Source organism: Rhineura floridana, chromosome 10 (genome assembly GCF_030035675.1).
Source record: "Rhineura floridana isolate rRhiFlo1 chromosome 10, rRhiFlo1.hap2, whole genome shotgun sequence".
NCBI lineage: Eukaryota > Metazoa > Chordata > Lepidosauria > Squamata > Rhineuridae > Rhineura > Rhineura floridana.
In genome coordinates, this window is record NC_084489.1 from 12,651,131 (window position 1) to 12,795,309 (window position 144,179).

A 144,179-nucleotide genomic window follows, 5' to 3' on the forward strand; every position below is an offset into this window, starting at 1 on the left:
CCTATTTCACAATAAGAGCTGATGGATGAGAAGGTGGTAGGACACATAGCTATGAAATCAGTAACCACTGAAAAGTCAGTCTCGTTCTTCCAACAGTCTGTGATTTTGCTAATGAGAGGTGATCAGAGAGTATTTACAAAAAGCTTCATGTTCAAAAAAATGTACCGGATTTAAGGAGATCAGAATGCAAAGCCCTCTTCCAATCAACACATTTCTGAAAACAGAATACATGTGGCAATGTCCCACCATACCATTTGAAAAAAATTAAAATGCTAGAAATCAGTGTGGCATAAAAACTCCATTCTTATTTACACTAGCCTGCCTTTTTACACCATATGCAAGGTGGCTTACAGAAAATAAAAATGATATAAAATACTATAAAATGCAGTCAAATAATATCAAATATCAGATTAACAGAACACATTCAGAGGCTTATTCTTTACACTTTATAGCTATGGATTTCAATTCAAATATAGTCAGAAATGTGATTGATACTTTTATCCATATGATCTGGGAAGCACCAAAACATTGAAACAGAAATAGAGTTACACCAATACATACACATGGCTGTGTGATGGACAAAGACACACACACACACAAACTAGAACTAGAGCTAGTATTTTGAACACCTGTGGTTGAGATTATAGAGATTCTCCACTGGATTTCTCTGACTTGCTACTCTTCTCACATTGTACTAAGGGAGTTCCATTAAAATATGTACCATATTTCAGACAGAATGGAAGAGACCACACAGAAATAGAGCTGGATGAAAACTTCTGTCAAATTCACACTTTCCAATATATGAGAACCAAAACACAGCCATCCTTTGAAATCTGCACTTACCTGAATTTTGCAACCAAGCAACCAACCAATGGTTACAAAAATGTATGTTAGGGGAAAATGTACATAAAAATGAATATAGAGTAAAAATAATATATTATGAGAAGTTGCATTATATGCATAATATGATAAGACATATTGCAAAAATGTGTACATTAGTCAAAACTGCCTACAAAAATGTACTTATTAGGAGAAATTCACACTACAATGCTGGAGAATTTCATGAGGATTTTTTAGAAAAATCGCAAATTGCTGCAGAAATGGAGAGAACTGAATTTAAGATTGGAAAAATGAGAAACTGTGAGAACCGAAATTGACAGAATGTTCCATCCCTATCCAGCCGAGCTGACCTATACAAGCAGCAATGCTTTCTCATTGCCATTTATGGGAAGAGAAAGAGTCCTGTGTGGACTGTATGGATATTTCCTTCCCATAGCCAGTCATGAGATCCCTGTGCACGTATGAGAATCTCATGAGTCCTGTGTTTTGATTTGCAAGAATAAGAAGATGCATGATCAAGTCACACATTTCCTTGCCCAGAAACAAAGGCATATTAGCTTAATCTGATCCATTCACTGAGCATGAGAGCAGTATTACTAAATAACTAAGTTTCTATTATCATGTATTTTTATTTTTAAGTGTGTGAAGCATACTTTGGGATAGGTCCATTCTGAAGAGCTGAGCTATCAAGTAAAAATGAAGCTTATTGGGTGCCTTATTCTCTTCCACACCTTCCCATCTGTGTTTAACTTGTACATCTATAGATTGTAAACTCTTCTTGGAGAGGCCACTTGCCACATTGGGTGACTCCCATTCTCACTGTTCCAAAATGTAGCAAGTAGTGGGAGTAGGGTCCCACGGCACTTTGAGAAAAATGGTGAGGCAAGAGATAACCTGACATCAACCACTGTGGTGTCAATCTTAGAGTGTCAGACTAATCCCTGCTCAGAAATGTAGGTCACTGGGTGACCTTAGGCCAGCCATTGTCTCTCAGCCTAACCCAGCCTTTCCCAACTAGTGGGCCACCAGATGTTGTTGGACCACAACTCCCATCAGCCTCAGCCAGCATTGCCAATGGTCAGGAAAGATGGGAATTGTGGTCCAACAACATCTGGTGGCCCACTAGTTGGGAAATGCTGGCCTAACCTATCTCACAAGGTTGTTGTAAAGATAAAATGGGGAGAGGGAGAGCCATGTACACCACCTTGAGCTCTTTGGAGGAAAGATGGATAGAAATGTAATAAACAAACACACAAATAAGCCCCATGCAGGTTCCAGTCTAGGGATTGTATTCACTAATAGGCAAGAAAAACCTTATGGTTTAAGAATGTACCTATACCCCACAGCTATTTCTACCAAACTTTAAAAAGCAGGGAAATTGGGCAGCTATGGTGAATGCGCCAGGGGAGCAGGAGACCTGGCCTCCTCTCTGAGATATTGTACTGCCCTACAAATTTGACAAAATGCAAACACCATTTGGGTTGGTCTTTCACAGTCCAATCCACTTCCTGTGTAGCTTGGAAAAATTTGGTAACATGTGCCTCTGAGCAGATGGTGAGTAGTGGCAGACAGTTGGTAGGCATTGATGCTTATGTTGAGCATTGGGTTTCTGAACAGTGGGGCTGAGCCAGAGCTCAGTGCGAAAGCACACACTTTTCATTAAGAAGGCCTCAGATTCAATTCCTGGCATCTCTCATTTAAGAAAAGTCATGAAGTAAAGCTGGAAAAGAACTCTGCCTAAAACACTGGAATGTCAGGAAATGGCCAACGTGGCACCCTCCTGGCATTGTTGGGCTCCAGCTTCCATCATCCCCAGCCTTCATGACCAATGGTCAAGGATGATGGGGATTGCGGTCTAACAATTTCTGGACAACAGACAGTACCTGGCCAAATGGCCCAATCGTCTGACACAGTATAAGGTAGCTTTGCATGCTTTTCTTCAGGGCTCTCGCATGCAGAACAAATTCATGAGTTTGAGCATAGTTTAGAAGTATCTCTCATGAATAAAATGCATTTTTAAATGTGGCATGGCCATAGCAATAAATATAGATAAACTCCTTAATATTTTTTATTTATATATTTTGGTTTAAACCCACTCACACACACCCCCTCACACCTTTCTCTTGATGGAATTTTATGCATTCCAAAAGCAATACTTTTTGCTCTTCCAAAGTATTTTTATGAGGCCCAGGGATAAATCCCCTCTGACAAGTATGAGCCGGCGATTTCCAGATAGGGAAGGAGCTTAGTCAGAGAAAGAGAAATCACCCCGACCTTTGGGTTGGTAATAGAACTTTAACAAAGGACTCTTGTGGGACATCACCTCTTCTTCACCCCTCTGTGGAAAGGCAAGAGAGGTGGATGACAGCGGCTTTATTCTCACTGATGAAATAGCAGGGCTGTCTGAGCAAAAATGCCATTGCAGAGAACTTAAGCTTCTTGGAAACACTCCGCCAAACCTCTTTCTTGCTGCTCAAAAGCTAGCTGTTTGGGGCAGCATGTGTGTAATCTCAGGGAGGGGGAACATAGAGCTTGAGAGCATTTTATTGTAGATAATAAGATACACTCCAAGAGCCCCTGTTCACCAGGGACAGTCCTAATTTTCTGATGTATGTCTCTGGCACATGGCTGCCCCTGTTTTGCATTTTGGGGATATCTTGCAAAATTGTTGCTTCCAGGAATTGCTGTGAGTTGCAGCCCCTTCCCCAGGATCCCTAGGACTTCATTGTATGGTGGTGGTGATAGTTGTGTGTGGGAGAGGTATGTTGTCTTCTTTAGTTAAGCTCATGTAAATGCAGGAACGTGAACGCAAAGGGCCAAAGTAGACACGATGCTGGAGATGCATGAATACATCACTATTTTTTTATTTTTTTGCAAAAAGCAGCTGTGGTGGGTTGGATTGGGACTGGTGTGTGCAGGGAAGGGTTAACCCTTCCCCTCCATGGAAGTTCCCTGGTGCAAATCTCACAGCCCTCCCCAGAGCTACTATTAACTACGGAGGGAGAATATACAGACACAACACAAGTGCCTGTATGTTCCTCCTTTATGGCTAATTGCAACTCTGAGTTGGGATTTGCACCAGTGCTAAACTGGGGGAGGAACAAAGGCAGGGCTGGCCCAAGACATTTTGCCTGAGGCAAAGGACAAGAATTCCTTGTCTTTTGAGCAGTGCCAGCTCCAGGGAGGGGGGAGTTTTGGGGAGGGAGGTTAGGTGATAAGTCCACTGAGATCTTCAGGAGAGGCCCTTCTCGCAGTCCCAACACCTTCGCAAGTGCGATTGGTGGGGACGCGAGATAGAACCTTTTCGGTGGCTGCTCCTAGGTTCTGGAACCCCCTTCCTAGGGAGGCACGAATGGCCCCCTCCTTGCCATCCTTCCGTCGGCAAGTAAAGACTTTTTTATTCTGACAGGCTTTTGCGATAGAATGTGTTTAGGATTGGGCTTTGCAAGGCTTGTTTTATTGTTTTACATTATTATCTGTATTATTTTAAATTGTTTTTAGATTTTTAAGTGCCTTTTACGGTTTTAAGGTAGTGCATAGTTTAATTGTATTTTAATTGTATGTTTTTCTATGTTTTTAACTACATGTAGTTCTATTTGTAAGCCGCCCTGAGTTCCAGTTTGGAAAAAGGGAGGGGTAAAAATAAAAGTTTCAATTTCAATTTCACTGTAGCAATGGATGAATCTATCAGTTTTGATTTCTCTGAGTTTCTCATTTTTTCCATTCTTGAGGTCAGGTTGCCACATTTCTGCCTCAATTTGCATTTTTAAAAATAAAAATAAAGTTCTCATGAGGTCATCTGCATTTTAGTGTGCATTTCTCCTAATGCACACATATTTTTGCAAGCAATTTCCCCCAATACAATACATTCTTTGTATGTCATTTTGACTAGTATGTGCATTTTTGTACACCTTTGGGGGTTGGAGAACTGAATTGCAAAATTCAGAGAAGTGCTGTTTCAAAGGATTGCTGCTTTTTTGTTGACATGTTCTCTCATAAAGCCCGAATTAGGTGGGTCTGCATTACAATGCAAGCCACACCCAATTTCTCCCCCTATCCCTAGCCTTCAGTGGGCCCTTTTCTTCCACTCTGCAATTGCCCACCTGCTTCCCCTCTGGCCCCAGTTCGCACTGTTGCCCAGAGAGGAAGAGGAGATGAATGGCCAGAAATGTGTCCCTTGTTGTTCCTTCTGCTCTCTCCCGTTGCTTGCTGGTGCTCTCTCCCTTTGGCTCAGAGCAAGAGAGTGGGTAAGTAGTACAAGGGCAAGAGGAGAAGCAATAGGGCCAGGGACTCTGCAGGTCAGCAGGGGGTCCTGACAGTGCTGGAGGTGCCTGACAGTGCTGACCATCAGTGCCAGGCCTGCCAATGAGATTGGACTAAATACTACTTTGGGTGCGTTCAGACGCTAGGTCAAACAGGCTCCGATTAGATGTACACTCTATTTTTGCCTAGGCTGGGCTTGTGCTTAGTATTTTGCTGCTGGTGGTGTGCCTTTTAATTGTTTGATCATTCTGTTGTTTTCTTGCTTTGTTATATTTTCATTTATAGACACCCTGAAGGTTGCATTAGAGGCAGAAGATGTGGGAGATAAATGTGTTTTATAAATAAATAAATGTATACACATTTCCTACAGGTTGATAAATGACATGTGGGTTTGGCCAGTTTCTTTAATGAAAGGGGACTTCAGTAGAAGATGTGTGGCTTGGGTGAAGAGGCCCTTAGATGTGATGTCAGGATATCTTTTGCACAAATAGAAAAAAATCCTTTCAATTACATGGGGCAGTTTAGGATAGCTAGTTCTACCAGTAGCAAAATCAATAATGCTCAAATTAGTGGGGGGAAGTAGGGGACCCTTAATGAAATCCACAAGCCTTACCCCTGATTCCTCTCAAACCAATTCATGTCCCCATCTAACCTTCTAAAAGCAGCACCTAAGTGTCTCTTTACAAGCGGTAAGGGGGCCAATCCCCCTATATAATTGAAGCACCAATGGTAAAATAGATGCACATTTTAAAAGACTTGGCAAATAAAGATATCCTTTGTTGCATCTTATGTCTCATTAGCCCATGTCATTTTTTGTTTTCAAACAAAATGGGTACAAGAGTCCCAAGTGCCCATCACAATTACATCAAGCTAAGCCCCACTTTAGAGCAGTTGTAAACTACTAGAAATGTTACAAGCAAACCCCACCTGTTATCTACATTTCAGGAAAGCTACTTAATTCTCAGGTCGAAAGCCTGAAGTTTAGAAAGAAAGAAAGAATTTAGTATTATATACTTCTTAAAAATGATCTCGGGGTCAGAAATCATCAGTCTTGTTCACATTTGTGGGCGGGTGTGTTCCAATTGATTTGCTTTTTTCTTTTTATCAGTAGAACCATATTTTGTTTTAATTTATGTATCTCAAGAGGAATTGTGCACTGGTATATCTTCTGATGGTTGATTGCAGGAGGAAAGGAAGTAAATTTAAAAATGAAAAAGTATTCATTTTCATTAACAGGCTGGCACTTTTGCATGCTCATAACTACTCAGCTGCAGACTTCAACCAGTTCCCCGTCACCATCACCTCTATTTCTACTTCAGGTTTTTGGGTGCTTCTACAAAGGTAGTCCAAACCTACGAGCAAGAAGAAAGTATCAGCAGACTCAGAGTAACCTCACGGTTTGCAGGAGTACAAAAGTTGCTGTGAGATAGCCCTGTGTGTGTGCATGTGCATGCGCACGCACACGCAACCAAATGAGGATTCAGTGGTCACAGGATGCTGACTGAGAGAGGGGAAACTGTCAACCAGGTGGGAGGGGGAAGAGAATGGAGTGACTGGAAAAGGATGAAGAAAGAGGCAGATCGATGCAAAATGGGTACAGAGAACCATATTTTTGTCTGGAGAAGTCGTTTCCTGATTCAGAGTGAGAAGCTATTTTTAAGTGTCCCCAGGGATAGAAGTGACAGCTGCCCATGGAAACTGATGGAGACATCCAAGATTTTAATGGAGCTGGGATTGGAAACCAGAGTGTCCACCCACCACCACCGTTTTCCCCCATGAAGAAAAAAACCCTAAAAATGGAAGCCCGCCCCCAAAACAGGCTAAAGAGGAGTAAGTATATTCATAGGCATGGAATGCAGACTGACCATTGGAGGGGGTGCAAGAAAATGGAGGGGGAAGAGGCAGTGGAATGGAGTGGCTGATACCCTGAACAGAAACACCCCAGAAGGTGAGGCTGGTGCTCTAGGCAATCAGCACGGAGTACATGTGCCTGCTGCTTCAAACTTGCAGAAACATCTCTTCCACACCCCAAGCTCATTTGTGGAGAGGAAAGGTGCATTTGGACTGAACCCAGTGAGAGCCTTTCCAATTGAACTTTCTGTTCCAAGACTGCTATAGTGTGCCATCACCCTTTAGATGGAGATTGATGGGATTTTGACAGTTGCTAAAGTGACTTGCTGTTGCTGGCCTTCTTTGTAATTGTGTCCTCCTTCCCTTCACACCTATTCTTAATTTAATTACATTAAATAGGTAAAAGGAAGTTTTGCTTTTTTCTATTGAGATTATTACTTTTCAATGTGTGTTAACATGATCTTACAGCTGACTGAGCACTCCCCTCTGACCTTTCCTTCCTTGGGAATAGCGGTCGCCTTAATTGACAGTTGGGATCGTGAGCTCTGATGAAGGGAGATTAGCAGTGGCTTAGCTAATTAGTATTTAAATGTTCACTAACATTGCAATGGGCTTGTCAATTGCAATCTATTTAAAAATTGATCCAAAGTGTTTTTTTAAAATAGTTTACAGAGAGGGAATATTACAGTTCCTTTTAGAAGTATTTTTTAAAAAACGAAAAGAACATCTACAACAACATTTACCTTGATTATATCACCCTACATGGATAAGCAGGCATTTTAAATAGTAACGGTTATTTATGTTTCTTCCTAAATACATAAAAATGTAGAAAGTTGTCAATGTTACAGTTTGCTTAACCACTGACAGGTGGCCCTGTGAACTATAGCATGGCTGCTGCTGCCAGGCCAATTGCAGTGAAGGGACAGTCCAGCAGCAGAAGCAGTGAGAGAAGGAGAAAGGAGGCCAGAAGTGGGAGCTGCCTTTGGGACTGGCCCCCCGCTGCTTCTCACCACCTTCCTTCTTCCCACACTGCTCCTTTTACCAGACCATCTCGTTATCCTGATCAGCCAGGCAGCAGCAAGGTAGGCAGGGCTGGCTCCAGGCATGCGGGGGCCCTTGGGCATCAGCTTGCCTTGGTCCCCCGGTGGGTGGGTGAGCGCGTGCGTATGCATGCGTGAGCGGCCCCCACACACGCGGCCCCCCACCTGTCTAGTCTTTACCATTGCCCTTAATGAAGATGGCGGCCGCGGTTTCCCTAAGGGGAATAAAGCATCCACCGCCATCTTTGTTGATGGCACACGTGCGTGCTACGTGCGCACATCTCTGCCATCAACTAAGATGGCGGCAGCGGCTTCAGTACCTTAGGGAAGCTGTGGCCACCATCTTCATTAAGGGCAATGCTAAAAAGCTGGCTGACAGGTAAGTAGGGGGCGTGGGGGGGCACAGATTGCGGAAGGGGAGTATAGGGCTCCTCAGGGGCCCCTCAGGGGCTCCTGTAGCTCTGGGGCCCTCAGGCCAGTGCCCAACCTGGCTGCCCTTTAGAACCGGCCCTGAAGGTGGGCAGGAGGCTGTGAGAGCCAACAACCATGGACGGTGAACCAGCGTGTGATGGGACAGCATTAGATGAGTGAGGTGCTGGTGTCTGTGCCTCAATGCCAGGGGGTGCTATGAGGCTTAGCGAGGGAGAAGGCACGTGGGGTACTGTTCCTGGGACTAGGTGGCAGGGTTGGTGTGCAGAGCATGTAGGGGCAGCAGCCCCTATATATATATTTATATATTATAAATATATAATATAAATTATATATTTATATAATATATAATGTATATATTATATAAATATAATATATTTATATGCCGCTGTCTTATGGTTCTTCATTTTCAAATTAGCAACATCACATAAGTGCAGTGATACTGTTGTGAAGACATGAGGATCTTACATCAGTAGTACATGCTCTGGTAACCTCATGTTTGGATTACTGTAATGCGCTCTACGTAGGGCTACCTCTGAAGATGGTTCGGAAGCTACAGCTGGTGCAAAATGCGGCAGCCAGACTGCTAACAAGAACGAAGCGATCTGACCATATAACACCTGTTCTGGCCCGCTTGCACTGGCTTCCAATACGCTTCCGGGCCAAATTCAAAGTGTTGGTATTAACCTATAAAGCCTTATACAGCGTGGGACCTCGATATCTGTCGGAACGCCTCTCCCGTTATGAACCGGCTCGTGCACTACGGTCTGCTACGAAGGCCCTCCTCCGGGTCCCGACTCATAGGGAGGCCTGGAGGGCAGTGACAAGATCAAGGGCCTTCTCAGTGGTGGCCCCCGAACTATGGAATAGTCTCCCCGAGGAGGTCCGCTTGGCACCGACACTATCATCCTTTCGGCGCCAAGTTAAAACCTTTCTCTTCTCCGAGGCATTTTAATTCTTTTTTTGTTAATGATTGTAATGTTTGTAATTTGATTTTAGCTTATGCAGTTTTTAGATTGTGAAATTTGATTTTAGATTGTGATGTTTTTGTACTATATTGTATTTTATTGTATTTATGTTTACCGCCCAGAGAGCTATTGCTAGTCGGGCAGTATATAAGTTTAAAAAAATAAAAATAAAAATAAATAATAATAAATAATATACGTGTTTACTCAGAAATAAGTCCCACTGAATTCAATCAGCCTGACTCCCAAGGAAGTGTGTGGAGGACTGCAGCAGTGTGTAACCCAATCCAGTGCCCAAAGGGCTGGGCTGGGCTGAGATGTTTTGCTGTCTGAGGCAAAGGACAAAATGATGATGATGCACTCCCTTGCCCCCATTCCACATACAGAAGTCAACCGGAATGGCAGTTGAATATTACTTCACAACTGGCGATGGGACAGGATTCTCCACTGCATCTGAGGACAGCATCGGGCTGCCTTAAGGGGTGCAAGACATACTGTGTGGGACACATCACTCTGTCCTCCAGCATCTTGCTGCTGCTCCCTGTTCCCCCAGATCCTGCTCCCTGAAGCAGCTGCCTCATTTGGCCAAAAGGTAGGCCAGCCCTGTAAAATGTAGTTTTTCTAGGCTGGCTCCAAACTTGTAACATGACCTTCCCTCCCACAATTCCTTATCTGTTTTTTAAAAACTGGAGAATTTATTGGTGTCCTTTAGGTCCGTTTAAGTTCTGTACATTTCTGGCTGCCCGATTTATCTTTATAGCAGTATGATGTATGTATATGATGTATGTATATTAATTATACTTGACTGACAAATTCCCTTTAGACACTGCTTCCTGTTTCTGGGATCTAGTGTGAGTTTTTTTATGCCCTCTGGAGCCCAGAAGACTAGCACATTTACTCCCATATGTTTTTGGCCCTGCAAATCCTATCAGCAGCTGTCCTTGGAATCTCAGCAGCTTCCTTCACATGTATTTTGCACAAAGGTTCCACATGGAGAAAGGGCCTGTGATGTCCCATAGCTCCTTGGGCCCACTCTTTGATGTCCACACAGGGGAAACCTATGTAGTGAAAAGCTATGTGCATAAGCTTCTATGCAATCTGGAATTTGTGCAATCAGGGTTTTAGATCACATATAAACCTATCAGAAAATTGCCCCTTTTTCTTCTCCTAATCCAAATCTAATTTTAAGTTGCATGCAGAGGTCTTGCATGCAGAGGACATGCATGCAAGCCCAGGCCTGAGTTAGGCACAGAGCTTGGAAAAGTTACTTTTTTGAACTACAACTCCCATCAGCTCCAACCAGCATGGCCACTGGATTGGGCTGATGGGAATTGTAGTTCAAAAAAAGTAACTTTTCCAAGCTTAAAGTTGGTTTAGGCACATCTTACTCTGCATAGGACTGGGCTCTTATTGTGGTTACTTAAAAATTGAATTCATGCTAATTCAGTACAAAATTATTCTACAACCCCAAAAATATACTGTATTGACTTTTAAATTTACTGGTGTTTTAACTGAAATTAAACTGGGGTTTGAGCCACACAGAACAAACTGGAGCTCTTTTTTATTTTCTTTCTTATTTTAACGTCACCATTTTCTTTATTTCCTTAATAATGACAAAATATGTAATATTTGCACATGGGCAGGGCAATCCTAAATCATGGAAACTGGTGTAACTTATGCAGTTCTCAGCTGAGCCCTGGCTCAGCCGGGATAAGTGACTTAAGCCAGCGTGGCCCAGCTGAGCCAAGATCCTGCCAACTCAGCTGGAGATCTGCCAGATCCTATCTCTGTTCATCCTCCCAAATCTACAGTTAAGATTGTGCCATAACCTATCATCCATGAAAATCATCTAGCAAGTAGCAAAAATAGATATTGAGAAAAATGATAATTAAATCAAAAAGGAAAAAAAGACAAAATAATTTTTAAAAGAAATCAAGAAGACAAATACAATAAGCCATCTATACAACATGGCCTTAAATTTGCTTTATTACTGGCAGTGACATTTTTAACTTAAAAACATTTTAATTCCTCTTATCTCTGGACAGTGGACAGTATACCAGTACTCAAATCCAACTCAAGGCAGAATAGGGTTGCATTGCATCCCATACTCTGTAGCGGCAACCCTGACTTTGGAACACCTTCTCTTCTCGGGTGTGAGTAGCACCAACATTAATGGAGTTTTAGGCCAGGTAAAAATGTAGCTTTTCAATCCAGGTTTTTGACTAAGTGGTGATCATCACCAAGTTGACATGGTTATGTTGCCAGTATATTGCTGTTTTTATTTAAGTTGCATTTAAATAAACTATTGTTTTGTATTTAAATGTTGTCTCTTGCTCTGGGATTGTGTGACCAGTGAAGAATGGATTATAAATACTTTAAATAATAATATCGCTCCAGTATTGTATAATGATAACTCCATTTTCTCAACTTAAAAAAAATAATTTGGTTGTCTCCTTGTGCTCTCATATTTGTGAGTTAAATTGAATAGGACATATCCCATAATTTCAATCACCAGTCACCTATAGAAGGCAGTTTTATCATCAATTTCCGATTGATGATTAATCATGTTGATGTTAAAAAACAAGTCACCACTTCCATATCCTCAGGTAAAACTTTGCTCTTTATAAACCCTAATAAGATAACCAATGGATCTAAAGGCAAGTAATATAATTTTATTGATTTTTAAACTATATATTTTTTTATTTTTAAAGTGCAGCTCATTTTAATGAATCAGACACTACTGGTGTAGTGAAATGTGTCTTTAAGTTAGATGTACAGCAAAGATAGAGTTAACTTTCTCTAGAGGGTATTACACACCCTAGGAGGAGCTAGACTGATTTAGTTACTGGAGTTAGTGAGTCAGTGTTGTGTGTGCTGGGTGAGGCCTAGCGCATAACAAGCTCAGATGTTTTACTGTTTAAGAATTATTAAATAAAGAAGCTCTGTTTTATCCTCGGTCTCATCCTGATCAATATAACATGGTGCCAGAAGTTAAGAAATCCTCATAGTGTCTCCAGAGTAGCAGAGCTCCTGGGACAACTGAAACAACAACAAAGGAAAGCAATGGCAAAGTTATCCTCACTAGGGGCCTTTGATTTCACCAGGCCTGCAGCATGGCCAGACTAGAAGCAGAGGTTTTCCAGATACTGCATTGCTACAAAACTGAATGAAGAGAAGGAAGAAATTTAGGTACAGGTGGGCCCTGCTTATACGGCAGGTTCTGTTCTGGACTGCTGCTGTAAAGCGGAACCCATTGACGATAATGGGGTGCGTCGCACGAAAATGACATCAAAATAGCGCGCGACGGAAAAAAACCACCGTAAAAGCAGACGCACCTTAATGCGGGGACTTTCCCTAATTGAAAGGCGCCACATTAGTGAATCGCTGTAAAGCGAAGCGCTGTAAAGCGGGGCCCTACTGTATGCTCCTTTATTTACGCCATGCGCCAGCAAGCAGAGCAGATATTTAAATCATTTCCTAGTCCTGAGAAAATTTCATGAATATTTTGTGCCAAAGAAAAATATCATTCATGAGAGGGCATGCTTTTACCAGAGACATAAGAAATCAGGGGAATCTGCAGAGGTCTACATAAGATGGCTGCATGAGAAAGCTGATGAATGTGCTTTTGGGGACACCAGGAGTGAAATGCTCAGAGACCGATTGGTAGTGGGAATTTTGGATAAAGACCTGTCCCAGAAGCTGCAGATGGAATCCAGTCTCATTTTGGAGAGGGCTGTGGAGATGATAAGAAACTCAGAGCTTATAAAAGGCCAGGACCAAGACCAGGGTGCTTTAAAAGGGCTGCAAGAAATAGCCAAGAACCCCTGCAGAAATGGAAACCCCAAACTCTAAAATACATGCAGCCAAACATCTAATGCTCAAATAAAAGCCCCTAGATGCACAAGATGTGGAAAAGGGCGTACACAAAGAGCAGTCTGTCCTGCAAAGGCGGCAGAATGCCACAAAAGTAAGAAGAAGGTCATTTTGTCGCTTTGTGCCACACTAGAACGGTGAGTGAAACTGTGGAGCAGCAGAAAAGTCAAGAACAATTTTTTCGGGGTCCGGCCACACGAGTGGAAAATTCCACAGGTCCTTGGAAAGTATCACAACAGATCAGTGGGCTCTTCTCAGTGGTGGCCCCCAAATTATGGAATGATCTTTCTGATGAGGTGCGCCTGGCACAAACACTGTTATCTTTTCGGTGCCATGTCAAGACTTTCCTCTTCTCCCAGACATTTTAGCATGTGTTTTTAAATTTGTATATTTGTTTTTAATGTTTTTAATTGTTGTAAACCGCCCAGAGAGCTTGGGCTATGGGGCGGTATACAAATGCAATAAATAAATAAATAAATAAATAAACATTCTGAAGGAACAGGAGACATCTACAGTTGGTTTCCAAACCACACCCAGTTTAACAAAGTGAGAGGCAGAAATACCAGAAGAGCAGAAGTTATTGCCAGAACAATCTCAAAAGACTGAGAACAAAGAATTGACAAATTCTTGTGAGCAAACATCACCTGCCAAAGACAGCCTATCTCTTGAGAATCTGAAGAGAGTGATGTCCAGAGGAAGAGTAATTCGAAAACCAGATTATAGAGAGTAAATGTTATTCTACACAATGTTTGCTGAGAGAACCCCCCCCCCCCACAAAATAAGTTAGAACTCAAAGAAAGGGAAATGTAGTGAAATGTGTATTTAAGTTAGATGCACAGCAAAGATAGAGTTAACTTTCTCTAGAGCAGCCTTTTTCAACCAGTGTGCCTCCAGATGTTGTTGGGCCACAACTCCCATCAGCTTCAGCCAGCATTGCCAATGGTCAGGAAAGATGGGAGTTGTGGTCCAACAACATCTGGAGGCACACTGGTTGGGAAAGGCTGCTCTAGAGGGTATTACACACCCTGGGGGAGCTAGACTGATTTAATTACTGGAGTTAGTGAGTCAGTGTTGTGTATGCTGGGTGAGGCCTAGCACAGAACAAGCACAGATGTTTTACTGTTTAAGAATTATTAAATAAAGAAGCTTTATTTTATCCTCGGTCTCATCCTGATCAATATAACAACTGGAACCAGTCTGAATAGGAACAAACACATTTGACCAATCTGGACAGCTTGAAGCAATCTAATCATTAGGTTTCAGGAGCCACTTTTTAACAACAATAAAGGGGAGAAATGCTTTCCAAATCCATGAATTGTGTCATACTGTGAACTTTGCATTGTTAGTGGAAGACCTGCCCCTCTGGGGTCACACAGAACAGTGGAACTAAAAACTTGGCCTGTGATGAGCTGAGGCCAGCATCTGCTAATAGCTGGATTTTTGTTCCCGACAGGCATCAGTAAATGTTATCACCATTGCACTGAGGAAGCTGAATGTCTGTTACTGCCCTCTAGTGGATGGAATTAATGCTGTTACTAGTTTTTGAACACAAATATATACAGTATTCACTTATGTCAGGCCAGGGTGATATAATACGGTTGACTATCTGTTGAGCAAAATTATTTCAAACAGCAAGCTAATGAAGGTTATGCCCTTGGCAGAGATGCTATAGAAATAGCTGGGAAGAACTGCAACACCATTAAAAATATTCTTATGTATACCTTCCAATAGACTTTTAGGAAATAGGAACTGACTTCTTCCATGGCTTTCCCCCTCAGGAAATCAAAGTACTTCTTAACTGCAGAAGAGTATCACGATTGGACATGTTAAGGCCAATTGGCCTCAACCAGAATTCGGGCATTTAGTGTGGCCGGTCCCATGCTATGGAACACTCTTCCAGTAGAGATTCAGAAGGCATCTTGGCTTTTGACTTTAAGATGTCTCTTTTTATGCCAACAGGCCTATGCAGTTGTTTAAAATGTCTCTTGAGTAGCCAGATTTTTAATTATTGTTTTGTATTGCTTTTAAATGTTTTCATGTTGCTGTACACTGACCTGGTGATTTGCGAGTATATAAACAAACACACAAACAAACTAACAAATGTTTGCATTTAAAGGAAAAAGTCAGCCCTCTGCTCTGCATTTAAATGGCATGACTTCTGGAACTTGTTGGACAAAAGTGGCTGCTTCACATTGTTTTGTTATTCCTTACTTAAAACTGATAGTGGCCTGTGTGATGTCCTTCCCTGGTTCTCCCTGTCAGGTTCCTACCTGCTTGTGGCTACTGCCTTTCACTAGGCACCACCAGGGATACCACCAGTCCGGACCGTCCTTTATATGGTTTCTCACTCCGCTCTAGCACAGATCTCACTAGATCCCCCTGCTAGGCAGCACCACCAGTCACATCCTATAACCAATACTTCCAGAGACTTTGCCTGAGTCTCTCTCTAGCTGGTTACTTTTGTGACTGCGTGCTTATGCTGTTCCCAACCCCCTTGTATCTTTACAGATAACGCATACAACTCTGGGTTGCTCTGGATACTTGAATTGTTATTATTCCTCCCTTCACCGCTGCCACCGTTAGATACTGTTTCTGTTCAGCCTTGGGAATTACCTTGCCCTCCCTTCTGGTATGTGTATCCCCCAGCCAAGGATCAGGCCTTTGGTAAACCAAATAAGTATTTATTAAATATCAGAAATAACAAGATTAGTTTTAGAATGTTTCACAAGCGTTTGGTTTCATCTATTCCTGTTTTGTACTTGACTTATTATTAATCAGAACTCCAACTCCCTCTTTCTCCACACTCCTGACCTCCACCCTCAAACACCTCTTTCTCCACACTCCCAACATCCACCCAGATTCAACTGTCATTCTTCCATTTATACTCCCAGCCATTCAAACGCTCAGCCAATCATCCAGCATTCTACTGCTCATGTACTCCCCCCTCCTCTTTCACTCCACTTACCATATGTCTTCTATATAAACAGCACTTACCATATTTACACTATAAGCAGGAACATCACAGCCTGCAAAAGGAACAACCAGCTGGGGGAAAGACCTGTTTGGTAGAAACCTTTCATCAGACTCAGAGTTAAGGGCTAAACTACAGTACACATTATGACAGGAGATCTAACTGATCTCCCAACTTAAAAACAGCAACTATAAATGCAGCCATGGCGTTGGTGCTAATTTGATTGGGGAAATGGTTTAGGGATTGGGGATGTTTAATCCTTTCCTCTGTGCTGTTTTCCCACTTTAAATAATTTTCCACAAGCTGCAATTTGCTCTCTCTCTCTCTGAGATATACCTGTATCATATACCTGTATCATGCTTATGTTTCCCCATCCACACAGACACACACATAAGACACACACACAGAAGAAATAGCAGCTGGAGGAGGTGACAGTTTAGCTTGGGGAAAATGGTGAATGAGGGAAGAGTTAAATACCCTCACCAATATGCTGGGCTCCTGATCAAATTAGCAGCACTGAAGCTGATTTCATTTTTAAAAAAAATAATAATTAGGAGATCAGTCACAGATTTCCCATTATAATATACTGTCTGACCCTAACTGTTGCTGTTCTGCTCCTTTTGAGTGAAAACTCATCTCCTTCATGCCAGTGCCCTGTCTAACGCAGCATCTCTCTGTGTATATAAAGTTCAAAGTGCCAAATGAAGGTAGTGTCAGCCTGATGAAACTTGGTGGCATGAAAGCTTCTAAAGGGTGCCATTATTTTAGATAATTTCAGCTCAGTTTTCTGCTTCATTGAAGGCACAAGGAAGCTCCCTGCCTGTTAAATGTTTTGCACAGCCAAGTGTTAAATCGCTTCATATCAGAGCTGAACCTCAACCTCATCACCCTTCATCATTCTGATTGGTTATGTCCTTGCTTTCTGTCTGAAGACTGAAAAACTGAGCGCCAACAATCACCACATCAAGCCATTCTGTCAGTGAAGAACAGTGTTCCCATTCAGAGAGAGAGAGAGAGAGAGAGAGAGAGAGAGAGAGAGAGAGAGAGAGAGAGAGAGAGAGAGAGAGAGAGAGAGATTCATTCACATTTGAATTTCTCTAGGATGGAATCTCACCCTAAAAATACTTCAAACTGGTTTCCACTTCTGGCTGCCCTCACATGAGTGCTTGGGGAGTATTTGAGGAAACCACTGTTGGGTTCATGGCTGGGCTGAATTATGGATGGGCAAGAAATTCTGCTCAGGTGAACTGACTGAATGTGTACTTTCTGTAACAATACATGAGCCGAAACACAACCATCCTGTGAAATTTGTGCTTCTCTGAATTTTGCAGTTCTCCAGCCAATTTACAAAAATGCATATACTAGGTAAAGTGTGCCTAGAAATGCATATGTGAATGAAAACAACACGAAAATATCAGGAACATTACTCAGAAAAAATGTGTAGATTAGGTAAAATTGCATACAAAAATATGCATATTAGGAAAAATGTTGATAAATTTTCATAAGGATTTTTTTTAAAAAAAATGCAAACTGATGTGGAAATGTGGAGAACTGAACTAAAGATTGTAAACATGAGAAAGTGAGAGAAACCAAAATGGTCCGATTTGTCCATCCCTAGTTGAATTCATGCAGAGTTACTGGATTTGTGGAGATGCCAGTTCATAAATGCCAGCACTATTTCTCACAAACTGTGCCTCTACACTAGTGCACCTCAGCTATGAATCTGGCAATGTCTCTTTCCCGCTTGCTCCGTCCTCCCGAGGCGCTTCCTCAGAGAGCCGCCAAGTGTGAACAGGCCCATAGCATTTTCAGAAGAGGTTGTGCCTCATTATGTTAGTCTGGCCCTGCTAGGCTCAAGAAATCACTGAATTCAGCAAACATCAGAGCAGCCATGATGAACTAAAATGGATGACAGTAATGGAAAAGTCCAGCATTGTGTTGTATCTTTTGCTGAAGCCAAGTGACAGACAGCATGAGAGCATGGCAGCTGGGCTGATGATAAGAGAAGTTTAGAAGACCGTCGTTGAGCAGTGTGGCAGGTGGTGAGGAAAAAAAACCACACACTTGGGATGTTTGAAAATATGCTGATACATAATGTGTCTATGAAATGCATCTATGTGACTTGTGTGACCTACATGACAGTGGAAGGTGAGGGCAATTTGCAGGGATACAGTGGGATTCTGATGCAAACCTCTGGGCTGAGTACCAAAATGACATAGGGCTCTGCACACATCTGTCTCTTTTATTTTTATGAAGGTGGAGCTTCAATGCATTTTGTGTTACCTGAGTGAGAATAAACATATTCTACTGAAGTATATTAAGCAAGTAAGAACATAAGAAGAGCCTGCTGGATCAGGGCAGTGGCCCATCTAATCCAGCATCCTGTTCTCTCAGTGGCCAACCGGATGCCGCTATGGGAAGCCCAGACGCAGGACATGAGCACAAGAGCACTCTCCCCTCCTGTGGTTTTCAGCAACTGCTATTCAGAAGCATACTGCCTCCTGTACAACTGAATGCAAGCATCCAAACCAGATAGAGAAGTAGTGTCACTATGAGGAGGGAGGAACAACAAAGCATTCAGCCTGGTCCCATGTCTGATGATGATAAGGAGAGGCTCACTCACTATTCTTTACTTTGTCTTTTGTCACCTTTTCCCAACCTTCTATTCTAGTCAGATTCAGTCTCACTAGGCCAGGTGTGGGGAACGTTTGGCCCTCCAGATGTTGCTGAAGGATAACTCCCACCATCTCTGGCCATTGGCCTTGCTTGCTAGGGCTGATGGGAGTTGTAGTTTAGTAACATCTGGAAGGCCAGAGATTCCCCACACCTGCATATGCCACTGTTTTATCTTCCTTTTCTTCTTTCGGGTTTTGTGTTCCTGCCTTGCTGGATACAGAGACATACTTGAGGTGAATGGTACAATATATTGGTAGCTATGAATTACTCTTGAACTTAATGCAGTTAGAGTAGCTAGGAAACTTTGGATGCTTTTAAACTATGTGGGCTGGAGAAAGTATTAGGAGGGGGCCATGTAGAGCCTAGTAGGGATAAATATGTCAATTTCTATTTCTCTTCTTTTCTCATTGTTCCATCTTAAGTTCAGTTTAGGCAGCAATTGTGATTTTTAAAAAAACAAATGCCATCATGAAAATTTGCACCATTTAACTGTGAATTTCTCTGAATATACATGTGTTTCTTTGCAACTTTACCTAAAACACATATTTTTTTCAATACAATTTCCCCTGCAATAATGCAATTTGTATGTTATTTTCACTAACATATGCATTTTTATGGACACTCTGTCTCTATATATGTGCATTTTTGCACACATTACTTAGCTGAAGAACTGCACAGCAATTCAGAGAAGTGCAAATTTCAAAGGATGGCTGTAGTTCAGTTCTGATATTGTTTCAGACAGTGCAAATTTGGTATGCTCACCTTTAAGTGTGAATTTAATTGAAATTCTCCCCCATCCTAGGGCCTGGCTCATCTAATCCAGCGTCCTCAGAGCTTGGAAAAGTTACTTTTTTGAACTACAACTCCCATCAGCCCAATCCAGTGGCCATGCTGGTTGAGGCTTATGGGAGTTGTAGTTCAAAAAAAGTAACTTTTCCAAGCTCTGAGCGTCCTGTTCTCACAGTGGCCAACCAGATACTAGTGGGGAGCCTGCAAGCAGATCCTAAGCATAAGCACACTCTCCCCTCTTGTGGTTTCCAGCAACTGATACTCAGATACTGCCTCCGACTGTGGAGACAGAGCATGGCCATCATAGCTAATAGTCACTGACAGCCTTATTCTTCACGAATTTGTCTATTCCTCTTTTAAAGCCGTCCAAGTTGGTGACCATCACTGCCTCTTGTAGGAGTGGATTCCATCATTTCACTATGCACTGTGTGAAGAAGTACTTTCTTTTGTCTGTCCTGAATCTTCCAACATTCAGCTTTACTGAATGTCCATGAGTTCTAGTGTTACAAGAGGGAGGAAAGCTTCCCTCTCTCCACTTTCTCCATGCAGTGCATGATTTTATACACTTCTATCATGTCACCTCTTACTCATCTTTTCTCTAAACTAAAAAGCCCCAGATGCTGCAACCTTTCCTCAGAGGAGAAAGGTTCATTAATCCTATAATATATTCCATGTTTTGTTTTGAAAATATCTTGGGGTGGGTGGGTAAGCAACCAGCCCTTAATCATACTTGAACATACTGGGACTGTATACTCCACAAGGGTGTTCAAGTAGTTTCATGAAATTGTAACTCTTTTTTGATTAAGCAGTCCATTGGGAAGCAGACAAAAGCAGACAGTCTTCTTTTATTGCTGGACTTCCCTGTGATGCCTGGAGATTAAAAAAACTTTTATGGCATTATGACAACACTGATGACAAGAGTAATAATGCTCACAGTAATTAGGACAAGCAGGGATTCCATTTCCATTACAGGAACCAATCGATTCCCCCACCCCCTGCTTTAATGTCCCTCTCCTCTCTCTTCTCTTTCTAAAAAAAGACCATGAAGGAGCTAAACCTTAAAACTAAAAAAAAAAAAAAAGTTAAAAGGATCTTTGGAAGCAACATGGAATTTTAAAAATCAGATCTGTAATTTTACAAATGAAACTAATGTGATTTGTATATCATACATTTCCATTAAAACTGGGATGCCATTCAGTCATGTCATCTCAGTCACATATAATAAAAGCACATATGCACTAGGTTTGCCATTTCTTCTAGGGAGGTTCCCTTAATTTTTTTTTTTTTTTTAAAAACACCTTGATGCAGAGGCTGGATTGTGATGGCATTGCCTTTTGTGTGGAGGTATAGAATTATATGGCCATCCCTGGCAATGCTGAGTAAGTCCTCCATTGTCACGTGAGCACTGAAATCATCCATGAGATGAGGCAAGGCAAGGCCTCAAAATGCAGCAGGGTTTTTGGAGAGGGCCTGTGGAATTAACGCTTGCTCTGCCCAGGCTGTCTAAACCGTAAACTTGAAAACTTGCAAATAGAAAAATGTGGTTTGACGGGGCCAGAAGGCAAAGAATTCTGAAGTCATGAGCACTTGGATCTCTAAGCTTCTTCTTGAGCCAGGACTAGAATTTTAATACATTTGTAGCTGCCACCATGACTGGTTCAGTTTCCAACCCTTGTTGAAATGTCTCCTACAGTCTACTTATGTCCTGATGTCATGACATTGTATGTTATCCATTCCCACTTCCATACCATTGGCTCATGTTGGTGGGGTTGGGAGTGGGGAAATGTAGCATGTTGAGACATGAAGACATGAGTGTTGTAGCAGACACTGCAATGGGGAGGGCTCACCTAGAAGTGGGGCTGCTGAGGACATAGTAGGTCTTTCTGGTCTCAATGTGTTGTTTTTTAAATTGGGGCTCAAATGCACCTGTCCTCTCCAGGCAACCCAGTTCATGTTTCTGATGATTCTTACAAGTTCCATGTGTTACTGAACATCATCATATGTGGCTGACTCCGCTTGCAGAAATCTCAGACAAACTCCTGCACAATACTGCCTCTCCTTCTAGGTGTCCTGCTTTATCCAAAAGGGAAAAACAGGCAAGCTCCGATGGTAGCCTCGACACTTTAAGATCCTTTACAACTCCACAGGCTGGCTGGGAAAAGAGAAGTGGTGTCTGCCTGTTGAATCTTTTACAGATACAAGAGGTGTCCTCAAAGCATAGTGCCTATGCCTAACTCCTATATGACGGGCAGAAATTCAATAAGAACTGGGTTTCCGACATACTGGGGAAATCTTTGCATGCTGGTATTTTGTAAACTGCTGTATGCATGCATAAGAACTCTGTTGGAGGAGGGGAGTAACTCACAGTCACAAACAATTTAGAGTCAGTTCAGACGTAAATGCAAATCCCAATAATTTCAGTTCCTTTGATACATTTAAAGAGCTATAAAATGCCCAAGAACTGAATGTTGGCTACGTCAGCATCCATGGACAGTGAGCAACCACGTGTCTTATAAGAATCACAAGCCAGACAACCTATCCCGTTTTAACAATGATCATTCTGTGCTAGATCGTGTGCTTAGTTTCTTCCACATAGAACAAACTGAAGATGTGTCCACATATTGTAGATTAGTCTTGAATCAAACAGATTCATGAGTCATGTTGTAACCTTAAGTGGAACATCTACAAACAGCCCAGGATATTTTTAACACTCATGTAGCATGGCAAATATTTGGAAGTTTATAATGCTACCTTGGTTCCCATACAACCTTGCACAACTTGTGACCCTCCAAGCCAAACATAGACTGCTAGCTGTACATTTTGGTCTGCAAGTCAATGCCAACCCCCTGTTTTCAGCAGTCACAGGCAGGCAGCAAAAAGAAGTAATGGACAAACAGACCCTGTTGCAATTTGAAATTGTACAGAAGTTGGGAGCCCAGCTGAATGAAAACTCAGAAGAAGCCCCTCCTATATTCTGAAGTTTCCACATCATACCTGAATGTCTAGTACATACTTCTTACGAAAGTGCATCTTGTGAATGTGGCAGGTTGAGTGCAACATCCCTTTTCTTCCCCTGTGTGTCATGTTGTCACGTATCTTGACACGTTGTCTCTGGCCAGCTGTTAGATGTGCTTTGATCGACATGAAAGAACTACAGTTAGCAACACCTGAACACATGCAAAGAGGACAGATATCTGTCAAATGCACAGATCACATAAGTGCTAAAAAAGAAAGAAAAAAGAGAAATTAACTTTGAATAATTCCATTGTTGATTACAAACATTACCGTTTCGATGCATCAGAATCAGGCTTCTTTACAGGAATTGCAAACAGGCAAGATTTGTATTATAGACCAATTAATTGCAAGTTTTGGTGGCAGGTTTCTTGAGCTGGTTGTGCTGCCTTGGGTGGGTCATAAGGGGGGCAGGCTTGGTCTATGGCATAGTTGTGACCTAAGGCACAACAATGGCACGTCAAACATAATATAACAACCCCCCAGTCTTGAATGCAATGCTAAATCTCCTGTCATGCATGGAATGTAATTACCATTAAGGTTGAAAAACGAGAGGGATGAGTAATAGTGGCAGTTTTTCTCAGGTTTATATAAACACTGGCTACAAGAAGAAGGCTGGAATGTTAGAATCAAAGAGACCCTGTCACATCAGTGCCTTAAATCTCTAAGCGGCTTCCTTAGAATCATCTGGCCTCGGTGAACACAAACAGCTGATAAAAGCCTTGGCTGAAGCTAGCGCCAATCGGCTACTTTAAGGGTAAGATGGCCCTATAGTCACTGTCCCGAAGAAAGTAGCAATTTTGGCACTGAAAAAGATTTGCTGGTTTCAAGGAATAACAAATAGCCGGAAAGAGAAGGAAGACATTACTGTGATAGATTTATTTATTTTCTTACATTTATATCCCACCTTTGTTTCATCAAGGAACTCAAGGCAACATACATATAACTCCCCAAGTCGCCTCCCATCCAGGCACTCACCAGACCCAAAGTGGTGGCCTCATGTGCCTTCATTCCCTGAGCCAATTATTGGAAGTAGGGAGACCATCCTGAGCCCTGATGTTGTGAAGACTAAAGATACATACTGTATGTTTTTACTTAGCTTCTAAGTAAAAGCTAAAGGGCAAGTTCACTTGTTACATTCCTGGATAAACAGGATATAGTCTGGCTCTATTTGTGGGTGTCACTTATGACTCATGGTCTTGGGATGGGGCTATATATCCCTGGCTGCATCAACAGGTGCTTCTGTTACATCCAATGAGGCCAGAATAAGCCAGGATGATAGACAGAGGAGTAGCAGTTACAGAACATCACACTTCTTTCCATTCCTAAACTTCACTGTCAAAAAAATGAATTGCTTATGTGTCCCATGGCTTGGTCTGTGTTAAGAGTGCCAGTGTTTACTAGGAAGTGAATTCCATGTCCTGAATTTTGGGTAACTGTGAACATATCCAATTTTCAGTCACTCCTAGTAGTAAGGCTATCCTGGATTATTCTTATTCAAAATGTTAGGGTATTTCTAATCAATACAGATGTTCCTTATTTATTTGCTTATTTTTGGTTTTAGATCCCATTTTTCCTCCAGGGAGCTCAGGGTGGTGTACGTGGCTCTCTCAATCTCCAAATTATCCTCACAACAACCCTGTGAGGGAGGTTAGGTGGGAAGATACAGTGACTGGTCCAAAGTCACCCAGCGAGCTTCATGGCTGAGTGGAGATTTGAAACGTCTCCCAGGTCCTAGTCCAACATTCTAACTACAACACCACACTGCCTCTCATAAGCCATGTGCAGATGTCCGCTGTCATGCAGTTGCAATTGTGGGGGAGGAAGGAGTGGGTCTGTGCTTGATGGCCCCGCCTCTTCTGGCATGCTCCTTTCTCATAGCCCCATAACTTTCCATGTATTGGAAGGGAAACGTCTGAAGAAGGGAGCCTGCTACATGTATAGGCTGGGTCCCTGGGTAATTAGGAACCCTGATTTTGTGGAGTGAATCCCTAAAGACTGATAAACTGGTGTTCACTTTTGGTATCTATTCTGAGGCTGAGGTTGACATGTGTCATAGACAGATGTGTTGTCAGCTTTGTCTCTGAGAGCGCAACCCCAGTCCCTGGTTTTCACCAGCGAGGTGCCTGCACCCTTCCCCAATGCTTGGCTGTCTGAAGGAAGAAGGATTTGCTTCCTTAGCTGGCCATCCAGTAGGCATACATAAGAAGCTTTGTGGTTTTCTGGTGGGGCTGTCTCCCTGGTGCCCCTCCCTGTTTGTTTCACCCCCTTGACAGTGAGGGGTTATTATGCTAATAACACTTTTTTTAAAAGGGTGCTAAATGCTGCCACTAAGTTTTAGAAGGAAAAACAAACGATACCTTTGGGGACAAATACCATCAAGGGGGGCAGATTTGGGCAGGAAACTGGCATAGGGCCTCAATTTGCCTTGGAAAGACAGAGCCGGATGATGTTCCTACAGGTGCTTTTCCTTCAGAATAAGAGTGCCTTCTGGGAAGATAAAGATGAAGAGGACCTTTCTTCAGCCCAAGGGCCATATTACTTTCTGGGTGACCATCTACAGGCCAGTGGTGGGTGGAGCCAGAGGCAAAAGTGGTGGAGCAACTAATGTAAATTTTACCTTTGTACAGTAGACTAGCTTCTACACATGCTCACATACTCCTCTCTATACTCCACCCAGGCAAGCAAGAGATATCAGAATTCATAGGACACACTCCAACCAGGCAAAAACACTGGTGCAATGCAGGACTGGTAAGGGGTGTGACCTGCAGAAAGGAGGTGTGTTGTAGGAAAAGTCCTGAGGGCGAGATAGGCTTGAAGGGCTGCATTTGGACCCCAGCCCTGAGGAATCCCACCCCTGTAGGAAGGAGTGCCATTGATGGCCTCCCAATTGTCATGCTGTCTGGGGGAGCTCGGATTCAGCCCCCTGCTCCCCTTTTTGTCTCTGTAAAGAAGGGTTTTGAAAGGGCTCTTGGGTTGAGCTGGAATATCCGTGCACAAGCACCAGGAGTAGTGCATCATTTCTAGCCCGGATGTGTGTGAAGATCTAGTCAGGCTGGCCGAAGTGCCAGAGGGAGCCATGATTCCTGACACCCCAGGGGTCAATTTTCTTTTCTCCCTGAGAAAGAACAACACATGTCATTTACAGTTTGCTCACCTGTCTCTTGGCCAAGAGTGTGAGCTGGGGACACATGTCCTCAATTAAAACCTTGTCTCAGCTATAAACTCAGTAAGTATCAGGCTTCAGTCCTGCCCAGACTTTGAATCTGAGGGCTCCTCAAACGAGGAGCAAAGGGAGCAGGACTCTCCAGTAGACCTCCACACTGCCAATGAACCCGAGGAGTTTGGATATGGACAGCCTTGCCCTAGGGCAGCCTTTCCCAACCAGTGTGCCTCCAGATGTTGTTGGACCACAACTCCCATCAGCCTCAGCCAGCATTGCCAATGGTCAGGAAAGATGGGAATTGTGGTCCAACAACATCTGGAGGCACACTGGTTGGGAAAGGCTACTCTAGCTCCTACATAAGCTTCCAGAGTGACTTGCTTCATTACGTAAGCAACAGCTCTAATCCAAGCTCCAGCTTTCCTGACCTGAGGAAATTGACAGTAGGATGCTTTTGGCAACCTTCTGTTGCTTCAGCCACACATCTGCAAAATGGAGATAATAATACTAGCCTACCTTATTGAAATATTGTAATGATGATTGAGATAAAGTAGGTTAAATATGTAGAACTATGCTATGCAAGTCACCTTTTTTTCTCTAGCACTTTCCCCAGCCAAAGAGGCAAGCTGCTACTTAGTTTAAGTAGTGGTTTGCCTCTTTGGCAGTGGGAATTTTTTGGTCCAAAAAGCAAACAATGCTCCAACTCCCACATCATTATATTGTACACACACACATGTCCTTTCTTTGGATCTTGGCCATAATAATTCAAGCCAAAGGGATTACATGCAAGCAATTTTCAAATCAACTTCAGGTAAGTTTATCTGAGATCTTCAAATTCATTCACAAGAGGTGTAACTGTCATAACATGATGTTGATCAATAAGAACATTGCATCTTGCTTCTGAATTATGCCCTTCTCCTCAGCCCAGAGTGCTTCATCCTGCTCTAATCTGGGAAAGTGGAGTGGGGAGAATTAGGAGTTTTCTAAACCGATTCAATATTTATTAAAAATTTAGTTGCAATAAATGTATTAATGTAGACTTGTAACATTCAAGTAGAGTCAAAATACACCTGGGGCAGGAATGCTTCAGGAGAAGTGAGACAAAAATTGATACTTTGGAGATGGTGAATGTTCTTGTGCGTAGAAACCCTTTTTTGCAATGTCACACAGCTAAACAGGCCTTTTATCAGAGTCTAGTGGCGATAAAAGCCTGGGATGGAAGAAGACGTAAATGAAAAACAAAGACTCGGAGAAAGGAGTCCTGGCTAATGAAGAGTAATGTCCTTGTTGATTAATTTTACTCCAGCTGTATTCAGGGCCGCAATTAAGAGAAAGGACTTTTACTTCCTGCTAGTCTTTACCTTCCTATCAGGAGTCTGTTTAATACTGATAGGTTTTCAAAAATTACTGCAACGGTGGCCAAGGCAGGCTGTTGGGAGTGGGGGTGGGTGGGGGGAGTGAGGAGACAGAGTTGGAAAACAAAAATTCCTCAGAGCTTTCATCCTCACTGAAGCTGTTTCGCTTTTCTACTCCAGATGAGGTCTGTTCAGTGAAAAAGGAGTTCCATTTTATGGTTCTCTGAATTATGAGAGTACAACAGGGATTCAGTCTGGTGAGATCCTGCACATCTTTTCTTTTCCTTATTTTTTCACTCTTCCTCCCCAAGTACCAATTAAATTGTTTAAAATATACCTTGCTCTTTTATTCAATTTAAAACAAGTAATTTCTAATAACTGCAATAATAATAGATTATGTGCCTAGTACAGTTTAGATTTTTCCATACAAGTGTGGAACCAGATGGCAGGGAAAGTCAGATTGGTGCATAATAGTGATGAAATCCACCAGGTCTACCTCTCTGGTGATCCTCCAAGCCCAATGTAGCCCAATATCCATGCATAGTGGCCTACCAGGGCTCCTAAACCTCGTGGGTTTGCTGACTGACTAGGACTGCTGAAAGGGTCTTTAAGCATCTGATAGGCCACAATATATGGGCCAGATTTGGTGGGACATACATTAAATGTAAGAACATTAGAAGAGCTCTGCTGGATCATGCCAAAGCCCATCTAGTCCAGCATTCTGTTCTCCCAGTGGTTAACCAAATGCCTATGGGAAGCCAACAAGCAGGACCTGAGTACAACAGGTTGCCCAGTTGTGATTCTCTGCAACTGATATACAGAGACAGACTGCCTCTGACTATGGAGGCAGAACATAGTCGTAAGGGAAATAGCCATTGATGACCTTTTCTTCCACAAATTTGCTTAATCTTCTTTTAAAAGGATCCATGTTGGGTGCAATCACTATATCTAGTGGGAGCAAATTTCATGGTTTAACTATGTGCTATGTGAAGAAGGATTTTCCTTTGTGTGTCCTGAATCCTCCACCATTCAGATTCATTAGATGACTCCGGGTTCTAGTATTATGAGAAAGAAAATCTTCTCCCTAGCCACTTTCTCAACACCACACATAATTTTCTCTGTTATTTGCCTTTTCTCTGTTCTCTGTTATTTTCCTTTTTTCTACACTAAAAAAGGTAAAGGTGTCCCCGCACTTGTAGTGCGAGTCGTTTCCGACTCTTAGGGTGACGTCTTGTGACCAGGGGTGTCACTACCGGGGTGCGGAGGGTGCGGCCCGCACCCAGGTGTCACCATGAGGGGGGTGACACCAAGAGCCACCCTGCCCCGTGCCGTTGCCCACTGCTCCAACTCCTCCTCAGAGGCAGGCGGGCGGGCAAGACCAGGAGCAGCGTCGGCGGGGCGAGGGAGTCGTGCCGGCGTTCCCAGGCCTTCTCCGGCTGGGTGCCCCTCCGGCGCGCGCCCTCCCAGGGGCATGGACGAGCACGCGCACGCACGCCCAGCCACCTCGTCCATGCCCCTGGGAGGGCGCATGCCAGAGGTCTGCACTCCCCCGCACTCCCGCTAGTGACGCTACTACTTGTGAGGTTTACTAGGCAGACTGTATATATGGGGTGGGATTGCCAGTTCCTTCCCCGGCCTTTCTTTACCCCCCAGCATATGCCGGATACTCATTTTACCGACCACGGATGGATGGAAGGCTGAGTGGACCTTGACCCCTTTTACCGGAGATTCGACTTCCTCCTTCCATTGGAATCAAACTCCAGCCGTGAGCAGAGCTTTGACTGCGTTACCACCGCTTACCACTCTGCACCACGGAGGATCTGTGCGCCACGGAGGATCTGTTTTTTCTACACTAAAAAGCCCCAAATGTTGTAACCTTTCTTCATAGAGGAGTAGTTCCAACCTTTTCTAAACCCTTTCCACCTCTACAATATTCTTTTTGAGGTGAAGCAACCAGAACTGTATATAATATTCCAAGTGTGGTCACACCACAGAATTGTAAGTCAGGCAGGCCTGAACTACATATTGTGAGGGGAAATGAGAGAATGGATAAAGCATGCCCCACCCATCCACCCACACATGCTACTGAAATAGTATTTCATGACTTTATGTTCATGCATGTTTGACAAAGTGCATTAATGTGCATAATACAGTAGCAAGATCCTCCGTGGCGCAGAGTGGTAAGTGGCGGTAACACAGTCGAAACTCTGCTCATGGCCGGAGTTCGATTCCAACGGAAGGAGGAAGTCGAATCTCCGGTAAAAGGGGTTGAGGTCCACTCAGCCTTCCATCCATCTGTGGTCGGTAAAATGAGTATCCGGCATACGCTGGGGGGTAAAGAAAGGCAGGGGAAGGAACTGGCAATCCCACCCCATATATACGGTCTGCCTAGTAAACGTCGCAAGACGTCACCCTAAGAGTCGGAAACGACTCACACTATAAGTGCGGGGACACCTTTACCTTTACATTTTGTGTAGGGATGAATGGATCAATCAAACTGTGTACCATTCCATTTCCACATGTGCCCCAAACCAAGTCAGTGGCTGCTAGTGATGACAGCTATATACTACTCCCAGAATTAGAGGGGGTTTGCCTAATATCCCTTCTCAATAACAGTTCTGAATCATGGTTCCATTACATGGCAGTTAGATACACAGGCTACAATCCTATATACACTTACCTGGAAGCATGTCCTATTGATCACCAATAAGAATTATGTCCAGATAAACATGAAAAAGATCCAGCTGAAAGCCTGTTTCTGGCTTGATTATTTATGTGGGCCACTCTTATTAACTAGGGGTGCAATCCTTGGTGAACGTACTAGAAAGTAAGATCCACTGAGTGCAGTGGAGTAAACATGCTTAGGACTGTGCTGTAGAGTCAGCTAATATTAACTTTTCTAGAAAATTTTATCCCTTTCCAATTTAAGCAGCAATCACATTAGGCAGAGGTTTAATACTCAAAAATATCTAATTTAAATCTCCCTCTGACTGCATGTTTCTAGCCAAAATTGTGATATAGGTTTATTTATTGGTTATGTATTTAAATTGCCTCTACCATCTCTTACCTTTAAAACAATTCAAGATGGGCTAAATTTGATGGATCAATAAAATGGTTAACCATTAAAGGACACAATAACACGAATGTTAAAAAATGCCAGTGTGTACAATGTTCCTCAGCAAGAGGCTAAAATCCACCACCATAAAAACACAGGCTAAACATGAATTGTCCCGATTATTTTAATATAGAGATTTTAAGTCTTCTTATCATGGCAATCCAGACATGTGAGGTGCTTCAGTCTGCAATGGTTCCCAGACCACTGGCAGGAACAGACTCTACATGTGCATTCTGGATGGCTAACTTGGTGTTCCAAAACAAAAGTGGCAATGCAAAGTTTGGTCCAGGGTCTTATAAATCAGCATCTGGAGTCATCATCACCATCACTATCATGATCATCAAAATACCTGTCACTAGGATAAATGTGTGTGCCCATACTGCAAGGACTTTGCAGAGTACAGCAGTGTATGTTTTCCAACGGGATTAAAGTTGACCATATATACAGGAGATGTAGAAAGTTGCACTTAGGGACACTGTTGGGATGAAGGTTAAACCTATTCCCTGACCCTGGTGACCCTCGCCGCAGGAATTGTCCCCTTCTGTATAACCCTCATCTGGCTTCTGTTTCCTGGTCACACCAGTGTGCAACAGAATTTCAAGAAGTGGTTTTTCTTTTTTAATTATTATTATTTGATTGTTAAAAGTTTAGGAGTGCTAACCAATTAAGAAATTAGCCATTTAATCACATGCCTGATTACACAATTCACTGATTTGCTTTATTTTAATATATAATTTATTAACTTTATAAATAATTACCATGATAATGATTATATACTAAACTATAGAGAAATAAATGTGCATATTACTTAAAAACCACAGATCAATACAGCTGCCTTTTTGCGGTCCTAAAAAAAATGTGAGGCATATTGCTACTGAATATACAAAAGCCACCTATCACTGAAAGATTGGCTCCAATTGTTTTGGCTGTTGTTACTGATTATACTTCATGCTATTCTTTTCAGTTAACAATTGCCTTTAAAAATAAAATGTGAGCTCTCGTCTTGCAGCTCTGTTACTGTGTACTAATTGTACATAGGATTGCAGCCTATTCAACTGATAAACTACAAGCTTTCCCCAAACTGGTGCCCTCTAGACGTTGATGAACTCCAATTTCCATCAACCCAAGCCAATATGGCCAAAGGTAAGGGATGATGGGAATTGTAGTCTAAAACATCTGGAGGGCATCAGGCTGGGGAAGCCTGATAAACCTTTCATTGATTGAACTACACTAAATAAATTAAGTTAAATCCTTGTTCACTAAGCTGGGACTAAGCTCCATGGAACTCAGTGAAACTCAAATGCCATTGCAACACAATGTTCACCCTATTCTTAAGGGGGCAGGGTAACCCACCAAGTCTTTGATGCAGTAGGACAATTCTACACCATGCGAAATTGTGGTCTATATTTTAATTACGCAACCTGTGTGCTTCTAATATCATTAAATTGCTTGATGGAGGGGTTGAGAGAATATGTAATTTGATGAACTAGCAACCCAGCAGTTGCTAAGAAAGTATCACGTAGCACAAGGAGTTACATAAACCTCTTTGTCTATAGCAGTTACAAAGTATGTCCTGTGCTTTGCAAAGTGGACTGTGCCCTGCAGTTTTAAATCTGGCAAACGCTGCATTTTAAGGGGATGGGTATTAGGCTAGTAAGAAAGGGCAATAAAAGTGAAAGATTGTATTATCAATTTTATTAGACTCACGTGGATCCTGGGTGTTGTGCTGCCAATGCAATCATAGGGAACCAAGAAAAATGTGTCACAATGCATGTTCATTGCATGGGCCAGTGCACTTTTCATGATGGTGATATAGCTTGCATGCTGCCAGAATAGCAGGGATTCTAATAAATCCTATAGCCCCTCTGCTGACATACCTTCGGTATAGGATTTTGCCTACATCAGGAGTGGCTAACCTGTGGACCTCCAGATGTTATTGGAATACAATTCCCATCATCCCTGCCTATTGGCCATTATGGCTGAGGCTGAAGAGTTGAAGTCCAATGATATCTGGAGGGTGAGTGACTAGCCACACCAGCCCTAAATGAACAAAGTAAATTAGTGCAAATGTATTGGTGGGTATTGCAAGACAGCTGATAGATACTGTTGACTGCTGCTGAATGTCATCTACTAAAAATTAACATAGATATTGACTGCCAAATACTATCAAATCTTCCACTAAATTATCAAATACAGTTGGATGCCAAATGCTGATGCTGAATGGTAAAATTGTCCCAGAATAGTCACACATCTGGAGAACATTTGCCAGCAAAGTTCTTAGAAGATAATTCTGAGGAATATTATTTGAGGCAAATGTAATTCAATTCTAGTCTAAGTCACCCACTGATTTTGATCATAACCTCTTCCTTTTGAAATTTCAGGCAGATGATTATGTGCTCCCTCCCACTCCTCTCTCTATTCTGGAAAGTTTAAGTCTTATGTTCCCATGCCATCTTTTGTATGGATGCTATTTCTTACATCTGGGTTACCCATGCTGCTCTCCAGATGTTTTGAACTACAGCTTGCATCATTCCTAATCATGGCCCATGCTGGCTGGGGCTAATGGAATTTGTAATCCAAAACAGCTAGAGGGCACTATGTTGGCTACCCCTGTCCTACATCCAGCTTCCCAATCTCATGGGAAGTGCTGTAAAATATTTTGATCACAGAAAATACACTTTGTCTTTGTGTACAGTTTCTGCAACTATTTTTTGTGTGGATTACACTAAACCCTTGGTACAACTACTGGTGAAATCTTTCATATATGTGCATTCCAATGAGACCCTTATTCGATTTCTAGGATGCAGGTCTGCTATTGATCCATGAAATTAGGACAGGATGAGGACTAAAGATTAGCTGAAAGACAACAACCTTTGCCCATTCTCAACCACAAATGCATTTCTGCATCAAATAGATAGCAAATGTATTCCATGGAAATGAAGGCAGTTACATTCTTGATAGAGAAGTGGTGACATGGTGGAGAAGGCACGTCTGATTCCTGATTTCCCCTCAACAATGCTGAAAAAAAGGGCTGATGGATTCATACAGCATGCAATGGCTGTCATTCAATGAGTGCAGAAGTCAAGAACATGCAAGCCCTTGAAATGTTCTGTTTGTTAAGCATTTAGCGTTGTATTGTAGGAGTATATTTAGGTGAATGATTCAAATGTAGCAATCCCAAGATGGGACTGCTACCCACCTGCTGGATTTGCACCATCTGAAACCTGCACCAGGTTTGCTTTTTCAGTGCAAACATTCCTACACCCACATTATGCCTAGAAGACTGTTCTCTCTATAGATCCAGCCTGAGCCCCTTCTTTCTGTTATGGATGCATTGCTGGACAGCACAGGCATCACATTCCCCCCCCCAGTTCTGTGTTGCTGTGGGAACTGTCATTTCTCAGCAATGGACAGGTGCACTAGCTAGGGTAGGGTTGGGGGACCTCTGGCCCTACAGATATTGTTAGACTTCCATCAGCTCCAGCCAGCATAGCCAATGGCCAGTAATGATGAGAGCTGTTTATTCCTGAAACTGAAAGGCCCTACTTGCCTGGGTTTTTTTTTGTCCCCATTAGCTGTCCTTTCCCTTTTTGCTTCCACTCCACACTGAGCCATTTACCCTTTAGGGCTGGCTACCTTTCTAGCCTCCATTAATAGTGGGTCATACCAATAACCATGATGGTTTATAGAACCTTCAAATCCAGAGGGATTATGGCTGGAGTGGAGAACTTTTTTCAGCCCAAGGGCCAAATTCCCTTCCGGGTAATCTTCTGGGGACCACAAGAGTGTTCACAAAACTACCAGCAGCCTTCAACAAGAAATGACACACACAATGAAATTGGCCCTCCATCTTGATTCATCATGGCTTCACACCGGCTTCTCTATTCTGTGCATCCACTTCTAATCTGACTGCCATGTGTAAACGTACAGGGTCCAGCAATGACCTGATTAACAGTGGGCAGAGCCAGAAGCTAAAATGGTCAGAGCAACTAATGTACATTTTGCCTTTGTACAGTATGCTAATTGCTACACACTCACCTACTCCTCCCTATCCTCCAGTCAGGCAAGGAAGAGGCATTGTTAACATTCAAGGACCCATTCCAGCCAGACAAAAACTCATGAAGGCTACAAACCAGAGCTGGTGGGGAGTGTGGCCTGAGGAGAGGAGGTGCAATGAATGATGAAGGACCAGACAGAGAGGCTTGGGGGCCACATTTGGCCCCCAGGCCTGAGTGTCTCCACCACCCCCAATATGGCATTGAATGTCTCTTGCTGGGGAAGGCTATTGCCCTCTTGTTCTTCTTGTTGGCTTCTTAGAGGCCTCTGGTTGATCTCTTTGAGGAACAAGTAGCTGGACTAGATGGGCCTTAATAGGATCTAGCAGGACTCTTCATACATTCTTCTAAATTATAATTTAAATGTAAATGTACAATTCCCAGGTTGCAACCAACATGAAACCAGGAAGTATACCCAAATCTACCTATATTTGTTTAAAATGCTTGTTAATACAATAGTTTGTGGATGAGAAGAGGCTTTCTTGGCTCTTAAAAAGAAAAGAAAAAAATGGTCAGCATATTCCTTCTTTCATTTTGTAGGTGACTTGGGCCTCAGTTCACCGTAACAGCAAAATTCCCAATCTGACTTCTACATGAAGGTACTTCTATTTTTAATAACCACCATTCAAATGTGTATGAAAATTACATTAAACAGTGCAGGGGGGGGAAGGAATGACAATAATTTTGTTCTAAAAGCAAGCTCCATAGTTAGCAATACAAGAAAATTTCAAAGATAATTTGGAAGGGATCACTCTCCTGTTTACTCTTATCAGGGCATCAAATCCCTTTTATGTCGAATTCCCTTTTCCGTTGCTTCTGGGATCTATAGTTTGGTTATTTTATCTAGCAGTGACAACTGCGGATGGCATGAAAGTGTTTTAATTGTATTACTGTTTTGCTTTCCATGAAGGGGCTTCCAAATATGCACTAGCTAAGTGGATTGAACTTCTCCCTCCCTCTCTCTTCGTCTGTTCCTTGTCAATTCACATCAGTTTAAGGTCAAGAAAGCTAATAGGAAACAAGGTGCTACAAGATTTGAACTCAACCTTGCTTTCCTTAGGAACACAGACAATTAGCACAGGGATCAGCATCAAAAAAGAGCAACCCAGCATGAAGCCTGTCTAATTAGTCATATGAACAGACGGCTTCCCCTCCACTTCCTCAAGGAGCACATGCCTCTCAGATCTTATATGGCAAAGGCTGAAAGGCAGTTGAGAATAGGTAATACCAGCTGAAGAACTTAAACATTTGCCTAACACAGAAATACTGTATGTGTGGTTATACTGGCTTTTGTGATTACACTGGCTTCATAAACATTTTGCCAGTGATGTAGAGTAGGCTAAATATGATTCCCAACTATGAAAAAAGTATCTCTCTCCCCACACACCTCACCCTCCACACCTCATTTCACCAGATCTTCTCTAAGATCTTCTCTTTTCCTGTACTGACAGACAAATATAGACCTCTGCCAGATCTCATAAGCTCTGTCTCTGGATAGAAAGGCTGCCTCCCCTCTCACACACATCTTATATATACTTTCTCATATAATAATTGCTGCTCTGCCATTCTCGGTGCCCATGAACTACAAGAAGGGTAACTAACTCATAATAGTCTGTTCATCCTTGAGTTTGGATGTCACTTTTTTACAAATTAAAACTCAGTTCTTCTGGCTGAAGGCCTGATTCAAACAACCCGGCTAGAAAGACAGGGATCAAGGGAGTGCATCAATCTAGAAGTTGCCATTTGTTTTAGTGATATGATATAATATGTTGAGGTCTCCTAGATTTGTTTCTTCATTAGAACTCATTGTTTTACTTATTGTATGTATACCTTGCCCTTCTGTCTAATTAATAATAGGAATGCAGGGTAAATGGGATAGCCTACATTAAATTATATTGCCCATGCAACAATTCAGCTAGGCTGAAAAAAGTGACTTGCCCAAGACCACTCAAGGAAGTTCTTGGCTGAATTGGAATTTGAACCTAGGTCTCCCTGATTCAAGTCCTTGACTTCTTCAATTGTCTGCCCAAAGCAGTAGTACCTCTGATGCTATGCAGCCTATGTGGAACTAAAAGGCCTCTGATACCATATCTGACACCTGCCCTTTGTTTAGCCCAGTCTTTCCCAACTAGTGGGACACCAGATGTTGTTGGACCACAACTCCCATCAGCCTCGGCCAGCATTGCCAATGGTCAGGAAAGATGGGAATTGTTATTCCCTTATTTCTGAAGTCCGAGGTGAGTGCTGTTGCCTATGTAGTCAAAATGGCACTACCCACCCACAAGAGAGAGTTATCAGCAGACTTAGGGAAATCTCAAGGTTTATAGTGGTACAAAAAACATTTAGGGGAAAAAACAGAGGGGGAGAACCCTAAAACATCTGAATAATGACTGAGCATGCTCCGTGGCCATGGATGCTGACTGACTATTGGGCGGCGGGGGGGGGAGGATGGAAAATTGGGTGGGAAGTGGGACTGAATGGAGAATCATGGAGGAGAGCTCCACATTGCAACATTTTGATTCCACAAGTTCTACTGTAAACCTCTGCCGGTCAGTGATGTTGTAATACAGAGAGATAGATTTCCTTGCTTCAACCTCCCATGTTCCATAAGTGTGTATATGGAGAGAAAATGCAGATCAGGTGCTATGGCATTCAGGAAAAAGTACGATGATTAGTTGGGGGGAAATGACAGCCTGGTGAGAACATTATCAGAGTATGACCATCTGCATTCCTTCCAGGGTGCCTATCTGGGAGACAATAATAACTGCTTCCACTCTGGGAAACAATTATCTATGGTGATTGTTATGGCAGAGGCAAAATCTGGGATAGCACATGCATGCAATTTGCCAATTTAATCCTCCTTGTAAAAATTATGAGATGTATACCCTTGATCATTAAAAGCATGAATAATGCAGAAATTTGTTACTGCTTTGAATCACACCACGTGGTGGCTGCTACCACAAAAGGTGCTGCTTCCGTGTAGCTGTTCAACAAAACAACTGGGTGGTTTTCTTTGTACCACTTTGTACCTACAGTGATGTACAGAAAAATCTGCTGATGGGCTGCTGCATGCAAATGGTTCACCATATGATGGTAGCCATCTTAGTGGGCATCCATGTGCTGACCTCGGTATATGTACTGTATGTGCCATCTCTGAAGACCTTGTAATGAATAAAGAGTAAAAATACAATGAAGTAATATAATGTCAGTAAAAGACTATGGTGTTCTTGAGGTTGTTGGACTGTATCCATTCTAATCATCCGTTTCCTACGAAATGATTAACTGATCAGCTCAACTGCCCATTAAAATTGTTTAATTAGAAAAATCTCTAACTGAAGGATCAGTGAATAGGATTCCCCTAATATTTTTCTAGCAAATTTACTGAACAGGCAGCTGCCTTGGGTTGTCACTGGCTCCATAGCTGCTCTGGATCTGGGCTTTAAAGTAATGATAAGGAAGCTTTATCTCAAAGCTCATGCGGCTTGAGAGACACTGCCAGATTGTACTGGCCTCAGCAGTTCTTTTCGAAGAAATGTAAAGTGAATTGCAAACACTGATGGCTGTATAAAGTGAATAAAAAAGGAAAGGCCAAAAGCAGTTGACCAGGCTTCAGTTTGTCCTTGGAAGGAAATTCTTCAGAATAATGCACCCCATTAGATATGAGGGACAGAATTCAAAAAATGAGTTATTTACTGATGACTATTGGGTCATCTGTCATTCTAGAGATTAGTGTTCATGTATACACTAAGTCTCATGGCTGACTTCATCTGACTTCATCTAAACCTACAGACTCCACCAAAGTGGCCTGCACTGTGTGCATCATCAATTCTGTTGAGAGTCATTCATGGATGGAGGAGATACAGATGTCCAACTCACACCATAAAAGCCACAGTAGGCCCAGGAGTTTTGGATGCTGTTGAATAGATGTGTTTCCTCATCCCACATCATTGACTTCTGGTGAGCAGGTGGGAATTTCAAAGACAGCAGCTCTGATCCTAATGATTCCAGATGTTATGGAAAGGACAAGATGAGCTCCTGCCCACCACCCCAATTCCATGGACAGAAGCTAATTGGACTGGCAGTTGAATCTTCGTTCCACACTAGCAATGGGACAACATCCTCCGCTGCACCTTAGTGGAACTTAGGGAATCCTGCTAGTTTAGGTGTGGCATAGCAGGCTGTGCACTACACAGCTCTGATCTCCACCAGGTGGAAATAGCTGGGGGGCGGGCGATATGGGCAATTGCCTCACTCTGCCTAGTGGCAGGGCCAGCCCTGCATCTTATATTATTTCTGCAACACTCACTAAAGTTCTCAGATTGTGAAACAGGAAGTTCTAAGCTGGGCGCTGCAAGAAGGTCCCATGTGCTAGTATTCTGGGAGATCTCCACTGCTGCTAGGAGGTGATAAGCAGTGGCTGGAAGTCCCTCCCTCCCAGGAGTATAGTCTCTTTAGTCTTTCTCTGACCCCAAATACGAACTCTTCAAGCAGCAGCAGCAGGGGTGGGGTAAGGAAGCCCAGAGCAGTCAGGTGCAACCCATAGTCAACTCACACAATGGAGGGGGCAGGATTAAAGGCAAATGGGGAGCGCTCCTTTGAAATGGAATTGATATCAACACAAATCAGATAATAAAATTGCAATGGGGGGGCATGCGGTTCAGTCTCCTGGATATTCTGTGACAGACTGCAAAGTTGCATACACCTCAGTATCAGCAGAACACAAAATAAATTCCCACCATATTGCACAGAAGCACTGTGCATCCTCAGATCTACTGATCCATAAATCATTAGTCAATTTCTGTATGATAGTCAAGTTCCACCGATTTTCATGCCACAAATGAAAGTGAAGGTCCTGAGCAGTTTTCCATCTTTGTGCAATGGAGATCCAAGCCGCAGCCAGCATCCATGTAAGCAGTTCTGTTGCTTACCATCTTTACCATCTGGGAGTCCCTTAAGCTATGGTGCAGACCGATCGAGACAGTCGTTTGAAATAGTTTTGAGATTTATTGATAGACTTCCCAAAGTTGTCCTACTTGAACAACGGCAGCAACGGACGTTTCAAGGGGAGATTCTGGTGTGAAGCCCCTGAGTTGGAATTCATTTGCACATTTGACACTATCAGACTTGGGCTCTACAATAAACTGAGAGTGACCAGATCACTACAGAAGGTAACTGTATCTCTTCAGGTGTTTAAATACACACATACTATCCATCTTGATTTGCCAATGCATTACCAGTAGACAACAGATCACACCCGCTGATTTGTTATTTTGACCAGATTTCATTTTCATATGTGCTCTGGAATAGTAACATCTTGCATTATTTGACCTTTTTGACTCACTTTGTGAATATTTCCCCCCTGCCCCACAATACATACTTCCTTTTCTCTGTCAGGGCAGCCCAAGACATATTGGGGCCTGAGACAAAGGACAAAACCCTCGCCTCAGCCCATACAGATTCTGACCTGGCAGGCAGTCAAGAGCGGTGCCAAGGAGGGGCAAGCACTACCACCCCCATATACAATGAGCTCACCCCCCACCGAGTATATTTTGCCCACCTAGAAATATACTTTGCCCCTTCTGTGCTGCCCCAGGATTTTTTTTTTCCTGGTGCCACCTCTCCCGGCAGCTGAATCTTTTTTTCAACACTGGTGATGGGACAGCATCCTCCACTGTACCTGAGTGCAGCAGGATACCTTAGGGAAGTGCAGAGCAGCCTAGCTTAGGGGATTCAAGGGGAATGGTGGGGAGACCTGGCATCTGCCACTTGAAGCAGCTATCACACTCTGCCTAATGGTAGGAGTTGCCCTGCTCTCTGTAGTCATTATATACAAGCGGGACTAGGGAAAAAAAAGTTGCCTTGTGGAGTGCTAATGTTCAGGGTGTCAGCCAGCCTGCCATGCCCTTTTCCAGGATACTATTCCATTATCCCTCTCCCTCCCTGTTACCCCATGTTTTTATTTGCCAATGGTCAGTCTGCATTCCATAGCCACTGAGCACTGTTATGTCCTCACTGGACTGTTTTGGGGTCCTTCCCCTGTAGGTATTCCCCCCCTAAATATCTGTTGTACTTTTGCAAATCTTGGGGTTTCCCTGAGCCTCTTGTGTGTGGATGGTGCTTTTTGGGCTACGTAAAGTTCCACGCTCAAGAGAATGAGTTTGCTGTTAAGTATTCAGGAGATACCTACCCACTGAACGCACCACTTTATCCATCTAAAGTCATGGGCTCTAGTCCATGAAAGTTTATATCAAACACATACACAAAATGGTTAGCTTTTAAGGGAGCACAAGACTCTTTGTCGGTTTTGCTACAACAGAGAGAGCCTACATTCACACCATACATTTATTCCACTGTTATTCCACTATAAACAGTAGTTTCTTCCCCCAAAGAATCCTGGGAAGTGTAGTTTGTGAAGGGTACTGAGTGTTATTAGGAGACCCCTATTACCCTCAGAGAGCTACAATTTCCAGAGTTCTCTGGGAAGAGGGACTGACTGTTAAACCACTCTGAAAACTGTAGCTCTGTGAGGAGAATACAAGACTCCTAACAACTCTCAGCACCCCTCACAAGCTACCCTTCCCAGGATTCTTTGGAGGAAGCCATGACTGTCTAAAGAGGAATAACAGTAGAATACATGCATGGTGTGAATGTGGCCAGACTAATAAGATTGTCCTTCTAGAATTTGTGAAATGTTACTTCCCTGCACCCTGATCTGCAGATTCTGATGCAAAGCAGTAAACTGATGGCTGCTGGGGGACGGAAGGGTCCCAGAAGTTGGAAGAAGTTTCGAAGGGAGGCCTGAGTTCAGGCGGGGTGGGAAGCACTATTAAAGCAAAGCTAAATTATTGTACTTTTGCTTCTCACTCATCTTGTTCAGCATAGTTTTTTTAGTGCAATAAATCAAGTGAACCTGGAGTTTTTCTATTAAGAGGGGAACTGATACTTTTTCTTGCCTCCGCCACTTTGCCCCATGAACAGATGAGCTCATCACCAAATTCTGCTTGCTTAGGGCTGTACTCGCCCTCCCTTTAAACATGATTTCTATGTTTGGTATAGAACAACCAACATAGAAACCTTGGCAGTGGCTCTTCTGGGTCGTAGTCTAGGAGTCTCTCCCAGCCCCACCTGGAGATGCTGGGAATTGAACCTGGGGCCTTCTGTGAAACAGATGCTCTGCCACTAGACTGCAGTCCTTCCCCAACTCCCTAGTTGGCTCTCGGCTTCCCTATATCAGGGACTCTCTGGATAAAAAAAACTGTTATCCAGCTGTTATAGTGCCAGACTCACTTTTACTATGTGCTTAACAAGTCCACATCATTTGTTTGAGCAAGGCTAAACAGGGTTTGTCCAATTCTTATACTCTGTACCTTTTTAGAAGCACTAATTGTGGCCGTGGCATTACATTCTGTAAAATAAGCAGAGACACCGTGTCCTTAAAGCCCACCCGCATGTTTGAAAGTTTCGTTTTGAGCAATTTGTGCCCTGTGGAGGCAACTGTATTCTAAAGAGAATACAGGGCATTGCCAGTTATTTCTTGACTGATTGTTTACTGCAGGGCCCTGGTACTTCCACTGATATATTTGCAGCACTGTTGCTGGGCCACACACGCCAATCCTGGTGGTCCACTGCTACTCCATAGTAACGATCAGCACCTTGCTCAGCACAGCCCACATGTGGCTTGTGGTTGTAGGGCAGGCAGAGTATCCAGTTGCCTGCATCACTAACAATGTACACAGCACTCTGAATGGGTGAGTACAACAGCTGTGAACATTATTACTATGAAACATCGTTTTTAGCCATTACCCCACACATAGCTTACTCTTACAGAAGAAAAGTCCCATCAGTTCTCTGCAATCAGAAACCTTTCATTGCAAATTACAATTTGGAAATTCCAATCTGCCTTCTTTAGAGGGAGGGTCTTCTATGTAAAGCCTTCATCACTTGGGTCTCTTGAAGGACCTGATGTAACATTGCTTTGTTGAAAATGGTGCATATAAGCCTTTTAAACCTGGGTCTGCCACAGTTCTGATGGGCCTTGGGCTTTATTTTTAAAGCCATTTTTACTCCATTGTGCTATTGGAATGGAGAATATTCCACATGCCAAAATCTGACCAAAACATGAAAAGAATATTGTAAATGGCTTTTCATTTGAACAAGGTGTGAAAGCTTTGTTTTAGTAAACGGTTAAATAATCTCATATTCCACAGTGTGTAGTTTGATACGTTAGCAATACACAGTTCAGCCATATCAACTGCCAACATCCCATTCACTTTAGTGGTTTTGTATCACACCTCCAATACTAGGCTATGCTACTGTTTCAACAGTCAAGCCATGTGGGTGAGCAGGAAGAAGGATGGAAGGCTCATGGGCAGAGCATACACTTGACATGCCTAAGGCTGCAATCCAATACACATCTCAAAAGTAAGCTCCACTGCATTCAATGGGATTTACTCCCAGGCAAGTGTGTATCGGATTGCACCTTATATCCCAGATTGGTTGAGCTGGGAAAGACTCCTGTCTGAAACCTTGGGGAGTCACTACTAGCACTATAGACGGCATAGACAATATTGCCCGGGATGGGCCAACAGTGTGACAAGCTTTGGCCTGATCTCCATCCACAAAGCCCAGGTTTAAATTGATGTGGCTGTAATGACGGAAGGCAAAAATGAAACTTTGGTCCAGGCTCCATCAACTGCTTTTGCAAGGGATGCACGCTGCAGCAGCAAGCACTGAGGAGCTACAGATCCAGGAGATTAGAAGGGTCGCGTTGAGGAAAACATCTGCCTTGCTAGAGATTTGGGACCCGAGCTCGGACATGCTAATGGGGGTAAAGCTCCTCTGGCGCCATTCTCCAAGCCCGGACTGATAACGTAACTGATTAAGCAACACAGTCACCGGGATGGAGGGGCGGGCGGGCGGACAGCAGCCCTGACTCTGAGCGCGCCTCTTACACCTAAGACCTCTTACCCAGCGACTGCGCAGCCGTCGTTGTCAACAAGACGGACGGGTGATTAGGCTACGGCGTCACAAAGAAATCAAAGGCAGCAGTTCTGAGCGCCTCTGATTGGCCGCGGCTTTCCGTTCTCAGAACACAGCAGAAACCATCCGCTTCCGAGTAAAGCGGCACGTGCAGCACTGTGGGCGTGGCGCAACTTAAAGTGACGGATCAAGGCGGGGCCGTTTGAAGGGCGGGGCCCGAGGGTGACGTTGAGACCGAATAATACGGAAGGGAAACGACTAAGCAGCGCTATATTCTCTGCCCTTTGCCATAATCAAGCCTGTTTTTGTTTTACTCAGAAATCGACGGGAAGGTACGCGCAGCTCACGTATCAAACGCTAAAGCCTACGAATTTGCATGAAAGAAAGAACCCTTTTCTTGGCCAAGGAGAAGCGTTAGGGATAATTAATTTTGCCTGATCTCCAAACGAAGAGGGCTTGTGCGGACTGTTCCTATCTGGGGGGAAACAGAGACACAATGTCAGCATATTATCCCTCTTTGAATATTTAGACAGAACAAGGAATCGGGTCTACCTGGTGTATCTAAAAAGATGCTTCACGGTACAATCCCACTGTGTCCAGTAAGCTTACTTCCCTAGTAAGGGTGTGTTCAGGTTGTAGCCTTGCGCCTCTACTCTGTCTCGCTTGGTACACGAAGCGCTTGACTTTGGCTTAGCAAAGCATACTGCGCTGCGCCCGCGTTCACATGTTAGGCGTGTTCGGGTTTGTATGCCCAGTTTCCTACGACGGTTGCCTTCGATTGCTCCTTCACTCTGACAATTAAGCGCCGTTGCCGTCGGAGGCACCACCACCATCTTGCCTGGCCCGCTGGAGTCTGCAGAAGCAGACAAAGTGTGAATAATTTTCAGGAAGGAGTTACACTAAGCGCGGAAGCTTTTAGCACATTATCCACTGGCAATTGAACTATAATTGTCGACCCTCGGGTCTTAATCGAGGCTTTTCTCTTTCCACCCTTGGATTTGCATCGAGGAGATGCCTAATGGGTTTAAAAATGCTTCGCTTTGCGCCGCAAAGAAGCTACCTCTGCTGAAGAGGTGAAATTGAAGGTGGGGGTTTGGTGAAATTGAACAGAGGATTGCCAAGGGCACGGAGATGACAAGGGAGAGGAGATGAGGGAATCCGGTCATAATCTGGATCTGTCTGGGTTTCCAGAGAAGGCAAGAAAACTTCCTGATGAATGAAGCCTGGTGTCACTCAAACGTCCAGCCTCGGATTTTGGTTAGGCGCTGGGATGCTTTGACCTATGCCTTTCAATAAACCTGACATCCCAAGTCTTGGCGTTCAACTTCTGTTGAGACTGTAGAGCATTGCTAGATGATCAAGTGGTGGGACTGCAACAAAATGTTGCAGCGTATTCTCACCCTCTAACAGAATGCTCCTGTTTCAGTGCCTGCCAAGCAGTCAGTCCATCTGCCAGCTTCCGTGGTTCTTTCCCAACTGACGCTCAATATTCCACGGCAGCTGAGGATGCGCAGTCCTCATTAGGCTATGGGGGTTGATGGCTGTTAGTTTTTCATAGCCTTGGGGCTGCTGACAGAGGATTCTGATGCTTCTCTGGTTGTTTCACAGCGGTCCAGTTTTGGCGTTGTTGCTGTCAGCACTCACCACCTGCGGTCACTCTTAGAGGGAGTAATCATAACAACTGAGAGATGAAGGATGAAGGAATGGCAAGAAGTTTTCTCTTTCAAACACTCCAGTTTGAAAGACATCACCTGAAAATTTTCAGTGGTGGTCCTTGGCTGTGGAATGCTGTCTCCAGCGAGGCAAGCCTGGTACCTTCTCTATGCATCTTTAGGTGCCAGGCAAAACCTTTCTTTTTTACTCAGGCCTTTAAGAACATAAGAAGAGCCTGCTGGATCAGGCCAGTGGTCCATCTAGTCCAGCATCCTGTTCTCACAGTGGCCAGTCAGGTGCCAGGGGGAAGCCCGCAAGTGCAAGAACACTCTCCCCTCCTGATGCTTCCGGCAACTGGTTTTCAGAAGCATGTTGCCTCTGACTAGGGTGGCAGAGCACAGGCATCATGGCTAGTAGCCATTGATAGCCCTGCCCTCCATGAATTTGTTGATGGTAATGCTGTCTTAGTCCTTTTTGTTTGGGTTTTAAATTCTGTATATTGTATGTTTTTAAAATGTGTTGTACTTCGCCTAGAGATCACTAGGTATGAGGTGACTAACAAATAAATAAAAAGTAACTGTATTTTCCTTCCAAGTAATAGGCCAGTATTGGGGGGAGCAGCAAGGTCACTTCCTTGTGGGGAAGCCCCACTGATCACAGTGCTACTGAGTGCCCTGGAAACAGGCACAGGACTGGGCTTCTGGGCAAGAGGCTTTGTGATCCCCTGCTGGGCTTGCAAGCCATGGGATGAATGTAGATGAGGCGAGATCTGTGGAGGGATGCGCCATGTTTGACCTTGAACACATTGGATAAGAAGATAGTGCCTTCTCTAGAGAGGGAAAGGAAGCAGCTGCACTGTAGCCCTGGGGGAAAAATATTGGAACCAGGAAAGTAAACTCAGCTCACGTCAGATTTTTGGGACAAGCTGTTATGTAGCCAAATATTCCAAATCAGACACAAAGATGGCGGCTTAGGCAAAATGAAGCACTCGTAACATGGTCCATTTTAATTTCAATGGAAGAGAGTTAAACACTGAAAACGATTGGATTTAAATGCCCTTCACCTTTCGTGGAATGGGGACCTATCTGTTGTGTTGTGTTGATGTATTCTCTTGCAGATCAGAGTCGCACACGTTCTCTCCACGCACACACACACCCCATTATCATTTGCAATCTCCAGGGCAATGGCAACGTAAGAGAAAGGGGGGGGGAGGTGTCCCCAATTTCCCCAGAGAGCTTGGATCTGTGTGAGGGAGGATGAGCTGAAATGAAAGGGAGAAATGAGCTGTTGCTTGGATTGTCCAGTTTCGGCCCGTTAGGGACTGTCACCTTTTGTTTGCTGGATGTGTCTGAAGGTAGATGTGTGAGGACATGGCAAATAAATTTCTTCCCTTCCCCTGCTGAACAACTAATGCTAAACTAAAATCACTTAGGGGAGGATCCAGTCGCAGTGAAGCACTTTTCAGTTCCTATTGACTTCAATGGGAGGCATTTAGCTACGATATTAACCCAGAAGGAAGTTTTGCTGAGTCCCATGGATCTCTTCAGCTGATATCGATTGGAACAAAACCCTTTGGATGTACACCCTGTGGCTCTGGAGGCGCTTGTTTCTAAAAGGAGACAAGCACATGGCCTGATTTTCAAGGCCAGAAGCCTATCTAGTGCAGGCTGGATTGAGACCAGACGAATTTGCTTGAAAGAACAGGCAATGTGGGTCATATTGATCAACTGGATAGGCACAATCCAGTCAAAGTGCTCCACTCTGTTAATTTCACATCCAATCTCATTGCAATCAATGGGACTGAAAAGTGCTTACCGCTGGCAGGATCTTGCCCATTTGTCAGGGTGGGGTACTACTTAAGAGGGTCCTTCAGTCAACAGGGTGAGAACTGCCCCAGAAAATTCACATCTCAGATACAATGAAGGGGGGAAAGTAGGTGGGGTTTTTTAAAAATATTTTTTAAAGCATATTTGACTGCAAACTACTTTTTTTTGAGGGGAGGATGTGTTTGGAAGCAGCTCGCAGAACCGCGTCTCACTAACCACTTTGGTTTTTCAAGTGCCTAAGCTGAACAGTCAGATAATAAGAAAGGCTCTTGGTCCTTTGCGGCTGATTCTCACCAAACCCCCTTTTAGACTTTCATTCCTAGATAACAAGCAGCGCCAGACACAAAGCAGCGGAATTTGTATAAAAGGAGGTAATGGTGCAAACACTGCACGAAGCAGGATACAGAATGTTAAGACAATGTGAGCCTTGCTTTTCACCCTCTACAGGCCACAGGCGGAGGGGACCTGAGAAGTGTACAGGCAGCAAGACAGACATTTAGCGTTGGAAAACAAGAATAATAATTCCAGCGGAGACATGATTCACATTCACACATGTGTTCTTACCAGCTCTCTGTTAACGACAGTGATTGGCTGTAAGGCACTTGACTAGTTAAACGGGTTACAGGTTTTTAAATTAATACATTGATTTGATCGCTCACCATTTGATTACTCAACACTTGGCTTTCCGCCAGACTTTACTGGAAAACATTCATTATATATCTGAGTTGAGATCGGATGGCATGAACATCCCTTCGGTCTGAGACTATTAGTCTATGACGGTTCTTTCACACATGCAAGTCATCACTTAATGAGTTAGATGAAGGTGCACGTATGAACATGACCTAGATGTCAGCTGTTTGATCAGTACCTATGAAGCTATGTAAAACGATAGTGTAGGAAGATATGGGCGTGTGTATATATGTATATAAATCTTTCCCAAGGGTGTGTGTGTGCTATCCATCCCCTGGAAATATGTGATCTTTCTCCCTTTGAGGCATTGCTCTGAGTCACTTCTGAACTTGTGTGGGTTTCATGAGGACTAGAAGCATACTGTTTGTAAAATAAAAACCAAAACCCACACCCTTGAATTCTTTGTATCCGGTGTTGAATGCCCTGCTTGTGCGATACACTTCGAAGGAGGCACAGCCCTGGGAATTAGGCCTGGCTCATAGTCTAGATGTGTTAAACTCACGCCAAACAGGCGTCTCTCTAGAGACCAGACTCTCTTTTGAACATGATCACACTCCTGCTCTTTCACTATGCAAAGCATGACCAAAGCAAGGGTCACTGCAGCAATGATTAAATTTCCTGATCTCCAGCAAAAGTTTCTGGGGTACCTGCCTCCCTTCCCACCCCAAATCATTTCTTGAAAGTCAGAACTTTACAGGAAAAGGATCTGGCTGGAAAAGGCCTGTTAAAGGTGACTTTTAAAGCCAAAGGTCCTTTGCTCGCTGCTGGTAAGTACGTGTAAATGGTTGCAGTGTCAGATTATTTGGAGCTTATTGATTTTTACCCAACAACACCCTGCCCCTCCAATCTTATTTATATTTGCATCTCCACACCACCACAGCTTACCACCCCACCCCACTGCAAGAAAGTCTTTTCTGTGCCTTTAAATTGGGGGGGGTTACTGAAATGCAGCCCATTTGCTGCCACTGGGTGTCAAATGTTATTTCTTGCAGTGACTTTGAAAGTGCATGCAGGCAACCCTTGAAGCATGGCTATCAACCGAGTTCAGGATTTGAGTGGATTAACTTTCATGCTTAGAATTGATTAATGATGTTATACTAGTTATGAAATATTTTCAGTATCTTATTCTGTTGTTCTACATTATATACTGATTTCTGTTCTACTGTTATCGGAACATCATATTAGGGGTATTTTAAGGATTATACAGCCACAAGAGTAGCTATATACTATAGTCAGCATGGATTTTTCGCATTCTGCAATGTTAAATTGAAAATACTCCCCATACCATTCTGATGCTTCCCATAAGCTCATTTCAAAACAAAACTTTACAAAACATATAGTCCTGAACTCAGAAACACTTGTTTAACAAGCCTCTAAATTTTCATGGTGGTACTCAAAACAGTCAGAGAGCATCGAGAGTTCAAAATGTAAAAAGAGAGAGAAACCAGACCCCTTTTGGACTTTTTTCTCTCAGAGTTCTCATAATTTGTTGAAATTAATTAAAAATCAGCCATGTTCACAGAGTACCTGTAATCATATTACTGACCTTGCCCCATACTCTGACCTTCATCATCTGCAGTTTAAAAGTTAAAAATTGCCTGGCTGAGTTTTAATGAATTTAAGGACTTTAATATTGAACTCAATGATAAGGCCAGGCAAGCTCAGTAAGAACCAACTGTCAGTGTTCTGAAAGCCAGACTCACAGCTGCTTGGCTTGGCTAATTGGGGCCACACCCACCAAAGACCTTTATTTCACTTGAGACAGCCATAGCTTTGCCCAGAGATTCTTGGGAAGTGTAGTTTATGAAGGGTGCTGAGAGGAGATTCTTGCTCCCGACAGAGCTCCAGTGGCCAGCGTGATTTAACAGTCAGCCACGCTGATTGAAGGTCTGTGAGGGGAACAGGGCGTCTCCTAGCAACTGTCAGCACCCTTCACTAACTACACGTCCCAGGATTCTTTGGGAGAACCCATGCCTGTCTAAAGTAAAATAAAGGTCTGGTGTGGATGTGGCCAGAGACAGCTTTGGTTTAAATTTGGGTGGAAGGCTACATGTGCTTGCTGTAGAATAAAAAGGTGGGGAAAACCCTGAAAAATAATGATACTGTTCACAATGTTTTCCTTTTGGAAAGGAAAGGGGCTTCCCGTTTGCCCAGTGCCCACCCATCCAATCTCCTCTCCTCCCTGCCCCTCCGCCAGGTCAGTTTCACCTATCCTAAGCATGATTGTACATGAGTAAATCCCACTGAACTCAATAAGCAAGCAAATGATCAAACCTGCCCTCCCCTTATCCTCCTCCCTCTTGTCACCTCCCTTTTGCCCTTCCCTCCCCCTTCCTTCCCCCTACCAATCCTCTTCTTTCCCCTCCCCCTTCAATCCCCTCCTTCCCCCTTCCACTCCTTCTGCTCCCCTCTCCTCCCTTCTTCCCTGCCTCTCCTCTCCTCTCCCCCTTCTCCTCCTCCCCCATGGTCAGTTTTACCTATCCTAAGCATGATTGCATGGGAGTAAATCCTACTGAACTCAATAAACATGCAAATGATCAAACCTGCCCTCCCCCTTCCCCTCCTGCTTGCTCCCCTCCCCCTCCTCCCCATCTCCTGTGGTTAGTTTCACCTATCCTAAGCATTATTGCAGGGGAGCAAATCCCACTGAACCCAATAAACATGCAAATGATCAATCCATTCTCAGCAAACTTTCACAGGATCCCATTTCTTACCTCCCAGATTAAAAAGCAGAGGAATTCACTAATAGGCATAAAACCTTGCGGTTTAAGAATGTACCTATAGCCAACAGATATTTCTATCAACTTTAAAAAGCAGGGAAATTGGGCAGCTATAGTGAATGCACCATGGGAACAGGAGACCTGACCTCCTTTCTCAGATATTGTACTGCCCTACAAATTTGTCAAAATGCAAACACAATTTGCACCCAATCCATTTCCTATGCAGCTTGGAAGAATTTGGTAACGTGTGCCTCTGAGCATATGGTGAGTGGTGGCAACACCTGCAATCAGCCCAAATAACAGAAACAAGACAGCTGTTGTGCTGATCTCGTTTTAGCAGGGAGGAAGCAACTATATTAAAACAGCTGATATAGTTCAGATAGTCACTTTAAATATGTTTGATTTACTTTGCAATTTTAGTGACGTTTCCTCTAGTAAATCATTTTCTTTTGTTTCTGTTTCTGTGAATATGTGAAGTACAGCTACACTTTGCAACACTAAAAATAAGCTCCAAAAACAATTGTGGAATAATGGCACTGACGTCTGCAGAATAGTTTCCAATGGACATGATTAGTGTCTCAGTTTGCAGAAGATAAAACAGTGGGAGGGGAAATATATTCTGCTTTTACATCAAACTGCAATTTCAGATTCAGCTGTTAATGCACCCAAAACAGAAACAGAGCATAAGGTGCAGTTTGAAATACAAAAGGCTGTCTTCAACATTATATGACATTGACCAATAAAAAGGCTTTGAAATTAATAAAAATAGATTGAAACAGATTTCTAGGATGAATAATGAGAGCAATAATTTTCTAGGTTAGATTCTCTGTAGAAACAGTAGTAACCCAGAAAAGAAGCAAAGTAAGAACACTAACAATCATACAAAAATGTAAATGTAATAATAATGTACACAGTAAAAAGGGTTAACATTGGAATCTTTATTCTTATTATTTATATTCCCTTTTCCTGGAAGGAGCCCAAGGTGGTGTGCATGCTTCTGCCCTCCCATCACAACAGCCCGGTAAGGCAGGTTAAGTTGAGAACTGATGACCAACCCAAGGTTGCCCAATGAGCTTCATAGTGGAGGCAAGTGGGATTAAAACCCAGGTTTTGTTTAATCAGAAGTGTGATCCAGTTATAGCACATTATATGCTTTCATTGGTCAAGATGTCTGTCATGGAAAAGTGTTTGGGAATTGCCACTGGTAAGGAGGTAATCATCCTTTCCTAACACTTCATACTTCTGATGAAGGGGACTTGTGTAATCCATGAAAGTTTAAGTCACAATAAATGTATTAGTCTTGAAGATGCCACATAGAAAGCAGCAAGCATTCTTTCTGGTAAGGAAGTAGGTTGCATTCATTACAATGAGACCTACTTCCTAGTAAAATAGGCACAGGATCAGCCTGCACAAGACCTAGGGTTGTTGCTGTTGTTATGTGCCTCCAAGTCGACTACGACTTATGGCGACCCTATGAATCAGTGACCTCCAAGAGCATCTGTCATGAACCACCCTGTTCAGATCTTGTAAGTTCAGGTCTGTGGCTTCCTTTATGGAATCAATCCATCTCTTGTTTGGCCTTCCTCTTTTTCTACTCCCTTCTGTTTTTCCCAGCATTATTATCTTTTCTAATGAATTATGTCTTCTCCTCAAAGTTATCGAGTATGATAACCTGTTTCATCATTTTAGCTTCTAGAGATAGTTCTGGTTTAATTTGTTCTGACACCCAATTATTTGTCTTTTTTCGCAGTCCATGGTATCCGCAAAGCTCTCCTCCAACACCACATTTCAAATGAGTTGATTTTTCTCTTATCCGCTTTTTTCACTATCCAACTTTCACATCCATACATAGAAATCGGGAATACCATGGTCTGAATGATCCTGACTTTAGTGTTCAGTGATACATCTTTGCATTTGAGGACCTTTTCTAGTTCTCTTACAGCTGCCCTCCCCAGTCCTAGCCTTCTTCTGATTTCTTGACTATTGTCTCCATTTTGGTTAGTGACTGTGCCAATGTACTGATAATCCTTGACAAGTTCAATGTCCTCATTGTCAACTGTAAAGTTACATAAATCTTCTGTTGACATTACTTTAGTCTTTTTGATGTTCAGCTGTAGTCCTACTTTTGTGCTTTCCTCTTGAACTTTTATCAGCATTCGTTTCAAATCAAGACCTAGGGACTGCCCTCTAAAGAAAGGGATTGGGATAGAAAAGAATGAAAGGCTTGATAAAGTTGTTTGTACTGTCAGGAGATTTATGACTACATGAAGGCTGTAAGCCTACACTTATGTATGCAGGACGCAAGTCCCATAGACGAAAATGGGCTTACTTCTCTGCAGCCATGTTAAGGATCCGTGCTGCTAATGTATTAGGATGGAAGTCTGGTGGATACAAAAACCCCACCTGCATCCTAGCCAGAGTTAGAAGCAAATCTCACTGAGATCCCAGGTTAGCTCTGCCACTGGGGTCCTCTCTCCCTCACCTGTCAGGGGAGTTTATCACACAGTACTGTAGCGCGCTAGTCCTCTGGCATCATCTCAGGTCTAGGCATGATCACTTTTATACATTTTTATTTATAAAAACAGAATAAAATTGTGACTTTTTATCATATTGTTTTGTCATTCTGGGCACCTCCCTCCAACCACCTGTTATATTGAATGACATCCACTTTTTCTCTACCTATGATCACTAATCACACCTACTCAAAGATAGATGCTATTGAATTCAGTTGGGCTTACTCCCAGATAAGCGGGGTTAGGATACCCCCCTTAGAGTACACTCATCGAATTCACTGGGACTTACTTCTGGGCGGAACATCCTTGGCATTCTTTACGCGACAGTCCAAAGTCGCTTACAAGGAAGTAAGCCGTGCTGAACACTATGGCATGTACTTCCCAGTAATCATGGGTAGACTTGCTCTGTTAACCACTCTGCACAAATCCGGGTGCCTTAAGAAGAGCAAGTGCGGCATTCCCCTCCCCCTCCCTTTCCATGTTTAGGAATAAAATGGGAATTTAGATCCAGGCGGTAATCGCTATTGCGGGTCGGTTAACGCAAAGTGCCAAAGATTACAAGGAAACCACGTGGGGAGCGGCCCTTTCCTGACAGGGATTTTGGACAGGTCCGGGTTGCAGAGAACTGCCGCCTCGCCGGTGAATCAGCCCCCCGCATTGGCTGGATTCAAGGCATGCGCAGCAGCGGAGACCGGAAGAGCCGCACTCTAGCGGTCTGAGCGTTCAATTCATGCGGTTCCTCAAAGCGTCAGCAGCAAGAGCGGAACTAAGCGGGCCGGCTGCAGTAAGGAACAGACTTGCGCACCTAAAGGAATCTCCCTCCCCCAGCTTCCCTTTTCAGGGGTTTCCTGTCTATATAAGGAAAAGAAAAAGGCGCCTGAGCCAAGTGAGGTCTGACGGATCTTGCCTCAGACCAGAGTTTAGGAGGTGATCTGCTTAGTCCAAGTCGAGTGTTCTGACAGGTGAGATCCGCAATACGCTTCCACCCGTTTGCTCCTAACTCCGCTTGAAGCCACGGAAAGGAGAGGCCCGGAACAGGTTCCTTGAAAGTAAAAGCTTACAGAAGCCTAGTCGGTTTCATTGCACCTACAGTGGGAGTTTTAACTCTGGTTTCAGGAGGACCTTTTTCAACAGCAACTGCCGCGATCCAGCTAAAGTTAAACTGCGGTTCTATACCCGTTTACCCGGGAGTAAGCCCCATTAAACTCAGTGGGACTCATTTCTGAGTAAACAAGCCCAGGAATCCTATCGGTTTCACTGTACGATCACTATCTGTTTCACTATACGATCCTAGGCTTTCTTCCTCTGAGTAACTGTGTTCAGTGGGACGGACTCCCACGTAAGTGTGCATAGGATCGCGGACTTAAAGCACATGCGTTCCTCTTCCCACAGAAGTCAATGGAATTTTAAACTTGTGCTTCAGCTTGATTGGATCGCACCCAGCGTCGTGCTGGAAACACACCTTAAGGTGCTTTGGATGGCATCATTCGGAAACCCACATTGGCAATGGTGCGTTGCTCCTTTCTGAGGAGGGCGCCTGTGCTGCTCTGAAGTCTCAGTAGGTCCAGATAGTCTAAAGGAGAGAAAATATGCAAAAGCATCTCAGAACGGTTTTCCTTTTTAAAGCAATCCAGGGATTTCTCTGCGCCTACGGATTCCTTGTTTTTTTTTACACGTTTCTATGTCAGCTGCGTATCGTTCGTACTCATAGGATCCGGAAAGGATCGTTGAACACACCTTGGGTGACACCAAGACAGGAAGGAGTTGAGATCTCTGCAGCCTGGGAGAGGGGCTATTTCCTCTAAAGCAGGTGTGAGAACCTTTGGCTCTCTTGATGTTGCTGCACTACAACTCCCATCATACCTGACCATTGGTTATGCTTGCTGAACCGTGGGAGTTTTGATTCAGGAACATCTGGAGGGCCAAAGGTTCCCCACAGCTGCTCTAAAGAGAGGCGCCTACCGGGCTTTACCCCTAACATTCTTAAACTACAATTCCCAGGGTTCTTGGAGGGTGCTTTAAATGTATGGTGTTTGCCTCCTAAGTATGCTTGGAAGCTGTTTTTTTCTCTAACAGAAGGAGAAAGGGAAGATTGGATGAGTTTGCTCATAGAAAAGTAACAGCACTCTGCACGTGCTCAGAGGTGCTCTCTACTTTCCTACGTCACAGGGCTCAGACAGTTGGCTAAACTAGATTGCAATCCCATTCCGCTGAGGGAGAAGAGCGTTTAGCCCTCCGAGCTCATTTCCTTCACAGAACCCCTCTCTCCTTTGCAATTATTTTGCAATCAGTAATAGTACTTGGTTACCTTGTTGTTGTTATGTGCCTTCAAGTCAACTACGATTTATAGCAACCCTATCAATCAGCGATCTCCAACAGCATCTGTGGTGAACCACCCTGTTCAAATCTTGTATGCCTTTATGGAATCAATCTATCTCTTGTTTGGCCTTCCTCTTTTCCTACCCCCTTCTGTTTTCCCCAGCATTATTATCTTTTCTAATGAATCATGTCTTCTCATGTTGTGTCCAAAGTATGATAATCTCTGTTTCATCATTTTAGCTTCTAATGGTAGTTCTGGTTTAATTTATTCTAACACCCAATTATTTGTCTTTTTTGCAGTCCATGTATGAGCAAAGCGCTCCTCCAACACCACATTTCAAATGAGTTGATTTTTCTCTTATCCACTTTTTTCACTATCCAACTTTCACATCCATACATAGAGATTGAGAATACCATGGTCTGAATGATCCTGACGTTAGTGTTCAGTGATACATCTTTGCATTTGTGAGGACCTTTTCTAGTTCTCTCACAGCTGCCCTCCCCAGTTCTAGCCTTCTTCTGATTTCTTGACTATTGTCCCCATTTTGGTTAATGACTGTGCTGAGGTATTCCTTGACAAGTTCAATGTCCTCATTGTCAACTTTAAAGTTACATAAATCTTCTGCTGACATTACTTTAGTCTTTTTGACGTTCAGCTGTAGTCCTGCTTTTGTGCTTTCCTCTTTAACTTTCATCAGCATTCGTTTCAAATCATTACTGGTTTCTGCTAGTAGTATGGTATTGTCTGCATATCTTAAATTATTGATATTTCTCCCTCCAGTTTTCACACCTCCTTCATCTTGGTCCAAACCCGCTTTCTGTGTGATATGTTCTGCATATAGATTAGGGTGATAAAATACACCCCTGTCTCGCACCCTTTCCGATGGGGAACCAATCGGTTTCTCCATATTCTGTCCTGACAGTAGCCTCTTGTCCAGAGTATAGGTTGCGCATCAGGACAATCAGATGCTGTGGCACCCCCATTTCTTTTAAAGCATTCCATAGTTTTTCATGATCTACACAGTCAAAGGCTTTGCTGTAATCTAAAGTTGGTTACCTTAAAGGCAAAATAAACGAAGGTTAGGCAAGCCGGCACGGTTTCGAGTAGGCACATTGGGACTTCAGTCTCACGTACATTTACTTGGGAGTTCAGTCGCAGTGAATTCGGAGCAACTTGACTTCTGAATAAACATCCTTAGAACCTGACTGCAGACGACGACCCATCTCTGCAAATGGAGGTCTGTTTGAGAGAATCCTAAAGAGGAGAGTTGTTAATCCATTTAAGTCCAGTCCCGATGGCTTAACCGGTGTGTGGATCGGGTTTATAAACACAGAATTCCGAAGCCACCACTCACCATTCGCAGGGCTATCACAGGAAATATCTCACACTTTCCAGATACATTCCAGCGCATGCAGTTCTGGAAAGCGAGGGCAGACACGGGTTTGAACTGAATATAAAGGAGTCTTCGGGGGCAACGCGTCCTAATGACTGAGCAGCCCCGACCCTTAGTCGGTAAAATTGAGGAACTGAAGCGGATGTGGAGCTCCAGTTAGGGCACTTTCGAAGCAACATCCCGATCCTGAAGTGCAACTTGACAATGCAGCCTGACCTCATTTAAGTTTACTGGGAAGAAAACCCCGCTGAGTTCAAGCACGCCCATTCCCAAGCAAATGTGTGTGGGATTGTGCTGCAGTTTAACAGCCCGATTCCATGTTTCTTTCCTCGGATGTAACTGAGCCCTAGGGAGTTCAGTGGGCATAGGAACTTTCGGAATTCTATTGAGTTGCGTAGCAGAGCGGAGAGTTTTGAGCTAGCTTATATGTGTGTGTATGAATCTTTGCTAAGATTCTACCTTCCCTGCAAATTAGTCAGACAGAGACTTTAAGCTGTAAAATAAGAAAGAACTACTTTATTCTGGAAGTACATGCCTGATAGGAAAGAGTCCTATATCTAGCTACCTAGCTATGTTGGAGCAGTCTGCACTGGTCCCAGTGCAGCTGTCATGCTGGTTGAGAGGGAGAGACAAAGGAAAGATGTCAGCTCCCCTCTCAAGAGAGAAGAAGGAACTGGGAAGGGGGGAAGGAACTGAGATCAACATTCTTTGCATATCAGTCTAGCAGGAGGGGGAGAGACGGCAAGGATCAAAGGACAGGTATAGCCTAGCAACAAAGAGGTCTCCTCCCTAGATACCCTTTTTAACCCCATGCAACCTCAACCCACCTAGTTGGAGTTGAACCTCATACATTCCAACAGGAACTCACTTCGAATTTAGAGCTGGGTTTTTACACTGCGATCTTGAGTGTACACGTGGGGGAAAGACGTAACATTGACAGCAAAGGGACTTAAATGTTGCTTAGTGCATTGGAGTAAGCCCCACATGATTTAAAGGAAAATGAGACCCTCCACTTAATCTGGTTTGGGATCGTAGCCCAAGCTTTCCTGTTGTTTAATATCCTTCAGAAAAACCTTATGGGGACCTGTAAAGAAGCGCCATTTTTGTCAAGCCGCTTGTGAAATCAGTATTAAAGCGAAAGGCTGTGGAGGAGGACCATTTGGTCTTTCCAGAGTTAATTATTGCATGCCTTCAAAGAAATTTAGCCATCATGTGTGTTTTGGTGTTCAATGCATGGTATCATCTTATAAAACAGCTAGACTGGTGAGGAGTAGAGAGAGGGCTTTTTCAATAGTGGCCCCCATCCTGTGGAACTCTCTTCCAAATGATCTCCGCCATGCCCCTTCTATGATAAGCTTCCGCCGGGCCTTGAAGACCTGGCTCTTCAGGCAGGCTTTTGGGGTGGGTTAGGTTTCTTACTGTTATGGTTTTAAATTTTAATGTTTTAATGTATTGTTTTATCTTGTACGTTGCCCAGAGTGGCTGGACAACCAGCCAGATGGGTGACTAATAAATTAAATAAATAAATAAATAAATAAATAAATAAATAAATAAATAAATAATAATAATAATAAAATCCTACAAGGAAAATTGCTTATAGGGACACTTTATAGCCACTCCCGTCCAAGGGAACACTCTCAATCCAGAAACGTTCCGTATATATATCTACTCCATTGCCAGTGTGGTGTAGTGGTTGAGGTGTTGGACTAAGACCTGGGAGACCAGGGTTCGAATCCCCACACAACCATGAAGCTCACTGGGTGACCTTGGGCCGGTCACTGCCTTTCAGCCTCGTGTCGGAATCGACTTGAAGGCAGTAAAGTACGTAGACTTCCAGAAACAAAATAGGGACGTGCGCTATCCTCTTTAACTCAACGGAACGAAAAAGGTTACAGTAAGGATAATTCTCCGGCTTCAATCCGGTTTAGCACTATGGACGCCATCGGCTTTAGTGAAAGGGGATCCGCTTTCAATAGGTTTTAGATCCGGCTGCTGAAGTCTCTGGATCGGTTTATGCGCGGGGCAGGTGGGAAGGTCAATTTGCCGAAATACAGCCTAGTCCTAAAGAGCTGGCATGTGAAACTGACCAGCGCTTTACTGGATGGAAGGGAGCGCCGTTGAAATCGGTGTGGCTGACTCCCGCGTGTAAGGTAGCGGGTGTCTTGGGAACGGTTAGTTCATTCCTTGCAGGCCACCCAGCTCTCACAACACCAACGTGGCACGATCCTAAGCCTGTTTAGTCGGAAGCAAGGCCCAAAGAGGTGTTTGGATTTTATTGCTCAGCCGTTGAACAACTGCTTCAACCGGAGCTGTTTATTTGTTATTTATTACATTTATACCCCGCCTTTTTTTCATGATAGAAACCCAAGGCGGCTTACATGTGGTTCCCATGCGGTCTCTCATACAGGCACTGACCAGACCTAACCCTGTTTAGCTCCAGCAGGTTGTTGGCCTCATGCGCCTTCAGACCCCCCTGTTCCAGGGGGTTTACCTGAAAAGCCTTTCAAGTAAGCGTTTCACGAGATTGTTCCAGAGTAAATGGCTCGTAGCCTGCCCTTCCCCCGCGCATCCCGTATACGATCCCAAATACACTGACTTGGAAGGAAATCTCGCTGGAAGCAAACAAACTCATTCCAAAGCGATAAGCATCTTTTAGATCTGCCGTATTATCTTATCTTCATTCCAGAAGACATAGACGGGGCTGGTTTAGGTAGCCCAGTGGTCTAATTCAGTGTGAATCAGCTCTCCACAGCTCTAGAGAGGTCTGTATTTTTTGCCGTTTTTGCTACTTTTTGAAAAAACCAAAACACCCGTGTGCAGTCCTTCCCCACGCAGGCAGCCGTCCGGATTCACAGTCACAGCCCATTCCAGTCACTTTATTACTTGGAGCTGAATGTGTGTGGACCTTTCCAGGGAAAACAAGCCTGATAGGAAGGAAACAAAACAGACAGTTGTGTCTCTAGTGTTAGAGCTCCAACGGTTCATTCACACGGGCGGGCCAGGCTTTGTCATCAAGAGATGAACACGCCAGTGTGAACCAGCCCTTGGGCCCAAGCTGCACTTTCTAAGTCAGCGTCACCGTCCTATCCCTTGAGCAGCCAGATCGCTCTGACGAAGTTTCGCTTTGACGAAGTTGCATTCCGGGAGGATGCTCTTCCATAGGAAGCGTGCTGCTCTAGCTGCCCAAATCCCAAATAAGGGTGCTTACAGAAGGAGGCACGTCCTTTTCTACGCATATGCAAAGAGGACTCTTTGGAACTACGATGGAGTAATTCATGACTCTAGGGTGAAGCCCCATTTCCTCTCTAAGCACGGAATCCCTATGCATAGGATCCGGCTGGAAATAAGCCAAAATAGCCGAAGGGCCATAAAAGGAAAAGGAGCCCGTTTTCTTTCAAGAATCCAGTTGAGTAAAGGGAAGTGCAGGATGCGGAGTGGGAAACCAGGAGGAGGAGGAGGACCTACTTCTCGGTGAGGTGTGTCTTGGCCTTACCTCTTCAATCTGTAGGTGGTGGCTCCCCAATAGGGTGGAGGCGACCTAGTCATTTTCTAAGTCGATAATATTTTATATGATTGGGATGGAGGACCAGTCAGTCACGGGAATTCCTCACCTGTAGCCTGAAGTGGTGCGATCCAGACACAGATGGTCCCTTACGCGAGAATTAGGCCCTAGGAGGTTAGTCAGGATACCCGTAGTCAGCGCCTGCTGTCAAAGCGGCGATCAATAGCTTGACAGGAGCAGGACATGCTCTGGAAGGGGGCGCAAAGCAGCATGGGAGTCAAATATCTCACTAGTTTGAAACCCGGGGCTCCATTTGTTTTCAGCGGGGAGGGGAGATTCTTAGGAATGGTTTAAAGGCTTCCTTTCAGATATGAAAAAAAAATGAAATGGACTGCCTTCAAATCGAATCCGACTTATGGCGACCCTATGAATAGGGTTTTCATGGTAAGTGGTGTTCAGAGGTGGTTTACCATTGCCTTCCTCTGAGGCTGAGAGGCAGTGACTGGCCCAAGGTCACCCAGTGAGCTTCATGGCTGTGTGGGGATTCGAATCCTGGTCTCCCAGGTTGTAGTCCATCACCTTACCACTACACCACACTGGGATTAAATGACAAAGCAGTGTAATTCTAAGAACCTTTGTTGGGGGTATTTTTTAAAATAATCCTGAGAAGAACTTTATGAAGCCTGCAAAGTCTGCCATTCTCACATGCGATCTGAAGAGGTACACTAGTCGCCAGAGCAAAGCGTTTCCATTGGCCACACCTGGAGGAGGAACGGGTTGATCTGCTGATCAGTGGCGAAATCTCTTTGAAGTGAATTAAAAAAAAATACGTACACACTCAAGCTGATCCGACTAGTTTTTACAGTAAAAAGGGGGCGGGGTTTGACAATCCTCGTGTGCCCCCGTTTTCAGAAGAGAGAGGTGAAGCGCTGGAACCGGAAGAACAGGGAGTGACTGACACTCACTTCTAGGGATCTTTTGACACTGAGACCTGGACACACTCTAGAATTTGGCACCCCAAGAATTAACACAGACACCAAGACCAAGCAAAATATCAAGAGGGAATTAGCACACTTAAACAAAATACAGAACCAGTATGATTATGCTGAGTTCAGGAGCGTTTTAAAACCAAGGCTAGAGGTGTTCTTGAAAGCATTCCTAAATACACAAAGGAAAACGAGGACGTGGTCAGGGAAGGAGGGAAAGGCTGAAGGGATGCAGGTGGGACCAGTAGGAAATAAAGGCGGTCTGGATAGTGATTTTGGGGGGCTTTGGGAAAGGCTGGAAGGCAAGAATGGGAAGAGTTTGGGGCATGGAGGGTCTTCCTAAGAAAGATGGACCTGATGAGGCTTGAACACAGAAGACGGGGCAGAGGGAGTGAGTTTGGCCAGCTGATGGCCTTGAGAGAGAATGAGTCAGATTCTGTCAGGCTGGGGTGAGGTCCCTCGGGTAGCCAAAGATTGCCTGCCAGCCAGGTGAAAAGCATCGCCTCTTCTGCTTGAGTTGGGCTCAACATTTCATTCACATGAAAAAACATCCTTTCTTGACGGTGGATGGGTGCTAAACGTTTTAAGAAGGCGCCAGCCAAGAAGGGAGTGTCTAACACGTTTGCAAAATGGCTTCTAGAAAAATCTTATTCTGCTGTCTAGGTGAGCTGGGGAAAAGAGATGAACGTGTCTTTGGGGCCATGCCGGCAAGAGCCTTCAGGCTACTGAAAAGTCTTTGATTAGCAACGGGGGGGGGAAGAATGATATTTAGGTGATCATATCTTGGCTAAACACTTCTAGAAGGAATGTGATGCTCTTTTGTTTATATTTCCATTTCCAAGTCATTAGGGCAGGGTAGCAGACCTGGATAGCGACAGGACACTATGAATTGCGCTTGCAACTCAGCGCGTGCCTGGATTTCTGTAATGGAGCCTCTCTGGCGGCATCTCCGGGCCTATATGAAAATCTGAGATGCAGGCTATCATAGCAGAAGCTGGGTGTTTTTGGGGGTGCTTCATAACAATAACTTTATTTGCAGTGCAATACGGGCCGTAGCTCGGCGGTAGAGCACCTGCTTTGAGTGCAGAAGGTCACCGGTTCCCCGCATCTTCTGGTTGCTCACGTCCCCTGCCTCAAACCCTCGAGAGCCGTTGCCGGTCCGTGCAGCACTAGATGGGCAACTTCCTACCTACAGATGCTATCGACAAGGTCACCGTCGTAACCAAAGCGATGCCTCGGCATGCCTCTGCTATCCCTACCATCAGGCTGTAATCCCGGGCACAGTTTCGCCGGAGTCAACTCCACTGAATACAGAGGGGGGGGTTCTGCGTCTACACGCGTAGGGTTGCGCTGAACGCGCGTTGAAACACCGAGATGGTCCGAGATGGGGAATTCATTCTTGTGTGGGGCTGCAAGGCGGAGGTGTGTGTGTGGGGATGCTTTCCCTGGATGGCGGCCCTGCCTGAAACACAAAAGGAGGACGGGGGTGGTGGTGGGAAGACTGATACCTGAACCTGGCTTCAGCGGCGTGAAAGAAAGGGCGAGTTTGGAGAGCTTTGCGTTTCCTTTGCCCTCTCCTGCAAGATCAAGAAGGCTTGACGTGGGCAGGCGCTGATTGGCTGGCAGCCGATAGGATCTAGGCGGTCAGCAAATTAAGGCGGAGGAGAGAGGGGGGCCAATCGCATTGCCAGCCCTCCTACCCTGGCAGACGCCGCGGACCCGGCTTACGCTGGCTCCTGTCCTCCACCCGGAATCCGCGCTCGCCTCCATCCAGTCTTAAGGCAAAGGAAGAAAAACGATCGCGACGTAACCTGCCCCCAGGCACCGCCCGCTGCAGCCAGCTTGTTTGCCCTAAACCTCCAGACTCGTCCTTGGGCGTCTGGAAAAGTTCTTTCCCGGCCTGATCTTGGGGGACTCCCCTTCGCTTATTTTGAACTTTGCGCCGCCTGGAAAACGAAGCGAAGCAAGGGGCTGTCGATCAGGGTCGGAGGAACTTTCTGGCTCGGCGTGACTGTCTTTTTTTTGAGGGGGGGGGCGTCCTTGCTCCAACATCATGGAGTACACCGCCTCGCCCAAACCGCAGCTCTCCTCGCGGGCCAACGCCTTCTCCATCGCGGCCCTCATGTCCAGTGGGAGCTCCAAGGAGAAAGAGGGTGCCGAGAACACCATCAAGCCTCTGGGTAAGTCCCGCGCGCGGCCGGCAGCAGCCTCGAGGTCGCGGCCAGAAGGCAGAGACGCCCCTACTGGGGAGGGATCTTCTCCAAGCCCTTCCAGAGTGGCTTTCAGGGGGGAGGGGTGCAGCCAAAAAGCCCAAGGCGCTTTGAATGGGGAGACCTCTGATTTGGGGGACGGGAGTCGATCTTGTCCCTGTGGCTGACTTCAACAGGGCTCACTCCCAAGCAAGCCTGTTGGTGTGTTTCGAATGTCAGCTTGCCGAACGCAGCTTTGGGGCAAAAAGGTGCCTTTGAGGTCCCACGGGACGGGGCGATTCAACCAATTCCCTTTGCTTGGCATGGTCCCGGATGCCATCGAAACATCCACTTGTAGCCTGGGACGGGATGAAGAATTAAAATATTCCCCTGTTACAACCAAGAGTTCCACGGCACGCTAAAGGCAGCAATCCGACGCGTGCCTTTTTCTTATAAGATGGAACACGGCAGACCTTACTTTCGAGGGACCCTAGATAGGATCCGACTCCGTGCCTTCCCCTCCAACTGCGCCGTTTTGTTTTTAAATCGAAGCCGCTACCTAAGAAAAACTGAACGAAGCGGAGTTTTCTTTGATGGCTCTTGTCTCTCTAGCCAGGCAAAAGAGCTAGGGGCAGACGTTTTAGGCCCTCCGGCCGGAGAAAACCATTTTTACCAGAGCAGCCAAAGTAAACCTCGGTTATCAATTTAGCCAAATGAGAAGCTGATTAAGTGGGATCCACTCCCCCCCAGCTTGTTGTTTATACGCTCTTTAAACCAGGGAGATCAACTTGATGGCCCAGGAGGGAGAGACCGATCCACGCGACCCAGTTAAAATAACTATTAGGAATCCGATGGAAAGGTTTAAGGCTGAAATTCTGTGAAAACGTACTGTACAGAGGAAGACCGTAACCTATCCGCAGCTGGCTGGGAAGAAGTCCCTCTGAACACAGCGGGCTTATCCTCGAGTAAGCATGCACAGGATAGTGCTGGGAGCACCCTTTAGCTCGGTATGACCTGCTTCCGGATAAAAATATTGGGCTCTCTTTGGGAAGGAGCTTGCATTGAAAATAAACCGGGCTTGAAATCATTGGGATTCGTCATAGCCCTGTCACCAAACGCGCTCTAGAGCTGGGATCCTGAGTGCCTTACTTGGAATTGGGTCTCGTTAAAAAAAAAATCGGACCGACTGGTTGGAAGTAAATACCTTTAGAATGAGTGATCAGCAGTTAAGGCAGCTGAAAGAAATGGGATCTGCTTTCAAATACAAGGCGGAGCCCACATCCTATTGAAGTGAGCGGCAAAATTCGACTGGTCCTGAATTGCAATCCAAAAGGAGCCAATATTTTTGACTGTGATTCTATCCTAAACTTAAATAAATCTGCTGTAGGCTACATTGATGACAGTCTCATCCTAAACATGTTTTCTCTCAAGCAATCTCCGCTGAGTCAAATGAGCTTTATTTTCTGTTAAACATGTTAGGACTACAGTCATGTATTAACTACTAACACTTACTACTTTTACTTAAAAGCAAGCCACATTGATTCCTAAGAGAACTTGCTTCTTGCTTCTCTAGAAATTAGTGCGGTAACACAAATATTTCATCTGAAATAATGGATGATGCTGATGGTCTTGTGTGTTTTAAAGTCGTTTCTTTTTTAAAGTGTACAGCCTCATTCACAGAATTTCAGGAAGAAAAGCATAACCTCTGCCCCAAGGATATTGCACTTTCTTGGAAAAGATCAAATATTTATTGTAGTCTATTTTTTAAAAAATACTCTTTTGCTGACTGTGAACTTTGTAACACTTGTAAAACAATATTGTGCATTTAGCTACTTTTCTCTTACAGAAGCTTTTAACAAAGACACTAACCATAAAGTCATTGTGCAACTGCTTGCGTCGGTTTCCTTTGTGGCTGTTTCAAAAACGTTAACCAGCAAACATTTATTATATATTCCTTAACACTCCTTCCCTTTGCTTAGTTAGTCATCTTTTAACCATTAATAGAAATAATGCATCTTTGGAAAACTAGTTCTTCTCTTGACTGAAATTAAGAAAAGGATAGTGCGTTGTTAAAAACGGACAAACACAAATGTCAAAGGCTTTTAAATATGACGAGGAGGTAATAAACATTACCCACAAACTGCAGTTATTTATGCATATACTTACGTAGCTTATTCCAAACGCCATTCTTCGAGGTAATTTTGAATAAGGGCTCTTTCCGAGGTTCGGTCAAATTGCTTCACCTGATTTACAAACACGTTGGGAGACTGACCAAAGTTCTGCGTTCTCTCTTCGGCGGTTGGCATTGGCTTGGGTTTGCATGGACGCGCCTTTCCAAGCGATGTTAAGGAAAGATTAATCTCGGCCTCCCATTGTAGTTCTTAAATACAAAGAAACAGAACGATCAAGTGCAGGTCGGAAGAGATTTGGAACGGCCCGATGTTTTACATGTGCTGCTCAACCCACTAAGATGATCACCAGGAGACTGGGGGTGGGTAATCCCGATTTGTTTTTCGTGTTTGATCTCTGATGAGACAGATCTAAGGACGATGGCACTGGATTTTCTCGGGAGCACCATGTATGAAGGTCCAGATGAATGTTTGTGACCTGGGCAAACATAGGATCCGGGGCTGGGTGTTGAATGAGACGCAACTTCGTCTGTTTAAGGGCTGGAACAGGACTGACAGCGAAGTCTTAGGATTTCCGTGGAAAGCCTTAAGGCTAGGTCGAAGAAACTCACTATAGATCTAGTTTAAAAATCGCTCGATCTACGTGTGAGAGGTTCGTGTAAAGTTTCGTGCCACCAGTTTGGTCGAATAAAAATGGACCTCTGCAGATTACAACAGTATTTATATATTTAAGAAACCTCTCGCTCCTATAAGGCTGTTGTGATGGTCGCAGTATTTGGCTGGGATGTCCTATTGGCATAATCGTGTTTAAAAGCGTGTGTGAGTGTAAATAAAAGCATTTAAAACCAACGATCAGTCAGAGTATCCCTTCGGAATTCCAGCAAAGCATCCGCTCGATTCTGTTCATAGCAGTTTTATTTATCCATTTATTAAAATATTTATAACCCGCCCTTCATCAATCCAGATACCAGAGCGAGGTACAGAATACACAATAAAACAACAACTCATTTAATTTCCTTGCTGGGAGAGGAAATAACAGTGTAGGCCTTGCTGTTGTTTTATATGAAGAATTTGAGGTTTTATGAGGGGGAGATCTTGTGGGTGTGCTTACACACTGGGTGGATGTAGATGCACCGATTTCCGTGTAAACGTGAATAAACTGGCTATCAGAAGTCTTGAAATCGATGGAACTTCATCCCAAGCAAAATCACAAGCCACCAGAGTGTCTCCCGGAATAAGTTTCCTTTCCAATGGCTGAGACTGCTCAGGAGTAGAGTTCATTCATGTCAATAGGACATGTGAGCAGAAGAAATGACTGGGGGGTACTATTATATATGCTTCATTAATTGGAACCAAGTCCCACTGAGTTCAAAGGGTTTTTCCTACTTTATAAACGCTTGGGATCGCAGAGTACATTTTGTGCTGCGCTGGACATATCTCAAACCGACGCGTATTTCCTCGGGAAGTAAATCTCACCCGTTATAGTAGGACTTGCTTCTCAGTAAGTGTACTCCGGATCGCAGCCTTTCACTGAGCTAGTTCCGTTGAAAATGTGTGTGAGTGTGTGTGTTTGTTTCCTGGCATTTTGCGGGTTAAATGCTTTGGCTCCGTCTTGCTCTCACTGCCCTGCGATCCCGAACCTTTCCGTAGGACGGGCCCCGTCAGTTGACGGAGGAACGTGTCACCGACCGCGTCCCTGCTCAATACCTGCTCCGTCAGGACAGTTCTATTTTGGGTTTCCCTTCCAAAGCCCTCTGCTAGCTGAGGAGGCCAGCTGGATAAAGTCTCCCCCACCATGAAGGCCCTTAAGTGGTTTTTCTTCTTTAAGGGCGGCGATAATCGGGGCAATTAGACAAGCTCCCTGCCCTGCGTTCAATCAAAGTGACTCGTCCAGGCGGTGTCAGCTGGAATCCAGAAGCTCGGAGGCACCATCCGGCGGGGAAGGTCTCCTGCGCAAGTGCCACTGAAGTGACCGGGCAAGCCTCAGGGCGGCTTCTGCAGGAGAACTTCCCCGGTGGACGATGAGCCCCGGACTGGATTTCACATCGCGCTCCTAATCGGTGACCTTTACAGTGCGATCCTATGCACGTCTACTCAGAAGTAAGCTCCGGTGAGTTCAATGGGGCTTCCTTCTAGGTAAGTAAGTGCTGGCTGGTACCAGAGCAGTTTTGCAGCTAAGAGCTCTGTAACTAAGATTTATCTTATTTATAACGAAAACTCAATCTCTATAACGCCCCTTCCGTTCCACACAAACCAGGTTCGTGATCTTCAGGGCTGCTGGACAGTTTTGAGGAGCTCTGAGTTACGCGTGCCTGCCTGTTTGATACATTTCCTTTGCTGGTTCTGGAAGTGGAGTTCCAGGCTTGCGCGGCAGACGAGGCTTGTTGCTGCCTAATCGGACATTGTCGGAGAGCTAGAGGACAAGGTCACACGATCCCTTTATTTGCCAATAGGAGCAATTTCCTGCTTAAAACGGATATCTCTTTGGAATCCCGTTGGGCGATCTGGGCTGTGTTTTACTCAGAGACTTACTGAAATTAACAAGCATGACTAACTTTGGTGCATTAATTCCAGCGAGCCTGTTCCGAGCAAAACTTAGTTGAAAACAACCCACTGTCTCCAGGCGGAGGTACTGGAGCAAGGAATCCGATCAAAATATAATGAAACAAAACTAAATTTCATACTGTCCAGAGTGGTTTGGAAAAATGGAAGGCAGCTGCTTTAACTGGGTTTTACTTTTCCTGCGGATCTGAATTGGAAAAGGTCTAAAATTTTGGCCTTTTTTACCTCCCTATTTATTTATAACATTTATATCCCGGCTCCCCTTCTCTTCTTTCTCTCCCTTCGCTTTATCTTCATCACAACCATGTGAGATAGGTGAAGTTGAGTGATAAAGAGTGGCCAGCTTCATGGCAGAATGAAGATTCGAACCTGAGTCTTTCTGGTCCCAGTAGGACGCTCTGAGGGTTCAGTTCAACAATCAAGGAGGCTTCCTCCTAGGTAGGTGCTATTCTATATCAGCTGTAGGATTGCAGCCTCACTCGCCTGTGGAAATCAAAGAAACGTCAGAGCGCCTTCACTGTAGGGCAGTCATTCATGTGAACCCCGACCTTCAGTCTGAAGTGGTGCATTCGAACACAGGGCTATTACCGCCCCAGCAAGAAAGTGGCCAACGTTCTCGTATACACGTGCAAAACATTTTCTGCTGTACGCTTTGCGGCGAAGGCAAAATCGTTTGGAAGTGGCGTCGGCATCTGTCTGTGCTGCTAAATAAATCTTGCTGTGTCTTGCCCGCTCTTAAGCCCATAGCAGCGGGATCCAAGACAACGGATAGTCTGACCCGTTTTACCTCTTCTCAGTTCTCTGTTCTGAAAGACGGAATGGAAAACTGGACGCTGGGGTGTGGGAGGAGGGGTTGGGGAAAGCTCTGCGTCTGCAGCACGTTCTTTTCACTTTGATCACTTTTAATTCCCAGTAATTGGAAGTGACTGTGTAGCCTGGAAGTGCAGGCTTACTCTGTAAAGCAGTCCCAATGGCTCTCCTCGTCCTCTTCAGTTTCTTGGAGAAGAACACAGGGCTGCGGCCCAAGTCCCATTTTGTCTTAGTAGTGGGAGGGAGTTTTAAAATCCGTACTATACTTTCCCAGTGAAATTCAGAGGGTTAATTTTCGCTGGGCCGTGGCGTGCGCTGGAACGATCTGCTTCCCAGAAGGGTGAATGTAAGGAGGAGAGAGAGAAGATACCCTAAGATAGCCTTGATCCTCCATAGTCACGAAGATCTCTTGTCAATTTCGCATGTCTGGTTTTCATTTCCGGGAGGACTTTTCCCCCGCTCTTCAATTTCACTCCTAGTTAGTGCTGGCATCCCTCCTAGTGACTGTTAGTTTCACCTGTGCTCCTTTGGGGCGGTCGACTTGGTTTTCGTTTTGCACTGTGATGGCCCTTCATCAGGGCCGGTCTTCTCACTCGGTTGTAGCCCTTTCTCTTTGTCCTTTCAGAGCAATTTGTGGAGAAGTCCTCTTGCTCCCAGCCGCTGAACGACTTGTCCGGTTTGGAGCCGCAGGGGGATTTCAGCAATAGTAGCAGCAGTAGCAGCCCCTCCTCGCTGTGCACCGAGCCCCTTATTCCCACCACTCCCATCATCCCCAGCGAGGAGATGGCCAAGATCTCCTGCAGTCTGGAGACCAAGGAGCTTTGGGACAAATTCCACGAGCTGGGCACCGAGATGATCATCACCAAATCGGGAAGGTAAAGATGCTGGGGCAACGCAGGGAGGACTTGGGGGGCACGGCCTCAACAGGCCATTCATTGATATCCTATGCTATATGTTTTGCACCAAAATCCACAGTTGGGCAATGCCTTTCTCAGGACTAACCAAAATGTCACAAAAGAGTGGAGAGCTTTGGTTGGTCCTAATGAAAGTATTAGGGATTTTGGAGTTGTTTTTTTCCTCCTGGACCAACATCGCTACCTTTGCTTATTGTTTTGAGCAGCTATGCAAAAATAACTGCTGAACAACTGAAAGCGGGTTCTAAAAGAAATCCAGGGAAAGAGGAAAAAAGGGCGAGATTATAATTGTACAGGACAAAAAACCAGTTGAATGGAGGTCTGGAAAAGGGGTTTATCATGAGCAAGCCTCCAAGGGTGGGGCCACAGCTGGGGATTTATCCCTCCCTCTCATGTTTCAGGCATCTGGATTGGGCTAGAAAGTCTTCCTTAAAGTGAACAAGTGATTTGTTCCTCTCCACGCGGCTGCTTCATCGCTCCTTTACACTATGCCGCTGGATGACACGCAGCCGAATGTGTGAACTGCCACCACTGACAAACACCTCTGCTTGAGGTGTTGTCAGATGACATGAAAGCTCTTGTCCTTCCCCACCTCCATCCTTTTTTTCTTTTTGATCTGTGATGGCTGTCTCACACACGCATGTCATTGGTTCAATGTGGAAGTCTCCCAGTGATGACCATGCGTTGTGCATCAGCCCTTATAACCCACATTCGAAAAGTTGGAGTTTCTGCTTGTAGATTGCACGGAAATATCACTATTATTCTGATATTAATAAGAAGAGTCCTGCTTCCTTTTATTTTGATTTGAGGGGAAATCTGTAGGAGATTGAAGTATATGGTTGCTGCAGTTTCAAAAACAGCTTTGGGGTATTGCCTGGATTTGTTTCTTTTTGTTTTAAACTGCAATCCTATTCCCACTTACTTGGGAGAGAGTATACCTCACTGAACTCAGTGGCACTTACTTCTAAGTAGGCATTTATAGGGTTGCACTGTACACTCACAGCATTTGAGAAGTTTGGGGTAGAGTAAAAATGGTGTGCCATTTAGCTGAAAACGAAGATAGTATTTTTATAAAATCAATAAGATTTGTGAATTAATGCCTTTCCAGTGGCATTGGCAGGGGGAGAGGTGCAGAGCACTTCGTTAGATGCAATTTTCAGAGGTGTACCCATATTACCTTGTTGCAGCAAAAGCCACAAAAAAGCTTGCAGCACCTTAAAAATGAAGCACTTTATTGCAACATAAGCTCTTGTGGACTAGAGTCCACTTCATGAGCTGTGTGAAGTACTTTCCATAGCCATCCTTTCTGCTATGCCGAGCCCCAGCCACAGAAAAATATTTCTGGGGGGAAGGCACAGACACCAGAACAAAAAATTCTGGGGGGCATAAAAGGAGCAAAGCATATTTCTAGGTGGGTGAAATACACTGGGTTGGGGGATGAGCTCCTTGTTTGAGGGACACTTGCCCCCTCCCCACCTAAAATATGCTCTAAATTGCTGTGCATTCAGGGGGCTTTGTAACATTGCTTCTGTTTCTGCCAATTATTTGCACCCCCCAAAAAGGAATTATATAATTACAAATTTTCCTTAAGCCCAAATGCATGGCTTTGAAAAGGGAAAGTCCAGTTGTTATTACTTCTTTGTGTTAAAAGCTTTTCTTGGTTACTTTATCATTAGTGTCCTCAGCAGGGGTCCAATCCAGACATAACACATTTATCACATTTACACTTTTGACATTTTTGGTATACAACATACTTAAAACATTGTAGGTCTAAAAAATGTCATGAGTGAAATGGCAGTGCAACTAATTCAGATTTGTTGCTTAAGAGTTGCAAGGGACAGCTCTTCTTACAGTTACACTTCTGTTCTGGGACGATGGCATTTTGTCAGTAGGAAGGGCAGAGTTTCCACTGCCACCTTCCAAAATACTGCTTTCATTGAAAGAGTGAGATTTGTGTTAATATAGTTATGGATATGTCACGCAGTGCAATCCTAGGCACACCTACTCAGAAGTAAGCGCCAATGCGTTCAGTGGGACTTACTCTCAGGTAATGATACAAATGATGCTTGTGAAATTACCAGTGAGTGGCACAACTCCTCTTTCATACCACATCATTTTCTGATATTGACATACTATTGTTATTTTTTAGTTTGTTAGACTGCTTCTCCATTGTCCCACTTAAAAGTTTATTTATTTATAAAAAATATTTGTATACTGCTACTCATTAAAAAAACTGTTGAAGCAATTTACAGCAATCATACATACAGTATATACAATACAAACTATGTACAAATTTAAAATCAGAAATCATTGACTAACTATGGGAATACAATTTAAAAGGAAATAGTGATGAACATCAGCAAGCCGGCTTCATACCTTTAGAACAATGCCCACCACCATTTCATGCCATGGGCAAAAAGGAAGGATGTAAATGGGGAAATAAACAGAACTTCCCTTGCTTAAAAAAAAAAAAAGCTAACTGTTAGAAAATGCTGAATACATTTTATTTCTTTTTAAAAAAATCTAAATCACCCTGCATCCTGACCAATTCCAGAGCAGTGAATAACAACAGCAACAACAATAAATCACAACATCCTTCATAACAATATATTTGAGAGCAGGCACAGGTGGTGCTCATTTCTGTCAGTGGAGCATGTCTCTATGGTGGGTTTTTAGAAAGGAGAACCCAGGTATGCCTACTCTTTTCCCTCATTTTTTTAAATGTGGGAATAAGATAATGTGCTACCAGCACCAGAACAGGCGTCATGTGTGTGTAGCACTGAAGGAGAAAACCATTACTTGCTTTGGATGTGTTGCGGAATGGAAGTATGAACGACTCTTGATTTGGCACCTGATACAAGGCTTCATGTACTTCACTGTGTAGGACAGGATGCATAGGGAGACGCATACATCTGCAGGCTCAGTGTCATATCCAACACTATGCTCTGTGACTGCAGTTTGTTCTAAAGCCCTCATTTTTACTCCCCTCCTGCACAGCCTCCATTCAGCTTATTGCTTCTTTGCCCTGTTTCTCAGTGTGGCCCACAATCCTAGAGGACCCCATTCTCCTGCGTTCCTACAGATCAAGTTACAGCTTCTACTGGCCACCTCCTTTTGCTTCCTGAGCTTCCTCAGGCTTGGTGACCACAAGGCTGGGAGGGACATGAGCACATTTTCTACACAATTCCCTTCATTGAGTTGCCCGACAGCCACATGTGGCAATCAAGCTATGGTTTACAATGTATTTACAGTGTTTTAAAATAGGGGATGGCTTCAGTCAATGTATATTGTAGGGAGATATGGATTGTTTTAAATAGCCCTAAACAAAGATATACAGGCATGTTTGGAATTTCCCTGTCTCTCTGGTGGCCAGGCTATAATGTCTGTTTCAGATCAGTTTCAAAAGGGCTCTTTTCTCTGGTCTATTATTTATAAATTCATCATCTCTTTTGCTTCTGTCTATTTCAGAAGAATGTTTCCAACCATTAGGGTTTCCTTTTCGGGCGTGGATCCAGAAGCCAAGTTCATCGTGCTTATGGATATAGTCCCAGTGGACAATAAGAGATACAGATATGCCTACCACAGGTCTTCGTGGCTGGTTGCTGGCAAAGCGGACCCTCCTCTGCCTGCAAGGTCAGTCCATTTGCAAGTGATATCTACCCCACACACCTTGGATTATTGGCTAGTAATCCCTTATGTTGCTTTGTGAATACTGTGGCAGGAGCTGGTAACTGCTGAAATCAGTGGCCAGGGCCAGGGAGGAGGAATTCTTTACATGAGCCAGGGAAGGGCAACCTCTGCAGCCTTAGGGCTGCATGTGGCCTTTGGCCCAATTTCCTGTGGTTCTCAGCCCACTTTCATGCACATGGCAAGGAGAAAAACTGGGGGGAAAGGCAGAAAAAGATAGAAAAGGAAGTGATCCCACCCACTTTTGACCTCTGTGCCATCCACCACTGGTTTGCAGCTCTTGATACATTACCACCAAGGGGATATCCTCAAGGGAATGCAGCCCTCAGCAGAAAAAGTGTTTGCCCACCTCTGGTGTATCCCAGTGTGTAAGATCCAGCCAAATGTAAGGAGATTTTAATAGTTATGCATATCCTTCTCCCCGCACCCCGTAAACCCTTAAAATCTCTGAGTGCAATCCAATCAAAGTTAAAACAGCTTCTGGTAACCCACAGATCTTAAGGATTTGTTCCTCCCCTGCCCCCCAAACACCCTGCAAAAGGTTTAGAGTGAAATAGTTCTAAAGCCTTTTAAATATATACATTTTTCTCTTGCTACAGTTCTTTCTACTCTCTAACTTCAAAGAAATCTAGGTATGTTTAGCCAAATATAAGGGAAAAATATTAGATTTTAGCTTGATGCCATTCATGAAATGACATTACTTTTTCAACTGACAGCTAAATCATGGGTCATGTTTATGAACGATAGTCAATTAATTGTTGACTTGCTCTTCAAGACAAGAGAAGATTTCTTTCATCTAAAGGCTCATGTCTTTGAGCTTCTGTACTCACCAAACGTCTGAATAATAAGGTGTATGTGTGTAAAAATGTAAGAATGGTTGAACTCGCCTTGGCTCATTTTGGAATTGGATTCAGCAAACCAAGCTATTTGCCTCCCTTCATCAGAAAGCTGCTATTTTCCTCAAGCCCAACTCCAAATTCAGACCCTTCCATGTTCCCAATGATGTCACAGGGGAGTACACCAAAATCCAAAATATCTCCCCTAATCTCTGCAATATCCCAAACTTCATGTGACTTAATTCTCAAGTTGCCATCCTTCCCTTTTCCCAAACTTGCTTGTGCTAACCCTGGCACCATCTTACTTATAGGTTTCCATGGAAAGCCTCCCTGTTTCCACGACACCTGGGATGTTTAGGTACCTGGGAAATGTAGTTCTCCAGGACAACTGAGTCCATATACTTTTGACATTGGGTGCCCTGGAGAACTTTGTTTCTTTGATGCCTGAGGTGCTGCCAGTGAAGCATTCTAGTCACCAGAGGTTTAGTGGTAAGGCTCCTAAGGAGACCTCTTCATCACCACAGCCACTATGCACATGGGAAAGGAAGAGGGCTGTGGGATGATGCAGATTTGTTTGATCTCAGCCAGAACTTAGCTGTAGTTTGAGACCGCTGGTAAAAAGCTGGAGGAGGAGGCACCTTTAAGTTGTTGATTACAAGTCCTACTTTTTTGAATTTTGGCACCATGATAAACACACACCAAAAAATCTCTACACATGAGATTTTTGTTTTGAACTGACTTGTCTACCTAGGTAACTGTCTGCAAAAGTACTTGCGTATGTTGCAGTGGGTTCTGGGATGTCATTTAGCAGCAAAGCACTGGCCGGGCCTAGAGGGCTTCACCATTGTTCCATATGAACAGAGGCTGCTCCTTACATACCTCCAATACTCTCTGTGTCTGTTCATTACAGAGGGAGATCAGTAGTGATACTGTCCTTTGGGGAAGTTTTGTCCATAGTCACTCATGTTTCCGTGAGGAACCCCTAGGTTTCTAAGCAACCTCAGAGTTCCTTGGCATGCAGGCTGAAAAGCACCACTTTATATCAATGAACAAAATGACATCCTTTTGTAAAAAAGAAAAGAAAGTGCCATTTGTAAAGTCATGACACTATTTACTAATTTTAGTTCTTTCCAAGGTGGCTCAGATAAAGAAAAGACAGAAAGGAGAGCAATGATAAAATAGCAATACAAATTACGCATTATCAGTCAGTTTGAAAAACACATCAGCATATCTAAGAGCTTAAATAAATAAGTTATCATAAAAAGTTTGGCAGAATAAATAGGTTTTCAAAATCTACCTAAAAATGGGAAGAATACAAGCTTGGTGGAGCTCCCCAGGGGGAAGAATCCCACAATTGTGGTGCCACTACAAAAGAGACCCTGTACTGGGTACCTCCCAGTCTGATTTAAATGACCGCAGGACAGAGAGAAGAGTCTTTGTTCATCTTATTTATTTATTTATTTTATTAAATTTATATCCCTCCCTTCCTCCCAGTAGGGCTTGAATAGGTCCATATGGGTATAAGGTTTCCAGGCTCTTTAGGTCTTTAAAAGACTTTAATCTGAGCCACAGAAACAAACAACTAGCTGTGCAGAGTGAGCAGGCTCTGGACTGTTTAAAAAGAAAAGCATGGGGCTTTCCTATCCTGCATGTAAACTATATTTGAATACCAGGGATGTTTTAAAATCAGTTTGGGATATGGCATGATGGGAGAATGCCTACTGTTCTGTGGCTAGCATAGCTCTGTGGACTGTGGCCATTGGTGGCAAACAATCTAATCCAGCAAGAGAGATCCCTGCACTTGATAGAAATGCTCATCTACCTCTACATCACAATGCTAATCCCTTCCCTTCCACCCCTGTTCCATTTAAATGGTGGGATACACCTTTTGATGCAGGTTTGTGTTCTCCATACAAGGACACTAGTTGTCATGCACAGTGGTGGCTATCATGTGCATATTTATCCATTGCAGTAGTACTTGCTGGTTTTGGTATGGCAGTTTTAAAATACTTAGCTTGGCTTCATCCAAATGAAGTGAGGCAGGTAAGCACCAGGGAGAAGGGCCTTTTCAGTAGATGCACCTTTGTTATGGGACAGCCCTTCCAGAGATGTGTTCCTGGCACCATCTTTGCCATCTTTTTGGCATTAGTTGAAGACCTTCTTGTTCACTCGGGCCTTATTTATCTCTTATGGCCTGGTTCTCTTAGTTTTTTAAAAAACAAAGAAACAAACTGTTTTAACTGTGTTTTTAGTTTTTAATAGTTTTCATTGTATTTTAATTGTTGTATTTCTTTCATGAGCTGCAAAGAGAATGTTTTTATGATGTTTTAGAGTGTTTTTAGTGTTTTTGTTTGCTGCCCTGTGCTTCCACTGAGAGGAAGGGTGGGATATAAATTAATAATAATAATATAAAATAGTCAATTGGAAAGCATCTTGAGATGCCTACCATATGTGTCTTGAGTTCCAGTAATTTCCCTGGACGTCTTTGGACAAGTCATAGCTTCTGTGACAACGACTGATCAGGAAAGTGAATAAATGTTCCCAAACTGGGGTGACAGAGGGGTGCAGTCTTCAACCTCCCTGTCATGAGCATTCTCCTTTAGATCACTCCTTGGGTGCTGTTCAGACCTATATAGCAAACCACATTTTGGTGCTATCAAAATGACCCTGCAAGGAACTTGGGCATTTGCACTCCTTCCTCCAATCAATTTAATAGTTCTTTCCCTCCTTTCCTGGTCTGAAGCAAATGGGCATCAGCAGCCATGGTCAAACCTTAGTTTCCAATCCTAGGTTGCAGGGCAGACAAAGTATTGTTTGCCAGAAAGGAGGGAAGGATTTGCCAGATGTGAGAGAAGGAGAGAATGTACAAGTCCAAGGCTTCTAGAAAACTTGTTCTGATAATACTGAACTATGGTCTGGCATTGAGTCTGAACTAGCCCATAGGTTTAATGTTTGGGATCAAGCTCCAGTGTACCAGTTGTCCTCCTGCTCCTGCAAATCTGCAAAACTGGATTTGGCAACTTGGTGGATGTCAAGTACAGCTCTTCCGAATGCTGTATTACAGGGGTGTGGAGCCTGTGGAACTGTAGCTGCGTTAGGGAACCTGTTGTTGGACTTCAACTCCCATTGTTCCTGACCATTGGCCATGCTGTCTGGGGCTGATGGGAGTTGAAATCCAACCACATCTGAAGGGCCACAGGTTCCCAACCTCTGCCCTATAGCATCACTGTTGTTAAATAATGCAAGAAAGGCACCTTAAGAAACTTTCTTAGGGCTGAGTCATACAGCACAAAAATATGTACATAGTGCATCCAGTGTGCATTGTTGCTTGTTGTGAAATGAAGTGATTGTCTGATTCTTCTATCGTGCAGCCATGTCTGTTTTCAGTCCACAGAAAAGAAGTGAGCAACTCTTTCCCCAATCATTTGATTGTACTTGGAAAATGTATCTGGTGATACAGTGGAGCAGTGTGCACAGTGGATTTACTGCATGCTCAGGATCAATCTGGGTTTGTGTGAGAGTGCTAAAATTCAAAGAACTGGAGTCAGCATCTTCTTTGCATCTGTATTTGATTTTGTGGCTTTTTTTAATTCATAGTTTATCAATTCAGGTTCTTAAAACAATAGCAGGAAAATGCGGCATCCAAGCTGGGACAATAGTGAAATGCCTCCAAAATGCAGCCAATGGTAGCCAATGTGATGACCCCCCCCCAAGTTGTTGTTGGACTGTGACTCCCATCTCCCCTGACCATTAGTGATACTGGTTGGGGCTAATGTGAGTTAGAATCCAACAAAGTTGCTTACCTCTCTTGCCATCCTGCAAAAGATGCAGCACAGAGGGAAAAAATTGGTTTGAACAATATTCACACAATCCCATCAAATTTGAGATATGGTGGCTGGGCACCTTGGATAGGGGCTTCTTAGCTGTGGCACCCAGAATTTGGAATGACCTCTCGATAGGGGTTTGTCTGGCAGGCAGTGAAGACTATTTTATGCAGGCAAATTGTTTTTTCTGTTGCCTTTGGAGTTGCATCTAACAATTTCCTTTTCCTCTTGACTGTCCAGGCATGGCATATTTTGGATAAACTTTGTTCAGGAATGGCATCTTTGTTATGCTTGTGCAGGGTGACTCAGTGGTCTAAGCCGTGTGTGCCAGTGTGTATATTTACCTAAGAAGCAGGCTTTTACCATTCTGTTTCCTGACTCCTAACTAAGCAGAGCAGAGGGAGCTGTGTCAGCTCGTCCAAAGGAGATACAAGCGAGTCAGCTCTCAGAGAGTGAGCGAACAGGGAGAACTAACAGGAGTTTGGCGGGGGAGGTCAAGGGGGAGGTCCCTAAAACCTTCCCCCCTTGTACGGTGCACCACATACCAGTGGGACTCTCCTATTTACCCTGAAGGAGGACAGGACAAAGCACAGGCCATTCCAATGCAAGTAGAAAGAAAGAAACAGAAGGCAGTAGAGACTATGGACAGGAAGGACACTCCAGTGGAGGTGACCTGCAAGGTGTGTGCAATGTTTGTTTTCTTGCCTGGGAACAACAATGGCATACACGTGCAACAAGTGCAAACTGGTGGCACTGTTGGAAGAAAAAGTGAGGGGCCTGGAACGGTGGGTGGCCACACTGAAGAGAAGATGAAGAGTTTTTAGATAGAATGCTGGAACAACAACAGCAAAGAGAACTACAGGAGGTGGAAGAACAACAGCGGAGGAAACTCCATGGAAAAGGGTGACAGGAGCAGAAGAGCTCAAAGACACCCTTCACCAGTGGAGCTACAGAACCGCTTCCAGGCACTTGAGGATGAGACTAGAGGACACCCTGCAGAGGAAGAATTACAGGAGACCCCATGCAAATGATACTGCCAAGCTGAGCTACGAAGAAATTGTGTCAGACTTTGAAGCTCTGGGAAGGAAACTAAAGAACTTTGGGCCTAGATAATTTTCTCATCCATCCTTCCAGTACTTAGAAGAGGAGTAGAAAGGGAAGGATAAATCCTCCGGGTGAATGAATGGCTACGAAGGTGGTGCCGATGTGAGAGATTTGGATTCCAAGACCCTCATTATGCTTCCTGGAAGATGGACTCTGGGCAAGTGATGGGTTGCATCTCACAAGGCCTGGGAAGAATATGTTTGGCCGCAGAGCTTGGAAAAGTTACTTTTTTGAACTACGACTCCCACCAGTCCAATCCAGTAGCCATGCTGGCTGGGGCTGATGGGAGTTGTAGTTCAAAAAAGTAACTTTTCCAAGCTCTGTTTGGCCGTAGTATGGAGAAATTCATCAGGAGAGCTTTAAACTTCATCTCAAGGGGGAGTGAGATGTAAACATGGTGGTAACGATGAACAACAGCTTGTGCAAAGTAAGAGGAACTGAGGGAACAGCTCTAATGGGACCCAGTAATTGTCTCCATAAAAATGTAGGAAGGAAGCCAGGCCGTAAATCATATTGTCTTTGATTTCTATATACTAATGCCCAGAGTATGGGAAACAAACAGGATGAACTTGAACTCTTAATACAGGAGAGTAAATACAACTTGTTAGGTACAACTGAAGTTTGGTGACATGACTCCCATGACTGGAATACAGCAATTGAAGGATATAACTTGTTCAAAAAGAACAGAAGGAATAGAAAGGGAGGTGGAGTCATGCTATATGTTAAATATATATATCCCTGCACAGAAATACTGGAGGATGAGCTTGGTAGAACCATCAAGAATATCTGGATTACAATTAATGGGGCAAGGAATAAAAGGAACATGGTAGTTGGAGTCCACTACCAACCACCCAATCAAGAAGATGATTAGGATGAAATGTTTTCAAAGCAAATTGCCAATCTTTCAAGGAGGCATGATGTAGTAGTCACGGGGGACTTTAGTTACCCTGACATGTGTTGGGAGACAAATTCTGCCAAACATGGCCCCTCCAAGAAATTCCTGACATGTGGGAGATAACTTTCTTCTACAGATAGTAGAGCAAGCAACTAGAAGATCAGCTATCCTTGACTTTATTCTAACCAACATAGATGACTTGGTGGATGAAGTGGCAGTTACGGGAAGTCAGGGGAAAGTGACCACATTATACTAGAGTTCTTGATTTCAAAAGAAGCAAAAGCTGAGAATACCCATATGTGTACCGTGGACTTCAGGAAAGCTGATTTTTAATAAACTCAGAACAATGGTAAGTTGGGTTTCATGGCAATTGACTCTAATGGGAAAAGGAGTCCAAGATGGGTGGGAGTTTCTAAAAGAGGAAATTCTAAAGGCACAATGGCAAACAATTGCCGCCCTGGGCTCCTGCTGGGAGGAAGGGCAAGATATAAAGCAAATAATAAAACAAACAAACAAACAATTCCATTATGGAAAAAAGGGGGAAGACAACAGAAGAAGCCAATGTGGTTTCACAGAAACCTTAGAGATGACCTAAAAAAGGACACACATAGGAAGTGGAAAGAAGGCCAAGCCACAAAGGAAGAGTACAGACAGGTAGCATGGAATTGCAGGGATGGTGTCAGGAAGGCTAAAGCTGAGAATGAGCTGAGGTCAGTGAGAGATGCCAAAAGCAACAGAAAAAGCTTTCTTCAGGTACATCCATAGTAAAAGACAGAGAAAAGAAATGGTACTCAGTGAGGATAGCAAAATGATAACAGATGATAAAGAAAAGGCAGAAGTGCTCAATTCCTACTTTGGCTCAGTCTTTGCCCAAAAGAGGGTCTATGACCCTCCTGGGAAATGTGAAATTGAAGGGGCAGGATTGCAGCTTGAGATTGATAGAGAAAGGTCAAGCAACACCTAATCACTTTGAATGAGTTCAAATCTGCAGGGCCCATTGAACTGCATCTTAGAGTATTGAAAGAACTGGCTGAAGAACTCTCGTAACTGCTGTCTATTATATTTGCGAAATCATGGAGGATGGACAAAGTGCTGGATGACTGGAGGAGGGCTAATGCAGTCCCTATATTCAAAAAGGGCAGAAAGGAGGAACCTGGGAACTACAGACCAGTCAGCCTGACATTGATCCCTGAGGAAATTCTGGAGCAGATTATAAAGCAGTCAGTCTGTAAGCACCTTGAACAATGCAGTGATTATGAGAAGCCAACACGGATTTATCACAAACAAATCCTGCCAGACTAATCTTATCTCATTTCTTGATTGGGTAATCTCCCTGGTAGACTGTGGGAATGCTGTGGACATAATATATCTCGACTTCAACAAAGCTTTTGACAAAGTGCCCCATGATATTCTGATTAGCAAGCTAGCTGAATATGGACTGGATGGAACAACTATCAGGTGGGTTCACAGTTGGCTACAGAATCGTACTCAAAGAGTGCTTATCAATGGTTCCTTCTCAAACTGGAGGGAGGTAATGACCGGGGTACCGCAGGGCTCGGTCCTGGAATCAGTGCTCTTCAACATTTTTATTAATGACTTGGATGAGGAGGTGCAGGGAATGCTTATCAAATTTACAGATGATACAAAATTGGGAGGAGTAGCTAATACCTTGGAAGACAGAAACAAAATTCAAAGGGATCTTGATAGGCTGGAGCATTGGGTAGGCTGAAGACAACAGAATGAAATTAAACAGGGATATGCGCAAAGTTTTATACTAGGAAAAAGAAACCAAATGCACAGTTATAAGATGGGGGATACTTGGCTTAGCAATACTACATGAGGGAAGGATCATGGGAATATGAGCCAACAGTGTGAAGTGGATGCAAAAAAGGCAAATGCCATATTAGGCTGCATTAAGAGAAGTATAGTTTCCAAATCGCATGAAGTATTGGTTCCCCTCTATTCAGCACTGGTTAGGCCTCATCTTGAGTACTATGTCCAATTCTGGACACCACACTTTAAGAAGGACCCAGAGAATGTGGAATAGGTTCAGAGGAGGGCAATGAGGATGATCAGGGGACTCGAAACAAAGCCCTATGAGGAGAGACTGAAAGAACTGGGCATGTTTAGTCTTGAGAAGAGAAGACTGAGGAAAGATATGATAGCACTGTTCAAATACTTGAAAGGTTGTCATGCAGAGGAGGGCCAGGATCTCTTCTTGATATCCCAGAGCAGGACACAGAATAATGGGCTCAACTTACAGGAAGCCAGATTTAGGCTGAACATTAGGAAAAACATCCTGAATGTTAGAGCAGTATGACAATGGAACCAATTACCTAGTGAGGTGGGGGGCTCTCCAACACTAGAGGCATTCAAGAGACAGCTGGAGAGGCACTTGTCACTTATGCTTTAAGTTGGATTCCTGCATTGAGCAGGGGGCTGGACTCGATGACCTTATAGGCCCAACTCTATGATTCTACCCTGCATTTAAATCACTGAGACTTAAGACTCAGTAAAAGAAGAGAAAGCTACTTTATTTATAGAAATACATAGTAGATAGGAAAGGCATACCTAGTTCTACCTTACTAAGTTTGAGGTACAATGCCCAGACTTTCAACAACTTTCACTGTGAAATCCTATACATGTCTACTCACAGGGAAGTCCTATTGAGTCCAATGGGTATAGGACTGTAGACTCAGTGTGCCTCTTGATCAAGCTAGTTTTAACTGACTTCAGCCTGATGCTTTTGTCTATTGTATTATGAGGGTGTTTTTGCAGATTAAACTGAAATTCTCAATGGCTTAAACTTTAAGCATGTTGCCACTCTAATATTCATTAAATTCTAGTGACTTCAAATTCATTTTTAAATTATCACCATCTGGTGACTGAAGCCGCATCTTTGTATATGTGCTTAAATTTAGGTGTTGAAATAGTTCTCTCTGTGTTATGTGTCTCGCAAGATTGAGTCAAATGACATTAACCTGTTGATCTCAAAAAATCTATTCATAAATTTACTTACATAAGTGATTCTCAAGGGAGAAGGGAAAAAGGAACCCCTGACAAATAGGTAAGCCTTGGTGACATTCATACCCTCAGGCTTTCCCCACATCATTTCTATACAGAAATAACTTTCAGCACTACAACTGCTGAAGCTGAAATTAACAAGGATTACCCAATATCATTTGAAAGCATTTCTATTCATAATCCTTCACCATGAATGTCCATTAAATCCTTCTTTTCCTGCTGTCAACATGCAAAGCAACTCCCCCCCCCTCACTGTGAATGCATGAGGCAAAATTCTTTTAGAAAAATCTATTGTGAAACTTTGCAAGGGTTCCCAGGCACAGAACACTGATGGCTTAAATGGCTTTATATACCAGACCAAAGTTTTGAAAGGTATACCTGCCTTATGAGTTCTAGCTTGTAGATAACTTGCCTTTTATTCCTTTGGAGGTTTGGTTTTGTTTCTTTAACATTGGTGTAGAGTGTTGATTACTTACCTTGACAATACAAACCACCTTTTGCTATTAACTCTTTACGAACTGTAGGCCATCACAGCCAATATTTCCAGTTTTGATCCAGCACAGGGCAAAATAACCAATGCTCAGTGGTAGGTAAAAGGACAATCCCTTCTCCCTGTTCTGTTTCTTGATTATGTGCTAATAATGCTTTGGCTGTTTGTTTTATATTCTGCCATATCTCTAAGACGCCTGGCCCCATTTTTATCCTAATGAAAACCCTGTGAAGTAGGTTAGACTGATTCTCTCTCTCTCTCTCTCTGGTCACCCAGTATGCTTCACAGCTGTCTCCCTCATTATACAGCCATGGGAGTGGCTGTATACTATAGCCAGCATGGATTTTTCACATTCTGCTATGTCAAATTGAAAATATCCCCCATGCCATTCTGATGCTTCCCATAAGCTCATTTCAAAAGAAAACCTTACATAACCTATAGTCCTGAACTTGAAAATGCTTGCTTAACAACCCTTTCAATTTTCTTGGTGATACACAAAACAGTCAGAAATAATAGAGAGTTCAAAGTCTAAAAAGAGAGAAAAAAACCCCAGAGCCCTTTTGCACTTTTTTCTGTCAGAGTTCTCATAATCTTTTGAAATTCATTAAAAATCAGCCACGTTCACAGAGTACCTGTAATCCTATTACTGACCTTGCCCATACTCTGACCTTCATCTTCTGCAGCTTAAAAATTAAAAAATGCCTGGCTGATTTTTAATTAATTTAAGAAATTTTGACTTGAACTCAGTGATGTCAGGCATGCTCAGTAAGAATCAACTGTCAGTGTTCTAAAAACCAGACTCGCAGCTGTTTGGCTGGCCTAATAAGGGGGCCACACCCACACCAGATCTTTATTTCACTTGAGGCAGTCATGGCTTCCCCCAAAGAATCCCGGGAAATGTAGTTTGTGAAGGCTGCTGAGAGGAGACTCCTGTTCCACTGACAGAGCTCCAGTGGCCAGAGTGGTTTAACAGTCAGCCACTCTGATTGTAGCTCTGTGAGGGAAACAGGGTGTCTCCTAACAACTCTGAGCACCCTTCACTAACTATACTTCCCAGGATTCTTTGAGAGAAGCCATGACTGTCTAAAGTGAAATAAAGGCCTAGTGTGCCTGGCCTCCAAGAGGTCTTCTGTATCTTTAAAAGCTGTGGAAGGGGGAGGGAGAGTTCCACCTTGTGGTTTTCCCCATTACAGGGTTGCAAGAACATCTGCATTCGGCTGACCTTCTCTTCTCCTAAAGATACAGGATCAGTCTCAGGCCATGGACCTGGCAACCCTATGTAACCAGATTACTAATTCTGAGTTTCAAAGTATCACTACCAGAAATAATTTCAGTCTCTTGTACAAAATAACGTTACTTGTAGCACAGGCCTCATTTAATAGTGAGTATAATAGTATTGCCAGTATCTCTTGTTCTCCATTTGATCTTGATGGAGGAGTTATATCCAAGAGTTGAAGAAAGGCTGCTACTTCCACTTTGATGGCCCATCTTAAGCCTGTTTCCACCTTGAGTGTTTCAGCCTCTGGCCCCTAGGCATTCTCCCAGCTACCTGTCTGCATTTTGATTAGCTTGGCAGTCCCAGCTGTCAGTCAAGACTCACCTGGGTCAGAAACGTTTAAAAGTGGACTGTTGCCATACAAATGATCAAACCTGCACATTCTGAAACAATATGAGAACCAAAACACAGTCATCCTTTGAAATTCACACTTACCCGAATTTAATTTTGCAATGCAATTCTCCAACCAAGCATCTTTACAAAAATGCATATAAGGGGAATTGGTGAAAATAACATACCAAATGTGTTATATCAGGAGAAATTGCTTGCAAAAATGTGTACATTAGTCTAAACTGCATACAAGAATGTATATGTTAGAAGAAATTTGCACAAATATGCTGACACAAATTCATGAGGATTTTTTAAAAAGAAAATTTTTGCAAATTGCTACAGATATGTGGAGAACCAGTTTTAAGATTAGAAAAATAAGAAACTGAGAGAAGTGAAATTGGTAGATCCTTCCATCCCTAACAATAATAATTGGATCGCCAGAAGTCACTCTCATCTGGGGGCAGAGGGTGCTAAGAAGGTGTGGTGAGCCTACCTGATAGTCACTGACATACCGAGACTGGCAGCCATGGACAAAAAGGAGTGAAAATTCTGTCCCCCCTCTTCTTTTACGTTATCAACCTTTTTTCTCTGGGACAGCTGCTGTTCCTTTTAACAGCTGTATGTAATTCAGCCAGCAACACTTTCTCTCCCCCCCCCCCCGGCATGCCTTTGTGTATGAACCTTCTCTTGACACTGTCCTTCCAGATCAATTTGTGGGTCATTTTATTGCTGCTGCTTCAATAGGCAGCCCTTTAAATGGGTCTCTGAACTAGAGCCGGAGCAGCAGCAGTGCTGACTGGCTATCCCTAGTAGCTTAGGCTGCAATGTGGTAGGCCTCCTCTGTTACAAAAGAGAATGTCATGAATATAGATCTAGTTGATTGATGGGTCCTGTGTCTCGTGGCTTTCTAGACTGTACGTGCATCCGGATTCTCCGTTTACGGGGGAACAATTGCTGAAGCAGATGGTGTCCTTCGAAAAAGTGAAGCTAACAAACAACGAGCTGGATCAGCACGGTCACGTGAGTAGCTGGCCCTGTGGGAAGGGAAAACAATGTTCACTCTTTTAGGCAATGACACCTGCTGGCACACCTGGTGGAAATGGGCATAATGAGCAGAGCCCTGATGGCTATGGGGATGTTGTTGCTTATATTTTTAGGGAGTTGTGAAGGCCTGTGAAATTTAATTATCCTTCTCTTGCTTCTATATTCTTTCTTTAGCCGCTGTTCAACAGCCCAGCTCCTTAATGCTGTTGCACTTGCCCTCTTACATCCCCATTTAACAATTTCTCTCCTAAAGCAGCCCCCCACACACACATACACAGAACGGTGCTCTCGTGACACTTTTTTGTTTTCAGTGTGCTTGGAGGGTGACAAAGAGACTGAAGGTTGAGAATCTTTTATGCTTGAAGTTGGATTCCTGCATTGAACAGGGGGTTGGACCCAATGGGCTTATAGGCTCCTTCCGTCTCTACGATTCTATGATTCTATGAACCAGCTATTATGTAAAATACAAGATTATATATAATGGGTTGGATCCATCCAGGTGGGAGTTTATTGTGAATGGGGGCTGCTTGTGTTTTTTTTCTTGCAGCGTCCACATGACACTGTGTGTGACATCGTCATCAAAATGCCAGCTCATCCTTTGTTACATTTAACACGGATTTCCCATTAACGTAGAAAATAATAATAACAATAATAACAATGACAACGATGATGATGATGATGAAAATATAACCCAGCCATTATACATCTGCAGCCACTGCTGGGGTGGAATCTTTACAGCACATTTTTTCAGTTTGCCGTTTATAACAGTGTGCTGATGCTTTTCTAGGGTGGCCTTTGAGTCAGTGATCAGGCGTCGGGGACACATACCAGCCACACAAAAACACTCATAGAGGGTGCCAAGCAGTGTCAGTAGTTGAAAAGGGGGATCTGGCCTGGGGAGAGTCAAAGGGGTCAAACAGAAAACCTTGGCAGGCCACTCCTGATGTATGGGATTATCGTAGAGACTATATTCAGAGTACATTCATTAGGCTTGTTGTTGTTGTTGTTGTTGATACAGAGGTCTTAAACAAGACCTCTTAGTCACTTTTGTGCAAGATCTCAGGAGGGGAGGATTGGCTGGCGCTATGTGCCTCCCCCCACAAATGCCCTACCTAGAAATGTGACTGCCCCACCTAACAAGGAAGGCTGGCTACAGGGCTGACTTGGAGCCTACTGAAGTGAAAAAATTGTCATGATTTAATTTCTTGATTTTAATGGCAAGGAAGTGCAACTAACTGAGGCTGCAATACTATGTGCATTTACTTGGGAGTAAGTCCCATTAACCTTAATGGGACCTATGTCTGAGCAGGCATGCATTGGGGTTATACTATAAGTCTGCACCTTCTTGTCAGTTTTAAAGAAGAATGTATTCTTCCCACTGTCATAATGGAGACATGGTTATGTGATTTGTCTGATTGTTTGCCCTGGGTGGGTGTCTTTATTCAGTAACCGAAAAGGAGGCATCAAACTTCCTGCGTGTAGATCTTGCAGCTATATCTAAGTGGTGATAGATTTGAAAACTGTATTGGCAAGAAGCAGAGATGACAGCTTTTAAAACAGGAATAGCAGTTACTAAGCTAGCCTAACAAGAATAGAGTAATATGACAAACATGTATGATCTTTCGCCATCTTATAAAGTCTAACCAAAGAGCCCAGGGCAACAAACTCTCTAGTGTGGCATTTTGGTCCAGGCTGCTTTTCGTGTGTGTGTGTGTGTGTGTGTGTGTGTGTATTGGTACAAAGAGAGGAAACCTTGGTGTTTTCTAAGGAAGAACTTCATCCACTGAGTGTCTGTGGTGATACATTCTCCACAGACAACTATTGGCTTTGATCAGGATCGGCATAGGCCACTGCATTCCTAAAGTCTATTAAAAGTTGTTCATAGAGGCAAAAAACTTTTTCTGCCTCAATTTCTATTGCTTTTTCTAATGATGACCAGTGGTTTGTGTGTGTGTGTGTGTGTGTGTGTGTGTGTGTGTGTGTGTGTGTGTGTGGTGGAACTCACCAGTGTGGAGTACCACCATCTCTCTCTCTCTCTCTCTCTCTCTCTCTCTCTCTGGCTGCCATTGGCAGTCATTTTGTGCTGGTACTCGCAGCACTTTTATCAAAGTGTGAGTACTGGCACCTCATTTTTTTTTTTTTACTAAAAACACTGATAATGATGATCTGAGATGGTCAGGCAGCAGAATAAGGTGGAAGAACAGACTGTACCACTTCAGACTGCAGGTAGGGATCACATTTCTGAATGCTTCCTTGCAGCATGCATACACGCATGCACACATCCAAACTTTGAAAGGATGGAAGATTCTGCTCCAGCTTTGTTAGGGGTTTTTTTTAAAGAGGGGACGGGATGTCCTGGGATTGTTTGATTTTAATGGAGAGAGGCATTCAAATATAGTATACCCCTCACTAGTAGGCTGAAGTGGGGCAGTGCATATTATTACACCACCTCACCTCATTCTTCTGACGTGTTGACAAAACAGGGAAGATATGGTTTTTGTGGCAGAGCAATTCATTGCATTAGTTTGCATTGGGAAGAAGCTATAGAACAGTTGATATGCTTGTGGCAGAAAGGTCATTGTGAAAATCTTGGACAGGAGTCAAAAAGGTGGAAGAGAGTGCTGACTTGTATCTGAGAAGCCCTTCCCCCCCTTTTCCCTCTCCAGATAATCTTGAATTCAATGCACAAATATCAACCTAGGGTGCACATCATCAAGAAGAAAGACCATACAGCTTCCTTGCTTAACCTGAAGTCTGAAGAATTCAGGACATTTATCTTTCCTGAGACTGTGTTTACGGCGGTCACTGCCTACCAGAACCAACTGGTGAGTGTTTTATAACTCTCCTTTCATCGGTGCTACATGACTGAGATATGAAAATGAGGAATAAGTGTCAAAATTATGGGGGGGGGGAGAAGAGGACCTTGTTCCCTGCCCCTGTACTTTTTGTGCTCCTAATCTGAATTAGGCCCCTGCAGCAGTTTCCTGTTGAAAAAGAATCATTTTTTCACTGCCTTTGGGGGCAAATGTGGGAGTGGAATTTTCAACAGATGCAGGAGAAGCTGGTGGAGGCGCAAGTAGTGGATTGGGGCAGCACAGCTGTATTCTCATAAAAAAAACCATTCTAGAACGTGTGAATAGTGTAATGTGATTTGGTCCTGGGGAGGTCACGGAGGAAGTCTGGTGTCTGCTCTGGGCCGACTGGCTTCAGCACAACACTGCAACTGGAAGTCATCGGGTGTATTTCACGGCATGCTTCAAAGCTATGGGGAAAGATTTCAATCTTTGGGGCTTTTTAGTTTAGAAAAAAAGTCAAGTTAGAGGAGACGTGATAGAGATGTATAAAATTATGCAAGGTGTGGAGAACTTGGATAGAGAGATTTTTTTTCTCCCTCTCTGGCAATCCTACAACCTGGGGCCATCCAATGATGCTGAATGTGGGAAGATTCAGGACAGTCAAAAGGAAGTACTTCTTCACAGAGTGCATAATGAAACTACGGAATTCACTACCAGAAGTAGTAATGGCTACCAACTTGGATGAGTTTAAAAAGGGTTAGACAGATTCATGGAGGATCAGCCTATTAGTGCCTACTAGCCGTGGTGTATATCAGGTATTGAAGGTGGCATCCCTCTGAATATCAGTTGTTGGGGAGCACAAGTGAGGAGAGTGCTATTGTGCTTGTGTCTTCCTTGCAAGCTTCCTATGGGCATCTAGAATTTTCTAAACTGGCCTGGGGAACAGCTTCACAGAACAAGTAGGGTAAACATCTTCTCTTGAGCCAATTTCACAATTGAATCTTCAGAGACTTGAATACTTTCCCTCCCACCCTTTGCTTTCTAAAATCTCAGAATAGCTTTCTGACACAGTTCCTAAGCCATGTCAGAAAAAAAAAACTCTGATCCCAAATGTAGCGCTCACATCCAAGCCATTTAGGGAGGTGTGATTGGAGAATCACAAGACTACACAGCTTATATCTGAAATGAGGCAGTGTTTTCCAACACCTTGCTAATACAGACAAGTCTGAGTTTGCTGATTAATCAGTGAGACAGTGAGTGTGTTCCAGCTGAAGGTGGATGTAGGGGCTGCAGCCATGACAGTCTGCCAGACCTCAGCAGATCCACAATGGGCATATATTGCAGGAAAATGGAATCAGTGAGGCCCAGTGGGAGAATGGCGGTGGGATTCTGAATCCTTTCTAGACAATTCCTAAAGTTGGTCCAAGAGTCCTCTCATAAATCCATAAGGGCATACTCTTTATCAATCAATGATGAGAATACATCCTTTTCCCCACCTCAAATTTCAGTGGCATCCTCAAGTTTTGTTTTGTTTTTCCAGACTGGATCTTTTTCGACCAAATGCATATGGAATTTCACTTCAGTTATTTAGGTGCTTAAAACATGGCACATTTCCAAAAGGCTCAGAGTAGTCAGTAATTTCTTTTTTTTCTTTTTTTTTACAAAAAGCACAATTTATATCACATAAAAAACCATTTTGTCACATTATCCCCACTGAACACAGTGGGGCTTACTTCTGTGCTGCAAGGCTGCAACCCTATGTACGCTTACATGGCAGTAAACCCCAATGAACACATGCCAGCTTATGACATGGCTACAAATGCCCCCGCAGTCAACGTACCCCCCCCAACAAGTCAAGATAGATAGCACCAAAGACTGGTTAAGTTATTTTGATACCTGCAGCAGAAAATCCCATAAGCACCTCTCCCTGGTTGTAAAAATATAATAGTGAATTAAACCATTAACACCGCTGCCCATTAAGAACATAAGAAGAACCTACTGGATCGGGCCAATGTCCCATCTAGTGCAGCATCTTGTGCTCACAGTGGCCAACAAGATGCCTGTGGTGGTAAAATCTGCAGGCAGAACCCGAGTTCAAGAGCACTCTTTTTTCTTGCAGTTTCCAGCAATTGGTATTTAGAAGCATACTGCCTCCGACTATGGGGGCAGAGAACAGCCATTGTGGCTTTGATACCCTTATCCTTCATGAATTTGCCCATTCCTCTTTTAAAGCCATCCAAGTTGGTTGCCATCACTGCGTCCTCTGAGAGCGAGTTCCATAGCTTAACTATGCACTGTTTGAAGAAGTACTTTCTTTTATCTGTCCTGAATCTTCCAACATTCTGCTTCATTGGATGTCCACGAGTTCTCATGTTATGAGAGAGGGAGATAAACTCTCTATCCACTCTCTCCATGCCATGCAAAATTTTATAAACTTCTGTCATGTCACTTCTCACTTGCCTTTTCTCTAAGTTAAAAAGTTCCAGATGCCACAACCTTTCCTCACAGGGGAGACACTCCATCCCCTTGACCATCTTGGGTGCCCTTTTCTGAATCTTTTCCAATTCTACAATATCCTTTCATTTCATTTATTTATTGTATGCAAATATTTCTGTTCTGCTTTTCTGTGCAAAGTCCATTCAGAGTGGCTTATAGCAATAAAAACTACAATGATAAAAAATTAATATTACAAAACCCCTAAAGAATGAACCCAATTCATATACTCCATAACATAATCCCCTGCAGCCTCAATCCAGCAAATGGGGCAAAAACTAGTCGTGGGAAGGCCAATTGTAACAAACAGGTCTTTAAGACCTTCCAAAAAAACTTGGAAGTGTAGCTGCCTACCACATATGTACTAGGAAGCAGTTCCAAAGCCATGGGATCACCATGGAGAAGGCCCTCTCTCTGGTGGCTGTCCACTGCACAGGATGTGGACGCACCAAGAGGGCCTCTGACTGAGATCTCAGTGTGTGGGCAGGATGGTGCAGGAGCAGATAGTCCAACAAATACCATGGCACCCAAAGGTACCTACGGCAGGTACCTCACTCTGCCTAATAGTAGAGGTGCCTCTAGGGTTACTTCTGAATAGATATGCATAGATTCTGGCTGTGAAAATTGCAGCGATAATAGCCAGGCTCAGTTAGATGTTCACTGCTGACTGGTGGAGTTTTCCCTACACAGTGGCTTTTTGTGCACATTGATCACATCTGGAAGCCTGATTCAGGAACAGAAACCTGTTTCCACTCCGCCTGGATTGGGGCAACTATATATTATTCTAACTCTTACCTCAAACTCTTCCAGGTTTTTAAACCCTATTTCTAAAGGGATTTACTATATGGAATTGGTATATAAATGAATTACTCCAATTAAAAATAGAATTTGTCTACCCGATGGCTATGCATTTACCCTTCCTATATAGATCACACTGCCTTTAAAATTTGGAATCAAGCACTGGGCCAAATGAAATAAATAGCATTTGCCTTGACAAAGCAGTTTTTGAAATTTGTGGTCTGATTCTCAAATACATCCCGTAAATACTGCTGCATTTCCCTGTGGAACTTCTCTGGAGATCTTAGAGACAGAGGCTGTCGTATTATGAATGGCTAATGAAAATGGAACCTCTCTTATTTTTGCCATTTCTTTCAGTGCTGGTTTTAAGGGGATGATTACATTTCTGCAGGTTATTAGATAAGGGCTAAATACATTACACTTTCAACAAACTATCTCACATTTAAGATTTAAAGGTCATGCATTTGTTTAAACAGTCAAGCCACTGCAGGAGAGTTGAATTGTCGGTCAACTTTCATTTTTATGATGCTCTCATGATGCATTTGGGAACTGGTAATGTTTATTTTTTTCTCTTCTTTTCTTTTGTTAGTATGGCAACATAAAAGTGATTGGAACAGCATCCAGCAGCTCTCTCCAAACCACTTTCTCAGTTTGATGTCAAACTGAGGCTGTTTCCACACTGTGAATTTACTGTGGAATAGCCATACTTAGTTCATTCCCTTTTTAGGGGGCATCTGCACGATTTTGTTCTGTCAGCTTTGCAGCTTCTGTTTAATACTCTCTCTCTCTCTCTCTCTCTCTCTCAGTGGAATAGCTTGACAATTATCCTAGGTGTAGATGGCCTACCTTGCTACTTTTCTAGCCAATTTTGGCTTATATAGATTGAACCAGATACTTCCTAGATTGCTCTAGACATTTGCCTCTCATTGATTCATCTCTTCTCTGTAGGAATCAACTGCAGCTTCCCTTTCAAAATAACACTGTCTTTTATATCTGTTTATTTTCTTTCTTCCCTTGCCCCCCAGGAGGAACACAGTGAGTGGGGAGAGAATATTTAACCTACACAATACACATACACACAAAGAGACTCTACACAATGATCCCCCCCCAATTGCTCTCCCAACATTTTGGACTGGAGAAAGGAAGACTGCTTTTTGGCTACATAATATTAGAAATCTGGAAGCAGGGTTGCTATTCTGCTTCAGATTAAAGAAGAACAGCAATGATGGGGTGCTGCTAAATCATCCACATCTGGAAGCAACCTGAATATCACTGGCTTTAAATTTTCCCAATAAATTAATAGGAATTCTTATTCAGATTTTTTTTAAAAAAAACTTCATTGCTAATATGAAAAATAATAAGGCATCTATTAAATTTTCACAGGTACTAAATTGTTGACAGTGGCACACACCGTTTTCTCTCCTCCCTCCACTTCAGATTGCAGTTAAAACATCCCATAGTGAGGCAAATGATTTGCTTTTGTGCTGATGGTGATCAAGTTGAAGAATGCTAGTCTAAGCCCCCTGAGGAACTGAGGCGTATCTCCCTTTTTTAGCAGTCTTAAAAATGGAACAGATTTATTCTATTCCTGTTTAAGAAGATGTCTCAATCAATTATCATGTTCACATTCTCCACCCAAAAAAGTAAACTCATTTTGGACCAGTTAATTTGATCTGTTCTGTTTTTAAGGCCTGGGGATGAGTCCAGGTCTTAAGAGGAGGCCCATTTTCAGTAGCTGAATCGAATTCAAATTACATCACACTTCTGATTTTCAATTGTACAAGGAAGAAAGCCAGGCCCTTACACTTTGGGGACTTTCATAAATCTCTACAGAGATATTTTGGCTAGACTTAATGAAATATTTAGCTTTCCTTGAAAATTCTTGGGAAGTTTTGCCTGAGCAGGAGCTTCTGCGTTTGCATCAAAATTACCTTTGATATTTTAAGGGATGTGTAGAGCACTGTTCCCCCCCAAAAAAGTTCCTAAGTCTTGTAGAAAGCCTTCTTAGCTCTCCTCAAAATTCCCCTCATGTCTTCCTGAGGAAAAATATAAAAAATGTGCTTCAGAGTTTGCTATAGGGAAATTAAGTGGCAGCATCTCTAGTTCCTGAGACTTGATGGCTAATGGTGACCTTCAAATGCCATTATGATCCAAGCAGGAAGTGATATAATTGCCAACCTTCCTCTAAGATGAAATATATTTTGGAAGAAAGTCAACAGGAGATTTTATATGGATGATATGGTTTGGTTTGGGTCACACTTTGTGAGCTGGAAGACTGCCTCATCAAAAGCTTGTTGCAGACCCACTATTCTTTTCTTTTTCCAGATAACCAAGCTGAAAATCGACAGCAACCCGTTTGCTAAAGGATTCAGGGACTCATCGAGACTCACTGATATTGAGAGGTAATGGGGACCTTTTGTTTACTTTCTGTTCAGATAAGATAATGGTGAAGGGAGAGGAAGAGCTGTCATGAAAAGTATCCTATCAGCTCCCATGAAGCTGCAGCACTTGCAAGTTTATGTTGCATTTAAGAGGCCTTGGGTTCTTTATAAACAGTTTGAAGATGCAGATACATTGAATCTTAATTATTGCTTTGGATGACTCTGATAATTCTCATCTCCCCCTGCAGCTTTCCAGATTGGTTCTTTCTGAACAACTAAATTTATATGCACACACAAAATGCACATACACACATATAAGTGGTTGTTTCTGGACCTTTTGTGTGTATATAATACACACATATACACACACGTGTGTGTGTGCATCTCACACATACACACGTATCGATATGACTGCAGAAAATTGATGACAACATAATTTCAGTGTTTGCCTTTTATCTCTGGTACTTTTAAAGTCTTTATCATGCAGCCTTTCTATTTTCTTACAATAGATCTGTCTCTCTCTTTTTGTCCAAGTGTACTGGAACATTCAGCTGCTGATCCAAACACTCAGCAAGGTCATGTAGATAAGAGTCCTCATCAGATTGTGCTGTCTCAGAATCTGCATGTGTTTGTTTGCTTGCTTGTTTGAGTGCTCCCATACAGGAACGACTGCAGCCAACTGCAGCCATGTAGAAAGCTTTTGAGAACAATGCTGTGCTATATGCTTTTTGCTAAATGTTTGAATCCCTTCTGGCCTCAGGGGCACAGTTAGGGTTGGACTGTGGGGCCCAGGCTTTGGACCCCACAGCCCCCCTCCAATAGCACCAGAGAGCCAGTGGAGAAAGTAGCAGAAACGATGGCACTTTGGTAAGGGAAGCGCTGCACCGGCATCCGAGACTGCAGCCAGCTGACAAATCCTCCCTAGGGCAACACTGGGATGTGGTGCAGGGACATGACACTGTACAGCTAAGACAGCTACAGTTGCAGAGTGCGATAGTTTGGATTAAGCAACTGTATTAGAACCAAGAAGCTTATGGAGGACAGACTGTGGAGGTGGTGATGGAACCTAATGGGCAAGGGTTTCAACCTATTAGGGTTTGCTAGATAAAAACCAGCCTTGTTAATTGCAGCTGAAAGACAACAGGAAGCCAGTGCAGAAACTAAGGCAGTGAATTATTCAGCACTCTCTGTAATGTGCCCTTGCTTGGACCATTGAAATGTCTTTTTGTTTAATGAGAATAAGGATTTGCTTGGCTATTTTGATTGGTCTGCTGTGTTCCATTTATAATGGGCGTGTGTGAAGGCAATATATTTTACATGTGTGGTCAGACCTTCCTTGTTTCTTTGCCATATGGCAACTGACTTAGCACAGATCTTTCAGCTAGTCATTTCTATGCCAAGGGCAGGATCCCTATTTCCTCCACCCGAAATTCTCTCATTGGCCCAATGATTCATTATAATATTTTTAAGATGGCGGTCCTTACTAAGAAGTAAGCCCCATGAAATCATTAGCACCTACTTGCAAGAAACATGTTCAAGACTGAGTTGTTTATGTATACCATGATTTCTAACATTCACGTTGCATCCTAGTCCAGCTGGTGCTTTGGTCAGGTGTTCCTAGTTGCCCGTCCTACATATATCTGGCTTGCCAAGTAGTTGCCATTCAGTAAATCACTGGCTGTTTTACAGGTAGCCAACATGGTGCCCTCCAGATGTTGTCGGACTCCATTTCCCATCAGCCCCAGTAAGCATGGCTAATGGTCAGGGATGATGGACGTTGTAGTCCAGCAACATATGGAGGGCACCACATTGGCTACCTTGGACCTAGTGGATTGGAAGCAGGAGAAAAGGTCATTCTAGTGCATGTTTTATATGCACTAAAAGCCATGCATTACACAGCTTCATCAATTTCATTGAATGATGGACCCTGAAGACAACTTGCAAAGTTAATGGAGTCTCAAATGCCACTTCTGGAAACAAACAATATTATTATTTCCATTTACATGCCTGGGTACAGACAGTCTGCAAGTTCATATTTACACCTTCTTAAAAGGTGGATATTTGATTAGCTCTTATAGTCAGATAATCCATTTTGTGAAGGGACATAGCCAGACACAATTTTGTGTATGAATCATTTGGGATGTTAACATGGTCACCTAGGCTGTGCAAAGCATATAAGAGGACTCACATTCATCGCACGGTGCCAGGCTTTAGGTTGACCTAAATAGTGTGAATGTGGGACAAAGCGTTGGATTTAATTTCCAGATATTTAAGTCTGTTTTTTCTCCTAACTAGCCTTTAGGGAGGGAAGCAAATCAGATCAATTGAACTTTAGAGACCTAAAGAAATTAAATTAGGCTGGAGTCAGTTACTGCACTGAGCCATCTAGTAATTGGATTGCTCCTTGTAACTGATTGAAAACAGCTTCTATCTGCAACAGTATAGGCTAGGCTTCCTTACAGAAGATCTGAGAGAAAAAACACATCTTTTTACGACATGATGACAGACATTGCACTTTTCTAGCCTAATTGAATATGTTTTATAAATACATGACTCTAACAATTTCAAACTTCCCATTTCAGATTTACGGTTTGAGCCAGAGCTCAGCTGCAAATCTGTGAGCTCAGCCTGGTTTTGATGGCAGGATTTAGTCTAAGAACACATCTGAGCATATACAAAGTCCTTTCCCTCCATCACTGAGTGCTTCATTGTAACTACTAGATGAACATAATATCTATTTATAGTTATATTTAAGGCAAACTCTGACAGCATGGCTTCCAGGTAGGCTGAGCCCTAGCCCAATACCTTTTGATTTGGGATCTTTAAGCTTTTGTTGTCACATTGCCAGGAAATACAGGAATTTCCTGGCTGTCCATTCAATGCTAGGGTGTCTAGCCCAGGTGTTGCATGTCTCTATAAATGGATTCATATTGGTATTCTGTTGTGTTCAGACTCAGAGAATTAACTGTGATTGTCCCCTGAAGTATGGTATGCAAGTGAATACAGAACCACATGGAGCAACCATCTGAGTGGGTTGTGTCCATTCAATCATTGTTCTCCCAGCTAGGCAATCATCAGGTAGGAAAGACCCAAATGCTTTGCCATGATCATGTGATTCCCACAGGCAGCTACAAACTCATTGGACCATGTCATTCTGATAGGTGCACCCATACTGTGACTGGAAGTGGTTCATATGTATATGTGTGTGAGGAAGTTGCCTTTTCCTCTCCCTAGAGGTGATGATACGGCTTGTTTTTGCCTTCTGAGGTTTCAGTTAATAATTTGAGTCATTTTGCCTTTCAGTCATCCTTTTCTTTTTTCTGCATTGAGGTGCTGGGTGAATTTATTTCTGTGCCTTCTTCTGAGCCCATTTAGATGGTTCACTTCTGGTGCTTTTTATAATCTGGGCATTCTTCCAAATGTGCTAAGAGGCAGTGATGTGAAAAGGAAACCTTTTGAAATTCAGAACTAAAGAAGTCCTTCAAGCTGGTAACTGCCAATCCATACATTCCATATCCGGCTTGGTTGTTTTCTTTTGTCATGCACTGAATGGAGAAGCAAATTGGATTTGTGAGACATAATTATTTTTTCTTCTCATTAATATTGTGTTCATTAATTACTTTAAAATAAAAGATAAATGACAAGTGGATGATTTCTTATTGCATGGGTGGCCTATCTGTGGCACAAACAGAAGTTTGTGGCACTCCTGGATAGGAGCAGGAGGACCAATGGCTACATAGCCTGGCCTAATATACACCCCTGCCTTACTTTTCCAGTACAGCCCTGTTTCCTGTTTCCTGTTCCCTGTTCCCTGTCTCAAGAGCTTTAAATAAAAACTATAACTGTATTATTGTACAAACCAGAGTAGTGCTATCTTATTCTTTGGGCTTATCTTGTGGCCATCTTGGGTTGCTTGTACATCAGCTCTTTCCTTGGAATTATTATTCTTTGTTTACTCACATCCAGTTGACATTTTTGTCAGCCATTTGCAGTCTGGTGTGTTTTGTGTTGACCTCCTATGCTGCTCAGACTTGTTTGTGGGTTCTTTTGCTTTTGGTACTATGGTATATAGTGGACAAAGCATACACATTTTTCACATTCTTATTCATAATCTTATTTGGTCGCATTTCCACATCAATCTGCAAATGAAAAACAAGACAAAACATGCAGATTCACATTACTTTTGAACACTTTTTTAACCTGTTATGTATTATTGTTAACGTTGTATCCTAACACATGCTGTTTTGTATACATTTTAACTCAAAATATGAATTTTAATCTGTTTTTTGAGCCAAGAACCGCAAAATTTGGAGAAATGTGAAAATCAAAGGATAACCATATTCCAAATTGCATATCTTGTCCTGGACATATGAAATGGTTTGTTTTGTTTAAAAATGTGGAACGAACAAAATCCTCAAGCATCCATAATATAATATAGTTACAGCACCAGACTGTCCAATACAGGCAAAGAGCTGTTGATATTTTTAAGAGCGCCTTTGGGTTTAATTAAACATTTCCAGTGAGGTCAATTTTATTGGGTAGGTGGTGGAGATTACTGACCAGAGAGGATACCAAACTAAGAGTGTTGCTAGGGGATCACCCAGGGGTCCTAAGCCATAGATCTTGTGCACTGGGCCCTGGATCTCTTGCCCCTTGCCCCCTTTAAAACTTTATTAAAACATAGATTGCTTGAGTGAATGAATCATTTATTATGGTCACAGACCAGAAGATTAAAATTGGTTTAAAAAGCCACAAAAAATTGAAAACCATTAAAAATTAAAATACTTATAGAACACAACTACTGGTAATTATTGCAAACCAAATAAATACAGATTAAGTCGTTTGTTGGTCAGAGGACTGGCAGCATTTTTTCCTAATTTGCGTTGTGATAAAAAAGAACTTTGCAACACTTCCAGTAACAGAGGGTGAGACATTCCTTAAACAGAACAATACCAAATTGGCAGAAATACCCTAGGCTGTTAATAAAGGGGAAATTTATTTATTTCTGCAATCACTGTACAAATTACATGACAGTAAAACATGTTGAACAGTTTCCACTACACCAGCTCTGCAAGGACAAGTGTGTTCGCTGACTGGAATTTTGTTAAATCCATTTAACAGTGCTGATGGCAACACATTGAAACAGGCAAGAGTAAATGCTCTCCTGTACTTTACAATTGTCAGTGAATACAAGTATGAAGCTGCAATAATTCCATAGTTGTTAAAATTATTATAGAATAATGGCGAGCAGGATTTATCAGCAGCAGTTCTCAAATACTGCAAGTCTAAGTCTATTAATCTTTGGGTGACAGAACTCTGGGCTTTCTTAAACCCATAATTACCCAGCACTTCAGGGGAAAAGCACAACTTAGATATTTTCTTCTCCATCTCATGCATCCAACGACTCACAAAGGAGTCCGAGAGCAGTAAGGAAAGATAGTTCCCAGGAGCTGCTAGGAAATGTAGGTGTAACCACAATTTTAGGGCATCAATCCAAACTTTACAGGAAACTGATTGAATGCCTATTTCCTAAAAGATGGCAGCATTGCCCACGCAGGGAGGGAGACCCAGTAATTTCCTAAGAAATACAGACTGGACTCTTTCCATTTGGGAATTAAAGCCCAGGATCCAAATTGGTATGCCATAAGTGAGCTGGGCCAGAGTCTTTGCTTTGTAAGTTTGAATAGCAGAGGGAATGTATTGTCCACCTTGCATGAAAAAGAACCTTAGGATAAGCTGCTGACTAAAATTCGAAGAATCAATTGCCTGCCTACTTTGTTGAGACCAGAGACCAGAACTTTGCCTTTGGATCCCTAAGTATTTTATATGGGAAACTTGATGAATTACATTACCATTTAAAATCCATTTGTGTTGTTTACAAGCTTTAGAAAACACTAAAACTTTAGATTTACAGTAATTAACAATCAGATAATTATTAGAGCAGTAGGTGCCAAAAGCAGATAATAACCGATTTAACCCTATTCTGGACAAGGATAACAATACAGCATCATCAGCATACCAAAGCAATGGTATTTTAACATTAGACAATTTGGGAGCATGAGAATCAACATTATGAAGAAATGGGGCCAAATCATTTAAAAACAGATTAAAAAGAAAAGGGGCCAAAATACAACCTTGTTTTACCCCCTTAGTAACAAGGATTGAATTAGTAATTTGACCCTGCTCCCCACATCTAAATTGGCTGGAGGTCTGATTGTATAAGGATTTGATGAGAAATAATAAATGCTTGTCCATACCGCTATTCTATAATTTAACCCATAGCAGATCTCTTGAAACAAGATCAAAAGCAGACTTAAGATCAATAAAGGCAGCAAAAAGTTTGCCACCAGGAACTGAAGTAAATTTCTCAGCAAAATTGACTAATACACAACAATGGTCCAATGTTGAACAACTGGCTTTAAACCCAATCTGTTCCTCACCAATTATACTATTTTATTCCATCCAAGATAAGAGCCTGCTTTTCAGATACCTAGTGTAGTTTCCCAATTGATGAGAGAAGTCTGACGGGACGATAATTAGCTAGGTTGGTCCTGTCGCCTTTTTTGAAAATAGGAACCATAACAGCTTTGCTCCAAATCTCTGGGATTTTACCAGTTCTATTGATAAAAACAAAGAATGTTGAAAGTAGTGGGTCCCACCAGTCAGGGTTAGATTTTAAAAGGTCCGGGGGCACAGAATCTGGCCCAGGGGCTTTCCCAGATTTATGCTCAAGAATCAAGTCGAGAATTTCACCAGGAGTTATAGGTTGCCATTCTGGAACATCAGGATATAGTTGAAGGCTACAGATAAGAGAGTGATTAGAATCCTTCTTCTAGAATTGCAGAAAAGTATCTTTCCCACTCATGAGATGAGATACAATAGGCAGAAAATCCATGGGGATGTGTCATAGTCCCTGTGACAATCCGCCAAAATAATTTACTATTCTTCTTTTGAGTGGCAGATATTAGTAAGTTCCATTTTCTCCTCTCTTCAGCTTTTTTCTTTTGGTTAATGAGTGCTTTATATTCATGTTTCAATTTATAATAAACTTTAGGTAAGCATTTGGCTCCTTCACTATGATAGATGGAATACACCTGCCTGATCTGATTCTTAAAGCAACACACAGTCATGATCGAACCAACTCTTGCTTCTAAGATGTTTAACAGCAGCTGAATAGCTGAATTCCACTAGGGTCCTTTGAATTTCAGAGATAAGGGCCTCATAATGGTACAACTTCTCTTTATCAGCTGAAACTAAGATGTTTCAAACATGCTGAGGAAAGTATAAAAGAAGCAAATTTGTCCTTACATCTGTTGGACCATTTAATCCTTTTCTTGCAAACAAGCAAGGAGGAATCCAACAGTGGAGGTCCAGTGAGAAGGCGGATATTGGTAAGGGATTTTTATTAAAGTAACTAAAGGGTAATGATTACTGTCATTTCGATCATCGATATAAAAGTCTTGAACCATTCCCCTTAGGGATTGAGAAACAAGGACATAGTCTACCACACTACTACCCTATAGAGAGCTAAAAATGAACTCACCCAGCAAATCCCCAGGGGTGCTTCCATTCAAAATGATTTTGTTATGTTGACATGCTAAAAGAGCCAAACACACACCAACAATTTTTTTGGTAACATCTGTAGAATGTCTGATATAGGGAGATTGTCCTATCAAATGATCAATTCCTTGAAGATATCGAGATTCTGCCAATGCAGAATCATCAGGCCCCAGACAGGCATTAAAGTCACCAGCCATAAGGACCTGTGCAGATGGGAACTTTGCTTTGATATGGGTAATATATTGTTCCAGCTCATCCCACTGGGCATTCTTCTCTAAATGACTTTTAATTGGGGGGATATAAATATTAAACAATACGAGTTGAAAGCAGTGACTTTTAATTAAGGTTGCCATAGCTACCGTTCCACAACTAGGGAGTGCAACAACTTCCACATTAAGAGATGTTGAAACTAGGCAGAGTAATTCTGTTCTGGACCTACCTCTTGTTGAGGACTGGGTTGCAGCCAAAGAAGTGACAATGTACCCTTTAAATATTATTGGGTCACAAGCCCAGGTTTCTTGCAGCAGAACAATATCAAACGATTTTATATAGTCAGTAAATGAACTGTCCCTAGACTTCCCCTTCCATCCTGCTATATTCCAAGAGAGAAACCTAATTAGGGAACGTGTGTTATGTGTCTCAGGTAGTCAATCAATGGACTTTAATTTCTCTAGCACACCATCCTGGTCTAAGAAGACACTACTGCGCTTAATTGGTAAGAACTGCTTATTTAGGGGTTCAGAGGAAGAATTAGAGATGGGAGGTGACCCTAATTCATGTGGTTCCAGGAAATGGCAACTAGTCCAGTCCATGGAGCAAGCAGCACCTGTATTAGTTTTAACAACCTTAAAATTATTCATTCTTTCTTCCGGAGGAGAGGAATCAATAGTTTGAAATACTCCAGATTGCTTGGGTTTCTTGACTATGCAAACTGGAGAAAGAGTTTCAGTGGTTGGCAAGAGAGGAGATAATGAAACCTCAGCAGATTTGGCCAAATTTTAATTCTTTGAAGAAAGACTCAAGAGTTTAGTCTTTACCATACTTAGTCTTTGTATGATGCTTGTTTGTTCAGCCTGTGGAAGCACAGAAAAGGAAGCAAAGAGATGACACTCATCTGGCTCCCAAGGATCGCTACTAGCCTGAAGTAGTGAGTGAGATGTAGGAATGGTAGATTTTACCTTCTCTGGTTTCTGCTGGGATGAATTTAAAGGTGAAGATGTCGGTTCATCCCATCTAATTAAGTCAAGGGGTTCATTATTTGTAAAAGAAGTATCCTACTGTAAATTAGGTACTAAATGTTGGGTAGGTAGAGAGTTCAGAGTGATATGTTTAGCACATTTAATCCCTTTAGAGACTGCGGTACCAGACAGAGTGCCCTGATTAGATTTTCTTAGTACTAACAGATCTCTTCCAACTAATTCCCTTAGTATTAGTACTAATACCAGAGTCTTTTATAATATCTCTTAATGGGTAAGAGAGGCTTAAGGGAAAAGTCTAAAAACTCTCACAGGAGAGATACCAAATATGTTAAGCAGTGACCTTTTCCTAATTAGGAAGGTAGGAATATCTGATTTAGTGAAACTAAGCACACTGCTGTAGACTGAAGAAACAGACAATTCTACTGCTCTCAGATCTATAAATCTGATTCCAAATAATTGCCTTAAATGATGTTTAACCAGCTGGACTGTATCCCAGCGTGGCATGCCACCCTTAAAGGGCCTGATATTTAAAACAACCTGGTAGGCCTGTAGGACCAAATGGTATCTTGTGCTCCCAATGAACTGTCCATTCTTTACTTTAGAGAAAAGACCAACAAGCAAGTTATGTTGAGGAGAAGCAGCTGAAGCATAGATTGCTTTAGCAAACTGGTGGGCATGCTGCTGAATACAGTGCTGGTGAGACCCCAGTTACCCGCCATCCTATTTTACTTGGAGACCTAAGCTTGCATCTGTACATATAAATTAGGGCAGTGGAGACTGGTGGCTCTGATGTCTGAGAGGCAGTAAAACTGCTCCAGGTTTTAGTGTGAACGATCAAGGAGCTGTCTAAGGTGCTACTTTGGGGATAGGAGATTTCCTCACTGCCCCACTGGCTGAGGTTGGTTCCCATTGCTTCTGGAGCCACTCACAGTAGAGATGGTAGCCTCCTGGTACCACTGCTGCACTGCTATTGCTGCAGACACAGGAGTTTAGTAGCAGAGGGCAGAGATGTCTCAGGGGAAGCAGGATGCAACAGATTGTGGGAATCCAAACCTATTCCACTTGCCATTCTGATGGTGTGGTGACTGGACTGGCGTGAGACTGCCAGCTCAGCTGTTACTGTCACAAACCCAAACGGCTGGGCTGAGCTGGCCCAGTGTCACCTACCCTCCTCACTGCCACTGTCCTCCCAATGTCAAAGTTTGCATGATGGGGTCAGGCTTCGTGTGTGCTCACAAAGCCTTCCAGGCTTTCCTATCACCTCACATGTGCTCAAGTCATAACTTGTGCAAAATGCACATTTTTAAAAAGATTGAAAGTGAGAAGAGGTACCACTGCGGCAAGAGCTAAGCCCAGCAATCAACAATGATGAGAGCACTCTGAGCAATGCTCTAATCATAGCTGTGATTGCCCCCTCAAAAAAGTGTACACTGCCATCTGAAGTGTCTACGTGTGTCTCTTTCATTGTGTACTGTGGCCCCCCCATGTGTACATGTGGTGGAACAGATGCTGTTTCCTCAGGTGTGATGGCAGTGTACAGTCTTGATTTATAACAAGGGTGGAGAATCTTTGTGCTCAATGGGCCAGATCTTTATTTCCCCCCACCCAGTGGGCCACCCAGTGGTCAATCATCTGATGTCATAATGAATCAGGTGACTGATGATGAGTGGGTGGCCCCACTCTGCTGTTAAAGTTGACCCATGTGATGGAGGAAGGGTCTGCTTCTACAGCCTGCTCCCCACAGGAAATGCACTGGTGAAGCTGCACCCAGCAGGATTGAACACTCCACTCACCAGCTGAAGAGTGGAGGGTTCAATCCTGTTCTCGGTGGAACTCTCCAGGTGTTTACAAAGCAACACCCAGCTGGTCTGAAACCTGTCATTCAGCCCATCAGCTGACACCACCCAATAGACTTCAGAGAGATGGTTGGCCAAGATTCACCCCTAGACAAGAGGTTCCCTATCCCAGTCTATCACATGGGAAGTGATCCTTAAAAGTGTAGTTCAACACTTAAACTTATTTCAGTGGTTGGTGTGCCTAAGTTCCTCTGCTTTGTCTGTTGATCAAAATGTTATCTGGTCATCAAGCTGAAACAAAAAGGAAGACATTCAAAGACTAGCCTTGGAGCAAGGAATGCTTTTTCTTCCTTTATTTTCCAAGCCTTTTCTTCAACTCATGAGGCTGGCCTATTCTACACAGCCTGGAATGTATAATGGGATATGCTTTTGGTAGAGATTTACAGTTTATTTCATCAGAAATGTTTTTCATACTGTGGATACTGATAGTATGGTATCTGGATTAAGATGAGATCTGGGAAATAAAGTGTGAGTGTGTGAGAGTGTGTGTGTGAGAGAGTGAGTGTGAGTGATTCATCATATGGAGCTTTTTGCCTGCAAAGGCTTCTCAACTCACTTCAAAGAAGGAGAAGCTCCAGACGTGCATAGAGCTGATCTGTCCATGAATGGGGAAGTCAACTTGTGCAGGAACATCATGTGTGTATATATGTGGGTGTATACAGAGCTCTTGAATGGAAGCTATGACGTCTACCAAACATTGAAAGCAATATCTGCAGCATTTGTGGCCATTCTTTAGGACTGTTTTTAATGGATAGTATTGTCAAAGTTTATATTATTGTATTATATTAATAAAGGGTTAAGTGTCAGAGGCAATGAATATCTGACTATAAATTGGCTCAAAGCTTTTCTAAGATTAAAGTAGAATTATATAATTATTCACAAAATGACTGGGTCAATATGTATCATTTTTGAAAAACGAGCATCTGTGCTGTATAAAAACACCCCAAATTGAATTCCTGCTTCAAATTGCCACTGACATATTTTTATAGGGTAGAATTATAATAGGAAATATATTGATCTGTCTGTTGGTAATTTATAAAATTATCTGCATCTGCTTATGAAAAATACTGAAGCAAGGGCTGGCTGTTTCTAAACAGTTCTTGCAGCTTATATGCCCAGAGATTTAAGGGAGAAATCATTGCATCACTAAAATGGGTCGCAAAGCTTCCGCTTACAGGTAATAGTGCTGACCAGCCTTTTTTAGGAGGATTGGATCCAGTCTCTGCCTGCTCTCCATTTCCTAGTAAACAGCTGATTGGCACTGTTGATATTGGAATAGGGCCATATAAGCACAGCCCTAGCTGCTGCGTGTGCTTCAACTGCATGTCGGGATTGTATGTTTTCCATCTGAAGAACATTTGAAAAACAACAACACATGCCATGATTTCAACCCATGAACCCCAGATTTTCCACATGTGGGTGAAATAGTGCATGTATATTGCTGAACTTCATGGGAGGGCAGTCATTAATGTCTGTGTAACAGGGATAGGGAACCTGTTGTCCTCCAGATGTTTGGCTCCAACTCCTGACATCCTCAGCCACCCTGGCCAGTGATCGGGGATGACAGCTGTTGAAGGCTGACAGCTTATGGAGGGCCACAGGTTCACCATCCCAAGTGTATAATATATATAATTACCTCTATGCAGTTGCTCATAACACCCCTCACTTGGAGGCTGGAGCCAAACAGAGCAGAGAATCTCAAGAGGCCTCAGGTGATCTTGCCTTTCAGACCAAAGTGGAGCTGACGAGAACTTCCTGACAGTGATCTCCATTAGTTCCATGGGGTTCTTGCACAAGCCTGACAGAAATGAATGTAGGTTGTGCAGGCACAGCACTTGATAAATTGCATTAGATTAACAATCAGCCACTGGAGACCCCAGGGCCAAATCAGGTCGCTTGAGTCTTGCCAGCGGGCCAATCTCCAGGCAAGAGAGGAGTATAGGCAGCATCCAGTGGCATTGCACACCTGGCTTCCGGATGCTGAGCATCCCAGTTAATTACCCAGACGGGGAAGGGCGAGGCACTTGCTGCTCAGCTCAGTACAGGTGTGGCAGCAGAGCCAATCTGATGCACCTGCCGCCCCACACTGAACTCCATGCTCCACCCCTCTCAGTGTCCAGCAGCCAGGTGCACAGCCCTGCCCCACTGACCGCCACTGAGTATAGGCTGTAGCAGAGGACTTGCTGGTAAGCCAGCTTGGCAGATGATTGAGATCAAACTGCCACCTTCCATCCCCACCTTAGAGTGCCTCCCCCCATCAAAACTAGAAGCTGAAAAAGAAACGAGAGGTTTTATATTGGTCATTTGGGTTTTTGTTTAAGTATAAAGTGGGCTATAATTCGTTAAGAAAATGTCCCTGTGTGTGATTTTTTTTCTCCCTTCACAGAGTTCAGGCTAGTTGCAACAGTATGTCTGACTTCAGGATTACAAATTGCTAAGGATGATGAATTCTAAAGCCTTCGGCCAAGATGAGCTTAATTCATCATTCTGTGCCTCTTTTGCATGCTAACACAACAATGTTTTTGCATTTCCCTTTTTGCTAGAAACAGGGGAAAGGGGCATTCAGACCAAAGCAGCCTCTTCTTCTTTCTTCCCTTGCAAGATCTTCCAGGAGATAACGCAGTATGCCACTGTCTTCAATCACTTAAAAGGCAATAATTCAATTATGTCATCCTCTCAGTAACAATTGCCATTGCTTTCTGTCCACTCCCAGTCCCAGAAAGTAAATTACTTCAGTATGATTCTTCTCCTTCTCCTTCTTCCATCCCATACCCTCATATTTCCAACCCCCCCTGAGACTTGCATATGTAATGATACCAGTGATATTCCGAGGACAAAATATTCTCAGTCCTTTTGCAAAGGAGTAGGATCATTGCGATTATTTATAGTATGATAAAGTAATTCTCCCACCCCATTTCTTAATGTGGCAGGCACTGCTGAAATGCAGTGTGTTTTTAGTGAACCAGAATTACCAAAAGACAAGGTCAGATGGGATCTCTGCATAACACTAGGTTTAAATGGCTTCAGTGAACTGGATTGTCCATGAGAGCAGGGACAGACAGCTGATTTGGAAGTGCATTAGGTCATCTTGGCCTTTGGGGAATCCTGCTAACTAAAATGGCTTTGTTCATTAAACAGGTTAAATCACTAACTAGCTCCAGCTCCTAAAAAGCCATGTTTGATGAATACTGTTTGGCTTCTATTCTTCAGACAGTATTTTGATAAAGAAAACCTCCCTAGGGCCTATTTCCTTGACTTGGAAACCCCTTAATCTTCTCTCAGACCTGCATATATAAGGGAGCACTTCTTCCCCCATGAGCCTGATTGATAAGAAAAGTCACCCACAGAAGCAAAGCCCTACTTTGGAGAGCACCTACCCATTCTGCAAAATCAGCTAGGGTTCAGAACAGGTCCTTTTCAGCGGTGGTTCACTGCTGAGATTCTCCAGAGTCCAGCTGCACCAGCCTTTGGAGGCAGTGCAAAGCTTTGTTTTTGGGAAGGCTTTGAGTGATGTTTGTCATTGTGATCTGAATGATTAAGCTTTTCAGATAATAATATGGTGTTGTGTTTTCTATAATGACAGATTACTAGGTTGCTAGAACAGATTGTTTGCAGCCCTGATGCTACTTCAGAAAGGTTTGGTATATAGATGTTTAAATAAATGCATACATAAATCTGAGTGTTTTCCTGTAAATATATGTTTACCCTTTCAGAAGTTATTGGTTAGTCAAACTGTAGTTCCATGGAAATCGACGTAACTTGTTGGTCATTTCCAGCTTACCCCATTGACTTCAGTGGGACTACGCTGTGACTCTGAAAGTATGTCTCAGTGTTCCAAACTGAAAGGAAAACATGTTATGATTTTAATGCTATTTTAATTGTTGTCCATATATTGCACCCCATTCTGCATCTGTGTCTGGATGGTACCTGGAGTGGATGCTCCTAGCTAGTTATTTTATTGACTACCCCGTAATGTCAGTCTTCAGCCAGACTTTGCCTTGGTCAAGGCTACTGGGGTTTCTTCATGGGATATCTAAAACAACTATTAGTTCAAAAGAGTCCAGGCTCATACTACCATTGTATGTCTTTCATATGAGGATTAGAGGGAGTTATTAAATATGTGTATAGATGGCTTTCAGGCTATGACTGATATGGAATGTTGTCTTTCACAGAGAAAGTGTAGAGAGCCTTATTCAAAAGCATTCCTATGCACGATCCCCCATCAGAACCTATGGTGCAGAGGATGAAGTTCTGGGAGAGGAGAACCAAGCAGCACAAAACAGAGGTAGGTTACTGAAGAGCAGATGTTCAAACCTGCAGAGAATCTAAGGGGGAGATGCAGGTTATGGGCCTCTTGGTTTTGCTGCTTTAAAATTAACCCACAATTTGGAAAAAGGAGACGCCTCTTCTTCCACGCAATCCTGGCATCATGAATACGATTATGCAGAGTGCCTCACTTGTACATGCCCTTGTGCATGTCCTACCATTTTATTATTTATTTCAGGTATTTTTTAAAAAAATCACAAAGTGGCCATTGACCCTGGTTACCGAACATTCACTCAGTATATAGATACAGGTGTTTCCAGAGCATCATCTAATGCTCATGAAAGAAGAACGAAAATGACCTAGTTGGGGGGGGCCCTCTGGCCATGCTTTAGGTTGCATACAGTACCCATACATAGAAGAGTCTAGTTCTCATGGCAAGTATGGATGCCCCACCTATGAGTGGGAACATCTGGAGCCTATGTGACTTCTGAGCCTGCACAGCATGGCTTGATTCTTCTTCAGTCTTCACCGATCACTTCTTGGGTGGTATATGCTAGGGGTATGCTTTTGGATTCAGACAAATCCCATTTCCTGAAATGATGCAGGGCACCTTAGACATATTTTGGGCTTCTCTGATGGGAAGCAGGACCTGCACAAGTCAAAGCAGGGATCTTTGAAGCACCTTGTGGGTGCCTCAATGTTCGAATCCCCACATAGCCAGGAAGCTCACTGGGTGACCTTGGGCCAGTCACTGCCTCTCAGCTTCATGAAAACCCTATTCATAGGGTCGCCATAAGTTGAAATCGACTTGAAGGCAGTACATTTAGCATGTACTAAAAGCAAAACTGTGTCTCTAAACTTACCATATGAGGAAGATGCCAGAGTGGGAAGGGAAAGAGGGATTAACTTTTTGCAAGTTGAAACTCATGTGTCTAGCTCAGTGGTGGGGAACCTTTGGCCCGTTGGCTTAATTTAGGCCTGGCAGGCCTCACCAGTTTCAACAAAGCCATGCCTACCTGCTCTATACCTTATGTCATATATGATATCAGGTGTGGGGCTAATGAATATTGTTAATCCTGTTGGTACATGTCTTCCTGGGATTAGTAAACCACTTCCGACCATCCTGTGACTTTGGTGTCAAACACAGGGCCTGTATTATAGAGGTCACTCATATTATTGATTCTTATGCTATGATCCTTTGAGAGGAATCTGAGAATAACCCCCATTTTATACACTCCTCATTATAATATGTGGTTCCCTGATCAAAGGGGGGTTTGCAGGCACCACCAACCAGCTGATCAGTGGCTTCTGCAAAGCCCTGTGTCTTTGCAAGCACCATCACGATTATTGGTAGTTGTAAAGGCACAGGGCTTTTCCAGCGTCGACAGTCAGCTGATTGGTGGCACTTGCAAAGATACAACATTTCACCTGGCATCAGGTGACTGACAGGTGGTGGCCCATGAAGGTTGGGGACCTAGGCATCCAACCCACTGGCTGGAAACAGTCTCCTATCCCCTGTTCTTTCTTGAGGAAAATGCCAGGATCAGGAGGGTGACTGACCATTCTATCATGTAATCAGAAGGGATGATTTTACCAGTGATCTCCAATCCCAGGGCTTTGGGGGACAGAGAAGATTTACAAGAGAGAAGTTTATGTTTCTAAGCTTTTGGAAGCTGTCACGATGAGGAGTGGCTGTCCTTGTGGGAAAATCACTGGAATTATCTTGAAATTTGCAGGATTTAAGCCATCAGAAGGTGTAACTTTGTCTGCAAATTTCACCCAGATGTTAAAAAGTTATAGATTTTACCTTTAACAAAAATAAAAACTTGTAAAGGTGCCCAGCACAAAGACCCCTGGACCTATGTGCTTGTAATTTTTCAAGGTTTACCCACTCTGGAGGGACTAGTATGTCTGCAAATTTCATCCACTTCTTTAAAAAAAAAAGTTTTAGTTTTTTTTATTATGGGTGATTGGGAGAAATGAAGCAGACCTTGAGCCAGTTTACAAAGCACATTGAACCAAGGCAAGCTGTTTCTTGAGACACTGAATCAGGGTCCGAACTAAGTATTGTGGTTAGTGTACACCTTTAGTATGCACTGTGTAGAAACCCATGACTGCTTAGCTGCTTGCAGTATGTAACAGGTATCCTAAACTGCCATCCAAGCGGATGCTGGCTAGACAAGTTACATTAGCCTCAACAGCATTATTCAAAAAAAAACACAAACATTTGGGGAAGGGCCTTAGCTAAGTGATAGAGTATATGTTTTGCATGGAGAAGGTCCCAGGTTTAGTCCTGCTGTCTGTAGGTAGCGCTGGGAAACCCTGGAAAGTTGCTGTCAATCAGTGTAAACCATGCTGAGCTAAATATACCAGAGGCTTGACCTCCATATAAGGCAGCTTCCTCTTTCCCTGTGCTTACTGACATTGTGTTGCATTATTTTCTTTCTGTGACCAGTTTGATATGCAACAGCTACCTGAAGAAGATCAGCTCTGTCTACTGTGCATCTGCCAATACCTTTTTTTGTCCTCGAACCCCATGTAGCATTGTTAGCACGTTACTGATATCGTTCACTATTTTGGATTAAATGGCTGGTATGTAAAGCGTCACTTCCCCCCCCCACCTTTTTTTGCTTGCAGGCTCAGCTTTTACCACATCTGATAATTTGTCCCTCAGTTCCTGGGTCTCGTCCTCATCGAGTTTCCCCGGATTCCAGCATCCGCAGTCCTTGACTGCTCTTGGTTCTGGCACTGCGTCCATAGCCACCCCGATTCCTCACCCAATCCAAGGATCCCTGCCTCCATACAGCCGCCTGGGAATGCCTCTAACGCCTTCTGCCATTGCCAGCTCAATGCAGGGAAGTGGCCCAACGTTCCCATCTTTTCACATGCCTAGGTACCACCATTACTTTCAGCAGGGGCCTTATGCGGCAATTCAAGGACTGCGCCACTCCTCTGCAGTGATGACACCATTTGTATGACTGACCTAAGGCAAGAGAAGCCAAGACTTGGCACACAAATATTCTTGGACCTGTTGAAAAGGCCAAATGAGAAACAACTGAGAAAACTAGCTTGCATAAAACGTTATGGAGTTAGATTCCTCTTTGGAGGGACCTGTGTTAAGGTATGTATGGAGCTTGAGTAGCTCAGAAGTCTGGCATGGCCAAAAGGACTCCAAATGTTGCAAGGTCTATTGTTAAATGCTGGCTGATCTGAAGGTGCATCATAACCACTAGATATGAGGCTGTGTATAGTTGTATTGTGTATAGATTTCCCTTCCTAACAGAGGCAAAAGAGGCAATAATGTGCTAGTAACTTGATTGCTTTTTATAAATACTGAAACAAATATTTGTTGCTTTGAGCATGTTTAGGCTACTTCAGCATTAAGTTCACTATGAAAGAAACAGAAGGGCAATATTATACAACCCTCATCCTTTTAATTCCTTTATTTATAATACTGATCCCAGGTCATTGAGACTATTGGGTATAATCCACTGGAATTCCTCCTGCATGATCCCTGTTTGAAACGAATGGAAGTTGTTTCAACAAACCATAGCTAAGAGTAACCACAGTTTGCCAAATTTGGATGATATGACAGCTATGGTTGGTCTAAAACAGAAGCAAAAATCCCTGAACTTCTCCTTGCCACTGTGCTGGAGAAGGTGAAGGGAGCATATGAGCACAAGGTTTGCCTAGGCTTGTTCTCATAATTATGGTTTAGGAGTGTCCACACCAATCCATTGTATCAATTCAGGCTTGACATTATAGAACAGTACCAAAAATAAAAACTGAGAGACAGTCGCTTTGTGTATCTTGAACTGAACCAATTTAAATATCAGCTTGCTGGCACTGGGTTGGTTTTTGAAGATCTCTTGAAATCTGAAGCATTTCGAGTTGTATCTAGTATCTTGGGTCAAGATAGCAATGGATCATGTAGCTTGGTTTCTCCTTGGAAAGTGACGACGGAGATGACTGTGGATTGTTCCACCTTCTGTTATTTCTTGCAGAAGTTAGAGAGGATTTGTGGTGACTTGGTATACTAATATGTGGCAACTGTAATCTGTATCTCGCTGTCATCATCTACAGTGTCAAGATCTCTGGAAGTGGTGAGGGTGAGGTTTAGCACAGTGTTACTTTGCTGAACACTGTACCAAACTAAAGAGGAGCATAATCTCCATTTCAACTCAGGCTTGTTCTATATATTACTCAGGCCTGATCCATACACATTACTGTGTGGATGGATCCTGTAACAAGATCCTCTGCCTGTCCCATAATTTGGTAGGATCTTATGAGTGCTATTGACACCAGTGTTTGTGGGCCATACTTAGAGCTCATGGTCATGCCCATCTGGGTCTATTTATCTATTGTAGAGCTTTTACATCCTGCCGTTCCTGGGGCTTAAGATAGTATGCATAAGATTTCCAGGTGGTCGCTCATCTGGGTATATACCCAAACTACTTGACTTCAACAAGGTGGCTGCATGATGTGGCCGCAGAGCACACCTGGGGCCCCAGCAATCTTATATATCAACAAACATTATTGGAACATTGTGGGAACCCACCACAGACAACTGACTACCATGCTGCCCTGGCTTTGTATCAACCAAGCCTACCTGTGCTTGGAAGAATCTGTTCAATGGGAAATATACAAATGGGAAGTCACAGTTGGCACCTATTGTTATCTGCATTTTGGTATAAAAGGTGAGATGTGAGGCATTTCTTTTGTTTTCTTGATTATTATTCAATGCAGAGCGCTGCAAATTCAGTAGAGCATGAGAATTAATACAGATAATGTTTTTATTTTAAGTGTATCTGTGTACAGTTATTGCCTAATATTAGAAGACAGCAATTTGGAAGACCTAGGTCCTAGGAGGGTGATAAAAACCGACTTGTTACCAACTAGGCTCTCTGAATGGGAATATGAATTTTATTATACAAAGACCAAAATGAGCGAAAAGCCACACACCAAGATACTGAAATACTGCCTCAAACAGCATTGTTTAAGTCATAGCCTGAAACCTGAGGTTGTTTTCCTCGATTCTCTTAGATTAACAGTCCCATTAGTTTGGGTCACTGCTGTGAAGAATGTCGGAGCCAAAACAGAAGAGGTCAGCTTTATTGTTGAACCAGCTTAGTGCATGAGTATGCACAAATGTTCAGACTTCACAGAAGGCTCAGTGGAAGCATTTTGTGGATTTCAGTGGCTTGCCCAGTCTCTGCAGCATAATTTTGTGTACTCGTGTCAAGAAATATTACAGCAAAAGGATTTTACCAACTTTATAGAATGTGACCTCTTTCAGCAACATATTAAGGGTCACCCCACCCCTTTTCTGTTGACCATTTTAATACAACCTGTAATGCTGGAAGAACCTCACAGAATGGGGACGCAAGGTGGTGGCGGCAATGTCTGATCTATGGTCCTCTGAGATAAGGGTCGTAGCTCAGTGGCAGAGCCTCTGCTTTGCATGCAGAAGATGCCAGGTTCAATCCTCAGCATGTCCAGCTAGGGCTGGGAATGCCCCCTGTCTGAAGTCCTGGACTGCTGCTGCCAGTCAGTGTCAACCATACTGAGCTAGATGGACCAATAGTTTGACTCAGTATAAGGTAACTTCCTATGTTCCTATTGTTTTGTGGCCTGTGGACCCTTGTTGGAATCCTGACCATTTCAGCTTTCAGTTAGGGAGAGAGGAAGCAAGCTTCTAGCTAAAGAGTTGAAAACATTGAAACCACAATATTTTAAAAGGTCCAATACATCAGGCAGTAGAGGCTGGTGGCTCTGATGCCAGTGGAGCAGTGAATCCACTCCAAGTCCTAGTTTGAATTTTCAAGGAGCTGTCCAAGGTGTTTAAACCTATTCCCAAAATATTTGAAGTATGTGAAAGCACCTTGGACATCTCCTTGTAAGTTCAGACTAAAATCCAGACTGGATTCATTGCCCCATTGACTTCGGAGCCAGTAGCCTCCACTGACATCAAGTGTTCAGTTTTCTTGATTTCTAATTCCATAGTATGAAGATTTAATCAATAGATGAATCCTGCTTACACGTTTGAGGGTTATTGTTCCAGAATAAGGATACTGTGAAACAGATTCAGCATGTCCACCAAACTGCCATGATTATTAAAACAAACAGCAAATGTTGGTAGTGGTTCTCAGCATGCTTGTTTGGAAGTAATTCAGTAAAATTGGTGGGATTTTACTCCAAACAGATACATTTGGAATTGGATGGGTTGTTACATAAAGAGTATCAGCAGTGTCCCTACTTCTCACAGTGCAATCCTTACTTGGGACAGGAGTAAATCCAAATGTGTTCAATGGAGCATATTCCCAGATAGGAATGCTGGAGGAATTTAATTTCTGTGAATTCTGATGTAAACTAATCTGATCTGCACCTTTTGGATTAATTTGCAGGAAGATAATTTGACTCCTCGCTTCTCTGAACCTTGCAATTCAGTTCTGTGCTCAAAAATAGATAAAAAAGCATTAAAATGTGTATTTTAGGATAAAATGTTTAGCAATATTTACATTGAGTTAAAATACATATTCAAACATTATTTTGTGATAAAATACATATATAAATATGAGTTTTCATGCCAATTTCTAAAAATCTCAGATTAATGCAGAAATAGGACAGAATGGTTTTATGAATGAATATGTGCAAAACTGACGCAGATTAGAAATAAACTAATCTGTCCGCTCCTACCCTCAGGTAATGTGCATAGGACTGCAGCCTCGGTATTGCACAGGTTGTTCATCACTAGTTTATATCCCAATCCTAAATCTATCGTGCATGATCTAGAGACTGTGAAAGAAGGGTGGCATCCCTTTGCTACTTGTTGCATGGGGCTCTTTGGAACTGACTCTGGATACTTTAGCGATGCAGAGTGCCGATAGTGTTTATTATCTAGCCCTGCAATGAGCTGAGAATTACATGACCATGTTTCCTAAACCAGTGGTGGTTAGTGCTCATTGGGACTGGTAGGCCAGAAGGCAGGGAGACCAGCAGTAAGTGGAGCCAGAGCCAACGGCAGGCCGAGCCAAGTAACTCTAGTTTTGTCCCCATCTTTCTCTCTGCTGAGTTCTATAAGGGCAACATGGAGACTGAGGAGGAGGACGCTGACAGCCAGTGCCACCCCTTGGACTACTTGCAAGTAAAAAGGCAGGCAGGTAGGGACTAGCTGAGGGCAGACTAAGCTTGGCGGGGCAGTGCCCCACTTGCCCTCCTGCATTGCCCAGAACTGCTTGGAAACCCGTAGAAGCTGACTGGAAATGCTTGTGGTAACTGCAAACCTGAAGGTGATGGGAAGACCAAACAATCGGTGCCTCTCCACTGGGTCAGAGCTGCCACAGCTGAGGGATTCCGTCTTGCGCTTAAACCCAAGTAATTTAAACAGGACTCGGGGACACATTTGCTGTGGGTTTAAACTGTTGTGGCCGAATAACACTGAAATGGTTATTCACAAATGATGTGTGCCGTTCAAGACTTTGTGGCACTGAAACACATACGTCATGTAAACGAGGGTTGCCAGTTTCTCTGCACTATGCAAAGTGTGCCATGTGTCCCTTCTCTGCTTCATGTGCTGAGCATTTCCTAATACTGAAGAATGGAAGTATTCCACATACGCATCTGAGCAGTGAAGCTCTTGGACTGGGATGAACATGGTTAGGGGTACCAGCTAAACTATTTCATTTTAATTATCCTGACTTGCTTTTTCCATGAAGTCTGATTCTTTGTTTTCCTCGCTCATTTTTTGTAATAAATAAAATTATGGTACTTCTCACTTAATGGGATTAAAGGTTTATTTACAATAGTGACAAACTGTCGATGATTCCACTTTCTGGGTTCAAAAGATCAGGTTTGATATTTTTTAAACACTAAGCAAGGTGATTTCAGTCAATAAACTTGTTAGTTTATAAATAACTTCTTTTTAAAAGGATTTTGGACAAAAAATACAGATTGCTGTATTTTAGCTTTGGCACATTTTAAATAAGCATTTAGTTTCTTACTGCAACACCAGAAATATGAGAAAAGTGTTTCTTTAAACATAGGGAAAGAAAAGCTGGAGATAGTCTCTCTTAACAGAATGTATTACAGGCCTGTTTGCTGTGTGAAATTGTTTTAATTGTGTGAACACATTCACCATGTAATGAAGTGTGTGTACATGTACGGGAGGTGAGGGCAAAATATTGTATGAAACAGAAGTTAAGTACATAAGGCTGCAATCCTATACCTGTTTAACTTGCAAGAAAATCCCATTGAGCACAATGGGACTTACTTCTGTGTAGACTTGTATAGCTTGCACTATAAATTAGGAAGCAACATCTAATAACAGAAAATATTCATTTTAAGTGCAATATATTTATTTCTGCCAGAAATGTAATATCAACATGATGTGATATTTGAAGCACTAAATGTGATTTGTAAACGGCTTTAAATGATTATATATATATATATATATATCACAAAGTTGTACATAAGTGCAAATGTGTGGATATTCATTTTTCTTTCATTAAAATACTGGGATTTTTAAATATATGTGTTTATTGATTGAACTTTAACTCATTACTCAGGGATACTTTATCTGGGGAATATTCAGATATGCAGTCTTCCACTTGTATTCTGAAGTGGTACAGTCTCAAGAGGGCTGTATCACATGATTTTTCTGAAAGCATGTTTTTAGTCCGAGCCTGTTTTAGAACACCTCAGAGAGGATATATCTCCAATAGATACAAAGCTACGAAATACAGTACCAGCATTCCAAAGAGACCAGGGAATGTTCAACTAGTGGAACAAACTCTACCAGTGCTCACATGCCCGCACGTATTGTGTCTTTCACCCTGCACTGTGCACCAGGGCCATGTCAAACCCTTGGGCAGCACCAGTCCATCTACAGAAGGCAGGTGATGAGGGCAAAGAGGAGGATAATCAGCATATTATCTCCTTTGTCCATGCTCTGGTAACCTCTAAATTAGATTACTGCAATGCACTCTAAGTGGGGCTGCCTTTGAAGATGGTTTGGAAACTGCAGCTTGTGCAAAATGCAGCGGCCAGATTGGTAACAGGGACCAGACGGTCCGAACATATCAAACCGATTCTGGCCCGCTTGCATTGGCTGCCTGTATGTTTCCGAGCTCGATTCAAGGTGCTGGTTTTTTTTTTTTTTTTTTTAATAATTTTTATTCAAATTTTTCCAAAAACAAACAAAACAAAGTCAAAAAGACATAACAATACATCAACAAAAAAATGAAAATAAAATAGTTGACTTCCGATTTGTCGCAGATCAGCTATAAGTATATAATATACATCAAACCTGTCCCTTAATGTATACATACAGAGTCCCTTTTCTCCATAGGCTGTCTTAATTAATCGTCAAATCCCAGTATCATCATTTTATTTTGATCTTTCAACAAAAAGTCTAAGAGAGGTTTCCATTCCTTAAGAAATGTATCTGTCGATTTTTCTCTAAGTAAACATGTCAATTTATCCATTTCTACTAAGTCCATTAATTTCAATAACCATTCTTCCATTGTTGGTGTTGATTCCATTTTCCACTTTTGTGCATATAATAATCTTGCTGCCGTAATCATATATAATATTATTCTTCCATATTTCTTTTCTATTTGTTTATCCATAAAACCCAATAAAAAAAATTCTGGTTTTGACTGAATATTTATCTTTAGAATTTTTTGCATCTTCCTACCTATCTGTGCCCAAAATAATTTCGCCTTTTTACATGACCACCACATATGATAAAAAGATCCTTCTTGTTGTTTACATTTCCAACAAACATTAGAGACATTACTATACATTTTTGACAGCTTTTCTGGAGTCATATACCAACGGTACATCATTTTATAAAAATTTTCTTTAAGATTATAACATAATGTAAATTTCAAGCCTTTTTTCCACATATTTTCCCATTGATCCATTTGTATGTTATGACCAAAATTTTTTGCCCACTTTACCATGCACTCTTTTACTTGTTCTTCCTCCATATCCATTTTCAATAAAAGTTTATACATTTTTGCAATTATGTTTTCATCATTTGTACACAAACCTATTTCAAAATCAGATTTATTTATTTCAAACCCATACATTTTCTTGTCCATTTTATATCTTTCTAACAATTGTAAATATGCAAACCAATGAAAACTATATCCTTCCTTTATCAATTGTTCTCTCTCTTTCATTATGTATTCTCCATGTACATTTTCTAATAGTTCTTGATAAGTTAACCATTTCTCTTTTCCAGACATTTCTCTTCTATAAAACGCTTCTTGACTTGAGACACATAATGGTATTTTCGAATAAAACCTTGGTTTGTATCTATTCCATATTTTCAACAGAGGACGTCTTATAAAGTGATTATTAAAGTCTACATTTACTTTTACTTTGTCATACCATAGATATCCATGCCATCCCCACTTCAGATTGTGGCCCTCCAAATCCAATAGTCTTTTATTCCTCAATAAGATCCATTCCTTTATCCAGACTAAACAGCAGGCAGCAAAATAAAGTCTCAAATTTGGTAATCCCAGTCCTCCTCTTTCTTTAGCGTCTTGAAGTAATTTAAATTTAACTCTTGGTTTTTTTCCTTGCCATACAAATTTAGAAATATCTTTTTGCCATTGTTTAAAAGGTAAATCAGAGGATATTACAGGTATTGTTTGAAACAAAAACATCATTCTCGGTAATACATTCATTTTTATCACAGATATTCTACCCATTAATGACAGTTGTAGTTTATCCCATCTTAGCAAGTCTTTCTTAATCTCTGTCCATAATTTTTCGTAATTATTGTGAAACAACTTTGAGTTTTTATTTGTCATAATAATGCCTAGATATTTCAACTTTTTTTCTATTGTAAAATCTGTCTTGTCCATTAACTCTTTCTGTTCCCTTAAAGTTAAATTTTTCACCAACATCTTTGTTTTTTGATTGTTGATCTTAAATCCTGCTAAAGGTCCAAATTCTTTTAATTTGTCCATCAGTATATGAATTCCTTCCAAAGGGTTTTCTAGTACAATTATCAAATCATCAGCAAATGCTCTCAATTTATATTCTTCTTTTTTTATTTTTAATCCCGAAATCCTTTTATCTTGCCTTATATCTCTAAGCAACACTTCTAAAACCAGAATAAATAAAAGGGGAGATAATGGACATCCCTGTCTTGTACCCTTTTGTATTTCACATGAGTCCGTTAAGTCTCCATTTACAATTATCTGGGCCTTCTGTGATGTATAAATCGATCTAATCCATTTTATAAAGTTGTCTCCAAAGTCCATTTGCTCCAAAACCTGGAACATAAATTTCCAATTCAAATTATCAAATGCTTTTTCAGCATCTAAAAAAATCAGAGCTGCTTGTTTATCATTTCGTTGTTCTAAATATTCCAACACATTCAAAACATTCCTGACGTTGTCACGTAATTGTCTTTTAGGTAAAAACCCTGATTGATCTTCCTGAATAAATTGTTGCAATATTATTTTCAATCTTTCAGCCAAAATCATTGTAAAAATTTTATAGTCATTATTCAGTAGAGATATTGGCCGATAATTTTTTGTTTTAGTTAAATCTTGGTCCTCTTTAGGTATTAATGTTATATTAGCATTTTTCCAACTATCCGGTATCTTTCCCTCTTGCAAAATAGAATTCATTGTAGACTGTAAAGGTAGCAGGAGTTCTTCCTCCAAACATTTATAATACATTGCAGATAGCCCATCTGGTCCTGGTGCCTTTCCTAATTTAATTTTATTTATAGCTTCAGATATCTCTCTTGACGTAATAGGGCCATTAATAACTTGTCTCTGAAAATCTGTAATTTTAGGCAAATTCTGTTTAAATAAATACTCTTCTATTTTTTCAGATGGAATTTCTTGACACTTATACAATGTTGAGTAATATTGATGAAAAATCTTTTTGATTTTTACATTGTCTGTCAGCGTCTCATCTCCTTCTTGTATCTTTAAAATAATATTTTTTTGACGTTCTTTTCTTAATTTATATGCTAACCATTTCCCAGGTTTATTTGCAAATTCAAAAGTCCTTTGTTTAGCAAAATTTAATTTCCTTTCAATTTCTCTAACTGTCAACATTGATACTTGCTTCTGTAACATTTTAATTTGATTTACAATAGAAACTTTAGCTGGATTCTTTTTCAATTCTTCCTCTTTTTGTTTTATTTCTTCCAAAATTAATTGCATTTTCTGTTGTTTCTTTTTTTTTAATTCAGAATTACATTTAATAAAGTATCCCCTCATAAATGCCTTACTTGTATCCCAAACAATATTTTCACTTGTTCCTTTATGTAAATTATATTCAAAGAACTCCTTTAATTTCTTCTTACATTCTTGTACTACTTTATCATTCTGTAATAAAGATTCATTTAGTCTCCATCTAAATCCAAGATTTTTTTTTTTTAAAGTTAATATCACAGGATTATGGTCCGAAAAAGTTTTTGGTAATATATCCATTTTAAAGATATCCTTCGCTAAAATTTTAGACATCCAAATCATATCAATCCTCGAAAATGTTTTATGTCTTTCTGAAAAATAAGTAAATTCCTTTGCATTATCATTTATATATCTCCAGGTATCCACCAATTCTAGATGTTCCATGAGTTCAAAACAAATCTTCGGTAATTTACCTTGTGTCTCTTTGATATTTTTTTCAGAAAGCCTATCAATTTTTGGTGAGATTACCCCATTCCAGTCACCCATGACACACCAATGCTCATATGAAAACTCTGACAATTTTTCCATAAGTCCTGTATAAAACCTTGTTTTATCTTCATTGGGGGCATAAATACCCACTATCAAAATGTTTGTACCTTGTAAAGTAATTTCAACCCCCACAAATCTACCACTATCGTCCAATAATACCAATTTAGGAAGCAATTGTGGGTTAATATAGAGAACAACTCCATTTTTTTTTTTTGGTCCAGCTGAAATAAATTCTTCACCCAAATTTTTACAAATCAAATATTTAGAATCTTTCTTCTGAATATGAGTTTCTTGTAGACAAATTATATCCAATTTTAATTTTTTCAAATAATGAAACACTTTCTTTCTCTTCTGCGCCGTGTTGGCTCCATTTATATTCCAAGTTAGGTATTTGTAATCCATCGTTAAGCATGTATTTTAAAATTTGCCTGATGCTCCTTTTGATCCATCATCTTCCTTCCCCTCCTCTGCGTATCCTTGTTGACTTTGTTTCCCAGGAACTGTATCCATATCTTTGCGTTTATCTTCTTCCATATCCTTTGAAGCTTTTCTCAAGAAGTCCCTTGCTTTTTGAACAGTATTCAGTCTGTATTTCTGTTGTCTGAATGTAAAAATCACTCCTTCTGGAACGTCCCACCTAAATTGAATTTTGCATTGCTTAAGTTTTTCTGTAAGGAAAGCATATTCTTTTCTCTTACGTAAAAGTCTAATAGGAATTTCCTTCATCACCAGTATTTCCTTACCATCAATTTTAAAGGTATATTTAAAGTGTTGCTGTAAAACCATATCTCTGGTCATCTTCTTTACGAAATGAACAAGCACATCTCTTGGAATTTTTTTCATTGTTGCATATCTGGAGTTAATTCTATAAACTTTGTCTATTTCAAATTCCATCCTATCTTCATTCAAGTCCAGAAATTTTACTAAAGCATTAACAATTTTGTCTCTAATGTCTTCACCTGTTTCCTCAGGGATTGCACGGAATCTCAAACAATGCTCTTTATTTCTCATTTCAGTCATAGCTAAATAGTCCAAATTTTTTTCTAGTTCCAGATTTAGTATATCTGTTCTATTCTCCAAGGTTTGTACCTTTTCTTTAGTATTTTTTGCATCCTCCTTTATTTGCCCAATTGTCCCTTTAATCTCATCCACTTGTGTTTTAATATAGTCTTTTATATCTGTCAATTCAATTTTCATTTCCTGTTTAATTTCCTGTTTTATAGCATTAATCCCTTCCATTATTTTTTGAAACATTTCTGGGGGTATATCCTCTTCCTGTGAATCAATAGATTCAAGGTGCTGGTTTTGACCTATATAGCCTTACACAGCTTGGGACCACAATACCTGATGGAACGCCTCTCCCGATACGAACCCACCCGTACACTACGTTCAAGATCAAAGGCCCTCCTCCGGGTGCCTACTCCAAGGGAAGCTCGGAGAATGGCAACAAGGGAGAGGGCCTTTTCAGTGGTGGCCCCCAAATTATGGAATGATTTTTCTGACGAGGTGTGCCTGGCGCCAACACTGTTATCTTTTCGGCACCAGGTCAAGACTTTCCTCTTTTCCCAGGCATTTTAGCATGTGTTTTATATTGTTTTAATTTTTTAAATTGTGTTTTAAATTGTTTTTTAAAAGATGTATCTTAAATTGTATTTGTTTTTAGTTACTGTAAACCGCCCAGAGAGCTTCGGCTATGGGGCAGTATACAAGTATAATAAATAAATAAATAAATTTACCAACTGAGATTTCTCAAGGTCTTTCAGCTGCTTTGGATGGGAAGGAAGTCATAAGAACAGAAGAAGAGCTGTGTTGGAACACATCAAAGGCCCATCTAGTTAAGCATCCTGTTACCCACAGTGGCTAAGCAGATGCCTCTGGGAAGCCCACAAGTAGGATATAAGTGCAATAGCCCACTCCCACTGTTCTTCTCTGACTAGAAGTCAGAGCCACTGTACCTCTGTTCCTTGAGGTAGGAGATATCCATCAGGGCTAGTAGCCATTGATAACCCAATCCTTTGTCAAATGCTCTTTTAAAGCCATCAGAGTTGGTGGTCGTCGCCACATTCTGTAGTAACAAATTCCATATAGTGCGGGACAGATCTTGTGGTATCTTCATTTGGGAGTGGGGACAGGCAGGGTAGAAAGCCTGATGGCCAGCCATGGGGTTCCACTGTATCTCCAGTGGCTTAAGTCAATCTTTGTGGTACCCTTTCCCTTGCCTTTTTAAAACTTCTGGGTACCTTTTTATTTGAGATTTAGCTCAACAGAGCCAATTTGGTATTGGAATGCAGATAGATTTCAGTCTGGGTTTGGTAAGAAGCGGGGTCTTCAAAATCTAGGTGCTCACTGCCCAGTATTCACTGGCACTTATAAAACTCGCCCTGGTAACTGGATTGGTTTTAATTCAGAGGGTGGGAAGCAGGGTTGCTTTCCTCATGCGCGCTGCTGTTGATTCTCTCAGAGGGACGTGGTTGGGAGGTGCCTTATATTGAGTCGGACCACTGATCCATCCTTTAGTGTCTCAGCCTGGCTCCACTTTCAATGACGCTTGGTTTGTGGCATTCTTTGTGCTCTTCCTGCACCTTCAGGCACTGCCCGAAAAGAAAGTGTGGAGTGGGGGAAGGAGGAAGACAGAGACCAGGGTAACTAAGATTAACAAGATTTCACTAGCATTTCCATGTCTTCTTTTTCCTAGTCTGGGTCCTATCATATCTCATGGGGTCCTAATTTTTGCAAGCCCTAACTGGATCATTATACTGGTAAATGGATTACTCCCCCTTCCTTCTTGACTAGGGGCTCCTCTAAATAACCTGTTTTTTGAGTCTTCATCCTACTTTGCTTGTTGAACGTTATACTGTGTTCCTTCTTTACTGAGCATTTGTTCGATTTGCCTATGCAGTATTATATGTCTTCCCATTAATCAATAGTATATCCCATACTTTTTAATGCATTTAGTCACTTTTCTAACTGCAAAAGGCCTGGCTTTTAAAAAAGTGGATTTGTTGTGTCAGAGCAACAAGGCACTTTAATCCACTTTTATTGCACAAACCTACATTTCTGGTACATGACTGAATCTCTCCTGCAAAATACTGATAGTCAGGTGGTGACTTAGGCAAAACATCGAATGACCTTCCAGCTTCTTCACACCAATAGTTTTTGTTAATATTGGCCACAAGATGGCATTGCTGCACCACTGGTGCTGTGTAGCTGAGCTAGAGGGAGTAGCCTTCAACTCCATACACCGTCTATTAGAATGTGATTGTTTTTGAGCAAATGTGAGTAAATGAATGCTCAGCCGACAGTTAACATAAGATAACAAAAAATATCTTGCTGGATCAATCCAAAACAACCATGTAGTCCAGCATTCTGTTTCTAGCAGTGCAAACTAGGAAGCTCATAAACTAGGCATGAAATAGAGCAAAATATCCCAAATCGCTTGGCTCCCATATCTGCTAATCTGAGAGACACTGCCTCTGAACATGATGATTTCATCTTCAGTTGCTATGGCTAATAATAAGAGAGACAAGCACAAGGACTAGCGAACATCTGTTGAAACTTTTTGATTCAAAGGAGCTACTAGCTATGATGACTATGCTCTGCCTCGTGGCTTCTGAATACCAGTTGCTGGAAACCACAGCAGGGGAGAATGCTCTTGTGCTTAGGTCCTGCTTGTGGGTTTCCTTCCCATGGGCATCTGGTTGGCCACTGTGAGAAGAGGATGCTGGACTAGATGGGCCATTGGCCTAATCCAGAAGGCTCTACTTACATTCTTATGAGCTGTCAGAATTTGGGAGAAAGGTACTGCTATATAGTCTGATAGATCTATTTGTCATAAATTTGTCTAATTTAGAAGACGTCTCTTTTAAGGACATCTAAGCTTGTGGCCAGTGCCACATGTAACAGCAATGTACTCTGTATCAGTCAATTTTACAGGAAGAACCTGCAACAAAAGGTTGCATTGCAGCACCAGTCCCTAAAGGAAGTGCTTTTGTTCAGGGCTCTCGTCAGCCTCAAACAGGAATCTTGTACTCCTTTCAAAAGGAGAGAGGAGGAGTTTCAGAAGGATGCAAGTGAAAAGACATCATCTTTCCCACACTTGTGACCAACCCTCCCCTGCTATGCTACCTAGTGAAGAGGGTTTCTAGACCACAACCTGAGCTCTATATAGACGGGTTTTGGAATAAGAAAGAGGAAAGGTGTCCTCCCTTTCCTTTCTCCTGAAACAGCCCTCTGTAGTGTGGGAGGAGTTTTTTCTTCCTATATTATATTTTTGTAAGCCATCATGATAGCACAGTGTGACGGAGGCGGCAGAGCAAGTTGCACGGTGGCCGCAGCGGCCACGGCAGCTGCAACGTACATGGAAGGGTGGGCAGGAGGCTGGTGGCAGCAGCTCAGAGGCCAGGCAGTAGGTTTGGCAACCTGGGTGGGGGAAGGGGGGACCTTTGGTGACACATGGGGAGGGAGGGGTTTTTAAGTTTGCATGACAAAGAATAAAAATTAGATTTGTCAGCTTAATCAACTGTACTTAATCAACTGGGCTCCTGCTGGGAAGCAGGGTGAGATATAAATCAAATAAAAAATAAAAAATAAAAACATACTTTAATTGATTGACTGATTAAATTAATAGCACATAGTAGTATAAATGATGTAGCAAAATACTGTGCAAGGGGTAAATCTGGTCTAGTTCAGACACTTAACTTGGCAGTGGCAATCTTGAGGAGCTGACATGTCCTCTTATGTGATATTATCAGTGAAGTAGGGTGGATAATTTTCCTGTGCTTAGTTTTCCTGTTGACTATTTTCTGTTTCATAAATTCATTAGGAGCTATGAGTGGGTGCCAAGTGCAAATACAATATTAGGCACACTCGGCAGTTTCAAAGTATTTAGCTTGTTTACTAAATACAAGTAAAATAAAGATCCTAAATTAGATCACTCTCTAGGGCATCAGAAAATGTTTTGATTGAAACTGAAATTTTATGATGCAAATCCACACATCTGGTTGTTAACTGTGTAGTAGGGGGAAGCGGCACATCCGTCTTTTCCACCATACAAAGTGTGAACACAGAAACCATTTGCCAAGTGATAACTTACCATGATGTGCATTTAGCTGTTTGGTAAGCCAGGCATTTCTATTGTCCTGCCAAGTGTTAAGTGAAGTCTTTGTAGAGTGTGGCGCCTGTCTCTTTACAACCCATACCTGTAGTGGAAACTTCTCTTCCCTGTATTGGAACTGGCTAGAACTGGTTGGAATCTTTTCCTTAGTCTTGGTGTTTGTCTTAGAGCTTATCTACACAGGGTTTTACTGTGTGTCTGGTGGATAATCTGTTGAGGTTCCGGTTCCGGTAGGACACACTATCTTTTCGTCTCTGATTCTCTGCCTAATCGGCTTTGTTTTTATCCTTTTATTTAACCTTTACAACTCTTGAGAGCCTCCTATAGGCTGCCCAACTGTCGTGGAGAAATTAACTAATCTGTTTGATCTGTTTAGACCTCTCAACCAGACACTTCTAGCTCTGATTGCTCTCCTTGAGCTTCAGACGCCGCCATTCCTTGACAGCTCCTACGGTTTTATTGCTGATTGCTCTTTTACTGTTTTATTGTTTCTCTGCCTCAAGAAACAGCGTTTTTAATGGTTTTATAAAATTTGAATTACTCCAGTTAAATTAGAATAGCTATTAGACTTTTGTTGCTTCACCTCTTGTATACATCCTCCTGGACAATGCCATCGAGAAACGTTAGTCAAAACAATTTTGCTGCTGCTCCAAACTGTCTTATCCAAACCAAAATTTCAAGTTTTTTTGCTCCTATGACTAAACCGAGTTTTGCAGTGAATCTATCTACACCTAACGTATACTCAACCACTCCGAGAGCTGTGTCACACGAGTGGTCTCTCGACCATCAACTTTTTACTAGCTTCCCTCTGGGTCTCTCTGCTTCTAAGAATCTAGCAGAAGAGCTCCAAGACGCAGGTTTTAATAACTCGTTAAACCCTTCGTTGGATAAAGAAACGTTTCCCTCTTCTCTTCTCACAATTGACTCATATCAACCCTTCAATGACTCGCCATCGCCACCTGCTGCCCATAAGGGAAAAAGCAAAACTTCTATTGAATTGAAGTCGGATCCACTTTTTCATTCTTCACTGCTTGATGAAATAAAACTCATTAAAGACTATATTTTAGCAACTAACCAGCTACTCAATACAGTTGCTCAGTCTGTTCGATCTCTTCTATCTTCCGCTCAACAATCCTCACCAGTGCTTCAAGAAGACATGAATAAGATCCCGAGAAAAACCAAGCAACTACAACAACCAACTAAACCTTCAAAAAAATCCAAAAACATTAAAAACCATAAGACCAACTTTTCAAACAAACTGAACTACAAACCTTTGTTTAAACTTCTCGAGCCTCAAAAAAAAAACAATAAAGCCAACTTCCAACCACTGCAATAAAGGAAAATGTGGAAAGCACAATGTCTCTGTTTCTGATACTCTTTACTCAGCTTCAGTTCACTGTGGACCTGGAAATATACAAGTCATGGCCCCAACAAACAACCCTCAAGCTTTACGCAACTGCTCTCCTGTGTTAGAGGATTACCCCCGAACCTCTGCAATTTCTTGGAACCTTCTATTACAATCGGACAAATTGGTGATCTCCTATAAAGGCAATTTCAACGCCACCAGATCGCAGCTACCTAGTATTACTTTTTTGGACACTTGCTTCAGTAAATCCATGGCAGCTCCTAGACGAATGAATTTCATTAGATCTATGAAAATCTTAGCCCAATCCTTTTATGAATGGAGACTGATTATAACATGTCACTCGCGGAATATGACCAACCAAATCCTCCGAACAAGGAACTCCTTGACTAAATTCGGTATTACTGTTCAGAGATACTACATCAATACTTCGCCTCCAGCTCCTCTAATTGATCCGCTTCTGCTATCCAGTTTTATCAGCACTCATGCATCAGAAACTACCTTAAGCAACTCCTCTCCACCTATGTCCACAAATGACATCCTGGCACGGTCCACCAGCTCCCAGGAGCAAACGCTGTCTGTGCAATCCCAAGAGACGTCTTTCCAGGAACTGGATTTCGAGGAAAGTCAATTGGCTGACCTATATCTTACTTTGCCTGAAATGGACAGACTATCCCTTATAAATAGATTCCGACGACTGATTTCTCACCTACAGATGTCTTCTTTATCTAACTCCTCTTCAGATAATCCTGCGCCAAATACAGTGCCTGAACAAACCCCTCAGCACAACATTGGTCAGAACATTATGGATTACCAAGCTAACACCTCTCACTATCCTGAAGGACGGAGTAGTATGAACTCTCAACAGCCTGCGGAACATCATTACGCTGTTACTAATTTAAAGAATTCTCCTCCCCCTCAAGCAGATTCTGTCTCAAAACACAAACCCCATACAAAAAACGGAGCTATCTATAACAATGTCAATGGTTCGCTAGATCTAATCGCTGCTCTTAATTGACAACTCCTCTCACCTCCAAGTGGTGTTCCTCCTGATCCTGTGTGGTCCCATAATTCAACAAACTGTTTACGTTTAATCTCTTGGAACATTGCTGGGTGGAACTCAAAAGTGGTAGACCCAGAATGGTCTTCATATCTTTCTAAATTTGATATTATTGTTTTGCAGGAGACTTGGGTTACTTATACACCTGATATAAATGGTTACTCCTCCTTTAACCTTCCCGCTATACCCTCTTCGAGTGGCAGAGCGAAAGGGGGCTTATTGACCTTAATTTCATCCTCTCTTAACCTTAAAATACAACCCTTACAATCCCTTGCCCCTTTTGCGCTTTCTCTACTCTTAGAAATAGAAGCCTACTCTATCATACTTACTAATGTATATATTCCTCCAGCCAAAGACCTGGCCTCCATAGATCACAACTGGGAGCTATTCGACCAGTATATTTCGAACCTTGAGATCTCCCTCCCCTATGCAAAAATGATTATCATGGGCGATCTTAATGCAAGAATTGGCTCTAATAATGACGAACTACTTTCCTCAAAACTTTGGCGAGGTGAAGAATGTGATCCCTTAGCCTTTCCCTATGAAAGGAATTCGAAAGATACGATGATTAATCATGGGGGAATTAATTTAGCCCGTTTTGTAGCCACACATCATATGATCATCTTAAATGGTCTTCAGAATATTGACGATTGGGCGGAGTACACCTATATTTCCAATCATGGCTCTAGTACAATCGACTATGCTTTAATTTCCCAAAATCTCATATATATGATTGATGAATTCACTACTGGATCGAAATTAGACAGTGATCACCTTCCCTTAAACCTCACATGCAATATACCAAGGGGAATCTGTTTAGCTCACAAATATCATTTTTCAGATAACTTTTCTTCCCATCACAAACGACCTGTATGGTCATCTTCCCTAGCCACACACCTAGAAAAGTTCTTGCTCTCTCCAAGTACTGAAGCCATGCGCTTATTGCTGATGAACTCAAACTCTCCTGATGAGATTCTTCTCACATACGAATCTCTATCCTCTATGTTATGTACTCTACTATCTCCCTACACACCAAATAATAAATCCTCTAACCAAAATTGCCCCAAATGGTTCGATAAAGAGTGTTTAGCCCTAAAACTATGTTTAAGGTCCATATACCACAACTATCGCCAACATCACCTTGCCCACCTTCCCCCCGAGTACTTCTCCATCAAGAGATTTTACAAGAGGACCCTTGTCTCTAAAAAAAACCAAGCAACTAAAGAGGAATGGAATATCCTTATTGATGCATCCAGACAAAAGAATTCAGAGAAATTTTGGGGTATTATCACTAAGGCCTTTAAAACCCACCCCCCAGCTCTGTATTCTATCTCCCCCCATGTCTGCGAAAATTATTTCATATCCTTATATCAAAACAAATATTCAACCATCCCTAAAAATTCTTTGATCCTTGACCCTCTCCCTCTTCCGGACTGGCCGCCTGTCGACCAAGCCCATATCAGGGAACTGATTGCAGGCCTTAAGAAAAGAAAAGCCCCAGGCCCAGACAACATTCCCGCTGAACTTTTGCAAAATAATTTAAACTGGTGGGCCCCTTTTTTAGCTAAACTGTTCTCCAATCTCAATAAATCGGGCCACTTCCCTCCCTCCTGGCAAGAGGCTATTATAATACCTATTTTTAAAAAAGGAGATAGACATAATCCTGCCAACTATCGCCCCATGAGCCTCCTATCCACCATCGGTAAATTGTACACATCCTACTTGAAAATAAAACTTCAGTCCTGGCTTGACGAGCAAAATATCTTGGGATCAGAACAAGCAGGGTTCCGTAAGGGCTGTTCCACATTGAACCACTGCTTAATTTTACAACATCTTGCTGAGAAATATAACAAAGACAATAGTACAGGTCTACATGCTGCCTTTATTGACCTAAGGGCTGCATTTGACTCCATCCCACGGGACAATCTCTGGTTCAAACTATCAAAAACCTCCATCGATAAGAGACTCCTTTTTCTGATTTACAAACTACATCAAAACACTTCCCTCCGAGTCTGCTGTGGCAAAGACGGTGGGCTGTCAAATCACATTCCTACGTTTACAGGGGTGTACTAGCCCCCCTTCTCTTTAACCTATACTTAAATGATCTGAAAGCCTACTGTTTATCCCAGGATTTCCATATCCTCAAGATTGCCTCCGAACGATGCCCACTACTACTTTATGCGGACGACACTGTGCTCTTGTCCTTCTCAAAAATTGGCTTAACTCATATGATTAAGACGTTTATGTCTTACTGTAATAACAATCACCTAGTTATAAACTTTGATAAAACAAAAATCTTAGTTTTTTCCAACAAAAAATCCCTTCCCGTTTGGTCAATAAATGGACACCAAATTGCACAAGTCGCTAGCTACAGATATTTAGGCATAACTTTCCATTCCTCCCTAAGTTGGACCACACATGTTAGAGTAGCAGTAATGAAGGCAAGATATTCCACAAAAAGCTTGCTTCGCTACTTTTACTATATAGGGGGCCGTTTTGTACCAGCACTTATCAAGTTATTCCAATATAAGATTGTTCCCCAACTTCTTTATGGTGTCCCCATTTGGATCCATTACTTTGGATCCTCAGTTGAATCCGTGCTTTCCAGTTTCCTTCGCAGCCTTTTAGCCCTGCCACGCTGCGTTTCCTCTGCGGCTATAAGACTTGAATGTGGTCTGTCCTCTTTGGACTGTTGGGCGTGGATTTTGACCACCAACTACTGGGCGAAAATATCTTTAACTCCCCCTCAGGGTCTTATAACTCTTTTTTGGGATGATTCGCACCGATCTTCTTGGCTTAAAAAAATTGAAGCCAAACTAACAAGAATAGGTTTATCCAAGGACTACTTGGCTACACAGGCTCCAAGTACAGTAACCTCTTTAATTCGCTCTCGTCTCAATGATACTGATTTGCAAAACTCAACTGCATGTGCTTCAAAAATCTGCTCCCCCAAATATCTAAATTTAACTTTTCCATCTGGTGAACCTGCTCCCTACCTTTATTTCATTACCCTTCCCAAACTACGTCTGGCTTTTTCAAAAGCCAGATTTAATGCTCTAAACTCTGCAATTATGGAAGGGAGATTTCAGCATATCCCATATGAACATCGCACCTGCCCCTGCGGTTCAGAAGTGGCTGAAACCCTAGGTCATTCCATGTTGGACTGTGTGCTTTATACACATATTCGATCTAAATTTCTCAAACCCATTCTACACAGGGTTTTACTGTGTGTCTGGTGCTACTTGCATCCACTTTTAATTCTCATGGTTCATATGACGTTACTGGCAAACAGAAGCTATCACAGTTTCCCCCCTGTAAATCTGTACTAACCCAACCCTCTGATAATATGAAAAGGGAAGGGGAAAAAGTCTCCACTCTGTATCTCTAGGGCTTGCAGATGCTTTGCTCTGATGCTTTTAGGTGGGTGTGTCAATCGTTCTCTTCTTGTCTCGCCCAGAGTCTGAGACACGAGACGGAGGCGAGGTTTGGTCTAATTCTCATTTTATTAGTGTGATGGTTACATCCAAAGCGGTGCGCTTCATTAACCTGTCTGCTCTGACTCACTACTTTCCCTAACTAGTCTACCTAAACAGTCTCTGCAGTGTGTGGGGAGAGTTGACTCAGCACTAGAGCCTGGATGGGCACCTGCTTAAGTAGGGAAGGTCTTCGCACATAAACGATGGCTCCTCTGAAGTTCCACCCTCTGAAAGTCTCTCTTCTCACATCTTCTCACAGTGAGGCAAGGGGGGCGAGCCTCCAATGGCCCATCTGACAGCGGGACTTCGCTAGGTGACAGCATGACCTCAGGGAGCGGGGAGCTGGTTGGCGGGGAAGTGTTTGAAGTGCCGGGCAGGGATTCCTGCGTGGGTGTGGTCAGCGCACATGAAAGGTTGCTTCCCAATGGTTCGGGGGGGAGCTCGCAGGTGGGACAAGACCTGCCTCGAAGGGGCTGCTGGCCGAGGAAGTCTGTGGGCTAGCAGAGTCCCCCCCTCCTTCAACGCCCCCAGGGACCTCATCCTTATCTGACTCCTCTCCCTGATCTAACTCCCCTTGTACCTGGGACTCAACTTCATCCCCCTCCATGCTCCATCTCCCTCCACCCCCTGGGCTTGGGCTTGTCTGAGTAGGCGTCATGGAGCTCTCTCACCAAATCTTGCATGTGGACATCATCAGCTGTTTCCCACAAACACCCCGTCTGATCATACCCCTTCCAGTGGATCAAGTATTGAAGCAGCCCTCGACACTTCTGTGAGTCCAAAATCTGCTCCACTTCATATTCTTCTTGTCCATTCACAGCTATGGGGGGCGCAGGCACCTCTGGTATCCTGTGGGGATTAGGAGGATGCTCCAGGGTAAGCAGGGAGCAATGAAACACTGGATGTATCTTGAGGGAAGGAGGCAACCTCAGTCGAAATGCCCCTGGATTGATCTGAGCCTCAACTTTGAAGGGACCCACCTTTCTGTCTTCCAGTTTATGGCATCGTGCCCAGGTAGGCAGATAACACATGGACGGCCACACCTTGTCTCCCACGCAGATTCTGGGCCCCTCCTGTCAATGTTGATCTGTAATTCTCTTATAGTCCACCTTCGCCCTCTCTAACTCTTCCTTCAACAACTGCTGCATCGCCTGGAGCTCTTGCACAAAGTCCTCGGCTGCCGGAATGACAGGACTGACTTGTGGGGTGTCAAAAGCTCGAGGGTGGCATCCCAGGTTGGCAAAGAATGGGGTCTGTTGTGTGGTAGAGTGCACTGCATTGTTGTAAGCAAATTCTGCTAAGGGCAAAAACGACACCAAGTTGTTGACATAACAATGGAGATAATACTCTCTTAGTCTGTCCATCTGTTTGCAGGTGATGAGACGACGACAGTCTCAGTTCACTCTGCAGGAGTTGCCAGAAAGCATGCCAAAACCGAGCCGTAAATTGTGGGCCCTGATCTGAAACTAAACTGTCTGGAAGACCGTGCAAACAGTAAATATGCTGCACATACAGTTGAGCCATCTCTTGTGTGTTTGGAAGTCCCAAGCATGGAATGAAATGAACCAATTTAGTAAAAGCATCAACCACCACAAACACTGTTTTCTTCCCCTGAGAGAAGAGGAGGGGAGGTCAATGATGAAGTCCATAGTTACCATCTGTCAAGGACCCTCGGGTGTAGCGAGTGGCTCTAAGAGTCCTGCTGGCTATCCTGTGATGTGTTTGGCTCTGGTACAGGTGGGGCAGGACTGGACATAGCGCTCCACCTCCCGCTTCATCCAGGGTCACCAAAACTCCCTGGTGGCTGCTTGCAAGGTTTTAAAAATTCCAAAGTGCCCAGCAGTGGGGGAGTCATGACACTGATGTAGGACTTTGGCTCTCACATCTCTGGGGGGCACGTACATAACATCATAATGATACAGCACCCCCCTTCAGCGTGAAGCCCTCTACACTCCAAGGAGACTGTTCCTCTAATTCTGAACACTTCTCCTTGACAAAAGGATCTTGTTCTTGTGCTGAACACAGTTCCTCCACCCAGGAGTCCTGGCACCCCCCCCCACCATCATCTTCTTGAGGGGTATAATCAGCTGTGGTGGTCTCGGGATCGGGTTCTTCAGATAGTCCAGTTTGTGAGACAGAGCATCTGCCTGCTTATTCTGCACTTGGGGAATGTAGTGGATTTTGAAGTGGAAGCAACGAAGAATGGAGACCTGTTCAGCTAATGGGTGGTGTGGAGACTCTCCAAGTTCTGATGATCAGTGAGCACTGTGACGCCCTTCCCTGGCTCTCCCTGTCAGGTTCCTACCTGCTCGTGGCTACTGCCTTTCACTAGGCACCACCAGGGACTCCACCAGTCCGGACTGTCCTTTTTTATGGTTTCTCTCTCCACTCTAGCACAGATCTCAATAGATCCCCCTGCTAGGCAGCACCACCAGTCACGTTCTACAACCAATGTTCCCAGAGACCTTGCCTGAGTCTCTCTATCCGGTTACATTCGTGACTGCGTGCCTATGCTGTTCCCAACCCCCTTGTATCAATGCAGATAACTCATAACTCGGGGTTGCTCTGGATACTTATAATGTTATCTTCTCCTCTTCACCGCTGCCACCATTTGTTACTATTACCTTACCCTCCCTTCTGGTCTGTGAAACCCCAGCCAAGGATCAGGCCTTCGGTAAACCAAAATAGTATTTATTAAATAGCATTAATAACAAGATAACTTTGATAATGATCTACAAGCTTATGGTTTCATCTATTACTGTGATATTTGACTTATTACTAATCCGAACTCCACCTCCCTCTTTCTCCACACTGTCCTGACATACACCAACTCACACCCACCTCCCAACTCCACCAAAACAACCCACTCACGTCCACCTAACACCTCTCAAACAACCCACTAACGTCCACCAAACACCTCTCAAACAACCCACTAAAGTCCACCCAGATTCAACTGTCATCCTTCCATTTATACTCTCAGCCATCCAAACACTCAGCCAATCATCCAGCATTCTACTGCTCATTTACTCCCCCCTCTTTCATTCCACTTACCACATATCTTCTATACAAACAGCACTTACCATATATACATTAATACAGGAACATCACAAGCACCTCTATATTATGCTGCGCTCCTTCCAAAAGATGTCGCCAAGTTTCAAAAGCATCCCAAATGGCCAGCAACTCTTTTCCCCACACGGTATAGTTTTGCTCTGAACTTGTCAACTTCCGTGAAAAGTATGCACATGGCCTCAGACCCTCTCCCCTGTGCTGGTTGTAAAAGCACTGCTCCGATGGCCACGTCTGATGCATCCGTCTCCGCCACAAAGGGGTGTGTAGGGTTTGCGTGCTAAAGTATGGGTTCAGAGGCAAACTAAACCTTCAGCTCCTCAAAGGCTCCTTGTGCAGTGTCAGTCCAGTGAAAGGGACCCAAACCCTTCAGGAAGTCCATGAGGGGCACAGTCTTGTTGGAGTAATTAGCGATGAACTGATGGTAGTAGTTGGCGAACCCCAGGAACCGCTGAAGATCCTTCTTCATTTTGGGAGGCTGCCACGTGAGAATGCTGTGGACCTTGTCCGGGTCCATCTCCACTCTGGTGGGAGAAATGCGGTACCCCCAAAAATCCAATGTGTTTAAGTCAAAGCCGCACTTCTCCAGCTTGGAGTAGAGGAAATGTTTTCTGAGCCGTTGTAACACCACCTGCACATGTTCACTGTGTTCAGCTGGAGAGTCTGAATAGATGAGGATATCATCCAAATACATGATCACGAACCAGTCCAAATAATCCCTAAAAATGTCCTTCATAAAGCTCTGGAAGACCCCAGGTCTATTGGATAGACCAAACGGCATGACCAAGTACTCAAACTGTCCATATTGTGTCTTGAAGGCTGTCTTCCACTCATCCCCCTCCTTGATTCGTACCAGATTGTAAACTCCCCTCAAATCCAACTTGGTATGAGTCTTGGCCGACCACAGTCGCTCCAGCATCTCCGTGATGAGCGGCAGGGGGTAGCTGTTGGGAATGGTGATCTTGTTCAACTTTTGGTAATCATTACACAGACATAGCTCCCCGCTCTTTTTCTTAATGAACAGCAAAGGGGCCCCGGCCAGAGACTGGAACGGTCTAATGAAGTCCCTCTTGAGATTAGTTTCCAGGAATTCCCTTAGCACCACCAACTCTGGTTCCAACAAGGAGTAGATCTGCCCTGAAGGGAATAGCCGCCCGGCATCAGATTTATGGCACAGTCATATGGTTGGTGGTGGTGGGGGAACTGATTGGCTTCTTTTTTGTCAAACACATCTCGGTACTCCTCATACTTGCCTGGCAAGACAACTCCGTCCTGCAGTGCGACTCCAGCTACGACATTGAAGGGAGGCTTCTTCCGCGGTTGGCAATGCTGATGGCAATACCCCGAGGTAAACACTACCACCGCTTCATCCCAGAAGATTGTAGGGTTGTGCTGAACCAATCAAGGCATTCCCAACACCACTGGGAAGCGGGGCAGGGATGCCACGTAGAATGACAGTCTCTCCACATGTCCTGGGATTTCCATTCCCAGCGTCTCCGTTGCCCTGGTAACAGTTCCTGACTGTTACCGCTCATCAATGGTCTCGACAGACAAGGGCTTCTCGAGCATCTGAGTCGGCATGCCATGCTCCTGGGCAAAACTCCAGTCCATAAAACTTGAGGAGGCCCCACTGTTGATCATGACACTGACCTGGAGACTTCGCCCCGAAGGAAGAGTCAACTGAACTGGCAGGTGAAGGCTGGGCTGCAACGAGAGGGGCTGCTGGCGAGGCTGCGGTGTCTGCTTCACTCCCAAGTCTTTGGCCTCTAAAAGAGCTGGGATTTGAAGTTTTCCTGTACTGGAGCTCTTTCTCCTTTGGAGGGGCATCCTCTGGCCAGGTGCCCCCCTTTCCCACAGTACAAACACAACTCCTCCCTCCTGTGCTTCTCCTTCTCCTCCTCCAACAGGCGTGGCCTAGCCCCTCCAATTTCCATGGGCTCCACCCCCGATGAAGTCGAGGTTCCCATGGTATGTGGGAAATGGGCACAGGGGAGAGGTGTGGGAGCTTGAGAACATGGAAATTCTGCCCTGTGCTCCAAGTGGCGACCTTCAATCCAACTGTCTATCTGCAGGCATAACTGGATCAGCTCGGTCAGGCTGCCCGGTGGGGAGGTGCACACCAATTCATCAAGCACCTCCGTGCTAAGTCCGTTCAGGTAGAAGTACATCAGAGCAGGGTCATTGTAATCCATCACCTGGGCTGGGACTTCGCTAGGTGACAGTGTGACCTCAGGGAGTGGGAAGCTGGTTGGTGGGGAAGCGTTTGAAGTGCTGGGTGGGGATTCCTGCACTGGTGGGGTTGGTGCACCATGTGACGCTCCTTCCCTGGCTCTCCCTGTCAGGTTCCTACCTGCTCGTGGTTACTGCCTGTCTCTAGGCACCACCAGGGACTCCACCAGTCCGGACCGCACTCTCTTATGGTTTACCTATCCGCTCTAGCACAGATCTCAACAGATCCCCCTGCTAGGCAACCACCAGTAACGTCCCAATACTAGTATTCCCAGAGACTCTGAATACTGGTATTGTTATTCTCTTCACCGCTGCCACCATTTGTTACAGTTCCCCTTCAGCCTTGGTCATTACCTTACCCTCCCTTCTGGTCTGTGAAACTCCAGCCAAGGATCAGGCCTTTGGTAAACCAAATTAAGTATTTATTAAAGATAACAAAGCTAACAAGATTAACAAGATTTCTTCTTAAGGCACATAAGCATATGGTTTTACTCAATACTAATCCGAACTCCACCTCCCTCCTGGTAAACAACTCTCTAAACCCCACCAAGCAATCCACTCTTTCTCTTCTTCCCCCATTCCACTCTCACTCTTCCTTTTATACATTCAGCCATTTTAAACACTCAGCCAATCATCTCGCATTCTACTGCCCATTCACTCCCCCTCTTTCACTCCACTTACCATGTATCTTCTAAAACAACAACACTTACCATATATACATTAATATAGGAACATCACATTTCCCCCCCTTAAACAACAGCAGAGTATTATTCCTGTTCCAGGATTTATACGTCGCGTTAACAAATAAAAGTCTCTATGGGGAAAATGTCTTTCTTTGTTCCTCTGTCTGGTCACGTCACTGCAGTCCCAGCCACTTGCCTGAAAAGTCCATCGGCCAGTACATTGTCCTTGCCTTTTATGAACTGGAAGTCCACTTGATAGTCCTGTAGGGCCCAGGACCACCTCTGCAGCATAGTGTTATGGTTTTTCATAGTCTGCAACCATAACAAGGCCCGATGATCCGTAGTCACGGTGAATCTTCGTCCCCACACGTATGGGCGCAACTTGTTCAGTCTCCACACGACCGCTAGGCACTCCTTCTGGACCGACGAATAGTTTTTCTCCCTCGGCGTCAGCTTGCGACTCAGGTACGCCACTGGATGTCTGGTGCCTTCTCTCTCCTGCAGCAAGACGACTCCCAGCGCGAGGTCCGACGCATCTGTAGCCACTATGAATGGTTTCTCATAGTCTGGTGCTATTAATATGGGTCCTTGGCACAAGGCTTGCTTCAGTAGATCAAAAGCCTTCTGACATTCATCCGTCCATACCACACGCTCAGAACACTTCTTCTTTGTTAATGCATGCAAGGGGGTTGCTATTTCCCCAAAATTTCTCACAAACTTCCTATAAAATCCAGCCACACCCAGAAATGCCCTTACTTGTTTTTTGGTTAAGGGGATCGGCCACGCTTGTATTGCCTCCACCTTGCTCCATAAGGGGGTGATTTTCCCACTCCCCACCTTATGTCCTAAATAGATTACTTCCTTTAGTCCAAACTGGCATTTCTTAGCTTTTATTGTGAGGCCTGCTTTTCTTAAGGCCTCCAATACTGTTGTCAGGTGTTGGACATGCTCAGGCACCGACTTGCTAAAAATGGCCACGTCATCGATATAGGCCACTGCAAAATCTGACATGCCTCGCAACACAGTATTGATTAGCCTCTGAAATGAACTTGGTGAGTTCCTTAGTCCCATGGGTAAGGTCACAAACTCATATAACCCATCTGGTGTACTGAAGGCAGTTTTGGCTCTGGAGTGCTCGTCTAGTTCCATTTGCCAAAATCCTTTACAGAGATCTAGTGTAGAGATAATGGTTGCTGCCCCCAATAACTCTAACATAGCGTCTACCCTAGGCATAGGATACGCATCTGGGACAGTAATTTTATTGATTAGCCGATAATCAATGAAAAACCTTGTCGTTCCATCTTTTTTCGGAACCAGGACAATACTTGAGGCCCAGGGACTGATGGATTCCCTGATCACTCCTAATTCCAGCATCTCTTCCACCTCCTTTTTGATCTCATTCAAAACTTTCCCATTCACACGGTATGGAACAGATCTGATTGGGGCATGATCTCCAGTATCAATGGAATGTATAACTATACTGGTTCGGCCAGGTTTGTTGCTAAAGAGATTCCTATAGGTTTTCAAAACTCTCAGAATCTCCTCTTTTACTTCCTCATTCACCTCCTCTGACCATTCCACTTGATCTACCCCTCCTTTGTCTTTGCTTTCCTGTACCAAATCTGGAAGTTCAGGCCCACTTCCCTCAGGGAATAAGGTAACTTGCAACACCTTTGCATCCCTGGTATGATAAGGCTTTAACATATTTACATGAACCACTTTGCTTTTGTTTAATTGGTCTGTGGTGATTACATATGTCACTGTGTCAAGCCTTTCTCTGATGGTATATGGTCCTTCCCAGTTAGCCTGTAATTTGTCATGCTTCCTGGGTATGAACGCCATAACCATATCTCCCACATCATACACACGTTCTCTGGCTATTCTGTCATACCAGTAACTTTGCTTCTCCTGTGCATGACTCAAATTCTCTTTCACTACTTCCATCATTGATGTTAATTTATTGCGGAATTCCAATACAAAATCTACTACAGAAGTTTTGTACTCTCCCAGAGTTCCTTCCCATGAATTTTTTAGCAGTTCCAAAGGTCCCCTCACTTTTCTAGTGAACATGAATTCAAAGGGTGAGAAGCCTGTTGACTCCTGAGGGACTTCTCTGTATGCAAATAAGAAGTATCCCAACCATTCATCCCAGTCTTGTGGGTGATCTTGAACATAGCTTCTTATCATGCCCTTCAAAACTCCATTGAATCTCTCAGTTAGCCCATTAGTGGCGGGATGGTAAGTAGTGGTCTTTAGATGTTTTAGACCACAACATTTCCACATACATTGCATCACTTCTCCCATGAATACACTGCCTTGATCTGTCAGCACTTCATGAGGGAAACCCAGCCTCATAAAGATTTTTAATAAAGCCTCTGCCACTACAGGGGCTTCTACAGATCTCAGTGCTTCTGCGTCTGGGTACCTGGTGGCAAAATCCACCACCACCACTAGATATTTCTTGCCATGCCTTGTGGGTTTGGAAAAAGGGCCCACCAAATCTATTCCCACTCTATAAAAGGGTTGTCCAATTATAGGAAGGGGCTTTAAGGGTGCCTTGGTCTTTACTCCACTCTTTCCCACCTTTTGGCATATTCCACAAGATAGACAATGCTGTTTTACATCCTTGGAGATATTTGGCCAATAATAATGTGCAGCCAATCTCCTCTTGGTCTTTTTTATTCCCAGATGTCCTGCACATGGGACATCGTGGGCTACCTCTAGCAATCTGGTTCTGTATTTGCTAGGTACTATCAATTGCTTCACTGGTTCACATTCATCCTTTCTCTCAGCAGGCATCCACAGTCTATATAAAATCCCATTCTCACACACAACTTGATTCCTCAGTTTGTCAGTGAAAGGAATCTGTTGGGTCAGCGCTTGTTCCTTTATCTGCTTCAGACTTATATCTTTATGCAGCTCTTCCCTGAATTGATCTGCTTCTTCCCCAGAGACCACTTGATACAGTTTGTCTTCTTCAGCAGGCCTGCTAGTGGTTGCTATGGTGACCTGAGGCTGGTTAACAGATTCCACCCTGTTTGTTTCAGCCCCCCTTAATATGGCTTCTTTTTCTCTGCCAATTTGCTGTCTGGTCACTACATATATTTTCCCCTGTGCCCCCATAACATCTCTTCCCAGTATTACTGGTTCTTGTTGCTGGGCATTAATACCAACTTTATATTGGCCCTTTTGGCCTCTCCATTCCATTTTCACTAGGGCCACAGGCAAACTCTCTGGTTGACCCCTCACTCCTTGGATAGTCACTGTTTCCTGAGGTAATATTTCTTCAGATTTTATTAAATCTGGCCTCAGTAACGTCTGAGCGGCACCAGTGTCAAGCAATGCCCAATAAGTTGCCCCTTGTACACTCACTTCCTCTCTCAGACTTGAATCAAGGTCTGTTACTTCTGTCCAGTTTATCTGGCAAAACTGAACCTTTTTCGCTGCTTCTGAAGCCTTGGGCTCTGTTTTCACTGCCCTTGTCTGAGCAGGATTACTAATGGGGTTGGCAACCTCACATTGAAAATGTAGGTCCCCGGTCTACCACATTTGTAGCATAATTTCTCCTCACTTTTAGGGTACACAGATCCACTCTGGGGTGTCCTGTGCCCTTCAGATTTTAATGGAGGACTCACTCGCTGTGGTACCACATCCCTTCTGCCAGCACTATATGGTCTGGGTTTAAACTCTCTTGATGTTTTCCCCACCCAGCCAGTTCTATTGGAGGCGAAGTGATCCGCCATCTCTGCGGCCTCCTGCACAGATGTAGGGGAACGGTCTTTGACCAGGAGCCTTATTTCTGGTGGTAACTGATGGTATAATTGATCCAGTATCATGAGGTTTTTCACCTCTTCCACTGACTGAGCTTTGGCACTACTCATCCACTTTCCAAATATATCCATCAACTTTGCTCCCAGTTCCATAAAAGACCTCCCTGTCTGTATCTGGCAGTTTCTGAAAAGCTTTCTAAAATAATCAGGCCCCAGTCTGAATCTTTTAAACACTGCTTCTTTGAATTCAGCATAGGTGACGGGCCTGTCTGAGGGGAAATATTGGTATACCTCAGCCAATTCCCCTTTAATCAGGTTTGATAAATACTGCATGTATTTATCTTCAGGTAGCCCCCACAACTGAGCTGCTTTTTCAAAGGTGCTGAGGTAAATTTGAGGATCTTGACCAGGCTCATAGACAGCAAAGTCCTTTGGAGTAATTTTTATTTTTGCTCCATCTCTGTCTTTCCTTGTCTCCTCAGAGTGAAATTTCTCTCTATCAAATTTTAACTTTTCTACTTGTAATTCAGCATCCAATGCTTGTTGCTTCTCCCTCTCCTCAAACCCCAATCTCATTCTCTCAATTTCCAACTCCCTCTGTTTTTCCTTCTCTGCACCTTCCATCCTCAATCTCTCAGCTTCCATCTTCAATCTCTCAGCTTCCATCTTCAATCTCTCAGCTTCCAACTCCCTCTGCTTGTCTTTTTCCTCAGCCTCCCATCTTAACTTCTCTCTCAAGTACTCTATGTAAGCGGGATTGCTTAAATATCCTTCTGGGGTCTCTTCCCTGACAGGTTGTTTTTGCTGGGCAGTAGCAAATCCTATAAGTGCTACCCTCAATTCATCTACCCCTTTACCCTCGTGAGGTAAATTGAATGTTATGCACTTCTCCACCAGCTCCTCTCTTTTCATTTTTATGTATTCAGCCATGGTGTTTGAGTTCACTCACTCTTTGCCACACACTCTTTGCCAGTCACTCTCACAAGAAATCTTGTTTTGTTATTTCTGTTTGCCACACCACTGTTCTGGATTCTCTAGTATTCGTATCTGGATTCTCTGTTGTTCGTATCCCACCGCTACTGCCACCACATGTGACGCTCCTTCCCTGGCTCTCCCTGTCAGGTTCCTACCTGCTCGTGGTTACTGCCTGTCTCTAGGCACCACCAGGGACTCCACCAGTCCGGACCGCACTCTCTTATGGTTTACCTATCCGCTCTAGCACAGATCTCAACAGATCCCCCTGCTAGGCAACCACCAGT

The 144,179-nt window shown here is 43.0% G+C and overlaps 1 protein-coding gene across 3 annotated transcripts; it reads left to right on the forward strand.

Moving 5' to 3' along the window:
- The first annotated feature begins 62,675 nt into the window (after positions 1-62,675).
- Positions 62,676-114,237, forward strand: TBX20 (T-box transcription factor 20). 3 transcript variants are annotated; one of them, XM_061586784.1, is made up of 9 exons: positions 62,676-63,159; positions 69,295-69,544; positions 73,052-73,216; positions 85,961-86,069; positions 88,760-88,918; positions 94,505-94,581; positions 107,719-107,826; positions 109,348-109,460; positions 112,079-114,237. In XM_061586784.1, the coding sequence occupies exons 1-9, from the start codon at positions 63,033-63,035 to the stop codon at positions 112,417-112,419; spliced, it is 1,449 nt and encodes a 482-aa protein (XP_061442768.1). In that variant the 5' UTR covers positions 62,676-63,032; the 3' UTR covers positions 112,420-114,237. The 3 variants fall into 3 exon arrangements, with proteins under 3 accessions (XP_061442768.1, XP_061442770.1, XP_061442769.1); XM_061586786.1 differs by lacking the exon at positions 112,079-114,237 and adding an exon at positions 111,897-112,053; XM_061586785.1 differs by lacking the exon at positions 107,719-107,826.
- The last annotated feature ends 29,942 nt before the right edge of the window (positions 114,238-144,179 follow it).

What these genes read in the sequence shown, in the direction of transcription:
- TBX20 (XM_061586784.1), top strand. Translation starts at nt 63,033, where the DNA reads ATGGAGTACACCGCCTCGCCCAAACCGCAGCTCTCCTCGCGGGCCAAC. An exon ending in GACCCTCCTCTGCCTGCAAG is followed by an intron (nt 73,217 to 85,960) that starts GTCAGTCCATTT and finishes GTGGCTTTCTAG; the next exon opens with ACTGTACGTGCATCCGGATT. An exon ending in TGTCTTCAATCACTTAAAAG is followed by an intron (nt 107,827 to 109,347) that starts GCAATAATTCAA and finishes TGTCTTTCACAG; the next exon opens with AGAAAGTGTAGAGAGCCTTA.